General features: G+C 39.3%; 4 protein-coding genes across 10 annotated transcripts; 2 read left to right on the top strand and 2 right to left on the bottom strand.

Annotated features, from left to right (window-relative positions):
• Positions 1 to 15,661: 15,661 nt before the first annotated feature.
• LOC106553155 (GTP cyclohydrolase 1) lies at positions 15,662 to 25,474 on the top strand. The gene is made up of 6 exons (XM_014071596.2): positions 15,662 to 16,443; positions 19,431 to 19,540; positions 19,922 to 19,977; positions 21,006 to 21,037; positions 21,683 to 21,767; positions 23,543 to 25,474. The coding sequence occupies exons 1-6, from the start codon at positions 16,137 to 16,139 to the stop codon at positions 23,667 to 23,669; spliced, it is 717 nt and encodes a 238-aa protein (XP_013927071.2). The 5' UTR covers positions 15,662 to 16,136; the 3' UTR covers positions 23,670 to 25,474.
• An 8,436-nt stretch (positions 25,475 to 33,910) lies between these two features.
• On the bottom strand, positions 33,911 to 40,275 carry CRIPT (CXXC repeat containing interactor of PDZ3 domain). The gene is made up of 5 exons (XM_014067863.2): positions 40,117 to 40,275; positions 37,795 to 37,860; positions 36,624 to 36,678; positions 35,635 to 35,738; positions 33,911 to 35,522 (listed from the first exon to the last, which is right to left on the bottom strand). Exons 1-5 carry the CDS (start codon positions 40,130 to 40,132, stop codon positions 35,458 to 35,460), a joined length of 306 nt encoding a protein of 101 aa, XP_013923338.1. The 5' UTR covers positions 40,133 to 40,275; the 3' UTR covers positions 33,911 to 35,457.
• A 14-nt stretch (positions 40,276 to 40,289) lies between these two features.
• Positions 40,290 to 106,232, top strand: PIGF (phosphatidylinositol glycan anchor biosynthesis class F). Of its 3 annotated transcripts, none has more exons than XM_087717680.1 (6): positions 40,290 to 40,365; positions 42,529 to 42,779; positions 44,256 to 44,347; positions 49,078 to 49,194; positions 57,639 to 57,747; positions 72,472 to 72,844. In XM_087717680.1, the coding sequence occupies exons 2-6, from the start codon at positions 42,552 to 42,554 to the stop codon at positions 72,583 to 72,585; spliced, it is 660 nt and encodes a 219-aa protein (XP_087573806.1). In that variant the 5' UTR covers positions 40,290 to 40,365; positions 42,529 to 42,551; the 3' UTR covers positions 72,586 to 72,844. The 3 variants fall into 3 exon arrangements, with proteins under 3 accessions (XP_087573806.1, XP_087573807.1, XP_087573805.1); XM_087717681.1 differs by lacking the exons at positions 40,290 to 40,365; positions 72,472 to 72,844 and adding exons at positions 40,366 to 40,506; positions 105,146 to 106,232; XM_087717679.1 differs by lacking the exon at positions 40,290 to 40,365 and adding an exon at positions 40,366 to 40,506.
• Positions 52,309 to 110,175, bottom strand: RHOQ (ras homolog family member Q). 5 transcript variants are annotated; one of them, XM_087717683.1, is made up of 5 exons: positions 109,402 to 110,157; positions 108,335 to 108,393; positions 77,726 to 77,890; positions 75,088 to 75,183; positions 52,309 to 52,965 (listed from the first exon to the last, which is right to left on the bottom strand). In XM_087717683.1, exons 1-5 carry the CDS (start codon positions 109,550 to 109,552, stop codon positions 52,813 to 52,815), a joined length of 624 nt encoding a protein of 207 aa, XP_087573809.1. In that variant the 5' UTR covers positions 109,553 to 110,157; the 3' UTR covers positions 52,309 to 52,812. The 5 variants fall into 5 exon arrangements, with proteins under 5 accessions (XP_087573809.1, XP_087573811.1, XP_087573812.1 ...); XM_087717686.1 differs by lacking the exon at positions 52,309 to 52,965 and adding an exon at positions 67,878 to 73,173 and having other exon boundaries at positions 109,402 to 110,089; XM_087717684.1 differs by lacking the exon at positions 52,309 to 52,965 and adding an exon at positions 67,878 to 73,177 and having other exon boundaries at positions 109,362 to 110,069.
• Positions 110,176 to 139,053: the final 28,878 nt, after the last annotated feature.

The raw sequence follows: 139,053 nt of genomic DNA on the forward strand, positions 1-139,053 counted from the left end.
ACAACTGTAAGTTAATTGGAAGATCAGAACTACTTCATTTTATAGAGCCCAATGCAGATTGGCCTTAGTGTGTCCTTAGAATAGAGATGTGTGGTGGCAGGGTTAAGTAAATGTACATATTGTCCAATCTTAAAGTTTAAAAATAGAAACATCTCCAGAATGTTGTATCCATGACAGGTATGGTTTTGTATCATTCTTCAGTACAAATGACTGAGTAACATTTTATCCTCTGAGGCATGTGACTCAGTCACTTGTACAATTAAGTATTCATATCCTAATAATAAGAATAACAACTATTTAAAGCCAATTCTTTGCATATCCATTCAAAAGTAAGTTCTATTGAAATGAATGTTACAAATTCCTAACTAGTTTTGGTACAAAAGGTCATGAGATTTGAACCCAAATGTAGTAGTCTAACTTTCCTTCAGCTTAAAGCAGCCATGTGCCCTGAGGTGAAGCAATTGCAAAAAATGTGTTTTTTGACCTTTCACAAACAAAATCTCTTTTACTATATTACTTCCAGACCAGGAGAGCTCTTGGTAGAAAATACTTACAATGAGTATACTAAAGTATTATATTGGGGGCGGGGTGTCTTATAAATCAATATTGTCTCATTTAAAGCTAATTTGCAGTTAATGAGAAATGTCTCTCTTTTCAAACATTGTTTACAGATTTGGCCTCTTTTCGTGCCAGAAACAATTACATTTTTATGAGGTAAAATGAAAGAAGACTCAGGAAATGAGCCTACCCCTGGAAACACAAAATTCCCTGTAATTTATATTGTCAGCATTGTAGCAAAAAGAAAAAATGAATAATCAATCATGACTCATACACTCTTCCTCAGAACTTGTTTACACTTTTATACTTAGTACTAAAGAAAAACTGCAGCAAACAGATTGTTTCTGGTTCCCCCTGCCTTGAAAGAGGTTAAACATGCATTTACTGTAGAATACACTATGGGCTATCAACATTAATAATGTACTGGGGGAAACTCATCTGGCAGGGCGACTAAGGTGCCATGTTGGTGCCAAAACCAAGCCTGTAAACTGCTTTGAATTGAGTCCAGATAATTCATATCCGCCCAAAAATGTAATGCCGATAAGCTTTCACCACTTTTTCAAGAACTTTGCCCAAGAAAGAGATATTTATGATAGAAAATAGATGCGAAGTACCTCATTGTTCAGGGATATCCACTTTAGGAGTTGCATCATCACCTCTTTCAAGGCAGGGGGAACCAGTCTTGATGTAATTACCGTACACATTTAGCCCTACAGGTAATAATTCTTTTAACGATTGTTCAAAATTACGGTGGCACTGAAAATGAGTTACATCTGGCCCCATACTTACAACCATTGTAGTAGCATCCCCATAGTCTCCTGATCAAAAAAAAAATATTTTGCAGAGCTGGGGTGGGCGAGGCCCGTGTGTGAAGCATCTGGTCCACGGGCCGCTAGTTTGACACCCCTGCACTAAATGTTCCTGCTGCCTTTTAGAGAGCCAATTCAGTCTCTAAACAGTGCTTCTTAACTTTGACAATTTTAAGGTGTGTGAACTTCAACTCCTAGAATTCTGCATGCTGGTGAATTTTGGGAGTTGAAGTCCACATATTTTAACGTTGCAAAGTTGAGAAACAATAGAGTTGAAGATATGCTTGCTATATGAATGTTAGCAATTCCAATTTTTTAATTAAATAACTGTTACAAAGCTGGCTTTGTATGTGTGTTTGGAAATAACTTATTCTTGACCTCAGGCAGTAAACTGTTAATGACCCTGAGTTTTCCCCTGAAAAAAAAAACAATTTCCTGAAAGCAACTTACAGAGAAAAGAAGGAGGGCAATATAAACTTCCCATTTTTTTTCAAATTATTGTCAGGAAGCAAAACTACATTCTATAACAAGACATCCAAGTGCCTCATTGCCAACTTCTGCAACCCAGAATATTTTCACAATCATTACAACAATTCTAGCTAGGATAGGGAATCAGGAAAGGCATGGTCTTTTTTACAGTCCCAGATGGAGATGGCAAACCTCAATTTGCTTTCCATAATGGTACATTTACGTTCTCCAGTGCTTGCCCGTTGTTCTCATCAGCACATTCAGCTGTGCTCTAAAATTAGAGCTTGCTCCTGAAACGAATACATTTGCTCTTCAATCACCAGACTGCAAATTGAACAATAAATTCTTGTCTCTTAGTATTTCATGCTGAATTAGCCAGCCTTGGAGGCGGGGGAGAAACTTATATACCTCCTGCCATCTAAGGTCAGAGATCGGAGGATATTAGGAATATTTTTTTCATCTTAATGTACATTTTGTGTCCAGTTTCAGCTCACCAGTTACCACAAAATAAAATGTTCTTCCTAAGATTTAATAGCAAAGAGGATTAAACATATTTTATGTTAAAACAAATATACGTAATTTGGATTATGGTATAAGGCAGTGGTGGCTAACCTATTCCAGACCGAGTGCTGAAAGCATGTGTAAGCGAATGCGCAGAAACCCAAAGACCAGCTGGTCAGCGGGAGGCATGCACGCATGCACAGCGGAGCTGAACTGGGATGACAGCTCACATTCCCACAGAGAGGATGCTGCGTGCCATCTCTTTTACTTTTACTTTACTTTTGCCTTTATTTGTATGCCGCCCTTTTCCCTAGGGGGACTCAGGGCGGCTCACAATTCAAAAGGGAGGGGGAAACAACAAACAATAAACAATACAGCATATTAAAAAAAAGAAAGAAAAACGCAACAATCACACAATTCGAGTGGGGCTATATTGGCATGCATGCCATAGGTTCGCCATCACGGGTATAAGGAAAGAAGGTATTACTCTATGTTTCGACTCCAAAAGTAATCACAGTTTCTTTCAAATTTTTAACCAAAACTATATGTTTGGATACTGGTATATTATATATTTTCATAAGATGCTCGTAGGGCCAGTTTAAACCCTCTGGAGGCTTCTGAAGCCTCTGAAGGTCCCTGAAGCCTCTGGAGGGCTTAAACCGACACTACGAGCAAACCGGAAATGACTTACGGTTTGCTCCTAGGGTCCTTTTTAGTCCTCCAGAGGCTTCAGGGAAGCCTGAAGGTCCCTGAAGCTTCTGGAGGGCTTAAACCGACCCTATGCGCAAACTGGAAGTCTGTTCCCGAACTTCTGGTTTGCCCATAGGGCTGGTTTTTTGCACTCTGGAGGCTTCAGGGAAGCTCCTGAAGCCTCCGGGTGGGGCGGGGAGGCTCTTTTCACCCTCTTTTCTCCCCAGGCTCCAGAGGCTTTATAGAAGCCTGGGGAGAGCAAAAAATGGCTTTAAAAAAGGCTGAACTCAGCTGGCCAGCGCACCATGAAATGTGGTGTCTGTCAGTGGAAGCAGTCTTAATAATCCCCAGGGAATCAAAACCAGGCCTCACTTACAGCTAACCAAGACAGGTGTACAGCAATGTTAGTTGTGCAAATCTCCTGAGGAAACCTGAGTAGGGATTCAAGCTCGAGGTTCAGAGGGTTAGGGAATCCTCTGCAGGTTTTGTTTTTTTTCAGCAAGACTAAAGTGCAAAAAGCAATGGAGTTCCTATTCGGCCAGTAGAGCAGTACAAAAACAGTAACCTCCTTAATGGAGGGATAATAGTTATTTAATTTAAAAAAATGGAATTGCTAACATTCATATAGCACACTAAGCCATAAGCCAGAGTCTATAAGCTCCAGAAGTTGGATCCTTACAAGATACAAAGTCAAAAACAAATATAGTGTGTTATGATTTAATGTGTGAACCCAAGCATACAGTTTGCCTCTTGCATGGCATTGCTATTATATATATATGGAGAAATGTTGTGTGAAGAAGCACTTTCTTTTGTCTATCCTGAATTTTTCTTCCATTCCATTTCAACATGTAACTTAGCATTGCACTGAAACAAGAATATGTTAAGTATTGCACTGTAGTGTTATTGACAGTTATCTTTATTTAAAGTCTTGGCCTGTGTCTGTAGCCTAATCACCTGTTTCTGAATTCCTTATCTCAGTTTACTTAGTCTCTCCAGGTGTGGCAATTCTGCAAAATGTACAATGGGCCCAAATTTTTGACCTAGTAGCATGCATGCACATATGTATATATAACGGAACAGATGCTGATGCTAGAACAACATGTGTTACATTGCTGCTGTTATGAGTGCTAAGCAATACGGTCCTTTATAGTGTTAAAGTTGTTAGGCTCAAAAGAATAACTGCCTTATTCCTCAGATTATTATTAAAACATAAGAAATTATATCACTATAAAATCATGTAAGACTATTCTTTTAAACTATTTATTGTACATGCCATTTATAATCAGTTACGATTGAAGCAGCTGATAATAAGAAAAGGCAAAACAGATCATACTAGGGTTAGTCATCTGACTTCATACCAGCTGGATTTCCACAATTTGCAACGTCATTTGAAAATGCAAGGGTTACCCTGTTTCCCTGAAAATAAGCCCTCCCTGGATAATAAGCCTTCCCCGAAAATATTTCAGCACAACAGTAGTAGCCATGAGGTGGCCACACTTGCCGCCTACTGCACCTCAAAAATAATAAGACCTCCCTGAAAATAAGGCGAAGTGCTTATTTTAGGGGTCAAAAGAAAATAAGACCCTGTCTTATTTTCAAGGAAACATGGTACCCTCTTAGTCAGTAGATGAGTCTCTGCAACCATGGAAAGAAGAAACAACAGGAGAAGTGTGGCAGTGACATTTGTGTATTTTCCCTGAACAACACATGTAGAGCACTTATGAGGTGAAGGAATAGAGCTAGCAAGGTGGATTGTGTAAACAGTTCTTCACAGAGAAAAGCAAAACACCATGAGGTATTGCAAGCAAATACATAGAGCACACAAAATTAAGAGAGGGAAAAGGAAGCATCAAGCCCAAACATTGCTTCTTCTTGTTTTCTAACATCAGACAACTCAACAGGAAGGGTCCGTTGCATTACTGTTTCTATAAAGCTTCTGTATACATAGCTAGCTTCCTTGAAGATTGGTAACTGCAATTGGCATAAAGTAGAACACTTAAATTAAAAAAAGGAAAGGATGTTCTGAGAGAATCACACCAGCTAAATTCATGACTGAATCAAACATTCTGGTTTCAAGGTCTCCATGATTTAGGTGCTTGCATTTTCCTGATTTTTAAGATTTAAAACCTTTCCCCTCCTTTTTTTTTCCATCAGTAACCAGGAGTTTATTAATCCAAGCGTAGTTCATTGGAAGTTTGGAATCTTACCCCAATTTCAGAGACAAACTCTAGTCATAAAAAGAGATAAGTAAAAAGGAAGTATATTTTGTTCTGGCAATGCAAATGTATCAAGTTCTACATCATGCAGTTCTTATACTGCAGATTTTTGCATTCCCATCTCTTCATCAGCTCAGGTCTGAAAATTAAGATTGTTTACTGTGCTATAGAATTCCTAAATATATGGTATATATTCAATCAACAGCTTAAAATTGTAAACTGCCCAGAGTAACCCTATGGTAAGATGGGAGGCCAATAAATGTAATGAATAAAAAAATAATAATACTTTTTGTGCCTTTTGAAGCACATAAATATTATGCGTTGTTTGATTAAAGTTGGTAATCATATAAATATTTTTAAATTAAACAAATAAACAATTTGCTTCCTTTATTGAGTTTAAACAGATTGACATAAAAACATGGAAGAAAAAAAAAGTACAGATTTGACTTTGCTTTATGTAATTCCAAGCACAGAATCCTTCAACTTCTCAATCCTGCTAGGTGACTTTATGCTTAAAATTCTGGCAATCTTTTCTGTTTTATCAGATGTGTAACATTAATTAAAATTTCATTTATTTCTGTAGTGCTGTATATATTTTAACAGTTGAAAAAGTAAAACTCACCTACAAGACAGACAGGTAGACAGACAAACCTGCAGGCATCTATAAAAAATAGGAAAAATGGAATGTTTTTATTGGTAGAACAGCCTGTAAGAGAATTCTGGGATTAGAACTTCCTTCCTTCCCTGTTGCTAATGGGAGAGTAATGATTGAAGTATATTTCAAGACTAGTGTAGTTATGTCACTCTGAAAGCTTGTAATATAAGATTATAGACTTTCTTCTGGAATGCTCAGAAGGAAAATAAATACCTTGACCTAACCCAGAAAACTTCTCCCTATTTATTTATTTGCCTATTTATTTATTTATTTTATTTTATTTTGTGTAGGAACATTTATATGTTTACCAACCTTAATCAAATAACTCTCGGCAGCTAACGAAGTATAAAACCAAAATTGCGTTTGAGTTTGAGTTTGAGTTTATTGGGATTTATAGGCCGCCCTTTTCCCTGAGGGGACTCAGGGCGGCTTACAACCACAAGGGAGGGGGGTGCAGTGTCAAAAAAACAAAACAAAATGTGAACAAAGAAAAATAGTAAAAACACAACTTTCGTTCAGCAATCAAACACTCGGGCGGGTGAATTGGAAACCTATCCCCAGGCCTGCTGGGAGAGCCAGATCTTGAGGGCTGCGCGGAAGGTCTGGATGGTGGTGAGGGTACGGATCTCAACGGGGAGATCGTTCCACAGGGTCGGAGCTGCAACAGAAAAGGCTCTCCTCCGTGTGGTCGCCAGTCGGCATTGACTGGCAGATGGGATTCGGAGGAGGCCCAGTCTGTGCGATCTAATTGGTCGTAGGGAGGTGATCGGCAGAAGGCGGTCTCTCAAGTACCCAGATCCACTACCATGGAGTGCTTTAAAGGTGGTCATCAGTACCCTGAAGCGCACCCGCAGACCAACAGGTAGCCAGTGCAGCTCGCGGAGGACGGGTGTAACGTGGGCGAACCGCGGTGCGCCCACTATCACTCGCGCGGCTGCATTCTGGACTAGCTGTAGTCGCCGGATGTACTTCAAGGGCAACCCCATGTAGAGCCCATTGCAGTATTCCAGCCTAGAGATCACAAGGGCTCGAGTGACTGTTGTGAGAGCCTCCCGATCTAGGTAGGGCCGCAACTGGCGGACCAGGCGAACCTGGGCAAATGCCCCCCTGGTCACAGCTGACAGCTGGTGGTCAAAAGTCAGCTGTGGGTCAAGGAGGACTCCTAAGTTGCGGACCCTATCTGAGGGGTATAAAATTTGACCCCCCAGCCTAAGCGTTGGTACATTAGCCAAATTATTGGGAGGGAAGCACAACAGCCACTCGGTCTTGTCCGGGTTGAGTACCAGTTTGTTAGCACTCATCCAGTTCTTAACGGCTTCTAGACCCTGGCTCATCACGTCCACCACTTCATTGAGTTGGCACGGGGCGGACAGATACAGCTGCGTATCGTCCGCATATTGGTGGTATTTTATCCCGTGCCTCCGAATGATCTCGCCCAGCGGTTTCATGTATATGTTAAATAGTAGGGGGGATAAGACCGAACCCTGGGGCACCCCACATGTTAGGGGCCTCAGGGACGATCTCTGCCCCCCGACCAACACCGACTGCGACCTGTCCGAGAGGTAGGAGGAGAACCACTGCAGAACAGTGCCTCCCACTCCCACCTCCCGCAGTCGTCGCAGAAGGATACCATGGTCGATGGTATCGAAAGCCGCTGAGAGGTCAAGGAGAACCAGGATGGACGCATAGCCTCCATCTCTGGCCCTCCAGAGATCATCGGTCAATGCGACCAAAGCGGTTTCTGTGCTGTAACCAGGTCTGAAGCCAGACTGGAAGGGGTCAAGATAACTAGCTTCCTCCAAGGCCCGTTGAAGCTGGAAGGCCACCACCTTCTCAACAACCTTCCCGATAAAGGGGAGGTTGGAGACAGGACGAAAGTTGTTTAAAATGGCTGGATCCAAGGATGGTTTCTTCAGGAGGGGTCTCACCACCGCCGTTTTAAGTACGGCGGGGAAGTGCCCCTCCCGAAGGGAGGCGGTCACGACCGCCTGGATCCAGCCATGTGTCACCTCCCTGCTGTTGGCAACCAGCCAGGAGGGACACGGGTCCAGGATGCAGGTGGAGGCACTTACAGCTCGAATGGCCTTGTCCACATCCCCAGAGGCAACATCCTGGAACTCAACCCAGAGATGATTTGCCAAGTGGTCCTCCTGTGTCTCGGCTGGATCTACTGCGGTGGAGTCCAAGTCCGACCGAAACCGAGCTATTTTGTCCGCCAAGAATTGAGCATAGTCCTCAGCCCTACCCTGCAAGGGGTCTTGCATGTGTTTTTTTAAATTGCATGTGTTTTTTTAAAAAAAACCTTAATAAATGGAAATTTGGAGAGTTGTACTCCAACCACATGGGGAAGGCAGCAAATTGGGTGAAGCTGCCATAAGCAATGATGGTTCCTCAGGGTTAATATCATGGGAAGATCTTGTGATGCCTACGCCTCCTGCGATTTCAGAAATATGAAAGGAAATAGCTATAATCCATTCTATCTAGTCTTGGTCATCTTAAACTGGCTTGGTTTATTTTCCATTAACTGAATAAGGTCAAGTCTGTAAAAAAAGTGTTTTTTAAATTCATAAGAATCAGTCATATGTAAAAGCATTACATATCTATGCTTCTCATCCTTGAAATTACAAGAAATAGTACTACAGTATTAGAAATAAAGACAAATATTCCCCAAAGATTCATCTGCTATTGTGACTGCTAGGCAATACTGTCCTTTTATACAATTAAAGCACTTAGATTTAAAAGAACTATCTTGTCCCCCAGATCACCATAAAAACGTGGAAGAATCCTAGCCTTCTCTCACTGTATTTTTCTTGCACATTATACCATCGTATTTGCAATACATGCATTCCTCAACATATGATCACAATTAAGCCCAAAATTTACGTTGCAAAGCGAGACAGCTGTTAATTGAGCTTTGCCCCATTTTGCAATCTTTCTTTTGCCACAGTGGTTAAGTGAATCACGGCAGTTGTTTAAGTTAGTAACAGAGTTTTAAATGAACCGGGCTTCCGCATTGACTTTGCTTGTCAGAAGGTTGCCAAAGTTGATCGCATAACCCTGGGACACTGCCACCGTCATAAATATGAACCAGTTGTCAAGCTGCTGGAGTTGCTGCAATGGTTGTATGTGTGAAAAAAGGATCATCAGTCACTTTTTTCAGTGCCGTTGTAACTTCAAACGGTCACTAAATGAACAAATTGAGCAAATTGAGGACTACCTTTATTATGCTTCTGTAGTTTGGATGGCATTAATCAGCATGAATTTTCTGTGTTGTTCTTACATCAAGGGTAGGATTAATGGTATTGTTATACCCTTTCAACATCCCCAGTGAAGAAGCTTCCAGTGGGAAGGTGCCCAAGAACATTGCATCCTTCTGGTGAAGACTCTTTGAAGACACGTCTAAATCTTTGCTGTATTTACAACTTACAGACAAGAGTCCAAGCGAATGGATCTGCTCAAAATGCAGAGGTTCCAATAAGATGCAAGTTCCAGTTGGCTTGCAAACAGGCAGGTGGGTAAGTGGCCGTAAGTGAGCCGTGGTGGCGCAGTAGTTAGAGTGCAGTACTGCAGGCTACTTCAGCTGACTGCTGGCTGCCTGCAATTTGGCAGTTCAAATCCCACCAGGCTCAAGGTTGACTCAGCCTTCCATCCTTCTGAGGTGGGTAAAATGAGGACCCAGTTTGTTGGGGGACAATATGCTGACTCTGTAAAACCACTTAGAGAGGGCTATAAAGCACTGTAAAGCGGTATATAAGTCTAAGTGCTATTGCTAAGTGCTATTGCTACTGCCAGGCAAAGGAGGGTGCATGGGTTGCTGGCATGGTGAACCTGGGGGGTGGCTGCTGCCTGGCAAAGGAAAAATGCAGTTGGCCCACAAGTTACGGTAAGGTGCAGAGAGTCCAGAGGTGGCTGCTGTTGTGTCGGGGAAGGTGCATGGTGGCCTCTAAAGCATGGTGTGGGGCCAGAAATGGCTTCTGTTGGGTGGGAGAGGGCACATCCATAGCTGGTGTGGCATGAGCGTAGCGGGGTTGGGGCAACTGTTGCCAGGAGGGAGAAAGTGTGAGCATCTTATCAGAGAAACTTGCAATTTTCTCTGTCAGTTTTGCTTTGTTGAAAGTTAACAGGAAAGATTGTAAATGGTGATCCCCTGGCCACAAAATACTGCAATCATCATAAGTGCGAGTTGGTTTCCAAAGGATCATGTAACTAGGGGAAGTGCTGGGACAACTGGGACTTCTAACACTAGTTGTAAGTACCACTCATTCAGAACAACATACTGTATCTTTGAATAGGTGTTGAACGGTCATTAAATGAGAGCTTTGTGTATATTCTCCTTTCTCTGTTATTTGGAATACGTGAAAAAGGCCCATATTATGTGCCTTTTTATAATTAAATTTTACATTAATTTTGAAAAAAAAAACACAATTTCACAGCCTTTGATTCAATTAATAGGAGTCTTTATGGGTAAGAACATTTATTGACGTGATTTGGGGGGTGGGAATCATATGGAAAGTTAGCTGATGTTTTTGATATGTATGCAGAAGATAAAACATGCTGAACTTGGGGGGAAAAAAATCTTGCACATTTAAAGAAATGCCTAATGTGTTCTGGATGACTCTTTGCACATAAATCAATTTGCTTATTTGCACCATTGCCAGAGCCGGTACATTTGAAGGATAAAGTGCAATCTGGCACACAGAGCTGACTTACATTAGTGTATGCTGCCACAACTTGTGACCTATCAAATCAAATAAAATTTTTAGCTAAGGAATTGTGGCTTACCAAATGTTTGGGAAACTCTTTTGTCTTCTCAATAATATATTTTTTTTAAAAAGACATCATAATTGGCAGTAGAGAATACACTTACATGGGACAGAGAAAAGAGCTGCTCTGTAAAGTTGCCAAACATTTACCTCTTCCCAAACATTTACCCCTTTCCTCCTGTGTGAAAAGTTCTTTTATCTGTGAGATTCTCCACATGTAAATTCATGTCATTACAGCCTTTTTTGAGAAAGTAAATAGAAAAACAAGTCTCTTTGCTCTCTGGATAGAGCCCCAGTGGGTATCAGTCATTGCCATGGGTGGCACACCCCAATGATTGAGGGCAGGTGCATAAGCCATATGAAGACCCACGTGGGGGATTGATGTGGGGTTTTCTGAAAACATAAGTTACTTATTTTACACACATGTACCACATGCTAAAAGGCAGATTCAATATAAAACAATTTCAGACCACATAAATTTATGGAAATATGAACTTACTCTTTTGGTCACTGTGCTATCTGCATTATATAATCTTGTAAACACTGTAGTGTGCAGCTCACATTTTGTGTTCAAAGGTGACACAAATCAAAGCATATCTGTTTTGAATGAGAGATACATCAAAGGTGGGCCACCTTTAATCTCTCCTTTGTTAAATCATACAGTGATAGTCAGGGGCCCATTATTTAAATGGCAAGAGTACTTTAGGAGGTAGCAAATCTCTTTGCTTAGTCAAAGTCCCACAATTCTCCATTCTATAGCAAAGATAATAATTGGTGCTAAAGCTACGGTAAGTAATTTTAAACCTTGAATTGAATAGTGTTTATCCATACTAGTGGTGGGATTCTTTTTTTTTTTACTACCAGTAGTGGACGTGGTGTGGCTTAGTGGATGTGGCAGGGGAAGGATACTGTAAAATCTCCATTCCCTCCCCACTCCAGGGGAAGGCTACTGCAAAATCCCAATTTCCTCCCGATCAGCTGGAACTCCGGAAGTAGAGAATAGATGGGGGTGGGGCCAGTCAGAGGTGGTATTTACCGGTTCTCTGAACTACTCAAAATTTCCACTACTGTTTCTCCAGAACTGGCCAGAACCTGCTGAATACCACTTCTGATCCATACCCTATTTTAGACAGACTCATGCATTGTTTCAGATATGAAACACACTATTACTTTTATGTTGTCCAATCTACCCTACAATATGAATCCATAGTTAACAGTTGCATTTGAATAACAAACACAAACACAGTCACCCACACACTCATCAAAATAACTTAAAGAAGAAACAGAGTACCATTGAGGACAATAGGAAATGAAATAGATAATCTGAAAGAAGACATATTTGTTAAAACTCAGAAGGAGAATATTGTTTAACATTCTATTTTTTTTTGCAAATAATTATATATTATCTTAATGGAGGGCAGAATATGTTATAAGAGACATTGATTTCTAAGTGGACAGTATTCTTAACCTAACATTTATGTGGACTTGCAATCAAACGTCAAATAAAATAGGGAACATTTTCTTTTTTCTTCTTCTCTTGATGCAAAATGTGTAGCACGATGGATATTAAATTAATTCAACTGGAAACAATGTTACATGGAAACAATGTAGGCCAGGCAGGACAAAGGACTTCCCAACGTATTATAGGAGACTCCAGATCTACCGTCTACCATTTGCTTAAAGAATTTGTAGCCAATTAAATGCATTCCACTCAGGCATTTGCTTAACCAAACTTTATTTCTATATTTCATTGGAAAAACAACACCATTGACCATCAGCTAGAAAACGGGAGATTGTGAGTTCAAGTCCTGCCTTAGCCATGGAAGTCAGCTGGTTGACTTTGGGCCAATCATTAGCTCCCAGAGTTGTTGTTGTGAGGAAAAGAGGAGGTGGAAGGTGTGTTGGATACATTCACTGTTTGAGTTATTTGTAAAAATAACAAAGGAGGAACGCAAGCAAGCAAACATATTGAAATGTGGAGCCTTAACAAATAGACAAATGATCTGAACATAAATCTTCTACATGTTTACTAGTCTTTGAGCATGTCCATCTAAAACAGCCTTTCTGTCCAGAACCATCTTTTTCCAAGAGTCTGTCCAACTTGATCTAAAACAGGGCTGTCAAACTCCTGGCCCACAGCCCAGATGCGTCATGCGCTGGCCATGCCCATGCCCAATTTAGCAAAGGCGGGAAAGTCCCGATACATCACGTGATGCTGCCATGACGACATGAGTTTGACACCCCTGATACCCCTGATCTAAGAGATAGGACATGTTGCAGGTCCTATTTGCCTAAGAGTGTCGAATGGTGAGAACTAGAAGATGGGCCTTTCCTGGTGTACAATACAATACAATAGCAGAGTTCAAAGGCACTTTGGAGGTCTTCTAGTCCAACTCTATACCATTTCAGACAAATGGCAATCCAACATCTTCTTAAAGACTTCCAGTGTTGTGGCATTCACAACTTCTGGAGGCAAGCTGTTCCACTGTTTAATTGTTTAATTGTTCTAACTGTCAGGAAATTTCTCCTCAGTTCTAAGTTGCTTCTCTCCTTGATTAATTTCCACCCATTTCTTCTTGTTCTACCCTCAGGTGCCTTGGAGAATAGTTTGACTCCCTCTTCCTTGTGGCAATCCCTGAGATATTGGAACACTGTTATCATATCATCATCCCTAGTCCTTATTTTCATTAAACTAGACATACCCAACTCCTGCAACTGTTCCAAGTCTTACCAATTATACCATTATAAAATGGTTATTAACACTTCACATGATCTTGATTCTATCCCTCTGTTTATGCAGCCTAGAACTGTGTTGGCTTTTTTTTTGTTTGGCAGCCGCTGCACACTGCTAGCTCATATTTAAATGGTTGTCCATTAGGACTCCAAGATCCCTCTCACAGTTACTACTTTTGAGCAAGATACCATCTATACTGTATCTGTGCATTTCGTTTTTCATCCCTAAATGTAGAACCTTATTGTTTTCACCAATGAATTTCATTTTGTTAGATAGTACCTGATGTTCAAGTTTGTCAAGATCCTTCTGTATCTTAAACCTGTCTTCTGGAGTGTTGCTATTCCTGCCAACTTGGTGTCATCTGCAAATTTGATGAGTTCCCCATTTATCCCCTCATCCAGATCATTGATGAAGATGTTGAAAAGTACTGGGCCTAAAACAGTGTAGCCCCTGCCTTGTGGAATATTTTTCTCTCTGCGATTAGAGTGACCCTAGCCTTTAGTCTTTCAGAAGGCTCCAAAAATGTGGTTATGTACACAGGCCTGGGGTTTGGAATGTGTTAAGGTTTCCTGTTTCTTGATTTCATTATAAGTTGGTTAACTATCTTGGTTGCTGAATCTATTTTTTTTAATGTTTTAATTGTTTAATTGTCTAACTTTTATACTTTTAGGATTATAAATCACTCTGAGTCACTTGGTTGAAATGATAAGTTTGACACTGAATAAATAATTTTTTAAAAAAAAGAGAATTGTAACACCAATGCCCTTAGAGAACTTTGGGTTAGAAAAGTTGCTCAAAAACACAAACTGAATTCCCAAAATTACTCTTATAATAACTGTGACTTTTCTAGACAACAGCTCTATTAAAATGGTTATACAAAGTTTAGGAAATGGATGTTCAACCAGAATAACCTCAAGGGATTTTACGCTTTAAATGCTGTCGCGGTACATTCTTCGAAATGAATGTGAAAACTGATAAAGGAATGGGTTGTTGGAGAACGCCAGTGATGAAAGCAGAAATATTTATACATAAAAAGCCATTGTGATTAAGATGTAGCCATCAGTAACTATTTGAAGGGGGCACAATGGCTCAGCAGTTAAAGATGCTAAGCATGTCAACTTAGCAAGCTGACAGTCAGGGTTTGAGACCCGAGCTCTGTGCAATGTATGAGTTTCTGTTATATGCCTCAGCTCCTGCCAACCTAGCAATTCAAAACATGCAAATACAAGTAGATGAATAGATACCATTTTGGTGGGAAAAGTGTGCTCCTTGGCATATAGTCATGCTGGCCATATGACCATGGAAGTGTCTTTGGAAAACTCTGGCTCCCTCAGCTAAGAACAGAGATGAGCACTTCCCCCTAGAGTCAGATCTCACTGCATAGGTGAAACTTTACCTTTACCTAAGTACTATTCATAAAATGATTAGCTTGGAAAGACCTTGATGGTATCTCATCCATACTGACTGCAGAATCCAAGTTACTATAGCATTTCTGATAGCATCTAAGCATCTGGCAAATGACTTTTTGTCCCCCACCAAAATATCCAAACAGCTCTTCACTTTAGAAAGATCTCCTAAGCCCTACCTACTTTCTTATAAACTCGACAGTTTAGTTCTAATCCTTTCCTGTGAAACAATAAAAGGCATATCTTCTACCTAACAGTCCTTCAGATATTTAACTCTAAGTGGACAGAGAAAGAACGGTTTAACACAGCAAAAGGCTGACTATTCCCGATGCATTAAACTAAGCCATAATTTCAGTCAGGAGAGAACTGAAAAAACCACTTCAAAAGAAATCTTATCGGTGTTTAATTATGTCCATTAAAGATTTCAGTTAATTTTTTTAAACGTTTGCTTTAGCCCATTCATTTTTAGAATGCAGGCCTGAAGGGCCAAGGCAGCCCCCCACCCCAGTTATAGGACTGGACCTAAAACGCTGTGCGCCACACTTTACAGTAGCTGACATTTGTGGTTCAGAGATCTTTTGCAGTGGACAGCGCCCAAAGCTCAAAACGGGGGCCTGAAATTACACCCACGAGCCTCCTCCATCCGCCCAGTAGGTAATGCATGCATCGGACGCGGACTTCATCCCAGCTTCAAGCACCTTCGATGCGAAGCCTACGATGTGAATTGCTGCTCTGCAAGCCAAGGCCATTGCAGGCCGAGCAAGTCAGCACGTTGGAGCTCAGCAATGGAGATAAAAACCTCGAGAGGGAAGGATGGAAGAGCTGTTGTGACGACGGAGGGAAGGAGGGGGGGGGAGACTGCTGGCCGGTAAGAGGCGAAAGATTGCGTGGGTGATCCGCGTGCCCGGCGTAACTAATATTCGTGACCAAGGCTCGTCTCCTCCGATTAGAGCAAGAAGGAGTAGGGTGGGCGCCAGGAGACAATGGGCGCCTTAGTCCATCTCGCCCATCTGACAATCCCAAGATGATCTCCTCTGACGGAGAAGAGCCGATCAACAAGATCGAGGGGCGCAATAAATACCAGAAGCCTCGGGGAGAACAGAGAGACAGAGAGACAGACGCAGCCTTCTCTTCACAAAGCTCAATCCAAACCCCATTGCAACCCTTTTGAATCTCTTCCTCCCCTTCACCTGTCCTAGACGCACACACGCCACCTCCGACCGACGTTCGCGGTGGCAAACCCCGAGGCAGCCCCAAACCACGGGTGTCGTTGCCTCCGCTGCTCTTCCCTCCTCGCTCCCGGTCCCTGCCGCTCGTCCGCCGCGAGCGCCGGGCTATGGAACCGCTCCAGCTGAAGCTGCAGGACTACCAAAACGGGGACTTGCATCCCAGCTGCCTCTTCGAAGTGCCGAGCGGCGGCCAGATGCGGAGAACGTCTCTGAAGTTCCAGCGTCCGGCCCTGGATGAGAATGGCCACCGAGAAGCGGAAGAACTGGAGCAATTCCCGGTGCTGGAGGCCGCCTACGCCACCATCCTCCAGGGTTTGGGCGAAAACCCCGGGAGGGAAGGGCTGTTGCTGACGCCTCGGAGGGCGGCCAAAGCCATGCAGTTTCTCACCAAGGGCTACTATGAAACGGCCGAAGGTGAGTCGCTCCTTTCAGTCCATTCTAGGACAGAGGGCTTCGGTTCCTTCCAAGGGACGTCGAACTAGTCCTAATTTCAGTTCCATCTCTACAGGGTCTGAGAGGGAGTTTTAAAGTGCCCTTTTCAGGCAGGATGAAAGTAAAGTGCTTTTAGCAGAATGGCTTCTAGAAATAGTCTTGGAAAAAGTTCAGGTAGAAATTGATTCTAGATCCTAGTCCCCCAAATCTTTTTCAAATGTGAATTATATGACGGGTAAAATGAAAAACCCACTATCCCATGATTTGAAATTGCATTTAAATAAACAACAGCCCAGTTAAGATTGATGCTTTGCTAATCCTACCTATCAAAAAATAAATGTATATAGTATAAATCAAATGGGTGCATCTCATTTAAGAGAGTGTGCATATGGTTCCAGCCAATTTTCTACTGAAACACAAAAATTACTTCATATACCTTAAGGGATAGGTCTCTTCTAATTCAGAAGCCATACTATCATCAAAAGATTTTCGTTCCTAGAAAAGTGGCTAAGTTTGTACCTCTTTCTAAATCATAATTTGCTGAAGCATGGTTTGCTGAATTGATTATATTTGCTTGGATTCATTCCCAGTCACAGACAAACGAGCTGCATTATAACTTTGTGCAATTTGTGAATCCAATCAGTATATTTAAGCTGCAACCTCAGTCTTTCTTGGTAAATGATTTTCTCACCATAATGCTGGGAAAGTGATTGGAGACTTGAGTAATTTTAGTTGTACCTGAAATTTATCTGAGCATTTATATAAGCCACTTTGCACTTCCTGTTTATCACTGCATGAAAATCGGCCATCAGTCTTTTGAGAAGGCAGAATGGGCAACATAGTCAGCCAACCCATAGGATGCTGGAGAAATCATCTCCCCTGAATTATCTTGCTTTCTATCAAAAAATAGTTTTTCCCTCCTCTGCTGTTGTTGGAAAGAAGAGAATCAAGGGTGGGAAGAGGAATATAGGAAAAAGAAAGACAGTAAATATCATATTTAATTACCACAAAGGAGCAGTGGGTTTGGTCCAGATGTTATTTCATGAAGTAGCTAGTTAGTAACTATGAGACAAACTTTGTCCAGTCCTTGAGAAACAGTTACATCTTCTAATCAGTTCTAACTCTGCTGTTTGGTGCTGAAATTATGATTCTCTTTCTCATTAATTTTTGCTTTGAGATCAGCAGCAAATTCTCAGAGGGTGAGAATTGCAGCAGTCACATTGATTTTTGAATATTGCCATTCTTGATGACATATTGCATTCATTCTTTTGTGTAGAAATTGGGTAATTTGTCCAGTCAATAGGAGTGAGTTCTTACTTATAGATGATGGCATATATACCATGTTGAAGGATGGACAGGTAAATGTGCCTTTGATGCAGGGATACAGTTAATCATCAGAATATGGAGGAGGCAGAGTTGAGATCTGGATTCACCACAGCATTTGGTTCCTGCATCTTTGTCAGGGTGTAATAGTCAATTGCTGATTGTTAATAACTCTTTTAGATCAGACAGCTGCCTGTAAGCAAATATATGGATCATAACAGGAATGGCTGAAGATCGTTTATGATGTATTTGAATGACTTTTGTTGGGATAGCAAACTGTGTCTTGCAGTTTTCTATTCTAGATCTGGCTTTTACTATATTACTACTTCAGAATCAGCGTGGACTTGATGATTTGTCATTTATACTTAACCAGCTGGATACCCGTGCTTCGTGACGAAACTATGTGATCGGGCAATGCAGGATAAATCCGGTTCAATCCGGTTCAATCCAGTTCAATCTGGTTCAATCCTTTGGCTCAGTGGTGGTCAGTGATTGAAACACATAAGGGAATATTGTTCCCGCTGCCTTGAGTCCAGACGCACCATAGGTGGAAGGCGTAGACATGTTGGTGAGGTACTGATGTTTAGTACTATAAGGAGCCCAGACCGCTCCTGAGTGAAGGAGGGGAACGTCTGCCAGTTTGAACTGAGGTAATGGAATGTGAGGTAACTGGCATTTGAAACAGAGTTCTTTTCAAGTGGGGAGGGGGAGTAGAACTCCTTAGCATCAGAGCGTGTTAATTTCTGTAAAAGAAATAATAATGATCTGATGGTCATTTTGAAAAATCCTTTCTTAGCAAACATGTAGAAGCCAAGAGGAACATACATGCCAAATTTCAAGTTTTTAGGCTTTATGGTTCTGGAGATTTTGTGATGAGTGAGTGGTATTTGGCTTTTATATATAGAGATAAGGTAGATATCATAGTTTAAGAAATTATTAATTTTGTTAGATACAACTGAATATAAGTCTCCTGATGATTATATACTGTATATGCATAGTCTTTGTATAGGTTTTTTTTTGACAATAATTCCAAAGTCCAGGTTCAGTTTGATGATGGGTAAAAGTCATCAAACTTTGCCATTGCCTCTTTTCCTTTATTTGTGGAATTTTTTTATTACTTCATTTTAATCACTTCTACACAATTTGCAGTCAAAATACTGGCATACAATATATGTATAAATAACAAAATAAGTAGTATAAACAATACATAATTCTAGTATGCTGATCCAATATTAAGGTGCTGCATCTTTCTTAACAACAAAATCTTATATGTACAAAGGCCTTCTGAATTAATCATGTTTTAACAAGTTTTTGGAAGGCTGTAAGAGAAGGACCATTTGCTTTCAGGTACAAACTATTCCATAAGAGGGGGTCACCCAAATAAAGTCCCACTTGCATTCTTCCTTTTACCAAACATGTTAGCAAATGGGTTACCCTCACTTATCTTTTCATGCATATTGGGTTCTACCCAGAACAGCCATAGTCTGTCTTGAAGTACCCAAATAAAGTGTTGATAGGAACAAGAAAAAATAGTTTGTAAAGAATCTAGCAAGTTGCTACAGAGCAGTTTATTTGTTTAGTTATTCTACAGTAAAGGATAAACTTTAGATTGAGAAATCATGTTCTTCCATTTCTTTCTTTTCCAGAGATACTCAATGATGCTGTTTTTGATGAAGATCATGATGAGATGGTTATCGTAAAGGGCATTGATATGTTTTCTCTTTGTGAACATCACTTGGTTCCTTTCTTTGGCAAGGTAATGACGGTGGAAAGATTGATTCATGTTGAATTCTATGTCCATAATCTTGAACCATGTAATCAGTGGAACAAATTTGTTGCTATTTGTAACATGCCTTGCAGAATAACTGAGTAATAATCCATTTTACTAATTTTCTATAGCAGTATCAGCAACATTTTTTTCCAGATGAAATTAATAGGCTTCAGTTACATATTCAGCTTCTTCTTCACTGTAATGCTGAGAAATTGAATGTAGAGTGCAACAGTAACTGTGGGTGGAAAACCGATCTCAGTTCAACCGAAAAAATATTCATAGTATGAAATGGAGGCAGTCATGGATTGAATATTAATATATTAATGCACATATTAATAATTTTTCATCTTCCTTTAATATCTGCAGGTGCACATTGGGTATTTACCAAGAAAAAAAGTTGTTGGATTAAGCAAACTTGCAAGGTATTTATTACTCTTCTTCTGAGTAATAAATCACTTTTCAATAAGGCAACAGTAACAGATAGTTTTGATTACGGTATGTGTCTGATTTTCTTTATAAGGAATAGCTATTAGATATGACATTTGTTTGAAATATCCATAAAGGTAAATGGGTATAGATACTGGGGAGGAATACTGTACATCACACAATATTTCATCACACACAACTATTTCATAGTTGAGCTATGAAATGCACTGTTACTGATGATAGATGACAGCCAATGACAGATACAATTGCAAGAAAAAATGTAGCTATTTTAAGGAATAATCGTCAGTTGATATTTGAGCACCCATGTTCTCAGAAGTTCCATTTTTCCTTCAAATTTGAAGAACTTGCACAGCCCAACTATGCATAGCTTTATTCTTTACCCATTTTCAAGCACTCATTCATTCAGGAAAATGAGCTATAGTGTCATTGTAGGGAATTTAAGACATTGAACTGTAGCTATCAGCTGCCAGGAGCCAGGAGAAATATTGATGAGTTTTAACTCTGCACTCAGAAAACATGATTGGGCATATATTTCACACTGAGATATCACCAAGATAAAAATAATGGATGACCATCATCTGAGATGATAGAAATTTCCTGACAGTTAGAACAATTAATCAGTGGAACAACCTGCCTCCAGAAGTTGTGGAAGTTTTTAAGAAGATGTTGGATTTGTCTGAAGTATAGGGCTTCCTGCCTAGGCAAGGGGTTGGACCAGAAGACATCCAACTGCATTCTATTCTTATTCTTAAACTGCTCTGTCATCTACTTGATTTCTTTGTTATGATCATGTTTAGTCAGAATTTTTTCAAAATATAACTTAACTTCCACTTTAAATGATTACATTTTACATAATAGCATAAAAAATCATAATGATGCTGGAGTAACAAATTTCCTTTCCATTGACTGATAGAGATCAAGTATAAACAAATGCAATCACTTTCTGATTTGCATTTCCATCAATCCTTCTCCCATTAATGCATCTTTTTTCTCCTTTTTCCAGAATTGTTGAAATGTTTAGCAGAAGGCTCCAAGGTTAGTACTTTTTCTGGCACTCTGCTCTGCTTAATAAATTCTTCAATTCATAAAGCAGGATGGGCTAGAGGCAGACCAGGACCCATGGACGGGTCTCTGGAAAAGATCATCAACTTTATCTGACCAGGAGAAATTCTCCAATTAGCCTGTTTGGAGGAAAATCCAGAAGTGGATCTGTGTGCAAAGAAACTGAAAACTCAAGTTTTCATTCCAAAAACAAATAACTTAGGCAGGACATAAACTTGTGCTAACCCATGGCAAAGGTTCCAGAGATATTTAATTTTTGTATTGATTTCATTGCTTGTGTTTTATTATTGTTAGCCATACAGATATGTATGCCACAGGATGGGGGATCCATATAAATTGTTTAAATAAATAATTACTTTTATTGAAAAACTCAAAATTTGTGACAGCAACTGAAATAGTTGAGCTTTGTTTTCACCGACAAAATGTGCAAGAAGAGGAGTCTTTCCCTTCCTTCACAGTTTTCTCTTTTATTGGGTTAAATTTTCTTTTTGAAGAAATATTGACCTGACTTAGTTCAGTGTGAACTGTATGCCTTATCCTTAATGAACAATTTCATGTTTACTTTGTAAATTCATTCTGAGTAACATAATTTTTCATAAAACACTAATTGATTTCTAGTCCAGGAGCGACTTACAAAACAGATTGCTTTAGCAATTACTGAGGTTCTGAAACCTGTTGGAGTGGCTGTGGTGATAGAAGCCTCGTAAGTTCATCATTCCTTATTTGGTTTTGTTGAATTTGTAATTCTTTCCCTCTGCTGTCAATTATTTATTCTCCTTTCCATTTCCTTTTCAGCACTATTGAAAAGTGATGCAATAGCACTTTAAAAGTATAGAAGTACAGGAATAGAAATATACTTACAGTGGAGCACTGTGTGTATTCAGTGAGTTCAGTTTTGGGTCAAAGTTTGTAGCCTGGTATTACCATGCAATCCAGATGTTCCTGAACTGCAAATCTCAACATTTTCACAATTCATCCTGATTCATCTGGTGTTCCTTCACTGAAGCTATAGCAACAGCACTTACATACCACATCACCGTGTTTTTTACAGCCCTCTCTAAGCAGTTTACAGAGTCAGCATATTGTCCCCCAACAATCTGGCTCCTCATTTTACCCACCCCAGAAGGTTGGAAGGCTGAGTCTACCTTGAGCCGGTGAGATTTGAACTGCCGAACTCAGCTAGCAGTCAGCTGAAGTAGCCTGCAGTACTGCACTCTAATCACTGGGCCACCTTGGCTCCTCCTGAAGGAAAACACTTTAATTCAGAATAGGCTTCTATCGTGGAAATGAGAGTATTGGGGCAATTATCCATTCTTTATTTTTATATCTGATAATAAGAAAATATGTCATCTGAGAATGACTTCCATTGAACTCTGTCAAACTCAATTTTGTTTTTAAGTAGTCCTGCATATTAAGATTAAGATTAATATTTAGTTTATTTGTATGCTGCCCTTCTCCGGGAGGGACTCAGGGTGGTGAACAACTCAAAGGGGGGAAAGGGGAACATAGAACACAATACACGTGATTAAAATAAACAAGAATCATACAGCGACACAGGTCGAGAGGGGAGGGGAACTCATCAACCCCAGGCCTGCCGGCACAGCCAGATTTTAATGGCTTTCCGGAAGGCCTGGAGAGAGGTGAGGGTCCGAATCTCCGCGGAGAGTTCGTTCCAAAGGGCTGGAGCTGCCACAGAGAAGGCCCTCCCCCGGGTAGTAGCCAGGTGGCATTGGCTGGTGGACGGAACCTGGAGGAGGCCGACCCTGTGTGATCTAATGGGCCTTTGGGAGGTAATTGGCAGCAGGCGGTCTCTCAAGTACCCAGGTCCAATACCATGAAGGGCTTTATAAGTTATGACTAGCACTTTGAAGCGTATCCGGAGACCAATCGGTAACCAGTGCAGCTCGCGGAGGATAGGTGTAACGTGAGTGTACCGAGGTGCACCCACAATCGCTCACGCAGCTGCATTCTGGACGAGTTGAAGTCTCTGAATACTCTTCAAGGGCTGCCCCATGTAGAGCGCATTGTGTCACCAAGATACTGTAGATTTCCTAGGATACATGGATTTTTTAAAATGAGGGATCATTGATGAGCTCTAAGCTTGCTTGTTTTCCTGCAGATGTTTCATTACCAAAACTAAGTAACATCATCAGTGTTAGTCAGTGCTAGTTTGAGTAATGAAATGTCTGCAAGAAAACAAGCAAGCTCAGAGAGCATCAAGGTCCCTTCATGTCTACCCTGAGCTACAAATATTTTCCTTTTCTTTTTTTAAAAAAAGTGTTTTATATTAGGAAGATAATTAAAATAAATGCATGCTTCTACATTCTGGGATAATGCAGTCCTGGAATTTATATTTAATTTTGCTATTGGTTTTATTATTGTTTTAAAATCAGACTTGTATCAAGGGTTTGAGGCTTGAATGCTATTTACAATGTTTGCTAATGTTCTAAAAATGCTTCTTTTAATGTTTTTTGACAGACACATGTGCATGATCATGAGGGGGGTTCAGAAAATGAACAGCACAACAATCACTAGCACTATGCTCGGCGTCTTCCGGGAAGATTCAAAAGCAAGGGAGGAATTTCTTGCCTTGATCAAGAATTAAACAGCAGCAGCAGCAGCAGCAGCAGCAGCTTGTAGTTATATCAATGGTTTGGATCATACACAATTGATGATTATAATTGCTTGGGTAATTAAAAAAGGAGAGAAAACAGAGTTCATACTTGTATCACAGTTTTGTTCCCATTTTTGCATAACACCCTTAATAGCCTTCTGCAATTGGCTCCCTTGGGAATGGCAGTCCTAGCACTTCTGAGGTGTGTAAGTTTGAGGAAAGACACTCAGGAATTGTGTTGAAATATTACCCAAGCAATGCAGATACCAATAAATTGGTTTTATTCATATGGCAGCATATATGATGTGGTCACACAGATCTCCTTGCATCTTTTGATATATGCAAATGAGAATAAATTACGAGACCTATCTCGCTTCCCAAATGAAAATTATATAAGATCTGCTTTCCAAACCCGAAGCCCATCAGAGATACTAGTCTTTAAATCCCATATTGTTTTAGGATTAAGAGAGTTAATCCAAGCATCTGGTGGACACTAGGCTGGGGAAGGCTGGTTTTGGTACTCTCAGTTTGAAAGTTTGGATGGTGAGGTTAGGGGAGACTTATGGCTCCAGTGGTGTCATTCTGAAAACAAAGCCATGGAGAGAAAATAAATGATGATTGCAACATAGTAAAACTAAAAAACATAAATCTCATGCAGGGCATTTCTCTGCTGTTATAATTCCTTAAGTTTCACAGAGCTATCTTTAGCTCACAGTTATTGCTACTCTCTTTTTTAGAGAAGACCACAAGAATGTTGGTGTCCTAACAAGTTCCACTTTCTTAGGGGATAAAGGGCAAGATGTTTATTCTTGGCAATTATAATCTAGAAAGAGATATAGTATACTAAAGCCAATTTATTTTGAAGCCATCTAGTTAAAAAAGAAAAGCTATTATTTAACATTTCGTGCAACGAATGAAACTGATTAGACAGGATCCAGTATTTCCCTGGCTAAACAGAACCATATGTTAATATGATGCCTTCCAAAGCTATTAAAACAAAACAAAAGCAGCCAAATACCTACTAAAGTGGGAAGAAAAAAAAACCTAGAACCTAAAATCTAGAATACTGATTTATTTCACGTGTGCTGCACAATATGTGGTTTGATTTTTTTCCTGAATAAAAAGATTAATCATGCCAAGTCTCCAAAAAAAAGGGGGTGAGTATTTGGATTTCTGAGATATTTATGCCTGGTAAAATATTATATATATATTAGATGATCAGTCCATTTCCTCAATATGATAGGACTGATTTTAAAAAGGCCTTTGATTTAAGACCTTAATATAATGACTTCAAATATGAAAAAGAGAGTGGGACAAAACATTTCTTTTGTAAGTAAATCATCCCAAGTGGAACATGTTCAGTGTAAACATCAGATCCTGGTCTCTGGGTGTTATGTGAATTTCGTTGTATGTGTAAACTGTGTATATATGTACAATGACAATAAAATAAAGTAAAGATATTAGGCTAGAAGCATTTTCTCTGAGACTGGAAAGATGTTATAATACATAGTATTTGGCTAGATGGATAATAATCTGCCTTGAGTAAGGCAACTTCTTAGATACCAGCCTTCCTCATCTTGGTGACTTCCAGACATACTGATTATATCTACTATCAGCCTCATTGGTCAACACTGATGGGTGTTAGGGTCCAAATTGTTATATATGTTCTTCCAATACTAAGGTGTTTCTATACTGAGGGACAAGGCAGATCTTTGGTCTAATTTAAGGCAGCTGTTTTACATTGTAATTTCTTTTATTCACAGTTCCACATATTTTGACCAACCTCTGCAATTAGCTATTATCTTCTCTGTATGAAGATTTTAAGGGTAGGCTTGTTCTGGAACTTCAGACCATGCATTGATTCTAGGTTTGATGTTCCAGTTTAAAAGCCTGGCTTGTGGAAAAGGAGTGTATGGGAATCTAAATAAATGTATAATTTGTAAAATGAGAGATTGGCCATTTATAGTGGCATACATACTACCTTTATTGATGTCAGAAGAATACATCTGCCTTTCACTGACATTTTTTTTTATTAGCAGCTTAAATGACTGATTTAGGATTAAGAAATCTTGGGAATTATAGTAGGAGAAAGATGTTAAGAATTGTAGAAAGAGTGAATGACTTCAGCACATTTAAAAAATTATTTTGAATCTACCAAGATATATTTTGAGTTATGCTGAATTGTCAGTTCAAATCTAGGTCACTCTAAGTCACCCAGTGACACCCACTACAGTGTTTATGTTAGGAATGTAAGAATCAGATTTAAAAAAACTGTCTTATCCAGCTTTTCTTTCCCACAATAGCCATCCAAATATATCTGTAGAGGTCATCAGTGGAACATGAATGCAATAGGATCCTCTCACATTATTGAACAAGTGTTGGGAAGGATGTTCCTTCACAGTTGAAACTAAGATATGTGCTATGCTGCTGTGCTAATCCAGAATGACTAATGGTTAGGTGTCCTGAGCACTTTTAATCTAGGGCCGTGATGGCGAACCTATGGCATGTTGCCACAGGTGGCACTCAAAGCCCTTTCTGCAGGCACACCAGCCGTTGCCCCAGTCCAGCTCCACTGCACGTGTGTGCACGCCTCCCGCTGGCCAGCTGGTCTTCAGGTCTCTGCTGTGCATGTGTAGGAGGGTAGGGAGTGAGGGGTGCATGCGCATTGCATTATGGGTGATGTGCATGTGTGTGCTGGCATGCATGCATGAGCTTTCAGCACACAAATACAAAAAGGTTAGCTATCACTGATCTAGGGGATAAATTTGGGGAGCAGATTGTGCTAGTTAATATATAGACTTATGCTGAGAACAGGCAGAAGGAAACTTATCATGCTGTATATCTTAGAGAACACAGAGATCCTCTAAGACATATTGGAGGGTGCTGAATATCAATTTTTGGTTTGAAAAGTTTTCAATTGCAGTTACGTTTTGCATAATGACATTTAAAACAACAGTAGGAACAAAAAATAGTAAGGATTTTTGCTACCCCCATTTTGACCTTTGGATCTTTGTGCTATAAACTACTGTAAACATTACTGTATTATCCTCAGGAAAACTGTCATACAACTTGAAATGTGCCTTATAGACTCCATTAACTTGAAGATTCAAAAAATGTTGACAGGTTTTTTTATTTTTTATTTTCAAAACAAACACAACACATAAAATCTTCCTTTTTTACATACTGTAGAAAGTGTATCAGTTGGTTACAAAAGACTTTCGTGCATCTCTTCCACAGTCATCAAGCATAATTCATATTAACTCAAGTATTTTAACTCAGATATTTATACATGTTACCGTCATCATACCTCCATTTTCATTTGACTGTAGTTGTTTAAACGTCGAATCATAAAATATACCAAGATTTAATACATAATCACATATTGGCATTTCATTTACTATTTCTAAAATCCTCCAATGACACTAAATCCTTATGTCTTGTTCTAGCTAAACATCCATAATATTTAGTAACAAAGTTTTCTATCCTTCTTTCCAAATCACTGTTTACAATTTGCATCCCATTTCCTTATGTTGTACACACACACACACACACACACACACACACACACACACACACACACACACACACACGTACATACATACATACACACACACACACACACACACGTACATACACATTATTATCATTATCCCTCCTTTATTTAACTGTATCCTGCATCATATCATTTTCCCCTTAGTAATCAAGACTTAACTGAATCTAACAATTCTTTTTTTTAATTATTATTAACCTTTATATATAATCCAAAAGGGTTTCTAATCTTCCTTTCATGGGTACCATTCAATAGTCATATCCAGTTATTACTTATCATAACACTACACATTGTATACATTATTATCATTATCAATTATTTATTTAACTATATCTATTATCACTAAATTTCGCTAAGTTTAGCTAGTTTTAAATTATATTCTTCCATCTATCTTTCCAGGAACAAAACAGTGTTATATCTTCTGCCATTTGTGGCGTCAGTCCTGTAATCATCTCCTTAATCAACTTTGTATGGACTCCTCTTAGCAACTCTTTGCTTATAAAATCTCTCATGTAATTTCAATGCCCTTCTTCTGTTTCCTTAATCAGCTTATCTTTAATTGTCAGTGGTGTTATCAAAACTATTGCTAATCAGATTTCTCCCTTTAAATCCATAAATTATTTTATTTTTTCCTCTTCTGTATCTTCCCATCTGGGGTAGGTTTCCCCTCCATTTAATTCCTCTTTCAGTATTCCACTCTTTCCATTTTCAGAAACAAACCAATCACTATAAATATCAGCAATTTTAATTTCTTTATATTCATTTTCCTCTTCGATTTTTAGGATTTTAACCGCCACTTTTTCCATTTGATGAACATCCTCAACTTCTCTGTCATATTTTGCTGTTAGATGCACTAAGTAATCCAACTTCTTCTCTATCCTCTCATTTGTATTTGATAATTTCTGTATTTCTGAGAATATCTTTTGCAGACTTAAACTTCTTTCTGGTGTTGAAGTTGCGCCATGATTTCCAGCTGACAAACACTGAGAAGATTTTAACAGAATTAAGCATCACAATAACACTTCACCTTTCTCTGGTTAAAAATCTACTTCAAAGGAACATCTGTGTGCTTTTCTTCTTATTATCATCACTTTCTATAAACAAGCTGTGAGTCCTTAAAGTGCCAAGCCAGGATAATCAGTGAAAAAAGTATTTCGTTTCCAATACACAAACCTCTAGCCTCTGAGTAGCAGTGTTACAATGTTACAATGTTACCATTTCTTTGTTTCTTTTTGTATCTTTTTGTATTTCAAGTTAAAAAAAAAGGTCTGATTCTTAAATGAGTTAGAAAAACACCCACAATAATGAAAGAGGAGAATTTTAGTCCATAGATTACAGAGAATAGTCAAAGAAAAAGAAAAAGAAACTTAATCCGTTCGTTTTAAAAGGCTTGCATAAATTCTATCCGTAAAGATAGCATTTAAAAGGTGGGATAACCCACTGTTCAAAACCAGTCCAAATTTAATTCCGCTGCTTATTTCTTCTGTTCTCCAATTTAAATTAATTTTAAGTTTTTTTTATAGGCTCTCACTTTTAAAACAGTAAAAATTCCTCACCAGCTGAAAACACTTTCTCTTTCCATACCCTTGCGTTTTGGAGCCGCCCCGACTTCATCAGCCATTTGGCTGGATTTTTTGTTACCAGCTTGAAGAGCTTCTCTTGGATCAATCAGAGACTTTGCAATGTCCCTGTGATCAGCAAGATGTATTCATCCTGTTCACCGTCTCTACAGGACGGTTTAAGTCCATTTGGACCACCCAGAGGCAAAAGTATCGACTGCGATCTCAGAGCATTGAGATCGCACGTCATGTTGTCGCAATTTCGGCTCCTTCTTCCAAATGTTGACATTTCTTAAAGGTTCAAGGTTCAAGGTTCATTTTATTTATATGACGCCCTATTCCCAGTGGGACTCAGGGCGGCGCACAAACCCAAGGGAGGGGAAGGGAAACACAAAGAACTACAACAAAAAGAACAAGGGAATTTAAAAACAACCAACAGCCACACAATTCGACAGGGGAAGGGAACTCATCGACCCCAGGCCTGCCGACACAGCCAGGTTTTAACGACTTTTCGGAAGGCCTGGAGAGAGGTGAGGGTACGAATCTCTGTGGAGAGCTCGTTCCAAAGGGCCGGAGCCGCCACAGAGAAGGCCCTCCCCCGGGTAGTAGCCTGATGACATTGGCCAGTAGACTGAACCCGGAGGAGGCCTAATCTGTGTGAACTAATGGGTCTTTGGGAGGTAATTGGTAGCAGGCGGTCTCTCAAGTACCCAGGTCCAATACCATGAAGGGCTTTATAAGTGACGACTAGCACCTTGAAGCGTATCCGGAGACCAATCGGCAACCAGTGCAGCTCGCGGAAGATAGGTGTAACGTGGGTGTACCGAGGTGCACCCACAATCGCTCGCGCGCCTGCATTCTGGATGAGCTGAAGTCTCCGAATGCTCTTCAAGGGCTGCCCCATGTAGAGCGCATTGCAGTAGTCCAGTCTTGAGGTCACGAGGGCATGAGTGACTGTTGCGAGTGCCTCCTGGTTCAGGTAGGGACGCAATTGGTGCACCAGGCGAACCTGGGCAAATGCCCCCCCTGGTCACAGCCGACAAATGATGTTCTAAGGTCAGCTGTGGGTCCAAGAGGACTCCCAAATTGCAAACCCTGTCTGAGGGGCGTAAAATTTCACCCCCCAGCCTGAGTGATGGAATACTAGCCAAATTTTTGGGAGGGAAACACAACAGCCACTGGGTCTTGTCTGGATTGAGCGCAAGCTTGTTAAATGCAAAACTGTACTGTCTGTGGGAAGGGAAGGGCTTTCAGTATATAATTATATTTTTACAATATACTCACTAGAGGGGGAAAAGGGCTAGTTATGATTTTTAGAGTGTCTGCCTGCATAGCCACACACCAGGAACTGCATATATTAGCAGCAGAAACACTTGTCATATTCATAAATGTGAGGCCCTTTTTTTTTCCTGTTAGCTATCAAGTTCTTTAAAGTAGTTTTATTAATATGATTGTGTCAAAGTGGTGCTAAAATACACATAAGTAGTTTATTTAGATCATCATATTCTGCATGTATAAAATGTTTGTAACACAAAACCTATTTTACATTTCTGTTTGATTTGTCATCTTTAAAACTATAGTTTATTAAGCAGTGTCATTGTATTCAAATGATTAAAAAATCTCATTGCATATTGATGTTTTCTTGATTCTTATTTTTAACTGTATTATATTATTATTACATTAAATCAGCATAAGATCAAATCAGTTAAGTGCAATTTTATTGCAGGATGTTTCTGTACAATTTGTTCAGACTAAACAAATTAGTCTGCAAAGATGCCTCTGAATCACTAGACCATGGCATATGGCAGATAGAACCTTGGTATTCCTTGCACCTGTACTATTTCCTTTCTCAATGGCTTTATATATATATAATATCTTAAGATTTATTTTTTTGCCAACCTGAAAAGCAGATCCAATACTTTCTAAATCTTAAATGAATAATTTAATTATTTTATTAGGTGTTTTAAATTTTTATTTTATCCAGCAGAATGTGTATTATTTCCTTCTCCCTTTCAATCTCAGAACAACCTATGAGGTAGATTAGTTTGCAAAATGGCTCAAAGTTATATTTGAATGAGGACATAACTGTGCCCATTACCAAACTACTTCTCTACTCTGACCATTAGATTGCGCTATTGTTATTTCTCTTCTTCCCAATTCATATTAAAATTGCTTCAAGCCAGCAATGCAAATATTAAAAACTGAACATGTCCTGTTATTACAGTAAACATTATTGTGTTTCTTCATAGAATATTTACTAATAACGAGGAAACTAAGATATTTTAAAAATATAAATGCTGGAAGAAAAATAGTGAGCAGTATGTGATCTGTCGTGTGAAAAGGTTCTCAACCTGTTGGTCCGAAAACCCCTGGGGGGCTGCGATGTCACAGATGGTCCACAAAGGCTGGTTGAAATGTTATGATGACCTTGGGGGCTCATGCCCACAAAAGGCATTTAAAGAGGAGTCCGTGGTAAAGAAAAGGTTGAGAATCAAAAGAAATAAACACAATAGCATTCGGACGCCCTTTCATTCCTTTTTATATGGAAACAAAACCTGGATATGTCATATTAACATCAAATACATTGAATAGAATGGGAAAGGAATAGGTTAGAGCAGTGATGGGCAACCTTTTTGGCGTGGTGTGTCAAAAATCGGCAAAAAATCCAGCATAACTCGCGTTGTGTGTCACTTCGACAAAAACATATTTTTGCGCAATTTATAGTTTAAACTACAAAAATGTATAATTGCAATATATAATTGTATTTAATAAACCAAAAACAAATTATTTAACATACCTGCTTAGTAACTTCTTTGTTCATCAGTCGATTTTGTATGTTGCCCTTGATATTATTGAACTTGTTTGGGGTGCCGTGAACCAGGGCTGTGGAGTCGGCTGCTTCCAGCTCCACGTCCTCATCAACATGCCGCTCCAGCCCGCCCCAAGAGAACTCAGATATTCTCTTAATAATTGCATCTTTATTCTGCATATCGTGAAATAGAACTGGCGCACATCTTAGGAGAGTTTCTTTAATAAATTCTCCCTCATTAAGCGCTTTTGCATGCTGAGCTATGGAGTGAGCAATGCTCAAACTTGCAGAGTTTAAATTTGTAGAGCCTTTCATAAATAAACAGCGCACTGTTCCCGCGCTCCTCTCCTGCGGGTCCTCCCTCGCCGCGCTGATGACGTGTGTGCGCACGGCACACACGCCTTACCAGCAGCCCCTGCGCTCAGAAAGGGGCGGCGGCAATACAGTGAGTGTGGGCGGGGGAGATCACACGTCCCGCCCCCCCCCCGTTCCTCCAGCACAGATTCTTTCATCCTCGGCGGCCGTGCAGGAGCCGAGGATGAATTGCATGAAATCCTGTGCGTGTCACCCCAAATGGCTACGCGTGTCAGCACTGACACGCGTGTCATAGGTTCGCCATCACTGGGTTAGAGGGATATGTTGCAAAACAAGGAGAGAGAATGTGGACTGAATATGAAAGATGTATTGGTATGTTGAGATGCTTTCATCATAAGGGGATTGAATAAGGATTAAATTACAAAACAAATTAATAAAACTGCAGAGGTCAATAGGGAAGGGAAATAAGACAATTTTAGTTGGATGGAGTTAAGATCATGTAAAGGAGGTGAGAAGTTCAAAGGCAATATTATATGAAATTGAAAAATTAATATTGTAGAAGCAAGAATTGTTTCCAAGAACAGAAGAGCCTGGGATGGTATAAGGCAGAGCTTCAAACTTTTTCAGGCTATAAAATCTGTAATTTAATTTTAAAAATCCCGGGATTTCTGATCAAAGAGCAACACTTTGAGATACAAATTGGCTGTATTCAACTGAAATGTATTTGGCTCTTAATGTCCCACAGAACCTCATTAAGATCTTGCAGGATCCCAGAATTCTGCAGAACACATTTTCAAAAAAACCCTGATACCTGGAATTGACTTGAACTAGATCTGACTCATGTTCCTTTAGCTTTTTTAATTATTACTTCTTACATCTTTTCTATGATTTGCATAATATTGCTTATGTAAAAGGAATAAAACAATGGTTATATGCGGCTATAGTAATAAGCCTGCATATCATACCTGGAAAAGCAACCTGTTTTTCCCAAAACGAATTTTTCCTTTTTGGTTGCTGAATTCTACATTAGAAGATGCTGCTCCTTAAGACTCAAAGTAAGCTATTTGTTCAAAGTGAGTGCACAACAGAACCTCTGATTTTAAAATACAAGGAAAATGCATACATGACACGCGTTCAAAACAAAAGATGACTACCAACCATACAGGTGTAAGATAGCCATTTTAACTAAATTAGTTAAGCTGAGCAGATCATGTCTTAAATATAACTGTGCTGAACATTATGTTTCATTAAAGTTCAAATTCATGAGGGCCCAGATTGTTGGGGGCCATATGCTGACTCTGTAAGCCGCTTAGAGAGGGCTGTAAAGCACTATGAAGCGGTATATAAGTCTAAGTGCTATTGCTATGTTAACCCTAATAAATACGTATGTATAGGTGCTGTTGCCAAAACCAGGCTCACTTAAAGTAACCAAATCACACTGAAGACACAATATAAATTTATTAGCATAAAAACAGTAAAATAATATACATTGGACTCATGTCCCAGTTGGGCAGCCTTGACCAAAGGCAGAACCATAGTCTATATCTGTGATGCCACGCATGCCACAGGTGGTATGCAGAGCCATCTCTGTAGACACGTGTGCTGTTGCCCCAGCTCAGCTTTCCAGGGCATTTCTTTTGTGAGCTGTTGTTTCCCTGCAAATGATGAAACAGAAGCTCACGAAAGAAAAAGATCTCACCTCTGGCAGAGTTTCCAGTGTTGGGATACCCCACCTCCCGCCGGCCAGCTGCTCTTAGAGTCTCTGCTAGGCATGCATGGATGTGTGCGCATGTTTGCGAGTGCATGTTCACACGAGTGTGAATTTTTGCAAGCGCATGCTCACACATGCACGCAATTTGGGCACTATGTGCCTAAAAGGTTCACCATCACTGGCATATATGCTTTTGGCTTCTTACATTTCAAAGACAAGAAAAACTAAAAAAGGCACAGGAGAAATTGGGTAGGTGACTTTGGGCCAGGCATTTTTTCCTCAGTCACGGAGTGGCTGCTGTAGGGAAAATAGAAGGGAGGTGTGTTGGATATGTTCCCCACCTTGAGTTATTTCTAAAATAAATAATAAAGGCAGGATACAAATAAATAAATAAAATGATACTGGAATGTTTTTGATGAACCCATCTTTGTAACATTTATCACTTCTTACTAAGTTGGTATGCTGGTTATACTATTTTTGAAATGTGGTCTGTAAAAATAAACAATTTGGTTTACTGTCTGATTCTTCCCCCTATTGCTATTCAGAGTCAATTCTGCTTGCTGTAAGTATTTTCTTACAATGTATTGATTGGGGATGAGGGAATCCCATAGGTTTGGTATTGAATGCAGCTCATGTGGGTGTGTGGAGGGGTATATTTTATCACCACATTACGAATAATCAACAATTGTATCCCATCATTCAGTTATTGGGATCAAAGTTAAATACAGTATTCATATGGCTTATCCATTTTTAAGATACTCAACTCAAAGTAGCATTTTGTTGGCCTCAGAGCCATTGGTGTTTATGAAAATTAAAAGCCAATGATATGGGCTAGGATAGAGCCTCAAAACAATCAAACTGAATACTATCACAATAAATTTTTCAACTTCATAAAAGTTATTAATTAAACATGATTGGAATTATGTTGATTGCCCCTTTTTAATCATTTCTTTAAAATACTGGCATTACACCTACAATTTGGCAGAATCAAACCAATACAACTGTATCCAGTTCAGTCATGTAGTCCAATGTAATTCCCTTTCCAATTAAAAACTGTTGATTTTTTTGCATCACAGATAAAAATGCACAAACAACATATTAATCATCAAATATTGTAGAAATGCATATAAGAGACTCTAACAAAATAAAATCCAAAATATGAGCACAACAAATTAGGAATTCTGCATTCTTTCTCTTTAACAATAGCTCTGTACACAATCAAGTTAAATATTTATTTTAAAAATATTAATGCTATCTTAAATTTAAGCCACAAGTTTAACATTAAAAATGACATCCATTTAAGTAAAAAGTTATTAACCGAGGTACAGTATTTATGTGCAACCAGTTCAACAGAATGACATTCAATGCTCATGTACTGTTATTTGCCAGATGCTTTGAAAGCCTTTGCTGCAAGCAATTCTATGTAACACAAATAAATTGAAGAACTGCCTATTGCTGTAGTTGGATTGCCAAAATTACATAGTATTATATTTAAATATTCAATTATCCTATAAATCATCATATGCCAATTTTATTGTGATTTTGCTGGTATGTTCAGCAATCCTTATTCTTGAATGTAAGAGTAGCTTACATTCAGTTGTTGGGAAAGCTAAACTATTTGTTACACTTTTAAGTTTTTCTAAAATAATTATGGTGAACAAATATTTCTTACTCCAAATAAACATAGCCATTAATGCAGATTAAAACTTAGATCTAAGATAGCACAATTATCCCATGCAAGTTCTCTAGAAGTCTTTCATCGTATTATCAGTAATGATCATGTTTAGCAATTGCTTTGAAGTTCAAAGTGGGTCAATTAAAAAAAATCACCATAATTAAACTGATGTTTGCTTGTAGTTTTTTGTATCCAAGACTTTCTTTCCACACATTGCACAGATGCCTGTGAATAAAAAGCACAGCAATACTGAAATTACTTTTGATCATCCAGTATAACTTATTTCTCAGTAACCAAATACACAGGGAAGAAACTAGGATTACGGCAAATATCTTACCTTTTTTGTATGCACATCCCTGGCAGTAATGAGAGCCTGGCTGATGAACTGAACTTTTACAAATCCGGCATATTGCAAATTTGTTTTTGCCGTAAGGATCAAATCTAAGAAGATAAAAACAAGTGAATTTACAGTTTATCAAAATAATTTTTGTTTACTTTCATATATTTGCAGTAAATGGGGGTAGTGAAAGGTGGACACAATCCCCCAAGAAAGCTAATAAACGATCCAAGAGCGTTTATGTGTTGCAGTTGCATGAAATGATCAAAATGTAATTTGCCATTTTGAACTATGACTATATGACTACAACAGTATGTATGTATGTATGTATGTATGTATGTATGTATGTATGTATGTTGTATTTGTGCTGATAAATAAATAAAGGGAGACTAGTATAGATCTATTTCAAGCTATTTAGCTCTCATCAGCTAGCTATACCCTTACTGGGATTAGAACCTGTGCTGTATTGCATCTTAGGCAGATGTGTTAAACCATTAAGCCACAAGGTTATTCTCCTTATCATATATATAAATTATTCACGTGTCCATGATTTTCCTTATACCTTTTCTCTTCTACCTAGGGTAAATCAGACCATATGACATGTGCATGATAATTTCCCAGTCTTTTATTTACTTGTCCAGTGCCTTACAAAATTACCATGATCTACTCCACTGTTTTTAAGTTTGGCAATTGTAAGATGGGCTTCAGGAAATTCTGAGAGTTGAAGTCCACACATCTGAAAGTTGCCAAGTTTGAAAAACACTGTTTTAGCCATTGCTCTTCAGGATGCAGTGATATTGGTAAAGAGTTGCTAAAAGTACAGTGCAGTGGGGGGGGAAAAAACTTCTATGCCAACTCTAGGCTGGAGAAAGTAGGCATGACTATATATGGAAATACGAAAGAGGCTAAAATTCAGGGGAATGAATAAGCAAGTTAACAATTTTTCCAGCATTTGATTCATTTGATAAGTGAATTAAGATTTTAATTACCTTGCTTTTTTTGATGTCAATGCCTTGTTTTCATTTAATTTTCTCCCACCACTTTCTATAAATGAAAAGATATAATTTTGAAACAACTTCAACTTAAAATTGAAGCCATTAAAAAGAAAAATGAATGCCCAGAATACGCAGCAATAAACATGAAAATGAGCAATTTAGCAAGACATTCTGAGAATACTGATTTTTTCCCAACCACATCTTTATCATGTCCCTTCCATTTTTTACTACCCTCTAACTACTTGGGAGACTCATCTAACAATAGTTAAGTAGTCTTCTACACATTCAATGGGATTTTGCCTTTCTTCTGCATCCACATTAGTCCACAAATCTTCTCTCCTAAGCTTTAAGAATATATATGAACTGAAGGAATTTGGTTTTGATTCCACTGTGTGACATATCACTGGAAACATTTTGCATTTGTCTTCCCTCCACAATTTAATAATTTCTGTGATTGATTTTTCTCTGCTAATCTCAGTAGATCCCATTCTCTTTAGCAATCTGAACAGCCAAAACAGAAAATGTACATTGCTAAAGATCAAAACAGAACTGCAGCAGGAGTCACATTCCTTTAAAAACTTCTTCAAAACAGGAAAATACTTAATAAAATTAGGATATTGTGTATCTGTTGGATAGATATTCAAGAGATTTCCCTAATCCAATATGATTAAGAAAGTCTGCATAATAGGACATGTAATATTGCTATCAATACTTAAGTGTTTGTACAATCACTTAAATCAATGATCCAATTAGAAATGCTGAGTCTTTTAAATTATATAAAGTTCGGTCATGTTGCAATTGTCAAGTTGTAAAGGTTTTTAGCATCAGTACTTATTTTCAAGGAAGATTGATTTACAAAAGTGACCGTAATATTCATATGCTAGAAAGAAAACCAACTTATTTATTACACATGGCAGTTCCAGGTTTAGATTGCTTACTGCTTAATAATAATTGGACTATCAAGTTATTTCAGAATTTTAGTTTTATGAACAAAGGTAAGAGAAATGTGATTAATGAGGTGTAGGATTATAGACATTAAGGAACATACAGCTTGACATGAAAATCTGCAGGGTTTTTTTCTCTTGGCATTTCCTACATATTTTCTTGATCAAGAAATGAGAAATAATCAAAAATAAATAGCAGTTTTTGTGATATCTAAGAATACCTGTTGTGTTTCTTGCACCATCTTTCCAGGTATCAGGTGTAATTACTGTACCAAGTTTTCTTTCACCTATGGAGTAGCATTGAAAAGAAAGAATAAAAATTATGATAATATAATAGATAACAATAGCACAGTATGTTCAGGTCATATCATTTCAAAGAATAGATAATAATAAAAAAATATTAATAATATGAAGTGCCGCATTCCATGTAGCTTATAACTATGACTCTAGGAAAATTGGAAACCATTGAAGATACATGGAATCTATAAAATCTATCCTCTGACTCTAGAAATTGCCCTTTGGGATTTAGTGAGTTTTAATGCCAATACATGTTTTTAAAATTGTGAGGTATTGATCCTTCTAAATACAGTAGGGATTACTTGTCAATAACTATAAACAGCTGTCTGGCACATGCTGTAACTACAAGAAAGTATGATTAAGTGAAAGCAGGACATAAATATAAAAATAACAAATGTAAATGCAAACAAATAGTAGTTTGCAGATTTTGAGGCATACCGGTATATAGCAAATTGATTGAGATAGCAGATAAACTCCACAAGTCTGGGAAAGATGAGGATTGTTCTCATAAATGAAACCTCTGTCATAATACAGAAGTATTATCTAAGTCCTAGATTTTGGACAATTTACCAGTTGATAATTTTGCAAAGTGAACATTTTAAAAAAATAACCTTGTTTCTGGTTTCATACGTAGCTATGTTGTCAGTGTAGCACCTTTTACAGAGAAATCCACGTAAGGCTGTAATCTTATAATCACTGAAATTATTACTGCTTTCTGAATTAACATTAATGTCATTATGCTAATTTTATCTCTACTTTGCTTTATTGAAAGTGTGCAAGTGATATGTATACTACTGAATTATATCAAATTAACAGTAATTATCTATTTACTACTAAAACTTGTTTGCATCAAAGGATATCATTTTTGAAGCAAGATACCACAAACCAGCTACAGTAACTTACAAAATGGATCCAAAATCTGGAACCCATGACTCTCATGGAATTGAAATTTGGCAAATTTCATAAAACATTTTTTATGGGGTCAACTTCTAATGCTTGGATGTGTTATATAATTCGACATAGGCTATTTTCAAGGCTACATAGACTACATCTCTGAATATCTCTCTGAATTTGTAAGTATTTTTCCTGTGAAGGTAGTACATTAGAAGCTCTGCCATTGTTGGAAGGCACTGAGGATTCTAGAAAGGCAATATTTCTGAAAAGATGACACAACAGGTTGTGCCTTATCTAGTGTATATGCAAACAACGACAGTTTGGGATCTAGATCTTTTTATGCAGATCTTACTATATTAATAACATTAATATTAAAAAATTGAGAAAACAATCTTATAGTCACTACAGTATAATTATTTAGTTACCATAACCTTTGTGCAATCAAGTTGTAAAGATGGTAAAACTGTAAACCCTACACACCACCATACAATCTGACAAAAAACTATAGCATAACAAACCTCTCCTACTGTTGTACCTGATCAATACATTCTAGGCATTTTCTTACCATGATTTTCAGAGCAAACAGCCATCATTGCTAGGATTTACTGAAAATTTTACAGTACTGTACATCCAATTCAATACCTCCAAACACAATGATCTGAGACCCGTGTACTCACAGACCCAAATTCCATTAAGTGCACTCAGGACAGCATCCTAAAGCAGCAGTCCCCAAATTTCTGTTTTACACCTTTATCACACAAAGAAATAAACCCTTGGCTTTTAGAGCAGGCAGCCCTCCGATTTTGCTTGTGGCACTGATCTGAGTCTCTGCGTTAGATAAGTGTCATCGACGCCATGAACCTGAATATGGCCAAACCCCGGGAGACAGTGGAGGAGTCTCCCTCCCTCCCTCTGTGTATGTTGCTATGGTCCATAGGATCGCGAAGAATCAGATACAACTTAAAGCAGAGGTCCCCAAACTTGGCAACTTTAAGACTTGGGGACATCAACTCCTGGCTATGCTGGCTGGGGAATTCTGGGAGTTGATGTTCCCAAGTCTTAAAATTGCCAAGTTTGAAGACCTCTGACTTAGATACTGAACAACAGCTGATCTGAACACACTAGGTCCCGACTTCTACCAGACATACAACTAGACTTTCCTTCCGCGGGAGAGGGGAGAGAAACCGTTCCTTGGACGACAATCCCGGGACCAAAAATAGAAGAACGTTACTCTCTCAGGAAGAGCCCCCCCATCCCATCCCCCCCCTCAAACCTCTGCATTTCAGTTGTTAAAGGAGCCTTCTCACTTTACACCGCGGGTTCTCCCACCCTCTCCCGTCCCTTCTACTTACATTTCTCGCACACCATGGCGAAGGCCTAAAACACCCAACCGAAAACGGCGAGGGGAGGGTAAAAAAAACCCCGTCAGCCAGCCGGGAGAAGCTCGAACCTCCCCACCAACACCACAACAACAACAACGTTCCACGGCCGAACCTCCGTAAGAATCCACATTTCCGCTTCCGGTTTCCTCGTGACGTCCAGGGCGTGAGAGCCTTCTTCGCGAACCGGCCGATGGATTGCTGTACGGAAGTAGTCGTGACGTAAGAACCCGTCGGAGGTGGGGGGGTGGATTGAGTGCGAGCCACTCGTGCTATAGGAGCGCGGGGGGTCGTTTCTAGGGGTGTGTGTATATATGTGACGTATTTGCGAAGCTTCCCCTGATAGAATCTGGGAAACGGCAGGTAAGCTGGATCGGCGCCGTTGCCTCGGAAGCCTTGTCTCCCTGCCTGTCCTATAGGGGTCACCCAGCCACCATCTGCCTCGATATTTTCCCGGATAGCAGCCTCCTAAAAAGCCTGCACGCAGGTGGTGAAGGAAGGGAAACCGGGAAATACGTTATGTCCTTCGTGGTCTTCTGTTGATTACAAGTCCCTTGCACATTTTGTATTTGTATGTATTAGTTTGTCCAACATGTACAAGATAGCAGGTAGAAATATAAACATGGATATGAACGAAAGAAATGAATACAACTAAATGGGGTTGTTAGGACAGGGACATGCACGCCCTCTTTATGAACCTGAGGTCCTCGGTAGACAGTTTAAGGTTGAAGCTGGGAGAGGGGTGTGAGAATGTGACAATGGAGTCAGGCAGTGATGGGTTCCAGATCCTGTTGCAACCTGTATGGTTGCAATGGGGCCCGGCGTCCTCCACATGTGTGTGCACGCACATGTGCGCAGTGCGTGCATGCATCTTACCATCCAGCGATGCATCCAGCGAGTCTCTGCAATGCTCCAGCTGTTCGACGGAGCGTTGCGCAGGCGCTGTATGCACTGTGCACGTGTGCGGAAGCCCCAAAGAGTTCAAAGACAGGTAAGGAGCGCGGGTGGGCAGGTGGGCCCTCCAGAGCACTGTACTGGAATGGTACCTGGAGCTCCGGGCAGACTCTGGTACGCCCGTACCGGGGTGTACCTCCTGCAACCCACCACTGGAGTCAGGTAGAGCATTCCAGGCGTTGACCACTCTGTTGCTGAAGTCCTATTTTCTGCAATCGAGTTTGGAGGGTTTTATTTTATTTGTTTAGTTTGTCACTCATGTACAAGATAACAGAAATAAGAATAAACATGAATAAGAACACAGGAACAAATAAATGGGGACAGTTAGGCACGCTGGTGTGCTTATGCACGCCCCTAACTATATATTTCACCCTATTCTATCGATGGTAAGAAAAATAGCTTATTTAAACTTGATTTGTTTAAACAACTTAAACCAACCTTGCAAAGCCTGACCTGAAGTACCTTTTGGTGCTTCGTTGTGAATAAAAACCTGTACAGGTAGTCCTCAATGTTACAACCATAGTTGAGCTCAAAATTTATGTTGCTAAATGAGAAATGTTTTAAGTAGCTGTGCCCCATTTTACGACTTCCTATGCCACATTTGATAAGGGAATCACTGAAGTTGTTAAATTAGTTGTTAAGTGAATCTGATGCTCCCATGGACTTTGCTTATCAGAAGATTGCCAAAGGTGAACATGGGTCTATGGGACACTGCAACTGTTGTAAATGTGAATCAATTGTCAAACATCCATATAAATCATGTGGCAACGGAGATGTTGCAACTGTCATAAGTGTGAAAAGTGGTCATAAGTGACTTTTTTCAGTGCCATTGTAACTTTGAATGGTCACTAAGTGAACTGTTGTAACTGTTGCCGGTCTACATGTATCTATGGGTGTATCTGTTAGCCTCCATTCTTCACTGATGGAGGTTGCTTGGAAAGAGATCAGATCTGAACAGTGATTCAGACAGAGAGATACATTCTTTTTCTGAAGGTAAAAGAGGATGTATCGTTACTTCCAGTTCTCTTCATTTGGAATTGAGGTGTTTGCAACTAAACCAACCTAGTGCATAGGAGAAGTTGGAAAGATCCAGAGTCATTACTTTGGAATAGTTTCTTAATAAATGGAAGTATTTTGAAGGTGTTAAAAGCCATTTTTATCAACTATTTTGAATATTTTTATTTTCTTTCATACAACAAATTATCACTTTGGCGATTGCTTGCTTTTTCATGTCCCTAAAAGTTACTGTAGGAAGATTTTATTTATTTATTTATTTAGTTTGTCAAACATGTAAAATGTTTGTAAACATGTAAAAACATTGCTATGCTATAAACCCATTTCATTTCTGTAGGAATGCATTATCTTTTATACAAAGGAGAATTGTCTTCACTACCAATATTGATATAAATGCCTTAATTTGCTTCTCCACAGGTGGAAATTAAAAATAAGACACCATGAAAGATACAGAAATAAAGAGACTGCTGACTGCTAATGTCATCTGTATCTTTTCTGTTATTGTAACTACTATTGTTCCTTCTCTGTTCTTGAATAATTTCTCAATCCTGGACACACACTTGACATGGCTATGCATCTGTTCAGCTAGCGTTGGTATTATAAATATAATTGCACATATGATTTTTAAGCCATATTTATCTACAAGAAGATATTCTCTTGTTCACAAGGTATGTCATGTTTGATAAAATTTAACTGATGGTATGAGGCATGAATATTATTTTTATTTGGCATTTTTTGATTCTCAATAATGTTCTATTTGTTCCAATGCTACATGGAAGATCATGTGAAAGAGTAAAATTGAACAAATGATTGCATGCTTTTAGCTCTTTAGGAACTTTATGGTTGCAATCAGAATAAAACTCAAAGCTCCACGTTGTCAGCATTATTCCATACCTTTTCTCTCTCAACTGAAACTCTAAAATAATCTGGAAGTAATTAAAAAATCTCTTAATATTTCTGCTATAAGGAAGCTGATTTCCCCCCTCTGAATAATGAGGTATAATTTGCTATTATTTAAATATATATTTCAGTATTTTGATTATAGGACAAAATAACTTTATTTTATAAAAGTCCATGTTAGATTGCATTTAAATTTTTAAAAGAATCCAATCACATCAAGCAAAATTGCATATCAAATGAAATTGCATTTCTAGTGTTAAAACAGCTCCAGTGATATCTCCCAAAGAATGGCAACAAATCAAGAGAGAAGTGGTGGCCCTTTATAAATAGGTTAGGTAGTTTTCCTGGCATTGTGTCTTTTTCTAGGAGCTGTTAGAGTGCACTCTTGTGGAAAATTTTCCAAGCCTTCATGTGTAACCTTGTCCATTGTATAGCTTGTTTGAAAATGTATCTTGCAACAGTGTAGTAATCAGAATATTGTTGTGGAACTTACAAAAACCAAATCTAAACGTAAGAGCTTTTTAGCAGTTATGATTAACAACTGTCATAAAACTGATTAGGATACTGACTGATTTTGTGAAATATGCTTGCACAAGTATTCTTAGCTTGTAAGTCTCATTCAGACATATTGAATCAGCTGTGAAAGTGCAATACAATAGCTCCTACAGGAGCATCTTCCTAACTTTTAGAATATCAAAATATTCAATATGGTATAAAAATAATTCAGATTATAGCATTTAAATTTTACCAGTTTCAACAAGAGATTGAAAAACATTATCAAACCTCTGCCATGAAAATAAATGTGACTTAAAAGGGTTTCAATCTGGGCATTTCGTTTCAGCTGAATATGTTAAACAAAGCATTTTATTTTAACTTGGTTTTAAAACAATGAACAACCACTTGCGCTATGCAACTCAGCCTTGTTTTAAAAGCTTTGCTAGAAATCAGATTGGATTTGTTGCAATAGATATATTTTCCTGCCTAGGAGGCTGAAGGATGAGGATGGAAGGATCGGGCAGAAAGGGAGAAGAGGATACAATAGTCATTGTCAATTTCTGGTTCTTCTATCAAGAGATTGTAAGAACCCAAATATTAGTTCAGTGTTAATGATCTAGAAAAGGTTTACAAGGGTTTTAATTTAATCTAAGTATAACTAATCATGTACTTTATGGTACAAGAGCTTATCTTTTATAAAAGATTATGCATATTGATGGCATTGTATATATTTTCATTCTCTTTAAAAGGCAACAAGATTTGTAAAATGCTGTGTATACTTCTTCATATCTTGTATCCTCTTCCATGGAATTATTGTTCTTTACGGAGCACCATTACTAGAGTAAGTATGTCTCTTACAATTCCACCTGGTAAACCATAAAGTTAAATTTTAGAAATTTGCATTATGGATCAGTCTGGATTTACAGTGTCCCACATAAGACCCTCTAATGGAAAAAGAAGAAGCTAGGAGAATGGGAGAAAAGAAGAAGATTAATAAGAAGTGGAATCTTTGAGAGACCAAGAGAAAATGGTTAGAGGAGGAGGAATGGAAAGAAGGGATATATTAGTAGATTAAAGGGAATTGTATTAACATTGTTAATGGTATGTAGTCAATTAAGATATAAGGGAATTAAAGTAATATTGTTAATTGTGGATAATTAAGTTAAATGTTCTCTATGTAAAAACTGAATTTGAGGATGTATGTTGCTTATAGTAAAATAGACCAACAGATGAAATATGAAATGATAATTTGGTTTAACTTTGAAGGGGCAATTAGTGATATTGTTTATGTTCTAAGAAGAAAATAAGTTTAAGATGAAAAATTTGGAAAGAGAATAATATGGCTGAAATTAGAAACAGAACTATAATGTAAAATGGAGTATGTACAAGAGAGAATGTAAAAGAAAAGTGGACAATACTTCATTTATAAAGTATGTCAAAATTTGTAATAAAAAATAAAAACCTTGGAAAAAAAAGACCATTTAGTGGGAAAAGGTAATGTGGATTTGCTTTTAGATATGTAGTTCTGGGATAATATTAAATATTAATAATGAAGTCAAATATGATATGACCCATCTGCTTAGTGAACTTAGAGTTGATGATAAAAAAAAGTCAGTTACAATTTTGATTTCCTAGCCTCACGAATAAATAAAGATGATAGTGAACTAGTTTATTGCTGAAGTAAAGAGGGCAGTAATTCTAAGAAGGAATGTGCAGTCGAAGTTAGACAAGATAATGAGAAAGAGGATAAATTATGGATCAGATGACATTTAGTAAGATTACCATGGATCGCAAATAGCAGCAGCCAATCAATTCTGGCGCAAATAGGTTGATCATACAGGCATGTGCGACAAGGAACTGATGGGCTAGAAAAAAATATATTTAGCGAAGTTCAGAGAAATCAAGAGAAGTAGAAACAAATAACCTGGATAGATGTGATCAAAAAGATGTGGCAATGGTGAAACAAAATAAATGACTCTATAACAGTGGTACTGGAGAAACACCTGTTCATTGGTTCTATGTGTCCAGAGTCACAGGGCCATTGTCTCTCTGAGTAGGAAATCTTCCTGCATTGGCCTTTTAAGGACAGCTCAGGGGAATGCCCTCCTCCGGTGGTTAGGTACTTTGAGTAACACATAATTATTATTCATTATATTTACATCTCACAATGCCATAGGAACTCAAAATAATATATACTGGAGTCTCCCCTAATTTTATTTCCAACAATAGCCACCCTGTAAGTTATGTTACACTATGAGTGATACTTGGCTCTGAGTTGGATTGAATTTGACTTTGACTCCATTGATCAAAATGACATATTGGTAAAAATATTATTTTTTGTATGAACCTGGCCTATTTTAATATATTATTGTCGAGTTCTTAATGGTGTACTAAATTGTAATTCAGTTGTAGGTAGGTTATTCCGTCACAGGTTCTACATTTTACTGTTATAAATCCACCATAATCCATTGTAGCAGTTTAATTGGCAAAATATAAAAAGAACCCAGAGACTATTGGCCTTAGCAAATCAAACAACATTTTTAGATTGTTTTTATCCCATCTTTATTATTTTTATAAATAACTCAGAGTTGCAAACATATGTATATACTGCTTGAAAGATGAGCAAGTGAAAAGGGTTTAAGCTCATGATGCAACAGGATAAATATTAAATTATAAAATATGTAAAGTGTACATATGCAGCTGAACATTTATGTGTCATTTTAAGCTCATTTTAGAGAATATTTTAATAGTTGATGCAAAAAGCAAACAAAAGTGTTGTTGAGACCTGATCATAATAAAAACTAGGTAGGTTGAAGGTGAATTTAATCACCCCAAATTCCACTTCTGAAGGTTGCTCTGTCTCAAAATAAGTAAATACACACTAGCATTGCAAGAAAGACTGATACGACAGGGGAAACACTAGACATGATTCCCCCCTCCCTTCCCCAAAGCTTCAAGTTGTCTTTGTAGAATATGTATTTATTTGTTTATTTTATTACTTATTTTGTATAGAGGAGCATTAAAATTTTCTATCTTCAGCATGCAGTCTGCAAAGTAGAACTAGCCAAAACTAGAAACTTGTTTCTGAGTAAATGTGGGGTGTTTTTAGATTTTTTAAAATCCTATCTTTTATTATTTTTATAAAATAACTCAAGGTTGTGAAGATACCTAATATTCCTTCCTCCTCCTATTTTCTCCAACAACAGCAACTCTGTGAGGTGAGTTGGGTTGAGAGAGAGTGATTGGCCCAAATTCACCCAACTGTTTTTCATGTCTAAGGTGAAACTAAACTCAGTTTCCTTATTTCTAGCCTAGTCCTTAATCACTGAAAACTATGTACTATAGTAAAAACAACAACAACATTAAACTATTTTAAATAAGAAAAAAAATCAGGGTTGTGGGGTAAATTTTTTGATACATGATCATCCAAATGTCAGTATTACACTTTTGAGATGTGTGACAATCAGTATGTGGAAGTTTTGAGTTTCAGAATTGCGAAAACTCAGTTTTTATATAAGAGGTATAAACTGCTTCAAAATCAGACACTCTTTGTGTTTGGATGTCACATTAAACATTAATCACACATGCCCCAGATTATGAATTCAGAAGGAGATCAGAGGCATTTGCTCTTATTTTGAATTTATTATAGTCTTCTATGGTATTCAAATTTGGTAAACATGGATAAATCTCTACTGAGATTTGTTTAGATCTTCATTTTGGGTGACGGCGATACACAACTTTTTCTAGGCCAAATGCTACAGTTGAATTAAATGGGATGTTAGGGACTACTTTCTAAAAGCTAAAAGCTAGAATAAATCCCAAGTTTGATTTTAATGAACTTCTTTAATAATTAAACAATTTCCCTATAATTTTGTTTATGTCCATTAACATGCATGTCATTTATCCACCGGATCAAATTACGAGTCAATAACACCTCATTTTTTTCTGTTGTCAACAGAGAAAATATGTCAATCTTTTCAAATCATTCACAGTTCAGTAAACATGAACTAAGATTTTTTGATGAATCAATTAAATTTTACATGCACTAAAACAAATTTTACATTTTTTAAATAATAGATGTTCCAGTTCTTTAATCTGTGAACCACCAATACCCTTAATGTGAACTTTTAAAATATTCTTTCATTTTTAGAATAAAAATTGTATTTTAAACATCAAATCCATCAAGTATATATTTTTTGTTTCTCAGACATAGCCAAAACATCTGGTCCACATTGATATGTTAAAATATGCTTGAGTTGATAGTTATCACTCTTGTGAATTAGGGAGAAGTCAAGAAAAATGTTTAATCATTACAAAGTAATTGTATTCCAGAGTTTTCCCACAGCTTCCAATAGAACATTTTGTCTCTAATTGACATTTAATTTTAATTAAAATTTAATCTGATTAATATACTATTCAGTCATTTTTCATAATTTTCCATCCCCACTTCTCTCATTATGCTTAAGTTATCATTAGCTACAAATTTTAGAAATGTCTGGAGCAATCCTGTGGCTCAGAGCTCTTAGGCTATAAAGGCTTTCATTTATGCAACTGGCTGATTTCAGAAAAGCAGAATGAATGTTAATTACTGTTTAAGCATAATAGTATGTTTTGATTAACTGAACTTCAAGCAAAATTGAAGTTGTTTGATAACCTTTCCAGAGGAAGTAAATGAGTTTGGAAACCGAGAGAAAGGCTAAGTTCATTTGTCTATGGAGATTCTCAGTGATCCAGGGCATTGTTGTCCCAAGGGTGCTTTTTCAGGAGGCAATTGGACTTTCTTGTTTTTTCTTTTTTCTTTTGAAGACATTTCACTTCTCATCCAAAAAGTTTCTTCAGCTCTGATGGATGATGGAGGATGGAAGGATTTATACTCCTTGCAGAAAGCTGGTCATTTGCATTCTTTTAGTGAGTCATTGAGACCACTTGGAGGTTTATCTGTGACCTCAGGGTCTCCTGAATAGTGCAGTTGAGTATGGAGCCTTCATGGTTGCAGGATTTTTTTTTGTCCTGTATCCCTTCACTGTTGAAGACAGGCACAGGCTGTTGAGGATGCATCTGTGTTGCCTGCATCAGACTGAAGTGGAAATGGTTCTTGTGGTCTGCAATTTTTCTGGAAATCCATTCATACTACCACATCATTTGAAGGGTGTTCATCCCAAAGAACATAGCTGAAAGTCTATGGAGATTCTCAGTCATCCAGGTCATTGTTGTCCCAATGGCTTCAAACCCATCTGCACTACTCAGATGTCCCCGAGGACACAGATTGTGGCCTTGACAACTGTTTAAAACAATGCAAATGACCAGCTTTCTGCAAGGAAAATAAATCCTTCCATTCTCCACCATTCAGTCAGAGCTGAAGAAGCTTCTTAGATGAGAAGTGAAATGTCATCAAAAGCAAGAAAGTCCAGTTGCCTCCTGAAAAAACACCTTAGGGATGGCTAGGTTCATTCCTACTGTAACCACTGTTCACATGGTGTCTGAACACAAAAACTTATAGTTTATAGTTTTTACCATTTCAATGTATTTATCAAGGTTGGTCTTTAAAATAGCTTCAATTTTTTTTTCCAGATCAGTCTGGGAGACCTTCTTATTTGCAGTTCTTTTATCCACCTTTACAACTTTGCCCTGCTTATGTTTGCTGGGTCCAAACTTTCAAATGTGGCTGAGAGTGTTCAGTAAAAATGGGTAAGTTGCATGTGGTTGGAATTTGCAATGCCATTAGTGCTGTTGAGGTTAGTCATTTCTTTAATAGTTTAATCATAGTGAAATAATGGTCATATTCTTATCTGAGACAAGGCAAAAAAAGCTGCTGCATTCTGGCTTAGCAGATCCAAGTAGTAATCTACTAATGCAGAACTGCTCAATGGCTCCTTCTTCTGCCACCAGAAGTAGTTACAATTGTGATTTCTCTTCTCCATCATTTATTTGAAATAGAATCCGCACATTTTTTAAACTCTTAACAAGCCAGAGTTTATTGCTTGGTTCCAACTTCCAGGTATGAGTTTTTAAAAAAAACAAACTAGTGGTTAGGTTCACATGTCATACTACATAGATACGGTACTTCTCTGATTTGGGTAAGTTGTTCTACCAATAGGAGGCACCAAACTGCAGAATTCAGCTTAGTGGGGTGTTTGAATTAGGCTTTAGCATTCAAACCCTAAATTGTAATGCAAGAACAAATCTGCATCATAATTTTGGATATGAAGCTGGCTTCTTATTTACTAATCACATGCAAGATTAACTGTGATTAATATGTCTAATCGCATAGTCTTATGCAGTGACTCAGTGGCTAAGACACTGAACTTGTCGATCAGAAAGGTCAGCAGTTTGGTGGTTCCAATCCTTAGTGGTGTGTAACACAACTCCCGTTACTTGTCCCAGCTTCTGCCAACCTAGCAGTTCGAAAGCACGTAAAAATGTAAGTAGAAAAAGAAGAACCACCTTTGGTGGGAAGGTAACAGCGTTTCGTGTGCCTTTGGCATTTAGTCATGCCAACCACATGACCATGAAGACATCTTCGGACAGCGCTGGCTCTTCGGCTTTGAAACAGAGATGAGCACCACCCCCTAGAGTCAGGAACAACTAGCACATATGTGTAAGGGGAAACTTTACCTTTACCTGATAGCTGGAGTCCAAAAGCTGAGGGTTTCTGCACCATTTCTTCACAATGCTAAACATTCTTATTCAAGACACTGGCTCACAATAAAACAGTCTAAATAGGTTTATATTATGCTAGTTAATTCTAGCGTGTACTCATTGTTTATTTAATATCTTTTGCTTTACTTGTAAAAAAAAATCTACTCTGAAAAAATGTTCCTAAGAGTTTGGGTTTATAGCTTGCATCCTTTTGATAACAACTGTCTTTGGGGAGGACATTATTTTAAATTTTTTTGCATATTTTGTAAATTTCCTGTTAAATATAAAGATGCAAAGCTAGGTATATGCTGAAGTATCTCAAAAGCTGCTTGTTCTTAGCAACTTGACATTCTGTTGAAAAGGTCAGATCTTGATGTAGAAACAATTTGGTTAAATGAGCCCTGAAATTTAACTTGTTGGATCTTCTCTGATAATGTCTTTCATGTGCTGAACCCATTTATCTTAAGGCAGCCCATTGCTCCTCCCAATTCACATGTTTAAAATTTTAAGATTTCCTTATAAGCTTATACTCTTACTTGATAGATGCCTTTGATGGCTATGCTTTCCACACTTAGCCAGCTAGATTGGAGGTGCTGTGCAGGTAGCTCTTGAGTTATGATGTCATGTGTCTGCATCATTTAGCGACAGCAGTCCTTTTGTGTGCCTGCCATTTTCAAGACATGTTACTGTATGCTGTAAAGTGACATGACAATGATTTTTTAAAGTTACTTTTCATCCAGAAGGCATTCAGTCTTGTCAACTGTACAAGACTTAATTAGTCTCAGTTATTGTCTATGCTTCTTCAGCCAATGCAAAATGATAATTTACCCTATAAAATGCTCCAGTGGGTTTTTCATTTCTGGTTTGAAAAGCTGTAAAAAACAATAGTTGGCTTCTGAAAAGCTCATAACATCTACTTTTAAAATACACTATATTGCCAAAGGTATTCGCTCACCCATCCAAATAATCAGAACCAGGTGTTCCAATCACTTCCATGGCCACAGGTGTATAACATCAAGTACCTAGGTATGCAGACTGTTTTTACAAACATTTGTGAAAGAATGGGTCGCTCTCAGGAGCTCAGTGAATTCCAGCGTGGAACTGATAGGATGCCACCTGTGCAACAAATCCAATCGTGAAATTTCCTTGCTCCTAAATATTCCACAGTCAACTGTCAGCTGTATTATCAGAACGTGGAAGTGTTTGGGAACAACAGCAACTCAGCCACGAAGTGGTAAGCCACGTAAACTTGTCCAGCATCAGTGTGTGACCTCACAAATGCGCTTCTGGAAGAATGGTCAAAAATTCCCATAAACACACTCCTGAACCTTGTGGATAGCCTTCCCAGAAGAGTTGAAGGTGTTTTAGCTGCAAAGGATGGACCGACGTCATATTGAACCCTATGGATTAGGAATGGGGTGTCACTTACATTCAGTTCATATGCGAGTAAAGGCAGGTGAACGAATATTTTTGGCAATATAGTGTACTTGATTTATTTGTCTTTAACTCTGAAAGTTTGGACTGAAATGATATGTTTAACTGGCACTATAATACTATTAAGAAATGTTCTGTTGCATAACAATGAATGATTAGTATCTTTACAGCTCAGGGAGCGATAGTTTTTATCATCTTTTTGTTTCTCATTTGCATTTTCTTCAGTTTCTGTGAAACTTCATTCCATGAGTCAGAGAACTCTGTAATATGTCAGTTTCATTTTTTTCAGCATCTTTAGACACAGATGATGCAGATGTGGGTTGAGAAAGCAAGTTGTATCTTTGCCTTAAGCCAAGTCAATCCTTAAGTATAAGAAAAATATAGATACATTTTCTTTTATAAAATAATATTAAATTCTAAAACAATTTCAACTTTAAATAAAATGTAAATATCTAGATTTTTTTAATATTGCAAATAGGACAACAAAGTACACAAAGTACATTGTATTTCTGAATAGGCACAAAAAGGCTTTGGGATTTCAAAGTAATATTGATTGGATGATAATGATATTATAAAGATTATAATAGGTATAACCAGACAACTAGTAAAAACACAATAAAACAGTGCTGGGTTCCGGCTGCTGCTATTGCTGGTTTGCTCAGGGACATGCTGCGTGGCGCTTGATGTGAAACATGCACAGTACTTATGGTGCCGCCGAGAGAACCAGTTCGGAGGCCTGGCAGGCCAAGTTACTACCTATGTGGACAAACTGGGCTGAACCAGTAGGAACCCACCTCTGCAATAGAAGTACTAAGATGAACTGAATTAATTTCTCAAAACGTGTTTTTCTTTAAACCTGTAGCTTAGAAGAATCTAAAAATACAAGATTACAGAAGCACAAATTCCATTAGCTATCACATGATGACATGACATGTATGTAGCATCTCAAAAACTCCCCTGTACATTTGTCAGAGAATGATAGTGAAAAAGGCAAATAGCATCTTAGTTTTATTAGGCAAATAATGTTGGCATCATGGATCTTCTGAAAGGTCTTGGAGAGTCCCAGGGATCTGGAGACCACATTTTGAGAACCACTCCTATAACAAAGAGTTAAGTGTCAACGCATCTCTTTTCTGTATCAACTAAGTAACATCATGATAATTTTGTTTATCACATACACAAATTGAATTAAAACACCCGCAGTGTTTAAGGACAAAATTATTGGTGCCTGACTCAGTCATCCAAAGGTGCTTTTTCAAGAGGCAACTGGACTTTCTTGTTTTTCTTTGAAGGTGTTTCGCTTCTCATCCAAGAAGTTTCTTCTGCTCTGAAGTCCTTGTATTTTATATGGCTTTGGTCATCTAATTTCTGAAAGTGATAAACCACCTACAAAAGTTCAAAAGCAAAACAAATGAAAAATTATATAATCATTTCCGTGAAAAAAGTTAAAAAAATAATCGTGCTTTGAAACTTCTTGGAACACTAGTAGACATGATCTCCAGATCTTCTTGGAGCTGGGAGTTCCACTGTTTTGGTATTGCAGCAAGACATATATATCCTTCATATATTCCATCATGAGCACCTCAATAGAAGATGTGCACAAGAGTCTTTCTAGCTAATTGAAGAGAAAGAAGGCCTTATTCATCATAGGCAGATCGTATCATTTTATATTAATATAGAGAAGAGTACTCAATACTTGTACATGTGTATTTTGTAATGCCTGTGCTGGCTCCAGAAACTCAGCTTATATTTGGAAGAGATTGCTTCTCCTCTTTTATGCTGGAGGCATAGAGTTACCAAAGTTTCTTCCTGCCCACCCAATATGTTTTCCTAACCAACTATTTTCTCTGGAGGGGGTGGAATGAAACTCAACCAATTTTAATTAAAACCCACCGGCTGCTATTAAATAAGCAGAAATCCCCTCAGACTTGAGCAGGGAGACATCTGGTTTCACTTGCAGAAAGCAACAGCTCTGTTGCTTTTTCACATAAGTGCTATTCACAGTTTCCATAACCATCTGACAAGAATATAGATTTCACCTGTGTAAAAAGTTAGTGATTTTAATTGAATTATTTCTCAGTTGTGAATTTAAATTCTCAGCTTATGAGCCTTTTGTTCCCAGCTGAACATAATTGCTACCATAATGAAGAAATTGTGGTGTATTCCAAGGGCCTCACAACCAAATCTAAAATTAATTAGTAAATCTTGCTATGCATGTGGAATCCCTAAATTGCATCAGTGCCTCTGAGGATGGGATTCTTGTCCAGTTGAGATTCTGTTCCAGTAGTTTTGCTGAACAGAAAATATGTTTCAGTATATATGATGCAGCATTTTTGCAACGTGGTTTTCAATAAAGGGACATTTTTGACTATATTTTTCCTCAAAATTATAAAGGATGAATATAAAAATTTGGCTCATCTTGTGATCTATTTTGTGTGCTATCAAATCAACGTTGACTCTTAGCGATCACATATATTTTCTCCATTTGTCAATCATTTTATATATCCTAGTTTTCTAGGTTAAAATACAGGGATGGCTTTTTATTGCTTTCTCCCACGCAGTATGAATTGATGTCTTTGTTCTGATGATCCTCCGCCTCCAGCATCTTCCTATGTGGTTGATCTGGTAACTTGGTTATGATTAGTGTTGCTGCTTTTATCTGAGCTCATTTTTTAAAAAACAAATTGGTGTTTTGCTCTGATGTTTTTAATCTCATTTTTATTATACAATACAATACAATAGCAGAGTTGGAAGGGACCTTGGAGGTCTTCTAGTCCAACCCCCTGCCTAGGCAGGAAACCCTATACCATTTCAGACAAATGGCTATCCAACATCTTCTTAAAGACTTCCAGTGTTGAGGCATTCACAACTTCTGAAGGCAAACTGTTCCACTGATTTAATTGTTCTAACTGTCAGAAAATTTCTCCTCAGTTCTAAGTTGCTTCTCTCCTTTATTAGTTTCCACCCATTGCTTCTTGTTCTACACTCAGGTGCCTTGGAGAATAGTGTGACTCTTCTTTGTGGCAACCCCTGAGATATTGGAACATTGCTATCATGTTTCCCCTAGTCCTTCTTTTCATTCAACTAGACATACCCAGTTCCTGCAACCGTTCCTCATGTTTTAATCTCCAGTCCCCTAATCATCTTTGTTGCTCTTCTCTGCACTCTTTCTAGAGTCTCCAATGTAGAATCTTTTCTACATTGTGGCGACCAAAACTGAATGCAGTATTCCAAGTGTGGCCTTACCAAGGCATTATAAAGTGGTATTAACATTTCACGTGATCTTGATTCTATCCCTGTTTATGTAGCCTAGAACTGTGTTGACTTTTTTGGCAGCTGCTGCACACTGCTGGCTCATATTTAAATGGTTGTCCACTAGGATTCCATTATCCCTCTCACAGTTACTACTATTGAGCAAGGTACCACCTATACTGTATCTGTGCATTTCGTTTTTCTTGCCTAAATGTAGAACGTTACTCTTCACCACTGAATTTCATTTTATTACATAGTGCCCAATGTTTGTCAAGATCCTTCTGTATCTTAAGCCTATCTTCTGGAGTGTTGGCTATTCCTGCCAGCTTGGTGTCATCTGCAAATTTGATGAATTCCCCATTTATTCCCTCATCTAAATCATTGATGAAGATGTTGAAGAGTACTGGGCCTGAAACAGAGCCTTGGGGTACTCCACTGCATACTTCCCTCCATGTAGATGTAGTTCCATTGAGGACTATACAATGAGTGCGGTTGGTCAACCAGTTATGAATCCATCTGGTGGTGATGCTGTCCAACCCACATCCTTCTACTTTATCTAGTAGTAGGTTATGGTCTACCTTATCAAATGCCTTACTGAAGTCCAAGTAAACTATATTGACGGCATTCCTCTGGTCCACTAATTTTGTCACTTTGTCAAAGAATGCAATAAGATTAGTCTGGCATGATCTATTTTTGATAAACTCATGTTGGGTTTTGGCTATTACTTTATTTACTTCTAGGTGTTTGCTAATTCGTTGCTTGATTATCTTTTCCAGAATCTTTCTTGGTATTGAGGTCAGGCTGATAGGTCTGTAGTTCCCTGTTAACCAACCAGAGTCATAAATTTGAGATGAGCAGCCATATGAAATGAATGGATGAACAAACGAATGAACAAATTAATTAATAAACAAATGAATAAATAATCTTTGCTACCCCAAAAAAGTCCCTGTTTGCTCTAACTTCGCAGTTAGCATGACCTTCACGCCTCGAGTGTCCCTGCTGGCAATATATACTCTTGGCATACGTTCCTGACTTCCTTTCCTCATCTCCCCCCAAAAACACCATCACAATAAGGCAGCACATTTGGGGGCAGGGTGTTGTCTGGTTTATGGCTTGGTGCATTGTAGAAACCCAAATAAAAGTTGCTTTTATTCAGTTAACCATGCATTAGTTATTGAGCTGACTTAGCCATAAGGCTAACCAAAATTTCACAATTCGAGGCGCAATCTCTGGAAGAGTTTTCTATAAAGTAGTACAACCATTACATCAAATCAAGATTTAGTATATGGCTCATATATTGTCTCTTTTTCCCCAAGTGATAGTTCCTTCCCTTTTCCCCTGCCTATACACTTGAACAAAATGCTAGACTTGCCTTAGAGCTTGCCTTAAGCTCTAAAGAAGGAAGATGGGAACATGTAGGAGGCACAGAAGGATTATTTTAATAATCAGCAGTATAGAAGTACTTTAGCAATAAAATGATATGCTTCTTAACTGCATCATATGATTTATTTCCTACAGGAGGATCCAATAAAACAGCAGGTGCATGTGGAACATTTTTATTTTAAAAAAATGTTTTTTGACCATTTTATCCTTTCTTATAAAATAATGAGCCACTTTGCATATTTAGAAAATGTTGTTTAAATAGTTATGTTTTCAGTATGAAAAAAAATCTAGATTTCATAACTACCACTTGACTCACTTGCTAGTAGTTTCATTATCTTATTATCAGCATAGAATTAAATTGATTCAGAGTTAGTAGGAAAAAAGGCATATTGCAGAAATTATCCTAATTGAGGGAGATACAAAGTTTTCATGCTGCAGGAGGAAACAAAACATTTCCATAATCAGCAGAACTAGAAGAAGTGCTCCTTAAAAGCACTTCAGAATAGAAACTTTGCCAGAGTGGTAGTTTATATTGTGGCAGACAGTTACAGTCTGTCATGGGTTCTTAAATATACTATATTTATTATAAGGAGCATTAAAAAGTATTTTTAATATTTTTTTTTGAAATTATAGTTCATTCTGGAAGCATATGAAGACTTAATGTTTTCCATGAAGTCCGTGTTTTCCAGATTATCCTGACTGATGAATCCATCTAAAAAGCGTCCCATTAGAGACTGGTGGTGATAGAATATTAGAATTTAGAATTTTAGAATTTATTTGTTATTTATAGGCTGCCCTTTTCCCTGAGGGGACTCAGGGCGGCTTACAGTTCATGGGAAGGGGGGTGCAAGATAAAACATAAGACAGTGCGTAAATAAAAAATAAAACAATAAAACACAACTTTCAGCATTCGGGTGGGGCGGATTAGAATCTTATCCCCAGGCCTGATGGGATAGCCAGTTCTTAAGGGCTGTGCGGAAGGTCTGGACGGTGGTGAGGGTGCGAATCTCCACGGGGAGATCGTTCCAAAGGGTCGGAGCTGCTACTGAGAAGGCAAACTACAAAACATATTTTCGGCACAGGGTGGCTCAGATAAGGCTCCGCGTAGTCGCCAGTCGGCACTGACTGGCGGATGGAACTCGGAGGAGGCCTAATCTGTGCGATCTAATCGGTCGAAGGGAGGTAATCGGCAGGAGGCGGTCTCTCAAGTACTCAGATCCACTACCATGGAGAGATTTATGGATGGTAAGTAGCACCTTGAAGCACACCCAGAGATCAACAGGTAGCCAGCGCAGCTCGCGGAGGATATTAAAATCTAATTTTGAAGTACAGTAATAGTAATAAAGTTTTGCATATGGTGAGTGGACAAATCAAGCAATAACGAACACACCGTTTTAAAGATTAACCTTCTTCTACTTTTGTAGGGCTATGTCTATCTGGGATAACAATCTCCAGATTACCACAATATGCAGTGTGGTGGGAGCCTGGCTTGGAGCATTTCCTATTCCACTGGATTGGGACCGTCCATGGCAGGTTGGTTGCTCTATTTTATATGAAGTACGTAAAACTGATCAGACCAGCTCCATCCAGTCCCATATTTAGTTTATAATTACGTATGTAAAACTGATCAGACCAGCTCCATCCAGTCCCATATTTAGTTTATAATTACCTGGCTAAAACTTATTTATAAAAGCTTACAAGCAAAGTACTAAGGGTCTTTTCTATTTTGCCTTCCAGCATTTCCTGTTCATATAGACTGGTGATCTTTAAGATTTAATTGTAATTCCATTGTAAAGACTGTTGAAAGCAACATGGTAGAATATTTTCTTTAACAAGCTGGAAGTGGATGCAGCTACTTCCTCAATGTGTGTTACATGATTGTCATAATACTTTCAGATGTACTCAGTGCAAACAAGGCCTTGCTGCTTGCTAATTAATGACATTTCTCAAGTTCAAGCAGTAGCCAGTCAGCATTCAGCCCATTAATGTCATGGAGGGCCTACACCTCTTATGCCATCTGAGAACGTGGCCTGTGGTGTGCTGCTACCTTCCATTAAAAGCACTTAACAAAATGCATTTGAAATGGCTGTTGGCTTCAGATTGATCTTTCAAGCAGCCTTATCTGAGCCACCCTGTGCTGAAAATATGTTTTGTAGTTTTCCAACAAACCCTTAAGCATTTTGCTGCTTGTAGGAAAAATGAGAAGCTGGCAGGATTGCAGGACAACTGTACATTCATCTGCCAACATTATTGTTGGGGATGGAGGGAGAGAATAAAGTGATCTGCTATTAATGTAAAGTGGATTAAAATGTTCTCAAAGCAAATGTACCCACAAACAGAGGATAAGGGTATTTGGCATTAAGCATTCTGAATCTTGCTAGATTGAACAGAATATCTGATGTAAATGAATGTAGTCCAGTTTTAATTGCTATTCTTGTACCTTTTTGCCTCATATTACATGCAAATGAACTATATAATTCAGAAATAATAATTTACCATAGTTTTTGGCGTATAAGAAGCACCTTTTTCCCTCAAAAAAGAGGCTAAATATCTGGGTGCGTCTTATACACTGAATACAGCATTTTTTGACTCCTGAAGCCCCGCCCCTTCACCAAAATGGCAGTGTATAGCTTGTAGGAAGCTTTTAGAGAACTCCTGGGGGCTGGGGAGGGCAGAAATGAACAAAAAACAGCCTGTTTTTTGCTCAATTTTAACCCCCCCCCCAGCCCCCAGGAGCACTCTATAAGCTTCCTAAAGACTATCCATGCCCTTTTTAAAATGAAAAACGGGGCCGTTTTTGTGAAAAATGGGCCATTTTTGGCTCATTTTTGCCCCCCAGAGCACTCTGTAAGCCCGCTAAAGGCTATTCATGCCTTTGGGGGAGGAAATGGGCCTGTTTTCACAAAAAACGAGGCGTTTTGGGGAGGTTTGCAGAGTTTTTTTAATTTGCCTCTTCAAAACCTTGGTGCATCTTATACTCCGGTGCATCTTATACTCCGAAAAATACGGTAAATTTGGGACATTGGTTTCTCCCTTTTAAAAAAAGCATACATCTAATTGTATTCTCACATATTTTTGCACTTATGATATATCTATCATAAATAACATGTATCAAAATATAAATCGAGGACAAACCCTCCCAAACCCAAGATATTAATCCAATTTAGTGTAGTGTAGATCAGGGGTAGTCAACTTTTTTATACCTACCGCCCACTTTTGTATCTCATTTAGTAGTAAAATTTTCTAACCGCCCACTGGTTCCACAGTAATGGTGATTTATAAAGTAGGGAAGTCAATTAAATTAAAAAAAGGAAAGTGCTTCAGTATCGGACAAAACCTCTACCGCCCACCATGAAAGCTGGAACGTCCACAAGTGGGCGGTAGGGACCAGGTTGACTACCACTGGTGTAGATATTAGTGTCCAATTTCCAAACATGCCATGGCTACAAGAGGGAAGGGAGAATCCCAAGAAACAGGATGAGGTAGAGTTCCCCTTAAGGGACAAGGCTGCCTCCCTCCTCCATTTGCAGAGGAAACCTTTAAAAGCTGCCTTCACCACCTTTGTATATCCAAAAGCTCAGAGCTAATCTCCCATCAACAGAATGCTTGATGAGAAGAGGATTCTATCCTCTTTGAACAGACTTACTGGGATATATCACTTCTCAATAAGGTGGGGATAACATCCATGCATGGGTTAACACTGTCCGTTCTCTGCTTAGACTGAGTCTGATTAATAATTAATTAATCCCCTTTATAACCCGCCCTCATGAGTAGCTCCATCCAGCTTTCGACTCAGTCCACTCTGAGGATGGCTGTGTTATCCTAGACTATTGTTATTCATATTATTCTAGCTCCGGTTTTTCTCTAATTCAGTGAATTTGCATTGGATCGTTTTGTGAGTAGACGGCTGTATGTATGTATGTATGTATGTATGTATGTATGTATGTATGTATGTATGTATGTATGTATATGTGTGTGTGTACACTAAAAGGACTGTTAACACCTACTGTCCTTCAGGCTGCACTGGGCCACAACGGCCTAGGCCTCTCTGACCCACGCATCGCTGAGGCATCGCATTTGGGCCTAAGAGGTGGGGGACAGTGGAATTTTGCAACCTGAAGCGGTCGATTTCATTCTGGCTTGACTGCCCCCCTGGCTCTTAAATAGCCTTCTAATCAGCCACTGTGCTGTGAGGCTTGCCAGGCAGCGCTATCAGACATCCGCCCCTAATTTCTCGATGAGAAAAGCACGAGGGATTCCATCAGAAGCCTGCCAAGCGAGCCGCCAAGCCACAGATTATCTTTCCAATCGCGGCAAGCAATGGTGAGATCGCGGCGCACGGTGCCTCATTTAGACAGCGCATCCACGCAGCTCTGAGCCTTCTGAAGACATGGGGAAGCAGTTAAAAGGCAATTTCTCACTGCGAAGGGCAGCAGGAGTATCAGGGCAGCTGATTGCTCTCTGAGCTCAGGAATGCAGCTACGGTAGCTAGCTGGCACAAATTGCTATTTTGAACTTTGACCATTAAACAGCAAGGCGCAGACGCCATTTTGGAAGCTGATTAACAATCTGAAGATATCGCAAATGGCGGACAGCAGCATGCCGGGGCCTTTTCCCAATGCAGTCAGGGCTGGCCAGGAGGTGGCCCAGGATCCCTGGATGCTCCACAGGCTCCCATTTCTCCAGCAGGACCCTCTACATCCCAAAATGGAGAGGGAGCCAGATCCTACGCTAAGCCTTCTAAGGCCAACAAGCCCTCGAAGTCCAAGAAGGGCCTGAAGGCAGCTGCTGAGGTCAAACACACTAACAGTGACCAACTCTTCTTCCATGCAGGAACGAGGCCAGCAGACTGCGCCCAGACTGGATCACAGATCTCCAACCAGCCTAGACTCGGACTTGGGGCCGTTCAACCCAATGTTACACATTGATATGGCCAGACTTTGGGGCCGTGGTCTGATAGCTTCCCTCCCCCTCAAGCTCCAGGGCATATGGCACAGTTCCAGAGGCCTTCGTGGCCCTGCCTATTCTCTCCCCACTCCTCTATTTCACCTGCCGCGTTCAATTTTCAAGACATATCTCAGAGGCCATTAAGCAGGGCATTGCGGACGGTCTTCAAGAGTGTAACCAGGCATCTTCTTGACATCTGCGCCCACACCTGCTTAAAGATGCACCACCAGCAGGGGTGGAGGACCCTCCTCCAACTGGGTCTCCCCGCAGCCCATCCCCGGTCTCTGAGGAGGGAGAAATCAGGTAGGCAGACCTTTCTGAGGAGGAAGGCACCACCATTGACAAACCTCAGACTATGGGGCTGTTCTCACCTGGCCTCTTCAACCCTTACTCACCAAGGCCAAAGCCACGTCTGACCTGGGAACTCAAGGTGACGCTCTCTCAACGCAAGCACCAGCCATGTTGGCCAACATGTAGTTCACAGAACAGAAGTGGGAGGCCGACATTATACCTGCCCCACAGTTATTCATGGACACAGTCCAGAGACAGTGGTCTGCACCAACAGCTGCTTCGGCGCTCTCCATGGCCGACAGGAGATACTATAATGTGGCTGAATGCCTGGATAAACTGCTTCAATGGCCCTCGGTGGACGCTCTGATTGCTGCTCTGTATTCTAGCACCACATTGCCTGGATCCCAAGAAGAGGTCCTCAAGCCTGAGGACAAGAGGGCCAACCAGACACTCCAACGGGGGCACCAGGTGGCAGCATGGGCAGTCCAGGCATCAATGGTAGCTTCCTTTTTTTCTAGATCTAGCCTCTGCTGGCTCCAGCAACTCCAAGAGAGGATCCTGGCCAGCAATTTCAGGACGCACCAGGACTTAAAGAAGATTGTCGCCAGGGTACAGTTCTCATCAGATGCCACTCTTAGCACCACACGGTTCGCCTCTTGGGTCATGGCCTCTGCAGTCTCATCTCGCTGTCTCCTTTGGCTAAGACAGTGGCAGACAGACATGAGGTACAAGTGGCAGCTGACAGCAGAACCTTACAAGGGGGGGGGGACACCTGTTTGGGGACGACCTCAAACTGTTGCTGGTGGAAAGGCTCATTCTGGGGATGATTGCAACCCTCCAAGGTTCCGCCTGCAGGGCAACTTTGGCCAGTGCCAGCAGTCTTATAGGCAACAGAGGGGCAATCAAAGCAGGTGGCCCTTTCGAGGGGGGGAACCGGTACAATTGCAAGCCATGAGCAACTACAGGATCGGTTCCCCATTGGCGCACCTTTGTTCCACTTTGCTGGTCAATGGGATTCCACTACCTCTGATAGTTGGGTTAGATCCATGGTTAGGGCTGCTTTGTCTCTGGAGTTCATCTCCTACCCTCCCCAGTTTTTTATCCGTTCTCCTGCGTCCAACAACCCCAAAGACAACTCCTGATGTGCATGGCTATCCGGCACCTGTTGGATATTGAGGCCATCCAAGAGGTGCCGGAGGACCAGCATCATCAGGGGTTCTACTCCATCCTATTCGTCATACCCAAATCATCGGGTGGATGGAGGGCTATCCTGGACTTGAAAAGGATCAATAGGTATCTAAAGTTTAAAAAATTCAAAATGCATTCTTTGCAGACTATTGTGGAATGTTTAAGGCAGGGGGATTTTCTTAACTCTGTAGACCTCATGGAGGCATATTTGCATGTATCTATCCTCCAGGGGCATCACCAATATTTGCGTTTCTGTTATGTCAATGTTCACTATCAATATAGGGCCTTGCCCTTTGGTCTTTCTTTGGTTCCTTGGGCCTTTACTAAGATTTTAGTGACCCTGGCTGCACATGGGAGGACCATTCCCATCTTGGTGCACTGTTATCTCGATGACATCTTGGTACAATCAGTCTCAAGAGATAGAGCCAATTTTGACCTTGTACTCACAATTCAGACCCTACAATCACATGGGCTTTCTACTAATGAAGCAAAGAGTCACCTTATCCCCACGACCAGAATCCTGCATCTGGAGGCCTGGATTGACACACAGGCAGAGCAGGTAGTCCTTTCTGAAGAGTGTCAGTTAAGTCTGCGACAACTGGTAACACAGGTGATGGGAGAGAGCACAGTCTCATTAGCTAGGCTTTTGAAATTGCTGGGGAAAATGGTCTCTACCATCGCAATTGTACCCTGGGCTAGGTTACACTCCAGAGACCTCCAGTGGTTTCTTTTGCCCTTAAAAAAGTGAAGGAAAAGCACATCTTTATATATGGTCTCTATGACAAGAGAGGTATGCAAATCCCTTCACTGGTGGAGGTCCCCAACCATTGAATTAGGATGCCACTTTAGGGTGGGTCACCATCACCACTGATGCTAACCTCACGGGCTGGGGTGCGGACCTTGATGCGCGGATGGCACAGGGTCAGTGGAGCCTGAAGGAGGCTGCCCAGAGCATTAACTTACTAGAGCTCAGGGCCATTCATCTGGCACTCCAACGCTTTGTCCCCCCCATCATGGGCTGACAGGTCTTGGTTCTAACCGATAACATGACGGCCAAGGCTAATGTAAATAGGCAGGGGGGGCACAAGATCGAAGGGAGGCCAGTGAAGTGGGAGGCTGGGCAGAGGCTCACATCCTATCCATCTTGGGCAACCATATCTCAAGGGTGGAGAATGTTCAGGCCAATTGGCTCAGTCGTACCATGGTTGACCAGGCGGAATGACGACTACACCCTTCTCTCTTCAAGGAGATCACGCAATGCTTCAGAGTTCTGGTCATGGACCTGTTTGCATCCCCGGCAAATGCACAGCTGCCAAGGTTCCTCTTCAGGTTCCGCTCACTGGGTGCAGAGGGAGTGGATGCCCTTCATCATCCCTGGCCTCGTGGGCTCCTCTATGCCTTCCCGCCAGCCCGGTTGATAGCCAGGTTCATACGGAAGATCATCTACAGCAAGGTCATCCTCATGGCCCTGCAAGTGGCCATGTCGTCCATGGCTTGCGGACCTCCAGGCCTTGTCCATGGAAAGACCGTGGAAAGTTCCGCCAAACAGGGTGTCCCTCAGCCAGGGGTTGTTGGAGCACCCACAGTAGCTTCAGCTGACTGCCTGGCGGTTGAGCTGGGCCTCTGGTGCAAAATAGGTTCTCCACCAGGGTCATAGACACCATTCAGGCCTCCAGAAGGTCATCCATGGTCCGTATCTACAACACGACCTGGCATATCTTCAGTATGTGGTGTTCCAGTAGGAGGAACTTTTCTACTTTGTCATCCGTCCCTCAGGTTCTGGAGTTTCTCCAGGATGGTTTGGATAAGGGTTTGTCCCCAAACACAATCAGGAGGCAGGTGGCTGCTCTTGCTACCATTTTAACCAGGACAGGAGCCTGCCCATATCACAACTCCTAATGATAAGGCGGTTTCTGAGAGGGGCTTCCAACCTCAGGACGCCAGGGGTTCATAGGTACCCCATGTAGGACTTACTGAAAGTACTCTCAGCCCTTACCAAGGCACCATTTGAGCCCCTTCGCATGGTCTCCGTACAATTCCTCACTCTGAAGGTGGCCTTCCTGGTGGCCGTTACCTCCGCCAGGAGGATTTCAGAGTTGCAGGCCCTATTGGTTAAGGAGGACCTGTGTTCCTTCCATGAGGACAGGGTGGTGCTCAGGCTGGACCCCTCCTTTACACCCAAGGTTGATTCCTGGTTTCACAGGGTGCAGGAGGTGGTCCTGCCGAATTTTTGCCCCGCACCTATCTTGCCTTTGGACAGGCTATGGCACAAACTTGATATGAGACGTGCCCTGAAAATCTACATTCACAGGACGTCTGAGTTCTGACACTCAGAGTCCCTCTTTATTTCATTTCAAGCTGCATCATTGGGACATAAGGTGTCAATATCGACAATAGGTAGATGGATCAGAAAGTACATAGTCTGCTCAGAAACCCTCCCCCAGGGGGGAGGTCACCGCTCATTCGACTAGGAGTGCGGCGACGACAGCTGCTTGGGCAGCTCAAGCGTCCTTGGAGGAAATCTGCAGGGCAGCTGCATGGACATCACCTTCGCCCTTTATACTGTATAAGTTCGCATCCGTGGATGCTGCATTTGGTCATCGTGTCTTGCAATCCATGCACTCCGACAGATAGGTCATACCAGTCTTGGGCCCTCCCATATGGACAGCCCGGCTTTGATATATCCCATGCATGGATGCTATCCCCGCCTTATTGAGAAAGAGCATTGATACTTACCTGATACGCCTCTTCTAATAAAGTGGGGGTAGCATCCAACCCCACCCTGACCAACAACTAGTCGTATTCTGGTGTTCGGAGCTTTAGAGGGATCATTTGGAGTTTGTACTTTGTCTGGTTGTTGAGTTTCTTGCATAAGTAAAGGTTTATTTCTGTCCTGGATGACACATTGAGTCTGCGTGTTTTCTTCGCCGAAAGCTGGGTGGAGCTACCCAGGAGGGTGGGTTATAAAGGGGATTAATTAATTATTAATCAGACTCAGTCCAATCAGAGAACGGACAGTGTTAACCCATGCATGGATGCTATCCCCACCTTATTTGAAGAGGCGAATCAGGTAAGTACCAATGCTCTTTTTCATGCATTAGAAATAAATTTGTGGATGAAAAAGGTTTTAGTTCATTAAATCTACATAATGATACCTTAAGATGCCTCTAGGTTCCTGGAAGTTTTAGAAAGCATCCTGTCCACAATATTTTGTTTTACCATAATTTCTCCTTTCAGAAGCTATTAGAAATGGCTAGGCACATAGCAACAAATGTAATTACAGGTGTTGACAGAGCTTTCAAATTCACTACCAGACTTTATTTTATTACCATCTTAATAAGAGACATTGAATAAAAGTGTGTGTGTTTGTGTGTTCATGCATATATTAATGTACAATAGTGGTGAATATCTATAACTCGAGTGTAGGATGAGAGTGAAAGTTTGTCCTCTGAGCTTGTGGATTGGTTTCCAAACGTTTCATTACCAGGCTGGGTAACATCTTCAGCGGAGCTTAGGGCATAAACTAAACATTAGTTTAGCCGAATCAAACGTTCCAAAACCAATCCACAATATCAGAGAACAAACCTTCACCCTCATATATTAATGTTGCAAAAGCAATTTATAAATGAGCCTTTACCTCAAAACTTGATACAATCTAAATTGTATCAAGATGAATCACCAGGATTGTGCTGGAGAAACAAGGCTCACGAAACAATCAGCTGGATCATTTATATTGTTTTAAGAGCAAAGTTTGGAAAAAAAGAGAAAATTGACTTACAGAAAAAGGAATAATTTTATGAATGAAAGTCTAGCATTGCAACAGCAAATCCTGTGCAGAAATGTGCAAGACCTATAGAGGAGTTCATGTACTTCATGTTTCCTCTTGGCATTGGTTATAAACGAAGGTAAAATGATCCTCTTCATATGCATGTCTGACAGCTCCTGAAGCCTTGAAAGCTGCAGCTCCTGGATTACATAATAATAATATATTTATATCCAAGTAACCCATTTCTAAAGGGATATAGTAGCTCAGTGGCTAAGATGCTGAGCTTGTCGATCAGAAAGGTCATCAGGTCGGCGGTTTGAATCTCTAGCACAGCGTAATGGAGGGAGCTCCCGTTACTTGTCCCAGCTTCTGCCAACCTAGCAGTTCGAAAGCACACAAAAATGCAAATAGAAAAATAGGGACCACTTTGGTGGGAAGGTAACCGCGTTCTGTACGCTTTCGGCGTTTAGTCATGCAGGCCACATGACCACGGAGACGCCTTTGGACAGCTCTGGCTCTTCGGCTTTGAAACTGAGATGAGCACCGCCCACTAGAGTCAGGAACACGTAGCACATACATGCAAGGGAAACCTTTACCTTTTTAACCCTTTTCTAGTTCTTTGGATTTGCCTTAAGCAGGTGCAGTATTAAAGTCTGTTACAATTTTTTGTCTCTGCTTATTTTGAGATCATACCTCCAGTCCTCTAAAACCCATTTCTGCAATATCCACAAGAGAAGTAGTGGACTCTCTAGCTCTTACAATGCCTCCAACATGTTTAATAAAGAAAATGTGTGGGGGAATGGAAAAATGATATGACTTCACAGTATGAGAAGCATAAGAATGCTTACAGAGGGAGTGAGTTATTTTTGTATTCCTAGTTTGGAAAATTTTCGTAGCAGAGGGATTTGGCATGATAAGAGTTTTAAAAAAAAATAGAGTTGGAATAGCAACTTTTGGAGTTAATTCCCATGTAGTTTGTCTCTGTACTGATAAATGTTAACCTGTGTAAATCAGTACATGTTTGGGGCAGCCTTGTATCTTAAGTGATGGAAAATGAGCCATCACTATGCACCCCTCTTTTTCCATGACCATATTCTCTTTCCTGATCTAATTGGGGGCAGGGGGGGGGGGAAACACCCTGAGCCAAAATCGGCATGTTTCCAATTTAACTAGACTTTGGTCCCCAAAGAATCCTGGTTATGCAAGGAACAAGAAATAGCCTTTAACAGTATTAATCTCATTAAGTCTGATTGTGTGAACCTATTTGCCTTGGCTTCTTTCTGAGTTTTGTCAGGAAATCTGGTCTGTACCTTTATGATAGACTTCGGAGAAGGAAGATGTAATCAGCGTGATAGCTAGGAACATAGCAAACCAATTACCTTTTTAATAGTAATTGATCAGATTCAATTATGTTGGAGATAAGAGGAATGAATGATACAGGTTTTGCATACAAAGACTAATACACCATTGCCTAGATTATTATTTTTTATTATTATTGTTTAATGTCTGGTTAATTCCTGAAGAGATTGAATTTATTTTGAAAGAAAATGTCCATTAGAAATTCAGCCTTTACCAGACCAAACAACGCAGTATGTTAGTACTGAAATACACACTATTTAACATTCTGCAGAAAATATGCAATGTCATGTTACCGAACATGAATAAGCAAATCTTTGGTTTGAAAAAGCAGGCATGACAAATTGAAATGGTGACCTTTCTCAGGCTGTAAATACAAGGCCGAAACAAGGTCAGTAAGAGTCCCTAAGGCACCTCATGAACATATTATTATTATTTAGTGATATGAAGATTAAGCACAAAAGATCCAAATCAAAACAGATTACAAACAACCAAGGAGCTGGTTTGATGCATTCCAGTTAGTCCACCATTTGTTTAGCAACTGTTCAAAGTTACGAGCGCTGAAAAAAAGTGACTGACAACCAGTCCTCACACTTATGACTATTGCAGCATCCCCAAAGTCATATGATTGCGATTTGGGCATTTGGCAACCGGCATGTATTTACAATGGTTGCAGTGATCTGGAGTCATGCCATGATAATTTGGGACCTTCCCAGCTGGCTTCCAACAAGCAAAGTCAATGGAGACGTCGGCAGGGAAGGTTGCAAATTGTGATACCTTGCTTAACAACCGTGCCCCCCCCCCCAAAGTTGCAAAATTGGGTGCAGTCACTATTTACTTAACAACACTACCACTTAACGAGGAATTTCCTTGTTCCAATTCATGGTTGTAAATTGAGGACTACCTGCGGAATATGATGGAAAATCTAACAGCTGGGAGAACATATGGAATAAGTTGACTCTTTTTCCTGCCTGTTCTTTTCAGAACTGAAATAGCTTTCATCAACCTGGAGCCTCCTCAGGTAGAATAGGACAATATCTGAAACATCTGTCAATTGTTTCTCCAAAACAACAGAAAGGAAAGATATTCTAGAATTTGTTGGTCTGCGTGCATATTGGAAAAGCTGGAGACAGGAGCAAAATGCCACCCACACACAGACTGTTTTGCATTATATTGCCGGGATTATATTTCATTTGTAGTCAGGAGATGAATAAAAAAATAAAATGAAGGACAAAGGATTGTAAATCATGCGTTTTATAAGGGTTAAGGAAATACAGTGTGTACCTGTACCTTAGCATAGCAAAAGGCACTATAATAATGGCCTGGACCTACAGCATTCTAAAAAAGAGGAGCGATAAATTGCAACATAGTGTTTTTCTTCATTTAAATTAAAAGATGACCTCTATTGTGCTATTTGGGCAAACAGGTTTTGGAACCGAAGTCAATTTATTAATCAAGTAATTTAATATTTATTTTTCTTTAAATGTTTAAAAGACTTTATCAAAATTAACCATCAGTGTTATTAAGAAAGTTAAAGTTCATGGATCTGGATAGCAGTTCTCCGGTTTGTCTAACTACATTGCCTTACACACATATATAAAATACATTTTAGTAAATAGTTGTATGAAGCCCCAGCAGGTAGATCAGTTTTCAAGCTTGGATGCGCAATTCTTTGGATGTACTTGATTTCAAGAGCCAAATTCCTAATCATAATGGCTGAGAATGTAATCATAGGGTATTACATGAAAATAGCTGAAAGAAATCTACAGGCCAGTCCACTGATGTTCTAAGGCAGGAGTCTCCAAACGTGGCAATTTAAAGACTTTTGGACTTCAACTGCCAGAATCCCCCAACCAACCATGCTGGCTAGGGAATTCTGGGAGTCAAAGTCCACAAGTCTTAAAATTGCCAAGTTTGGAGATCACTGTACTAAGGGGTCCCATTGACATTGCAATGATTGTTGTAAATATCTGTGCATACTTTTAATACCATAGAAATGATATGGATCACTATAGATCATCCATATTAAGAACACACAGTGATAACTTTTAGATTGGAGCAGATAACTATGATTGCTGCAGTGTTATACCTGCAACTCTAAAAGTGAGAGCAAGACATTCCCAGTTCTTCAGGCCAGATTATTTACACTACGTGCAGTGGTCGTGCATGCAGGAGCTGTGTCTATGCACAAAGTTGGGTTTTGGCCACAAGTTCATCGTTCTAAGAATTGTTTTAGAGTAGGTAGCTTAGAGCAGAATGTGAATCATGCCAAGGAAGGCTATTGTGCCAGCAGTTTGCATTCATAAGTTAAGAGAATCTTTGCTAAGAGACTGAGCAAACTCAGTAGAGTGGAAATAAATGTAGGCTTAGTTAAGCCTACATAGCCCTGTTCAGTGGCTCTCATGTAGCTGTGTGTGTGTGTGTGTGTAAGGAGATGGGATGAACAAACCCTTCCTATCCTGTTCTCACTACCTTCTATATGTGAAGGGCAGCTGTACAGTAAGACTCCTCTCTGAGTTACAGAATCTTTGAACAATTGATTTCAATGTGGAGAAGCAAGTAGAGCATGAAAGAATAGTAGAACTAGCTAGCCCCCATTCCTTTTTTTCCCCTCACATATAGAGCTCAGGCAAAATAGCTATTAATGCCTCTTAATGTGTTTTCATGTTACCTACATTTATGGAAATATTCCTGTCTGCAATTTTTATCTTTTATAACAAGATGGGGGTAGGTAGCTCGCTCGAGACTAATGTTCTTTAAAATATTCACTGAAATGTCTTTATTTTATATTTATAGCTTGTAAATTTCAAATCTGAAAGCTCCTTAATAAACTGCTAATCATTTTTTTAAAATTTAAATCATTTTCAATATGCTTTAAGAATGAATTTGCAGCTGCAGGACACATTCATAATTATTAAAAATGTAGTCCTGTTGAACCTCAACTCATCCATTCCCTCTATGCCAGCAGCCCCTTCCTCCTGTCATTGTTGAGCAGCAAAAATGAAAGAGGAAAGCTCCTCCTTAGAGTTATGTATAAAAATTCTCTTTTTTATAATCCCATCTATTCTTAAGCAGCAAATATTTCCTTTCTTGCCCGAATAAATCCAGCTTGGACTGGATTTCACTTCAAGAAAGAAAAATGATTAAAATGATGTCCTGTCTAATTAAGGAACTCAATTGATTGCATAGCCATTGGAATTTAAAGCAGTATTCATTTGCAATGCATTCATTTTATTACACTGTGACATTTAGTGAGTTAATCAGTAAAACCGATCAAAACTTTTATTGCTAAAAAGGTACCCTGCATAATTGACCAACTGATGTTGTTATTATTATTATTTTTAAATAACAAGGATGCTTTTTGTGTAAAGTTATTTTGTTCCATTCAGACTCCATTTCAGTTGATCAATTAGCTGGCTGTTTTAATTATGTCTTTGACTGATTGATAGCCTGAGTTCTTACATACAAGTAGAATAATATATTTATTTTGTTCTGGGTGGATCTGGCTAGCTACTTCTGATTTCACCCATCACAAACAGATCTTGGAGTACAGTTTTAAGGCTTAAATTCAGTTAGTGCTGCCATATTTATATCTTCAGCTATGTAATACTGACTAGGGAATTCTACATAAATATCTGGCACTGCTCCCAGAATTTTCATCCTTACATGTTTCAAATCTTGACTAAACTCAGAGAAATATTGGGATATTAACTGCAGCTCCTCATCTACCCAACTGGGAATTCCAAGTGCACGTATAACACACAAGCAGCAAAAATATTTCAGAAATTCACTGTGCCAATTAGTTTCATTTGAGAACAGCACAAATGTTGAGAGGTAGGAAGAGTTAAAAAAGAGAGAGCAACTGTTTTAACAATAGCTGGATCTAGTTCCAACCATGGGACCATTTCCTGAACCAACCTCTGCTCAGATTTCTCTTGCTGGTGTAATGGGGGCATTTCGGTATAGAACCCAGTTTTATTCCCCTAATATTGTGGACCATAAGCAGCTTCAAAAAACTGCAGGAAAAGCAGTGAATTGGGAAAGACAAGCAGTTCTCCCATTTTATTACAGGGATTCTTCTCTTGGATCAGAAGTCACCAGTGATGGAGAACCTTCTATCCACAGAAGATAGATGCTCAGATCTAATTTCTAGCATGATAGCAGAACTTCGCCTTGCAAATATTCATTGCTATTGCAATGAAAACTGATTGCATGAAGCAGTCATTATGATGTGTTCCTCTGCCCTTCCCTTTGATTTATGGTCTCCTTTAATATGTTTCATTCCATTGTGCTTCAATATCAAATCTGTTACCCAGCTACCTACGTAGGACTGAAAGAATGCAGTAGGGAAGAGAGAAGGAGCAGCTTAAACACAAACTAGCAAATTAACTGGAAAATAAGAATACATCAACTGCTCTGACCACAGATACACCACATATTTCTTACCTGGTTCTGATCAAGCATCATATGCAATAGCCACCAGCTAGTTACACTTTAATGCACTTTAAAAACTGTACAATTGTTCATGTTCCTAACACATGCTTGATGGCTATTAGTCCGCTTGTTTTTTTTAACCATTCTGGTAAAAGCATGTCAAGCTTTGCAAAGGATTCTGTACCCCGTTCTGGTGTCTTTTCAGTCATACCAAAAACTTGTGCTCATTGAAGTTCATCCTTTTCTTCTTCTAATGCAGCATTTTCCTTTTTCAGGTGTGGCCCATTTCCTGTTCACTTGGAGCCACCTTTGGCTACGTGGCTGGTCTCCTTATTGCATCTTTGTGGATATATTGGAATAGGAAGCAGCTTACATACAAAAGCAGATAACTGGCGCAAGGAGGAAAGGCATTTTGATTGTGAGATCCTATGAAGATTGCACAGGGCTATGGTCAAAGCAAAAGGCTTTCCAAATCTTTTCAGGGCATTGTTGGGCTTTACTCTTCTTCTTCTTTTTTTTTTTTACAGCATGGTCAACATGCACTGGCAATGCGATCATACATTTGTTGTATGTCCTAAACTACATTTCCCCTGAGAGATTGTACATTCCTTCCCATATGAATAAAATCTTCACAGTAGATACTGCTTACATCTTCTCATACTTGTGATTTTCTCCCTCCCCCTCTGGGTTTCACCAAATGCCAGTTCCTAAAATCCGCTTCCCTGTCAATTAGTGGATTTCTTAATAAGGTGTTGTTGTCTTGAAGTGTATATTTGCACAGTGTCACAAGTTTCACAGTACGTGTGGCCATTGTCCCAGCAGCTCTCATGTGATCAGGCAGCAATTAATGCATCTTGAACCTATTCTCTTTTTCATTGTGTGTTTCTTTGGAGTTAGAATGGCTATAATGGCTTCATCAAAAACAGTCTTCAATCCTTTCTGCGTTAAAGCTGAGCATTCCACATAGCAATAGGCTCCTATCTGTCAAGAAAACAAATGCATTTAATAGCAACATAGACAGTCTGCATCTTCCCCAAACTCTATTAGTGAACTCAGGGGGCTTTCATTTTTATTGAAACATCAATGTTTGTTTTTTGATTTGTCTTTGCCCTGAGAAAAACACTCCAGCCCTCTTACCTTCCAGAAAAAAGTTTGTCTTTTGGTGACAGATATAGAATTCTTTTCATTACATTCACGGTTAGGGGAAAAAAACATTAAATACACTGGTGTTTTCAGTTTGTTTTACTTTCGGCAGTATATTTGTATCTTGAGTCATTTTAGGAAGGTATAAAGAACAAATGAAGTGTACTAATATTTAATGCACAAACAGGAATTACCATCAATCAGAAAATTTCTACGGCTAAATACATTATCACTCCTGATATAAATATTATACTTGAGACTTCAAATTCAGATGACTATTTTAATTTTCTCAAATGTATTCTCACAGTGTTCCATTGCCTTATATTGAAGTAGGTTATTTTTCAATTATTGAAAAATACTACATGAACTCTTACTTAATAGTATTTAATACTACATATTATTCACAAACAAAACAGCTGTATTAACAGATAAGATTATGGACTGCTTAATTCTTACACAGCTGCCTTTAAATGTAGTATAAAAATCTGCATCCTCGCTCCTTCTCACTGAAAGAGAAAGAAATATGAAAATAACTTGCTCATTGTTTTCAGTGGCACTGGTACATTTGAAAAACACAGAAATGCTAGAAGTTTATTCCCTGAGATTGTGGGCACATGCTTCCCATGCCAAACAATACTGGCAGCTGGCAATGCAGGAAGTCTGGAAAGAAGTCACATATGGAGGAAAATGTGGAACAAAGCAGTATTAAATTTTAGGGATAACTAAATGTAAGAAAAGTTAAGGCAGAACCAACCTGCAGAAAAATCTCTCTGTTTGCAATTAGTCTAAATGCAAATCCTCCACATCAGCTTCCTTATGGCCCTTGTCCACACTAATTGATGTGATGCATAGTATAACATATAATCAGGAGAGCATTTGGTTAGGGAAGTATTGTGATTATACCCTTTATCTGGAAATAATTGAACTTAAGGGAAATTGTTCCCCCCTGAGTCTCTATCTTTTTTTTTATTGAAAATGCTATACTAATGTCTGCTGGTTTTATATTTTTGTTTACTTTATTTAGAGTTATGTCCTCTATAAGAGTGAAGGTTTGTTCTCTGAGCTTGTGGGTTAGTTTCCAAATGTTTCGTTATGTCCTCTACATCCAAGGATTCAAAGGGATTTGCATGGAGATACACTTCCTTGTTGCCATGAAGCAGCAACTTTCAAAGTACAGATAGACTTTGAGTTCTGATGGCATTCCTAGCAGCCATTGCAACCTCAGGATGTTTGGATTGTTAAGCAGGGTGCACAACGTAGTGGATAGGAGCTATGACATGTGGATGTGCTACGGACTGTAAGTAGGAACTTGTACTCTTTAGTCAGCTCCTCAGGAGTAAAAACAGCAGGAGTAGCTTACTGGGGTGACATGCAACCTTCCCTGGCAGCTTCCACATTGACTTTGCTTGTGGGAAGATGATAGGGAAGGTTGCAAATGGAAATCACGTGATGGGGCACATTGATACTGTAATTGTAGCTGAGCATCTGGATTGCAGTCACATGACCATAGGAATGCTGCAATGGTTGGAACTTTGAGGACTGGTCATAAGTCCATTTCTTCAGCACCGCTGTAACGCTGAGCAGTTGCTGAATGAATAATTTAAATCAATGATTTTCTGTAGGTTGGACTGATCCTTTTGTATGGATGCTGCAAGTCTTTTCATACAGAAAGATAAAATCAAGTAGGGGAAATACAATACGCATACTGTAATACCAAGAAGATTTGAACTCTTAAATCTCCAGCTTACCTCTTTTGCTAATTTAACGCCCTGCTCCATACATATTGGTTTTTCTTTCATGTCATTTAGCCTTGCTAATGTTTTAGGATCATCACGAAGATCAATCTGTTAGAAAATTTACAGAAGATATGTACACTTCCTTCTACATGTTACGAATCAAACTTTACAGACTTTATCAAAAAAAGAAAATAGAAGTAGCTCCAATACAAGGTAGCAAATGCTGATGTCTCACAGAACAGCTTGGGGTTTAAATTAGGCATGATTAATATTGAACTTGGTGAGATTTAACCATGCTAACTCAGGCTAATTCAATCTATAACCTTTGCTTTAACTGGAATCTCAAGCCTATTTCCGTAAGGTACATTATGGTTCAAATCAACTACGTGCAAATTAAAAGGCCCTATGACATTTCCAGAGAATGCCCTCAAAAGGCATTCTTCAAAAATTTTAGCTAAACATGCAAAAAGCCAAGAGCACAGAATAATCAATAATTTGAATATGAGAGGCGGGGATTCTTTTATTTTCCTACTTATTTTCATTCTTCTGTTTATTCGGAGACCAAAGATTAATTAAGGAAAAAGTTTGGAGGAAATGTGCAGAAGAAAATTGGTAGCTGGAAGAAAGGCCAAATGTTCCTCAGGTCATTTGTAATTACGTATTTGTTCATTGATTTATTTCACTTAGGCACCACCAACTACTGAAAACAACAGGCGTACAAATTACATTTAAAAAAAAGTAAACAAAATGGCAAATCCAGCCGAAGTCACAAAATATATATCATGCACCCAGCAAGGGGCTTCATCCATCTCAGCCAGAACCTGAGAAAAAAGCCAGGTTTTCAAGGCATCATCTGAGAGGGAACTTGAAAGTATCTACTGGTAAACTGGTGCTTGTGAAACAGTTATTTCACAACAACTCCTGTTTTCAGCTTCAGAATAAATTAAGGACCTTTGTGGTTTCAGGGATACAGATGTGGAGAGCCAATTTATTTTTGGCTCAGCTGTGGCATATTCGAAGCCATAGTAAAACTTGCCTTTTAGAATTGCTGCATGCTCTATGGAGCTAGCTTGTTTCTATATTTGTGAGCTCCCTACTGCTGATTCAAGCAGGTCTTTCAAGGTAAGAGTGAGCTGATGGATTTGCAGCCAACTCATTCATAGAAATCAGTTAGATATATTGCATAGAGATAAGGTGGGGGTGGGGAATACAAGCATTTTTAAAATTTCCTTGGTGCGGAAAAGGAATTCGGGAATTTCCAGCTTTCTAGCATCAGTGACAAGGCAGTAAATACATAAAAATATTTGCTCATTTTTTCCGGTGCATGAAGTCTACCTGATTTTCAAGAATTAGGGAGTAGGATTATCGATGATATGCCCTCAGCGTGTAACTCTATCTTGAAATTTGGAATTAATTCCATGGTTAATTTTTCAAGATGAAAAAAAGAGGGAAATGGTAAGATGCATACTTTGTGAATAAAAACTGGGAGGGGAAAAAAGCAGGCTCTGCTTTTGCAGTAATATATACCTGAAACCATATATGGGGTGGTTGAAAAAGAGGATGGTCTTTTTTACCAACGGGTTACCCCCACATTTCTATTTTGAAAACCAGTGGTGGGCACTGAGCCCACAGACTGACAATGTCACATGAGTTAAAAAAAGGTGAACCAATTCTTCTTACCCAGAGGGTACACAGTGATGTGTATCTATGTATACATTTATCAGCAAAGGAGACCACAAGACTCTTCATTCCATCCAAGTGCAACATGTGATACCCACACTTGTCTGAATCAGCTGTTTGGCTGATGATTGCTGCTTTATTGTTTGGGAGCAAACACTCTTTTTGTTCATAGGCAGAGCAGATCAAAACACAGAGCTTTGCTTTCAATTTAAATGCTGAAAGAAGTTTTAAAAATTCATAAAGAGGACAAAAGGGATGGAGGTGTTCTCAAAGGACTTGGTGCCCTAACAAGAACAACAAAAGTAGATTTAAGATGCAGTTTTGTTTTCTCTCTTCATAGGGGGAGTTTCTCCATTCCATAGTTAATCTTTCAAAGTCTGTTTACAACTAATGGTGTTAATCACAGAAGGACTAGAGGGCTCCAGTTGTCACTTCTGGCTCTAAAATTAGATTGCTTTGGATGCATTTCTTGTTATTTTAGTTGCAAACTAGAAATGTAAGCCTACATGCTTGGAGAGTGCAAGGGGTGAGGATACTGTTGCTTGATCTCGAAAGAGGGAGAACCTACATTTTTGTGACAAAGAGGAAATTATAGGTATTTAAACTTCTGAATTGTAAGTGGTTAAGGCAAAGATTTCATGGGGAAGGGTGGATTTGAAAAGAATATGCAGGAAAAAATAAAAATGGCAATATACTGAGAAGGGCATTGTGACAAAAGAAACAATTAGAATGGGCACTTGAAGAATGTAGGAATCTGTTTAACAGCTGATAGTAACAGAGTTACAGAGGTAAAGATCACAGGAAGGAGCATGTCAGTAATCTTTAAAGGCAAAAATGTGCAATGCATGTATTTTTGTAAAGGAAGAAGAAAATATCTTGCTACTTTGGATGGATGGATGGACAGGTAGATAGGTAGGTAGGCAGAGATAGAGTAAGATAGACAGAGAGACAGGTATTTTGAGCCACGTACCTGCGTTCCAACCAATAAATAAGGTACATTTGGTGCATATTCTTTAAGTTCTGGTACCCATTCCTCCTTCACATTCTGGAAAGAAGCTGGATTTACCACAGAGAAACAGATGAGGAAAACATCAGTCATGGGGTATGACAGCGGTCTGAGGCGATCATAGTCTTCCTGAAGACAGACAGATACATATATACATATATTACTTTTCATTAAAAAATTGAATTTTGATCACAATCATTTCTAATAGATACACATGCTGATGTTTCCAAGCAATTGCTATTCTCAGTATTCCATGCTAAATAAACTGAGAGTTAAAAGCCTTTTCCAATGTATTGCAGATTATACTTTCCTCCTATTTTTGGTCCATTTGGATGGTAGTACTACTATAAAAATCAGACAGTTACCTTCCCTGTCGGCTCATAATATATGGAGTAATGGATAAATTTCCAAGAATTATTTCACACACAGCAAACAAACAAAAAGACATTTTATTTTTCAAGACATTAAGCCAAGCTGTGGATGTTACTTGATTTTAATATTTTTGAGGAGTGTATAAAAGGACAACAACAACAACAACAACAACAACCCTGAATTGAATTGCTTGTTTATTTGGTGAGGTCCTCATCAAAATAAATTAATAGCATTTTTTCTGGATCAAATTAAACTTTTAGGAATAGATTATCCAAAATGGTCAATGAGATGTCAATAAAAGCCCACCTACAGGGCTCAAGCACAATGGGTGCCTGTCCTGATATTCTTAACATTTGGTACCCAGGACTTGCTGCCTCTCATCCTGGAAATAGCCTAAAACAGCTGTCACAACCAATTGATGTACTTTATCTAATACCTCTTTGAAGTCATTCATGTTAGTAGCCACAACATCTTGTGATAATTGTTTGAATTTCTGATATCATATATCTGTCATATCATATATATATCTGTCTTGAATGTTTCATTATGCAGCTTCCTTGCAAGGGATTGAATATTCTTAATATATGGGATAAAAACTAATCCCTGTCCACTTTCTCAGCTCCATTCATAAACATTTCGATCACATGGTGTCTCAAACACTGTAGCTTTGCCTCTTTGGCTTCATTTCTTTCACATGTTGCTTCGATTATGGCCTCTCTGCCACACTAGAGAAGTAATAAAAATATGTTGTAAGATGCATTGCTACTTTCCATAAAGATAGAATTTCCTTTTTACATAGTACGTTAATATCTCTAGTGCTATCTGAGATGCAGTGACGTGCGGTGAGGTTTATGGCTGGTGAGACAAAAAGAAAGAAAGCGGCTTTTGCCCGCCCCGCCGCTATGTCCGACATAAAGGCAGGCAGCAGGGCAGGCAAAAGCCACTTTCTTTCTTAAAAGAAAGAAAGCGGCTTTTGCCCGCCCCGCCACTATGTCAGAGTCAGACATAGCAGGGGGCGGGCAAAAGCCGCTTTCTTTTGCGGCAAAAGAAAGCTCCAGCCTGCCAGCAGAGGCGGGTAAAAGATTACTTACAAATTACATTAATTTTGAATTCCTCCCCCTCCCTCCGACCCACATACCTTTTCCAGCTGTTACACAATCACAGAGGATTTCAACTTGCTTTTGCCTGCCATCATGAAAATGTAAAAATATAAAAGGAAAAAAGCAAGAGCTGCTGAGGTCAGGCTGGGTTAGCTGCTGCTAGAGTCCCCAATGGATGACTCTGCTTAACTGTTTAAAAAAGCCTCTAAAAATGCCCTCTACAGGAGGAGGCAAGAGAACCACGTGCCTCATCTACATAAGGAATTTTTTGGCTTTTAACCCTTGCTTAACTCTGTTCGAGTGATCAAAAAGTCAGACTAAATGAGCACGTGGTTCTCCCGCCTCCTCCTGTAGAGGGCACTTTTTTAGAGGCTTTTTTAAACAGTTAAGCACTAAGCAGAGTCATCCACTGTGACTCTGGCAGCAACTACCTCAGCCTTTTTCCTTTTACATTTTTTTCTTTTCATGATGACAGTGGTGAGGCTCTGCCTCCCCTGCCTCCCCTGCCTGCATGTCACTGCTGAGATGCAGACATTTCATTACCCAACTAGGTAACATCATCAGTGTGATGTTACTTAGTTGGATAACGAAATGGGCTTTTTAAGCAAACAACCAAGCTCAGAAGCACCAAGAACACCACAGTTCAATCCTGAGCTATATATATATACTCTTCTATTGGAACCTTTCAATCATAACTCCAACTCCTGTTCGGTCACTTGCACTTCTGACTTTAGTAGCATATATGTGAAGTTAATGTTTTTGGTCTTAATATTTATCACTCATACTGATATCTGACATTTTATAGCCTAATTTGGAGAGATCCTTTAAGAAGTCTTCAGTATCCCTTTTTGTTAATTGCTCAAAATAATAATGTTATTATCTATTATTGTACAGCCTGAATGTTCATTCCTAATTCTATTAATTTTCCCCCTCCCTGATTTTATGTGAGCCGCCCTGAGTCCCCTCAGGGAAAAGGGCGGCCTACAAATGTCAATAAAATCAAAAAAATCAAAATTAATAAGGAAGAGAGAAAGTTCCTGCTTCCAGTCTTTGAAATATGTACTTCCTGAACTAAAATTGCCAATGCATCATATTGAATCTCAATTTAGGATGTCCTATCCCAAAAGAAATAAAACTAGTAAGAATAATGAAGTCCTGTGATTATGTATAGCAAGACTGGAATATGCTTAAAGAAAAACCTTATGTGGTTTTTCATGTTAGTTTTTTTTAAAGTCACAGAACAAAAAAATGTAAAATATGTAGCTAGTAAGAATATATTCTTAATTTCTCTCAAAATATAGTACTTTCAAGATTATCCAATGAAAAAGGAAAGGGTAACAATTCCTCTTGCACATATGTGCTAGGCGTTCTCAACTCTAGGGGGCAGTGCTCATCTCTACTTCAAAGCCAAAGAGCCAGCGCTATCTGAAGACGTCTACATGGTCATGTGGCCAGCATGACAAAACGGCAAAGGCACACGGAACACTGTTACCTTCCCACCAAGATGGTCCCTATTTTTCTACTTGCATTTTTACATGCTTTCGAACTGCTAGGTTGGCAGAAGCTGGGACTAGTAACGGGAGCTCACTTCGATATGCAGCCCTAGGGATTCGAACCGCCAAACTGCCAACCTTTCTGATCAATAAACTCAGCGTCTTAGCCACTGAGCCACCGAGCCACCATGGCCCTTATTATCCAATGAAACAGTTAACTAAGACATATTCCAAACAAAGCAAAAATTCATACAACACAATCAACCTATAAATTTTACTGTTACTGGATGTGCTGAAAGCTAGTAGCACTTTAACCATCCATTATATCATTTCATGGAGACTACTAGCTATGAACAACCAAAAAACCCACAACTGTAATGTACAAAAGACAGTTAACCTCTGATGTGACAAAGCCACCTGGGACATTGTAATCTTTATGGTTTTAAGACTTAGCTTTCTGTTTTGTTGTCATATCCAGGAAAGCACGGTCTTTTCTGGAGGGAAACCACAGCAAAATCTGAAAGTAACTCCATAATTGCAAATCAAATCTGTTTTCAGAGAGTATTTCTTCAAACTATTGTTAGATTGAAGATAAAGTCATGTTTAAGGAACTGAAAGTCTTATAAAAAGGACCTCATTTCTCAAGATACACACTAAAGCTGTCTTCTCTCATGTATTGGAATTCAATTCCAAAAATACACAGAGCACCATGGTTATGCTGGGATTGGTTCAACACACCTAGACAACAGAAGATTGAGGAAGGCTGATATGTAGACTTTACAATATTTTATCACTTTATCAATTTTAAAAAATCTAATATCTACACAAGTCAAAGGGATACCTTGACAGGTAGAAACATGACAAAACTGATCCCCTTTAAATATGCATTAATTCTTGGAAAAATATGATTGAATAGCTACTTTAAACTAAATTATAATGTGATTTGTTTAAGCTTTGCTTTGGCATGATTAGCACATGGGTTTAGTGAATAAACCATTGTTTGTTTTAGGGCAGCAAGCCTCAGACTAAAGTCAGTTTATTACTGACTTGTTAAATGCACCATCATTTTAAGTGAGGTCTGAATAAGGATGCAGGGCACTTTTTTGTAGTTTCTTACCTTATTTCTAGTTGGCTTTTGTTACTGATAGCACTGCAACATTTAAAAAAGTATGGATTTCAATGTTAAGGGCAAGTCAGTTTGCAGCACTTTCTGGAAATACGAATTGGCATCTGTTAAAACTGCAAGGTGTTTCAAATAGGTATCTCCTGTATCTCTAACTAAGAAAGAACAACTCTGGGCTCCTCTTTCAAATGTTCTACTGGAGATCTGAATAGCATGGAAAGAACGTTGGTCCTTACCTGAACGTTTTTTTTCGGTAGTAGAGGCGGGAGGGACTACAACAGGGTTTAGTCACAGCCTGATTGGTTCAGAGACTGAGGGATTTTTCTTAAGTATCCTCCTTTCCCTCTTGGCTCCCAGTTTCACGAGGTCGAATGGAAAAACTGACAGCATTATGTAAGGAAAATAACACCACATATACAGAGAAATACACCGACCACCCCGACCCCATCTGATCAAACCAAGGGCAGAAAGTAGCCTCTCCCTCCTCTACTACAGAAAAGGACCAACGTTCTTTCCCCTGTAGTTTTGGTGGGAGGGGCTACAACAGGGACATACCCAAGCTAAGTCCCAGGGCAGGCCGTTGACTCCGCGGGAGGGGGGTTGCCACCTGTTGGAGTATCCGATGGCCGAAGGCCGCGTCCGCCGAAGCAAAATGACCAAGGCAATAGTGCTGAATAAAGGGGGAAGGAGAGGCCCAGGTGGCCGCCCTACAAATATCCTTCAGTGGAGCCCTGGTAGCCCAGGCAGCCATGGTAGCCACACTCCTAATGGAGTGGGTGGTAATGCCCTGCGGTGGAACCTGGTGAACTGCCTAATAGGACTCCATGATGGCCTGCTGCAACTACCTGCCTATGGTGGCGGAAGATATGCTAGCACCTAGTGTACTAGGTTGGAAGGACAGGAACAGGGCCTCTGATCACCTGATAGGAGATGTACCCTTGAGATAAATGCATAGGGTGCAGCGGACATCCAGGCAGTGCCAGCGGACCTCCCTCTCATGGGAAGGAGAAGGACAGAAGTTGGGAAGAATGACCTCCTGCGACCTATGGAATAGGGAGTTGACCTTTGGAAGGAAAGTTGGATCTAGCCTCAGGACAACCCTGTCTTGGTGGAATTGGCACAAATCCTCCTTGGACAACAAGGCGCCCAACTCGGAAATCCGTCTAGCTGAAGTTATGGCGACAAAGAAAATCACCTTCAGGGTCAGGAACCTAAGGTGTATGGTCCTCAACGGCTCGAAGGGGGCACCTGTAAGGGCTCTAAGAAGCAGAAAGAGATCCCACGTGGGGGAACCTGTGTACTGGGGGAGGACACAGGTTTGCCGCCACGGTCTAGACCATGTTGTAGGAATTCGAGGACCTGGGCAACCGAGGCAGAAGCCGGGGATATTTGGAACCTCCCACACCAGGACACAAACGTCGACCATGTCAAATTATAAATTCGAGTGGTAGAAGGGAACCTGGCAGCCTCGATGGTGGAGATAACCCGGGCAGACAGACTAGCGTCCCTCAGAAGGCGCCACTCAAGTGCTAGGCGGTCAGCTAGAGCCACTGGGGCTCTGGGTGAACCAGGACCCCTTGGCACGGGCAACTTCCTCCCAGGGAATCCTCCAGGGTGGAGAGATGGATAGTTGCACAAGGTCTGCAAACCAAGGTCGTCTCGGCCAAAACGGGGCCACCAGGATGATATGGGTCCCTTCCAACACTATTTTCCTCAGGGTTCCCTGGATGAGAGGAAGGGGAGGAAAGGCATAAAGAAGACCGGGGGAGGCACAGGAAAGCGGGAAAAGAACCGGGGAAGTTGAGCATTGGTTGAGCTGGCGAACAAGTCCACCAGTGGATCGCCGAAAAGGAGGCAGATCCTATGAAATATCTCTGGAGCCAGCTGCCACTCGCCGTGATCCACTATCATCCAGCTCAACCTGTTGGCTTGGTGATTGGCAATGCCCGAGATGTGCTTTGATATGATGGATGCCAAGTTCTTTTCCGCCCATAGACCAAGCTTCCGAGCTTCTTGCCACAGGCTTTTTGAATGAGTCCCCCCTTGACAATTTATGTGAGCTTTTGCAGCAACATTGTCCGTCAGGAGGAGGACATGTCGATTGGCTATCGAGTCTCGAAAGTGAAGAAGGGCCAGGCTCCAGCCAATTGATGTTGTGGTGTAGGTCGGACTTCGACCATCGTCCCTGCACCAGGCTGGCCTCCATCACCGCTCCCCAGCCAAAGAGGCTGGTGGCCGTCGTGATGGAGATGCAGTCCAGTTCCCAGAATTCAGCCCCGAGGTTCAAGAACAGAGACAGCCACCACCTCAGGGACCAGCAGAGACCCGGTGGTAGATGAATGGAACACAGGGAGTTGCTCATCCACTGTCGTTGGAATGGAATGAGCATCCACTGAAGTGTTCTGGAGTGTAGGCGGGTCCACGGGACGATCTCTATGCATGACACCATCTTGCCCAGTAATCGTGCCAAGTCAGGATGGAAGCTGACCGACTTGCGTGGACGTGCCGTGCCAAGGTTTGCAGATTTGTCATGCGTTCTGGTGAAAGACGAACTAGCCCTGATCTCGAATCTATCATTGTGCCTAAGTGTAGGATTTTTGTCGATGGAGAGGGATGGTTCTTGGAGAAGTTGATAGAAAACCCCAGGGACTGTAGAGTCTGGATGGTGATCTGCAGTTCCAGATTCTCCTCAGTCCGGGAGTGGGCTAGGACGAGCACATCATCGAGGTAACAATGGAGTCTCACCGGCAGGGAACGCAGGTGAGCTGCCATCGCTGCCAGGACTTTCATGAACGTGCGGGTGGCAGAAGCCAGGCCAAATGGGAGTGCCCTGTACTGAAAATGATGACCCTTGTGGGAAAAACGGAGGAATTTGCGTTTCGGGCTGGCCAAATCAGAATGTGTAAGTATGCCTCTGTTAAGTCTATTGATGCCATGAAGTCTCCCCGTCTGATCCCCAGTAATATGGATTTGAGAGAGGACATCTTGAAGTGCCGGTAGACCAGGAACGAATTTAAATGCTTCAAGTCTAGGATCACTCTCCATCCCCCGGAGCTCTTTGGGACAACAAAGAGGTTTGAGTACACACCTTGCCCATACTCCTCTGGAAGAACCGGCTCGACCACCTGAATGTGTAGCAGATGCTGGCTTGCCAGAAGCATTAGGCAGCACCTTTCTGGATCCCTGGAGGGAGGGAAAGTCCTGAAGAGCGTCGGGGGAGGGGAGAGGAACTCCAGACGGAGACTCTCCCTGACTGTCAACCTGACCCACGCATCTGATGTTATCTGATCCCGCTGGTCCGTGAAGGATGCTAGGCGGCCGCCTATGGGTTGATTCGGTTTGGAGTCATTTCCCCCTGCGGAAGGAACGGCCACCCCCTCCGCAAAAGGGACTTGAAACCTATTCCTATCTTGGTAATCGGCTGCTGACTCTGTCTATCATACCTGTAGGGAGCGTATCGCTGTTGGCGGTAGTCCTGAAGGACAAAGGCCTATGGTAGGAAGATGGACAGTTGTCCAGCTTCTTAGAATTTGAAGGTAGGACCTTCTTTTTATCCTTGTTCTCCACAAGGATGGGATCAAGGGAAGCTCCAAAAAGGGTAGGGCTGGTGAAGGGGGCCACCACCAGGTTCCACTTGGACTTGTTGTCCATTTGCTAATTACTGAGCCACAGGAGTCTCCTCGCAGTCACAGAGGTGGATAGAGCTCTGGGCGCAAATTTAATGGAATCCAGGGTGGCGTAGCCGAGAACTGGGTAGCTGAAATGATCTTAGTCAGGTCTTGATGAAGACACTAATCTTGGATTGGAATGCGGTCCTATAGTTGTCGTAGCCACATGACCATTGTGCGGTTGAAATAGGACGCTGCCACGGTCGCCTTAATAGCCCAGACAGAAGCGTTGAAGTTCTTACAAAGAGTAAGCTCCACAAGCTTGTCCTCTGGTTTCAGCTTGTCAGCCACATCACCCGAGACTACTGTGGATGTGTTAGCCAAAAGGGCGACCGGGGCATCTACCATGGGAAGTTGCAGAGCCTGGAAGAAAGCCTGCTCCATATTGTAATAATGTTTATCATTGCTTCCAGGATTGGGCAAGGAGGAAGGCCTCGTCCACACCACTTCCAGGAAAATGGGAGGGGCTGGGACCTCTTCTTTATCCGTGTTGGGATTTATAAACATGGCCAAGTTGGGATCCCTGTGCTGGGAGACTGGCGGAGCCCTCATGCCAATCTGAGTAGTATTTTTGGCCTTGTATAACATAGGCTTGAAAGTGGAAGGAGGAAAAAGACCCGGAAATGCTGGGGCCTCTGGGGGAACGTAATCCTCATCCTCTGAAAACGCCAAGTCTGGGTGTGTGACCTCCCCCAAGATGGAACCCTCACTGACCACTGAAGGGAAAGGAGGCCTAGGGTTATTGTGTCCTCTGGAAGAAGAGGGGGATCTCCGCCTGGAAACTGCCAGTGGTTTGGGCGCCCCTTGGGAAGAACTGTCCCTCTGGGCTAGGCCCAAGGAAATACCCCTAGATATAGCTGCAGAGATGAGTCTCCTGATGCTATCAGGCAATTGGTCTAAATCCTCTAAATCCTCCTCAGAAGGGCCCCGTGATGGAGGCCCTCGGGGGCAAGTTGGGCTGCCAGGAGGTAGTCCCGAGATCCCCCTTCTCCTGGGTCCTCCACCCTTTCCCTATAGACTCTATGTGAGATGGGGGAGAAGGAGAGGCCACCCTCCTGTGGGCCCTTGCAGGGGAAATAGAGGGAAAGGAAGGACTGAAGCCCCTAGGGGGCGAACCAGAGGTTTGAGAATGGGGTCCAATCGGAGATCTAGATCTGCTCGGGGATTCAGGCCTAATTGCCTGAGCCAGACTTTCTGCCCTAGCTACCTGTTTTTCCAGGGCTTTTTGTCTTCTGGATTTATCTCTAGTGGCTGCTCTGGAAGGGCGCTGATCAGCTGTAGACCTGGAGGCCACTGCCCTGGGTCTCCTCTGCTAGATCTCCTTGGGCCTGCGGCTCTGGAACTGTGGAGGCCATGCCTCACTCACGTGCATGTTGGATGGATGTGGTTGTCTGCTGGCCTTGATCCCTGGCCACGCTGTAGGCACTGATCGAATCTTGTTGAGCCTCGTCGCCTGCGGGGCCCAATCCGCAACCCCCAAAGCAGGCCGCTGCTGGTATTGCGGCAAGAGGCCGCCGCCCATGAGGTCGCACCAAAAATGGCCACCATGCCCCATAGGTGAAGAAACGGGCGATCACAGTGTTCTAAATTGGCTCTGAGGGAGTAGCCTCACGGTGAGCCGAGTCCTTGAGACTCCTGCATCCAAACTCGCAGTCCTCCTTTGTCTCCACGGGCCGCGCCACGTTGAATTCAAATAGGCGCACCCTCCGGCAAGGAATCAAGCCACGGCAGCACTTTGAAGCTGCGGCGAAGCTCCGGTGGCATTGTTAAAGCAGATCGGCCGAACAGGAAATTGTTGTTCACTAGAGGCCGCGCTTGAGCCGCTGAGACTGTAATCAGAGAAACTGCCACCGCTGGGCTCGAAAGGAGCAGGCAGCTCTCTGACTGGCCGCAGGATAGGAGGCAAAGCTCCCCCCTTTTCCCCGTGAGACTGGAACAGTCTCTTCTGGCCACAATCTGTTTTAATTAAATTTAGGATATCCAATTATTCGAATTAATACACGAGTTGACTTGTAGCTCACTGGAGCCACAGCTAGTGCTTGGACCAAAGACTGAGGGTAACTGGGAGTCGAAAGGGAAAGGAGTATACTTAAGAAAAATCCCTCAGTCTCTGGACCAATCAGGGTGTGACTAAACCCTGTTGTAGCCCCTCCCACAAAACTACAGGAAAACACACACATTCTCCTTCCTATCAGCTCACAAACAAAGATATGAAAGAGACAGAACTGGTATAATTACAATTACAATCCAACAACTTTAGCAACATAAACTACCAAAACTGTAGATGCATTACTGAATTCATTAAAAATAATAATTTATGGACTAAGAATACTAGTTAACAAAAAGTGTCCAGACTTAGTTGTCATCCTATGCACTTACTGCAAAAAAATTCTTATTGTCTAATTAAGATTAATCATTCTGGCCAGCCCCAAAAGATTTTATATAGCATTTGGGCCTTAAATTGAATTGTCAAATACTCCTACAATAGAAAAGAGGATGAAAGCTATTCATCTATTGTTCAAGACATGATGTTTACTGGAACCATCTGGAGATTAGTTCATTTACCAGTGAAAAAAGACAATGCCAGTAGCAGACATACTCCCGTTCAGAATAAGCTAAGCTACCTATGTAACAGGATATGCATTGGAGCCCCTCTACATGTACATTTCATCATTTTGAAAATGGCTCCATTTGTACTAAATTGACTGGTTGTATTGCTTCAGAAAGCATGGAGAAATTGGTATACTACCATGGAGATCATACAAAATCTTTATGTCGTGCAAAAAATTAATATGCCAGGGAGAGAAAATGGCTTCTTGTCTGACATATCAATTTTCAACAAATGCAAAGTATTTTGTTATATATGGTCTATTCAAACAAAACCATCTTCAACTGCAGGTGACGTATATTTCCATATTCATTATAATTTTTTCCATTTTATAACATGCTTTGAAAAGTAGATTGAGTCAGTATATTTTTCACTGTCTTAAAAAGTGTCACACCAAAAGCAGATGAGGGGAAAAAAGAATTAAACCAAAAAGATATCAAAGCCAACAATCAGTTTTTGGTTGGACAGCGGAATGCTTACGGGTATGGCAAGAACGTCTCATCTATTTACTCATTTGATACTCACAGTTACATGGCTTCTGCTCAACAGAATTTTGATTTAGCTGTCAATAGCTACTAATATATCTATCCCTCTTATATTGACCATCTCCTTTTTAAAAAGTGATCTGTTAGTCATTCAAAATATGGCAAACTATATTAGGCAATGCAGTGTCTATACCTGATTTTTTAAATCAAAATAAGTTTGGAACAGGCAGAGACCGGGAGAGCTAAAAGATCTGGTAAGAGAATTTAACTAACCCACAACCATAAATTAAACCTGGAAAAGGCAAAGAAATTTTGAGAACATAAATAATACTGATGGTCAGATTGGGACTTTTTTCCCCCCTAAAAGAACAAAGGAAGGTGGAGCGTTGTAACACCAGCTCCCCCGGAAGTTCTTTGTCTGCACTTTCGAACAGAAAGCAGAGCAGTTACAAACCCACATAATTATGTTAAATTTGGTTTTGGATCTTAAACAGAAACCAATATTTTTACTTTGTTTGAATTCCTTCCAGCTAAAATAATCAAGAAAAAAGCACGTTTTTCTTCTGAACCCACTCAATATAAACTCTAATTTGGTCTCAGATATGAAACAGAAATCAAATATTTTGATCTCCTTTTCTCTGATAATGGGTAATCTAACCTTAACTGTGTGGGAAGTTTTAATTAACCAACTACCATAACTCAGAAGTTGCAAGAGCAGGAGGCAAAAGAGACACATACCCGAATCTAGCTCTTTATAAGCTTGTTCCAATTGATATGTTTTAAGCAGCTGTGGTTGATCGAGACGAAAATAAAAAATAAGTTATCACTGACAAAAATGCTTGGGAGTTGGGAATTTTGTACTGGATAATTAAGCACAGAACATTACATGGCAAAGTATACCTTTTTATGGGAGATGTTAACTACATGGCAGAACATAAATTCTGCAAAGAAAGAATTCTATTTTCAGTACTCAAAATAAGTCTGGGGGAACTTCTGCAGAGCTGAACACTATGCCAGATTTTTTTTTTAACCATGGCACAATGGCCTAATTACACACAAGGCATAATTGATTGATCTGCACATGAGGTTAATCCAAGAGTTTGGGCAAAAAAGCTATTATACAATCTTCTGCAAATGCATGGTCGCCTCAAATCCCATGAAACCAGAGAGTCTTATAAGTCTGTGCACATACTCCTGAGATCACAGACAAGCTTTTTACAGTCCACAATAATACAAATTAACGATCTTTATCAAATGTACTAAAGAAGATTATATTAATCTTTCTCCTTTTGTATTATTTATTCTTTCCTGCCCTTCCCTCTCTTTCTTAAACCATTTCATATCATTTATTATGACTTTATTCATGAGAGGGCAGATAGTCAAATCTTTATTGAGACTACTATATACTTAGAGAACTGTATGCAACTCCACTTACTGAATCTCTAAAAGGATATTTGAGAACTGGAAAGGATGGTGAAAAAGAGCAACCAAAGTAATTCTGGTGATGGAGCCACTCTTCTGCAAGGAAAGGGGATATAGGTAGTCCTCAACTGACAACAATTCATTTAGTCATTGTTCAAAGTTACAACAGCACTGAAAAAAGTGATTTCTGACCATTTTTCACATTTACGACCTTTTGCAGCATCTCCATGGTTACAAAACCTGATCAGAATTCAGATGCTGGGCAACTGACTCATATTTATGATGGCTGCAATGCCCTGGATCCATGGGATCACGTTTTGTGACCTGACAAGCAAACTCAATGGAGAAGACAGATTCCCTTTGCAACTGTATTACTAACTTAACAACTGTGGTGATTCATTTAACAGCTGTGGCAAGAAAGGTGACAAAATGGGGAAAACTCATTTAACAACTGACTCACTGAGCAACAGACACCTTGGGCTCAGTTGTGGTCGTATGTCGAGGACTACCTGTATTAAAATAAGAGAAAAGGAAAATAAAAGTGCCGCATGAGAAGTTATTCAAGCTTCTCGTTCAAGAATATACTCAAGTCCAACTGTGAGAAACCTAGATGTTGTCTCACCAATCCTGACCACTGATTAAATATAAAAGCAGAATATCCACAACATAGTATGTACCAGGATTATGTACCGTATTTTTCAGACTATAAAACATATCAGTGTATAAGATGCACCAAGATTTTGAAGAGGTAAGTAAAAATTTTAAAAAATTTTTTTTGCCTTGCCCCAGCCCTGCTGAAGCCTGCAGAGTGCTGCTGGAGGCTGAGGGAAGGCAAAAAAGCCTCCATGTTTGCGAAAAATGGCTCATTTTTTGCCCGTTTTTCACAAAAAACAGGCATTTTTGCCTTGCCCCAGCCCTGCTGAAGCCTGCCGAGTGCTGCTGGGGGCTGAGGGAAGGCTAAAAACTCTCCGTTTTCATGAAAAATGGCCCGTTTTTCATCTGTTTTTCACAAAAGTAGATGTGGGGCTTCTGGAGGCCAAAAATGGCTGTATTCTGTATATAAGATGCAGCAACATTTCCACGCTCTTTTAGGGAGGGGGGAAAGGTGCATCTTATACTCCAAAAAATACAGTATATATTGTCAAATTCCTCTGCTAATAACATGCACATGCAAGTTTTGGGGAAACTTTGAACACTGGCTTTCACCTGGATAAACCAGCATCCATTTCTATCACTACAGCTACACTGTCTTCCAAGTATGATTCCCTAGAAAATTAACCTCAACCAGAAACTCTACAATAAATAACTGAGAGCCAAAGAGAATCTACGGAAAGGATGACAAATCTATACCCTTGTTCTTTCTCAGGGAAAAAAACAAAAACTGTGCTCCAATATAGGGAAGTTTTAAAAATCAAATGGATTAATCAATTGTCTTATCAGTCACAATTCTGGAAATCAGTGTGTAGCCTGATTTGTACTGGATTTTCTCAATGGCATTGGATATCTAAAAGCATAATTCTATGGAACAATTTAGTAATTCTGTGGAAGTATGGCAATCCAAAACTGGCAAAGTACTGTGATGATGCGCGTGCTTTGAAGTAGAAAGTTCCATTCTAATCCACAGCATTATCAACTTCTTTTTTAATAAAATCACACAATATGGAAAAAAAAAACATCATTGCATAACTCCCTCTAGTCCAGCCACTACAACCCAAGTCTAACATCACATTGCAGTCTTACGCTGGGCTGTTTGAAGATAAAGCATTTACAGTTCATTCATCCTGTATCAAACCCAAAAGCATGGTATTTCTCTGTTGGAACCCACCCTCCCATATTCTCCCATGCTTAATTCATCTGTTTTTCCAGAATAAATTCATAAAAGAAAGATCATAAACTACCCTAAGTAGAACTAGAAGTATTCCAAAGGGAAGCACTTGTAGAATATATTAGCTCCAACATGTTATCTAATCCTCCTCTGTTCTTTCTGAGGAAAATTACCGTATTTTTCAGAGTATAAGACGCACCAAGGTTTTGAAGAGGCCATTTTTTTAAAGTAGGTAGGTAGATAGAGGGATAGAGAGGGAGGGAAAGAAAGAAATACAGTAGGCAGGTAGGAAGAGAGAGAGTGTGTGTAGATAGGTAGATAGAGGAATAGAGAGAGAAATAGAAAGAGAAAGAGAAATACAGTAGATAGGTAGGGAGAGAGAGAGAGAGTAGTTAGTTAGTTAGTTAGTTAGTTAGGTAGGTAGGTAGATAAATGGATAGAGAGAGAGAGAAATAGAGAGAGAGAGAAATACAGTTAGATAGGTATGGAGAGATAGAATGTATGTAGGTAGGTACAGGGATAGAGAGAGAGAAATAGACAGAAATACAGAAGATAGGTAGGTGTTTCTGCTGGCACAGCACTTGATCAATGTAATTCTCATCAATCAGTTAAAGAGCTTTCCAAGAGGGGAAAAAAAGTTTTTGCACTCTACAAACCTCCCAAAAACGGCCTGTTTTTCACGAAAACGGGCTCATTTTTTTTAAAAAAAGGCATGAATAGCCTTGGGGGGCTTGCAGAGTGCTCGGGGGGGGGTGAGCAAAAAATGATTCATTTTTTGTGAAAACGGGCCCGTTTTTTGTAAAAAAAATTGCATGCATAGCCTTATGGAGGCTTATAGAATGCTGCTTGGGGGTGGGGGGGGGGCAAAAAACGGTTCATTTTTTGCTCATTTCTGCCCTTCCCAGCCCCCAGGAGCTCTCTGAAAGCTTCCATAAGGGTATGCATGGCCATTTTGGTGAAGGGGCGGAGCTTTGGGAGGCAAAAATGCTGTATTCGGTGTATAAGAACCACCCAGATTTTCAGCCTCTTTTTTGAGGAAAAAAAGGTCCGTGTTATACTCCGAAAATACGGTACCTAGAATATGTCGGACCATCCTTAAATGTTGTAGAAGAAAGTAAAGGCTGGAGAATGGGGAAAGGGCTGAGGTCAGTGGGATTCAGCCAGTTCGCACCTATTCGGGAGAACCGATTGTTTACTTTCTAAGCAGTTCGGAGAACAGGTTGTTGGAAGAAATCTCATTTTGTTTTTTTCCACTTTACAGGGCTAATCCTGTAAGGAAGGTAGAAAGGAAACATTCTGGTGCTGTTTCTAGCCTAATCTTTATTGCCCTGCTTACAGAAACTGCCTCTTCAGTTAACCCTTATTACATTGTAACAGCTAAGGCGAAACACCAATCGATGTGAGTGATATTGAATTGGCCATGCCCACCCAGTCACATGACCATCGAGCCACGCCTACCTAGCTGGTCATTAGGGCAGAGAACCAGTTGTTACATTGTTTGAATCCCACCACTGGCTGAGGTTCATTGCAGACCACCCTGGAGATACGTGGGATAGATCTCTCTCACTTTCCCTTCATGTGGTCCTGGAATAGTGAAATAAATTCCAGGTATTTTTTCTTCTTATTTTGTGCAAGAAAAAAAATTGTTTAGTAATAATATAACTTAAAAGCTACAAAAAGACAAGTAAAACTGCTCCACTGATATATCATGCAATAATCTCTATGGGCTATCATCCAATGGAAATGGGACTACCCATGCTTTATGTTCATCTTGGTAAAAATAGGACTGAAGCAATTGTCGCCGCTTTCTTTTTATTGTACCTATCAAGTCACAGGAAAACATGTCCACAGCAAAATCCACATAGAAAGGAATAGGAAGCATAAAAGGTACTGGAGATAAGGAACTCAAATATAGTTTCTTTCATGTTTTAATTCTTATATATCAACATCTATGGTTCGTATTTAAATGGAAACGGGGTAGCTGTTTGGTAACATATAATGTATTGCCTATAGTACCTAAATTATTTCTAAATCTTCAGACAACAGGAAATCTGAAAAACTCAGTTATATGTCCTTCAAGCTGTATTTCCTCTGGCCACTTTACAGACAGTTCTACAGTACATAATTATTTTAACAATAATGCATAGAAGTAATTAGCTATTTCTGACTTCCAGGATGTTTATTTTTACCTATCTTTCCAGTCTGATCAACAGCTCTAGTACACTATAGTTAGAATTCCCTCATCCAATCCCCCATCCGAACCCTGTTTAGCTACCTAGACATAGTCAGCCAGTTGTTGCCATTTGCTGAGAAGTAAGTAACAAAGAACCCAGGAAATGCTTAGGTTGGAACACCTAATTGTAGTTTAATCTATATATGCTTTTGCCTTTAAGTACGTACTTCGACATGTTTACTTTTAAAGGCTGCCTTACAACTTCAAATGTTAGCTCGGACAAAAGACACATAGCTATCATAGGGGTTCAAATAAACTTATCAGCCACTAAACACACTAAAGACATTTTTTAAAAAAAGATATAACTAATAATTACACTGTATATATCAAGAAAGGGCAAACATTTTGTGCTGAGATTCAGAAGAGTTTGCCAGAATATCATGACCATTTGGCAATTAAAAGAGACCCTTTAACCGCTAAAGGAGAATATTTGTAGCTCAAGGCTGAAATGAAGGATCCTTGGTAATCTTTGAGTTTGTTTTTTTCCTTGCCGATGTTTCATTATCCAAAATATTTTGCACTAGTTTGCACTACTTCATGGTAGTGGGTCTGCGTACTTGAGAGACCGCCTCCTGCCAATTACCTCCCTGCGACCAATTAGATCACATAGATTAGGCCTCCTCCGAGTTCCATCTGCCAGTCAGTGCCGACTGGCAACTACACGGAGGAGAGCCTTTTCAGTAGTAGCTCCGACCCTTTGGAACGATCTCCCCGTGGAGATTCGTACCCTCACCACCGTCCAGACCTTCCGCACAGCCCTTAAGACCTGGCTAGCCCGTCAGGCCTGGGGACAAAGATAACTGTCCCCACCCGAATGATGAATGAATGTTGCTTACTATTTTACTTCTATGTATTGTTTGTGTCTATTGTCTGTATACCCCCCCCCCCTCATTTTATGTAAGCCGCCCTGAGTCCCCTCAGGGAAAAGGGCAGCCTATAAGTATTAATAAATACTCAAATACTCAAATAATGAAACATCTGCAAGAAAACAACCAAGCTCAGAGAGCAGCAAGGACCCCTCAGATCCTTTAAACTCCATGCTCTAATAGCTTCATCATAAGACCGGTTTCTGCACCTACTTTAAAAAGTCACATTTTCAAAATGATAGCAACAAATCAGAATAATCCAACTTCTGATTATTCTGAAATTCTTCAGGGATTTTATAATTCTTAAATTTTATTTCAGGAGTTGAACTGATACATGCCATAGAAATGTCCCAGTGTCTTAAGTACTGCATGTGTGTGTAGAGTCAGTTTGGTGTAGTGGTCAAGGCACCAGGCCAGTTGGCTGACCTTGGGTTAGTAACTCCCTCTCTTAGCCCTAGGAAGCAGGCAAACTACTTCTGAAAATCTTGCCAAGAAAACTGCAGCTACTTATCCAGCCAATCACCATGAGCCAACACTACCTTGAAGGCCCCCTACTCATCCAAAAAAAACCCTGCATATGTGTGTTTCCCAATAGCTTTCACTGCCCTTGTATCTCTATTTCCATTCTCATTAGACAATTTTCAAAAGGAGACTCCACTGTGTAATATCTAAAGCTATTTTTTCATTTGGGTCACTATAGCAATTAACTTAGTTATGCTTAGATGACTGTGTTATCACTAACTACTACAATGGTCAATGGTTCCTTTATTTTGCAGACATTCAAAACACTAAATGTATTGTTCCCAATTGAATATGACTGCTAATGTGAATTTCATTTCCCCCCTGATTTTTTTTTGGGGGGGTGTCCTTCATTCTTAATATGGAAGGATGAAGATGAAACATAGAAGAAATAATTTCTTTATTCAAATAGATAGATGCACATAAAACATCCTTTTCCTGAGGTCTTTTAAGAATTCTTATGTACACTAAAAAAAATGAATTATATTGTTTAATGTGGGAAAAACCAACTAAAGGATTTAAAGACATGCTTCATTGTTAGGCACCAATTCTAGAATTCCAATTTCTTTTGTTTTCCTGTTCTTAGGTTTTATTTTGTATTGCAGTAGTGTAATACAATTCTTAATAATTAGGGTGATTAGAAAAATGTCTGAATGACATTTCTTACACTACTTTCCCCCAATTTTGCAAATTCCAGGTGCATTGGAATTATAATTTCCAGAAATTCTGCAGTATGAAATATAGTTCTAGAGGTCCTAAAATATATTTCAGGACAGACAGAATATAAGGAACAGCAAACACAGAGATTACATTAATTTCAGGTTCAGATAGAATGGTTTGATAAAATATCTTCCATAAACCTTCTAACTTGCCTATTTAAGAGAGACAACAGACGATCTGTAAAATGGAAGGCATATATAGCTAGGATAAGCTAGGGATTGACCATGGCTTCCCTGGAGAGGTAGGGTTTTGGCAAATATCTAGTTATCCAAAACTTCCCCAGAACAAAAAAGAAACAGCACAGATAATTTTTTTCCAATATTCCAGATTGTACCAATCCGCTGACAAGAATGATCATTCCATGAGTCAGTACAGAATGGTTGGTCATATTCTCTGAAAAGAGTGGGTGGTGATAAAATTAAAAACCTGCCTAAAACAATGAATTAGTGGTTACAACCTTGTTCCCATCCCCTTCCAATTCACACCAAATGATAAAAAACCACTCCTTTCCCCTCCTGTTTATTTCAATGTTGTAAATGTGTTATTTTATATTATGGTAATGTCTTCAAAAAGTCAAAGGATCATCAACCCATTGAGTTGGGCAAATCTTATCAAATATTACACAAGGCTTTACACTCTTGAGAAACTTGTCTAGATTTTGTAACTGCTGAACTGCCAACCATCTATTGCTTAGAATTGTAGGAAGCAAAGGTTCTCAGTCAGAACCATCTGTTTTTAGAAATAGAACCAAAAATAGCAATTGGTCAAACTAGTGAAAAAAGCCAGCCAGTCTGTGCTGAAGGGTAGCCATTAGTGCTGCTAAAAATGGTACATGGAAACACTCCTCTATACTCAAGGTTGTCGGCTTAAGAGAGGTACAGTCCCAGTCCTGGATCCACATTATAATCTCTTTCCACAGCACAACTCACTAATGAGGACCTGCAAAATCCTCCAGAAGATTATTCATCCAATTCCTCACTTTTTATTATATTCTGAAGTCCAGTGCTTTAAGGTTGTTCTTTGATGGTGTTGCAGAAAAGGCTTGCTTTATTATAAAGAGAATAGAGTATATAATCTTCTACAGATAAAACACAATGAATGCAAACATTTTAAGGCTGCAACTCAAATAAAGACAAGTGTTGGAGACTATGGTAAGTCTAAAAAAGAAAATGGACTGTAATGATGCCTACAAAAATAACACGCACAACACACCAACATTAAACAATTTGGGACAAAGAAAGCTCTGGATTGCACAAGTTAACATACATTCATACTAATTTTTAATTATTGGGGGTAATTTATTTTTCTTTTGAGAGCCATGGAGTAAGTACAGCAGAACATGAAGTCTGCAAAGAGCTTGACCAGCCTGTTGCATTCTTTAAATTCATCATTGCCAAACATCACTATTGTCAGTAAGGAATCACTATCCAAAAAAATCTGCAGCTGGACACTTCCAATGCCTCACTGACACCACTACCTCCATCTCATCTGCTGCTCTGCTAGCCACCAAACAGCTATTCCTTTCCGAACTGCAATTATTTTTAATTTATCAATGTCCTTTTCCCCGCTATGTATGTGCATGCCTGCTCTCTAATCTTCTAATAAAAATTAATTCAGGTATCACACCAAAGTCTGGTTTGTACTAGTGGTATTTGATAAATTTTAAGCCATAATTTGTGCTTCCAAACCACTCTCCTGCATAAGTTAGTCAGCTCAAGAACACTGTGGTCATGTAAGTAATTTATTTCCTAAGCATAGGAGATTCCCTAAACTCACTTCTGTGTATTGAACACACACGCTTGAGCTAGAGCCCTGTAGAAGTAGCTTACATTCAACCTCCTATAAGTGGCTTTACAGACTTAATTGTGCCACCACTGTTATTGCATCTTCAAATGCACTAAATAATTCCTGATTAATCTTTTCCAGTTTACAAATTGTCCTTCTTGGTCACTTGATTTACTGAACCCAAAATTTCCTAGAGCAGATCACACAAGTTTATATCTTATTGGTATGTTATCACTCTCTGTAATGAAAACATACTCTTATTTTTTAAAAATAATTTTTATTGAATGTTTTAATCTTTAAAAATAGTAAAGAAGACCCAACGAGGAAAAAAGAAAGTAAAACAAAACACAGAACATACATAACAATATACAGTAATTTTACAGCTTTCTTATCGGATTTCCTGCTTAGCTTTTATAATTCTCCCTTCTGCATTGCCTTCCTATTATTATAACCTTGTCCTATAATGTAGCAAACACAATATTAACACTTATAATATTCATTATTTGTATCACCATATGTTTGTATTCCCTATTTTTTGTTTTGGCTTCTGATTTCTAGCCACTTGTACATAAGTATTCCATACTTTATAGGAGTCCGATTCTTCTCTTTCTTTTAGTTCTATTGTCATTTTATCCATTTCTGCGCATTCGAGTATTTTCCTGATTGTAGTTTCATCTGAGGGTGTATTGATTTTTTTCCAATTTTGTGCGAAAGCAATCCTGGCTGCAGTGAGTATGTGTATGATTATGTATTGAGATTATTTGTCCATTTTTTTGGTCTGGTAGTCCTAATAAGAATGCTTCTGGTTTGAATTCTATTTTTCGCTCAGTAATTTCTTCTAACCATTTCCGAATTTTCCACCAGTACTTCCTTGTGATGGGGCACATCCACCACATGTGATAGAATGTTCCAGGCTTGTGGCTGCATCTCCAATATTTGGGGGATAAATTTGGGTACATTTTGGCCAATCTCGCTGGAGGCAAATGCCATCTATAAAACATTTTATAGATTTTCTTTTAAGTTACTGCCGTCGTAAATTTATAATTTCTTTCCCATAATTTATCCCATTTTTCTAACTCTATATTATGGCCAAAATTTCTTCCCCAGCTAATCATTGTCTCCTTTACCATCTCTTTCTCCATTTTATATTTTAAAAGAAAATTATATAATCTAGTGATCATTTTTCCTCCTGTTCCTACTATTTTATCTAATTCCATTTGTTTCTCATATATTCCGTATTGTTCCCGATCTTTTTTAAATCTTGTTTTAATTTCTACATGGGGCCACCATTCCATATTTATTCCTTGTGTTTTCAGATCTTGTACTGATTTTAGTTCTCCTTTTTTCATCCAAGAGCTCTGCATATCTTACCATTTTACTGAGATCTATAGTATTTGGATCTGTCATTGCCTCCATGGTAGATAACCAGATTGGGATTTTCAGGTAGTGATTTATTTTTTATTTTTTCCCAGACCCTAAGCAAGGCATCCCTTACTATATGTCTCTTAAAGTAGGAATGAGATTTATTCTTTCCCTCCCAGAAGAAGCCCTGCCAGCCTAGTTGGAGATTGTGTCCTTCTAGCATAAGGATTCTCTTATTTTTTAGTTGGATCCAGTCCTTTAGCCATGTTAGGGCTGCTGCCTGATAATAAAGCTCCCAATCTGGGAGGCCAAAGCCCCCTTTGTTTCTACTATCTTGTAAAAGTTTGTATTTAATACGCGGTTTTTCCCTGACCAGATAAATGTGGATTCCATTTTATTTAGTTGTTCGGGAAAAAAAAAAGTCTAATTTAATCGGTATTGTTTGAAAAAGATTTGGGTAGTATATTTATTTTGATCGTCGAGATTCTGCCAATTAGTGATATCTGTAATTTAGTCCAATTATCCAAATCTTTTTGTATCTGTCATAGCAATTTGTTGTAATTATCTTCTTTAATTGTAATGCATTTTGCCGATAGCCATATTCCCAAATATTTAATTTTCTTGGCCCTCGAAATTCCCAGTTTCTCTTCCAGTTCTTCATTTTGTCCTTTGGTTAAATTCTTAGTTAATACTTTAGTTTTCTCTTTATTTATTTTAAGCCCTGCCACTTTACCATATTATATCTTGTGTTTTAGTCCAATTTCTAGGGGTTCCTCTATGATAAATGCTAGATCGTCTGCAAAGGCCTGCACTTTATATTCCTGTGTTCTAATTTTCAGTCCCTTTATGTCCTTATTTTGCCTAATTTGTATCATCAATGTCTCTATTGAGAGGATAAATAACAGGAGGGATAGAGGGCATCCCTGTATTACCCCTTTGGTTATGCTGAAATCTTCTGTTGCTTCCCCGTTTAGTATTATTTTTGCCCTCTGACTCGAATACATTGCTCTGATCATCCCGATAAATTTCTCTCCAAAGTTCATGACTGCTAATTGATTTATAAGAAAATCCCAATTCAGGTTATCAAATGCTTTTTGTGCATCAGTAAATATCAATGCTGCTTGTTTTCCTGGATGTATCTCGTAGTATTCTAATATGTCCATTATTGTTCGTATATTGTTTTTTATGTGTCTGTTGGGTAAAAATCCATTTTGGTCTGGGTGTATGATTCCGTTTAATATATTTTTAATTCTTTCCGCCATTATTGTCATAAATATTTTATAATCAGCATTTAGCAGCGAGATTGGCCTATAATTTTGGATCTTTTGTTTATGAAAACATACTCTAAGCTACCTAGCTGATGTACATCTTTAAAAAATCCACGTTTTCCACTGACTTCATGTTGACAACTCTTTTAAGTGTTTCTGACTTTATAGTTTATCAAGAAAACGCTTTTCAAATTAATACAAACTACTTATGAAAACAATATGACTAGCAGAAACGAGTTGACTGATTCCTGGTTCCAGGACACTTTTAAATGGGAGTTTTCCTAACCTACAAGTACTCAAGATATTTTGCACAGTTATTTTCTTTTTTCCACTAACAGATTTTTCTGCAAAAAAAATATCAGAGGAGGAGGAGTGGACAAGCATTTAAGACAAATGGAAGCTGACCATAACCCAAATTATAAAATTTCGGGAAAGTGACAGGGTAATTGCACAATAAAACCTTATCTGAAAGCATTTCCAAAAATGTGAACACAACCTCCTAGAAATGCATCTGTCAGGGCTCCAAGTAATAGATCTATTTGACGTTGCCTTGGTTGGACCATGTGACTGCATCAGTCTGCAGTTTGCAATCTGAATTTGAGATGCAATCTGAAGTATAGACCTCACAACCACAACATCTGGCTCAATCCTTGCATATTTTTATTTTCCTCCCTGCTTTTTCTCCCTTCTCTCTATACTTGTTGAGTATTAAGTGGCACAGTGATTAGAAATGCAGTACTGCAGGCTATTTCTGCTGATTGTCGACTGCTGGCAGTTCAAATCTCACAGGCTCAAAGTTGACCTCAGCCTTCCATTCTTCCAAGGTTGGTAAAATGAGGACCCAGATTGTTGGGGGCAATGTGCTGACTCTGTAAACTGCTTAGAGATGGCTGTAAAAGTGGTATATAAGTCCAAGTCATATTGCTATCAACTAGCCTGCTGAAGAATTTTAGAGAACCATTTTGTTCATTAGTTTGTGGCATATTGCTTGGTTTCCAAAAAAGTATTACCCAACTATAGTTTTGAAGTTTTTTTTCCCTGTGGACCACTGCAGACTTTTAATTTTTTCCTACCCTCTCCAAATATATTACCAAATTTCTTTATACAATCAAGGCAGGCTAAAAAAACCACCTTAATTCTACTCTATTTTGTTACTAGAAAGAAAAACTGCCTTTGCTAGGAACTGATGGCAGAATCTAATGTCCGCTAAAGAGTGGCATTTTTCCCCCACTTCCTAGAAATAGGAGCTAGTCAGCTGCAGGATGAAATAAGGATTCTTTGACCGGCAAGTGTATGTGCAAGTGGCTATTTTTTGCTCCACAGAGGCTTGAATATTTCAACCCATAAGGCGGCTGAGCTAGCAACAAAATGAACTTTCTGGGTACATGTGTATGCATGCACATATTTATCCACCCACTCACATTTCATTCGCAGCCTCAAACTTCTGCATCCAAAACTTTTGACAAAAAGCTGGTCAGTGGTAAGGATTTATCATCTTTTCATAACATCTTCTAAACTAATATTACAACAACATTTGCAAAGCAAACAAAGCATGAAAGACTTGATTTTTTTTGCTTGTTTTAAATTTTTTCTGCAAATCGGTCCTAAAGCATTTTACAAAGTTCAGCCTAAATAGAACACATTACAGATGCACGATTGAGCAAAATTGGATAGCCGCAAAGACAATTCTTTCCATTTATAATATATACTAGTCATTATTTGATTTCATTAAACATTAAAAAGCCTCAGAAAAATGTTAAGACCTAAGAGAAACTCATTTGGGAGACTACGGGTGTTTTTCTTCCTATCCACCCATCCTTGAATCCCCTTTCTATTCTATTCCAGTAGAAGATCCCTCTGCTTTCAAAGGTGCTTTTTCAAGAGGCAACTGGACTTTTTCTTTGAAGACATTTCACTTCTCATCTAAGAAGTTTCTTTGCTTCATCTAAGAAGTGAAACTTCTTCAAAGAAAAACAAGAAAGTCCAGTTGCCTCTTGAAAAAACACTTGGGACAACTATGGTTTGGATGACTGAGAATCTCCATAGACATCGCTCTTTTTTCAGAATATGGAATAATATCCTCAAGACAGTATCCCAAATAATTGTGTTAATAGAAGTTTATTCCTTAAAAATGTTTTGTAATTATGCAAGAAAGAATTCTACAGAATTAGGAAATCACACTCCTTATTCAAAACCAATTCTTCTCTCTTCTAGAGAGACGTTATTTCTTTTTATGATAGGTTTTTTTTTAAAAAAAACAAGCTAGGTTCTTATAAATTCCACCGTTATCTAGTTGTCCTTGCACATTTTAAAATGTTTTCTTCTAGATTTTGTTTCAATATTCAAATAAGCAAAAGTACATTTCATTTGCTACAACATTAATAATTTCAGTTTCATTCTTCTTTATTTTCTAGTTTTCTTCAGTCTAAAAAATTAGAATATTTGGGGCATTTTACAGTCAATAGCTTGCTGTTTTTGCATGTGCATCTGTATATGGGTGTGCTTACACACAGAAACACTATTCTTTCAATGTACCTGATAAATCACCCATAACCTATTGTGTGTGCTTAAAAAAGCATTGGAAGAGTTTTATTCTTCAGAGTTTATCCGTAGATGGGAGCATCATCTGATAGTGGAATAGATCTCACCTCTCTTCTTCAGCACCTTCCCTAAATCCACTCTACGGAATTATGGATTCCTCTAAAGAAATATATGAGATCCAACATCATGGAAAAGAAGGGGCAGCCCTATTGAATCAATATATACAATCAGAAGCAAACATGACTCAAGATATGAATCTGTTGAATTACAATTTTTAAACAATTGAAACAGTACCTACCATTCATTGGACAAAGGTATCAACAGCTTGGGGAAACTGGAAAACTATCAAAAGACATAACATAGAGAACTTCTACAAATGAGGTTGGAGGGACAGAACATTCCAAAGAGGATTGAACATAACTCAATTGCCACATTCCATTGTCAGATGGTAAAAAGAAAATGATGGAAAACTACAAAAATATTTCTTAGCATCAAAGAGAATAGAAAGCATTGTTCTAAATTACTACGCAAAAACTGAAAGTCTACACCTATTCAAGAAGACTTACTCTGAATAAATTGTTTGCTGTCAATAATCAGATGGGGTTTATTATATGACACACACACACACACACACACACACACACACACACACACACACACACCCCTCACTGGTTAAGCTTTCCATGAGAGCAGTCCATGAAATAATATCTTCAGTCTCAATTGATCATGTTGACATCAGTGATCAGGAATCACTGTACAGCAATTAAGAAATTATTTCACTGTGAAATTCATGATATCTGAAGAGATAAACAATACATAAATAGGGCAGAAAACATCAATACTATGAATGGTTTATATGTTAAAGATATGAAGGGAGAGGAGGAATTGTTTTTATTTGAAAATTAGGAAGAGCATATTTACTACTGATTCCTAATTTAAACATCAGATTTCGCTTACCATAGATAAGGCCAGATACTCATTTCAACTTAAAGCATTGATGAAAGCAATCTGTGGCCGATTTCCAACATCCCATGTCAGTGTGGCCAATAGAGAGAGATACTGGGATTGTAGCTGTAAAACATTTGCAGCATCTTAAACTACACTAAGCCAAGATCAAATAAATTACATTAAGGCACACTTTGATACATGCATCTTCCTCAGAAACTGTTCTGATTCCTGTTTCTTATGCACACTCATGCAAAGAAATATTTATTACTGAAAGGCCATATATCCTCAACATCTACCTTAAGCATTAACATGTATCCTGTCTTGGACAAACAGCATATTCGACACGTTAGGAATCCTTCTCCTTACAGCCTTCCTCAATATGTAGTCTATGGCCTCCAGTGGTCATCAGACTGAGAAGTCTGGCATCATATATGTCCCAAAGTAGCTTTAGCAGAAGGTCTCATGAAGTTTGATATGATACCCTAAAATTACTTTTCTGAGGTATGCAATTAAGTGCAGATATTTCTGTCTTCCCACTACACGAGTTGATACTGAGAAATCCCTAGTTTTGTCATGAAATCAAGCAGAGTTAGGAAGAGATGTCCATCAGGCTATGAAAATGTCATCTGGCTTCAAGCCAAAAAAACCTTATGACAAATCAGTGGCTGGGCGCTTCTGAGCTGTAGTCCAGAACTGTACAGGAAGTCTTGGTCATCAAAAGACTGACTTGTGATTTTACAGATCATAGTGTTTGACCTCAATGGTTTAAATTTCCTCTCTTTTGCAAGACAGCCAATTTACGATATACTTTTTCTTAGCAGCAGAATTGTTCCTGGTAACTGCTCTGCTACTATACATGCAACTCCTAGAGCACATATGCTAAGGACATACGAGTTTCATGTATAATAACAGACCATTATGGTGAAATGTTTCATAATTTTCTAGTTCAACTTTCTGGTCTGGGTTCAGTGTTGGTGCATTTTACAAGCAATATTTTCTCTGTTTCCATTTGTAATGTAGAATTAGCCCATCGGTTTATTTTACAGGTATGCTGTAACTGCTTCAGAATTCAAAGACTTGGACTACAAAGATAAGTACTATATACTATGCTACTACATGGCTATTGGCAATCCTGCCTGAGAATTCTCCCAATACATCTAGAGGGCATTATGTTGAAGAGGGTTGCCCTGTGGGATACCCACTTATAATTATTTCACTCTCTCCAAATATTACATACTCAAAAACTGACCAAAAACCCCTTCACAATGTACTTATGAAACAACATTGAATAAGATCATTATTAATAACTTGGTAATGCTCTGGCTAGCAGCACCTGTGATTTTTGACCTTTAAAACCTTTTGTAGCTTTGGGCTACCATGTGAGAAGGAATGCCTCTTAAGAGAAGTGCCCAATCAACTTCTAGAATCAGAGCTATCCTTCCTCAGGAACAGGCTTCTTCTGTGGCAGTCTCCCAACTCTGGAATGTCTCAACTGTAGAGAGCCACCAAATACCTACTGTGTAGGATTATTTCAGTTTAGATTTTAAAAGTAAAATTTAGAATAAACTATCACCCAGATGGGTTTATTTTTTCAGCCCTCTGGAGATATTTATCACATTTCATGTATAATTTCTGAAACATCAATTAACATGTTAGTCATTGCAACAAAATGAAACTTGCAGCAATTTTAAGACTAAGAGATTTATTATAGCATCAAATTTCCTTATTACGTGCTATAGTAACAAAGGAAAATAGAGATGCCTTCTAGTCAAGCTTAACTCCTTGTCTCTACGTGGATATATAGATGAAATTTCCTTGGCACAAATACAATTTTTTTCTTCCAGGACCTTGAGTTTTTTTTTAAAAAATTTCCAATATGCCTATAGGCTTAGGATCCTTTGGGATTCTCCCATTAAAGTATTAACCAGACCCAAACCTGTTTAGTTTCTGAACCCAAACAAGATGAGCCAGTTGCTCCCACCTGCTGAAATCTATCACAACGAAAGCCTTTGTTTTTGAGATGCTATAGGAATCTTTATTGCTTTTTATAACTGCCACCAAGTATGCCAACTACTTGAACCCTATATGAAATCCTAAATCAATAGCTATTGCAACTACAAGCATTTCAGATAAATAGTCCACTATTGCATTGTATCACTTTCTTGAGCCACTGGGGCGCAAAGAGCACCAAAACCAAACACAAATCTAGCACTGCAAATCTCTAATTGGCATTTGGGATGTTTTATGTGGATTACTAAGACTCTGCTGCCTTTCTTGTAAAAAGGAGAGAATTTGAAAGGCTTGATATAAGTTGAATTATAGAATTTACTATATTTAATTCTAATTAAAGTCTCGGTCCTTGAAATTTTATCAAGGCCCATGCTATTTTTTTAGACATTTAATTAATGCTTTAGAGGTTAAAACAAAGCCTTTGGAGTCAGAACGGCTCTAGAGAAAGGTTGATAGTATGATTGCAACATGTGCTGAAGAACTTTAAATAACAGATTTAATTGACATATTAATGTGGACCTACCAGCCAAATTCTGTTCAGTTTAATGTTCAGTTCTGCATGTGTCATACCTTGATTCTCTATGACTTTAATAATAAAAGCTTATTATCCAAACCATAAATGGTCACAATTCATGTATTAGATCTCCACATAAATCTTTGAAGCACAAAAGTTCATATTACAGGCTCAATTATATGTATTCAAACATTCTCAAACTATTTACTGGAAGTACAATGAGTCAATTTGCATGAAGCATAGGAGGTTCTGCCAATGGACCTGGGGACAACCCCTCCCAGGGGTATGGAACCCATCAAGTGGCTGGTCTGATTGTTATTACCAGGATATGGGGATGTATTGTTTTTTTTTTGTTTGTTTACTGGGGTTTTATCTTCATGAGCTCACTGTAAATAAATTGGGTGGCCACCTAAATTTTCTAAATTAATAAACAAGCCTCCACTTCAGGAAGAGAGGGGGACCCTGACTTAAATGGCTTTAAAAAAGGAATAAGCTTCTCAATGTTTACTGGACATTAAACCAGAAACATCTTGCCTTTTAGTACCAATCTATGGGAAATATGGGTAGAATGGGACTAAATGCTTAAATCCTGCTATTGACTGGCCACTGTGAGACAAAAAGTAAAGATTAGTTTTAGCCCTTTCACAGTCAATGTTTTCTAAAGCACTGGAGCCTCAACATTTATTGTTATGCTGCCTAGGGAACTATGGAAGTTGGGGGTTTAATAGACCCACCCAGATTAGAGAAGGCAGAATAAGACAGACTTTGTATACGATGAGGCAGAATTCTTTTTAATGAATTGTATTTGATGCTTCTCAGATGTGCAGTCATTAAGGAAGTGAGTCATGGACTGCATAACCGTTTCCCAAGTATACTTTGGCTAAATCTTTTTTGATCCTAGTAGCATCATGACTGTGAATGCCTTCATTTAAAGCATTCTGACACAATAAATACTAGGTTAATTCTCTGAGTGATATCACTTAGGGGCCCATAGCATTACATACAAACAAACTGCAAGGATCAGTGGCAATTCATAGTTTTGGATGCAAAAGCGATAGTTTAGGAATCCCTTCTTATTTTGCTTCCCTTGCCACCACATAGATGTGTCCCAAGGAGGGGAGAGACACATTCTTCCTAGTCTCCTATGCTCTCAAAATATTCAGTCATTCTTTGCAAATGTTTCAGTTCAAAGGACTTATTTCAAGGCAGAAAGCAATGGTCTGCAATAAACAGACAGGATGCCTTCCTACCAAATTAGATGATGCCATTATTCACCAATCAGAGGCAGCAGTTCTGGTTGCCGATTCACCAATGAGAACTAACAGGCAACTCAAAAGTCAGCCCAGGCATCGGGCAGTGCAAACAGCTACGTTTTTTCCCCACTGTAAGGCCAGAGTTGGATGGTCATATTAACAGAGCTGTTTGTAATGTCTTTTAGCTGTGCAGAGAAAACAAGAGGGGAAGGAAGCAGGTTCATTCTGAAAGCTCCATAGCAAGGCAGCAAATGAGGCGATTAGTGGAAGCTGCTGTAGTGAGATCTCTCAACAAACAGAACCTTTGAATAATTCAACATGTGCAAGTGAGCATAAAAACAACTAAAGCTTTAGACTTTAAAGTGGATTTATTTTTAAGTCCACACTCGAAGATGAACTTATTTTTTTCCCCTTCAACACAACCCTTGTCTGGTTCTATTGATCAGAAAGGTACTCACCTGTCCAGCAGTGTCATAAAGCCCAAGAAGGTATTGCTTGCCCCCAACTGTCACACTGACTGCAAAAAGAAAGAGAGGATGAAGTGGGGAAGGGGGGATTGGCACATTTGGTCTTTTCTCTCTAGAAGAGGACAAGCAAAGGATCAATTTCAATCACTCATCACAATTCGGTAGGAAAAGGGGGGGGGGGACGGAATCAGGCACTGAAAATATGAAAATACACACACTGCTGGTTCTTTGATAGCATGAAAGACTACATTAACACCTTTTCAATGCCACAGCATCATCAGTAAAGATGTCCAGAGTACATGTTTCTCAGCCCCCATTAACAGGCTCAAAGAAGATCAAACTACTGCAACTAATCAAAGTGCTTCTAAAGAAATATTTCTCCTAGGGTTTTTTGTCCTTATATGTCGGGTCCCACTTAGTACCACTAAAGATCTTTTCTGCTAACAAAAATAACTTTTACCACATTACTCTCTCTTCCAGGGGCTTTGTTATTGGGAAGGGTGCAGGCGGGATACTTTTGGTCCATAACAAACCAGAGTACAGTTGAAAGATCTCATCACTTTTCCCTTTCCAACCTGCCATAGCTAACACCGTGATGCAGAGGAAGGAAGCCCTCCAAGGGAGGTGGGGGTTGGGAACGCTGTAAACAAGCCATTTTGAGGAGCTGCCACAAACTGCCCCAGGAGCAAAAGGCAATTCAAGCCATTATAAATTCCAGCTTGACGTTCCCTAACTCCGGGACCCCCCAGCTATTCTCCAAACTCGTTTGACATCTGGAAGACTCCCCAGCCGGGGGAGGCTGACTCGGGTTTTCGTTGAAGGACGGCAGATGGGAAGAAATGAGAAGAGAAAGGGGGAGAGAGGAAGACGCGGAGGGGGAGAGCAAAGTTTTTGCTGAAGTTCCTGCTTTGCTGCTTTTCCTGCTAAGGGGCGGGGGAGAACGGCCGAGACAGCCGGGGAGAAGCAGTGGGCGGCTGGGGTGGGGTGTTTCGGGAAAAGGTGATAGGGATACACTTACTCAGCACTTGCAAACAAGACACAATCCGTCTCCTCTTTACCTGCGTAATGGTCAAAGACGGTGGGCACGTACTCCTCCGGGAAGGCGTCGTTGGCATAGCTCATGAGCAGGCAAGTTTTGCCCACCGCTCCGTCGCCGATCACCACGCACTTCAACATGACTGTCGCCGCCGCCCCCGTCCCGTTGGCCATGATGAGGTTTCCGAGCCGATCGTCATTTTAGAGGGAGGGAGAGCCGAGCAGGGAAAAGGCGGGGAGGGGCCGGGGGGGAGAGAAGAAGAGGACGCGGAGAGGGAGTGGGGGGAGGCTGTTCACGCGCCGAGCCGGGAAAGGCGCCGCTCCTTCGGTGGCATTTCCAGCTCAGCCACTCCGGAGTTGGGCAGCCTTAGCAAGCAGGGCTTGGCTGGCTCGCTCGTTTCAGCAGGCGCCACAAATCACCGAAGGTGGCATTTCTTCCGTCCCTCGCCGTGGTCGAAGTCCTCCTCCTCCTCCACCACCAGTGCCGAATTTGGCTGACAGGGATTTTCCTCCCCTGCTCTCGCCCCAGTTAGGCGCGATGACACAGGCTTTCATAAGACCAGCACCAGCAGCGGGCTTGGAAGAGGAACTTAAGAGCAGCAAAACCCGCACCGAGACGGGCACCACTTTCGTCCAGCTCCTCCTCCTCTCCTCTTCCCCCTCCTCTTAGAACCCAAACTGCTTCGCATGTGCTGGGTAAGCCCTCCTCCTCCCGCCCGGCCGCCCTGCCTCCCTCCGTCGTTTTTCCGAAGGGAGGAGGAAGAGAGGAAGGCCCAGGCTCCCTTCCAGAGCGAGGATTGGGAGTGGGATCCTGCTTTACTTTCCTTCTGCTCCCTTCCCCCTTCCTTCCCCTCCCCTCCCTTGGCTTCAGGCACCACTTTTCCAACGCGCGCAAAAGAGCAGGGAAATAGTGAGGCGGCCCCCGTCGCCTCCGCCTCGCTCGGGAGGAGAAAGGAGGAGCAAAGCCAAATACTGTACTGTAGCTACAGGAGAGTCGAGGGCTCCTCTCCAAAGAGCCCGCGGCGCCGAGAAACGTCGACGGTTCTTGCAAAAGTGCCCGCCTGGTTTGAGCGATGATGTCAATGATCAAGACATACTAACAATTGGATGTGATTCAGGGTTCCCTTCCCTCCCTCCAATTCCCACAACGGAGTATTATTTTTTTACACTTTTCTATTGGTAAAAACGTTTTAGAAATCGTTCTTGATTGCGAGTGACGAACTGCTAAAATTCTTTCTTCCTATTGGTTAAGTGCGGGAGGGGAAGGGAGGGGGGTATCATGTATATTTATATGAATTTGGAAGCCCCTTTTAAAAATTGAACGCTGGGTTATAAACTGTACGATCCGGAAAATATCTATCAATGTCAATTTAAAATCCTTCAGCTAGCAACATCAGCAAAATGGAATTGATGTTAGCAAAGTTGTTCTATTTTTGTATACTGTATTAACTTTTCATCTTTTATGCCAACTCAAACATATTTATTTTCATAACAGCACTGTGATAAAATCCGTCTGTGAGGTAGGTCACTGAGGAATCTTTATGGCTGAGGAAAAAAAAATCTAACCCAGCTTTCTTCCAAAGTGATACCATCTAACGTAGCAGGCAAGGGTAACAGTAAGTGAACACATCAATGTATAGGTATAGTATAGTAAACTACAGGTAGTCCTCTACTTACAACAGTTCATTTAGTGACTGTTTAAAGTTACAATGGCACTGAAAAAAGAGACAACCATTTTTCATACGACCTACAGTGATCAAAATTTGGATGCTTGGCAATTGACACATATTTATGATGGTTGCAGTGTCCCAAGATCATGTGATGACTTTTTGTTACCTACTTCCAAGCAAAGTCGATGGGGAAGCCAGATTCACTTAACAACTGTGTTACTAACTTAACAGTTTCAGTGATTCATTTAACAACTGTGACATAAGGGGTTGAAAAATGGACCAAAATTCAGTTAAATATTTCACTTAACAACACTTTTTTGGTGCAATTGTGGTCATAAGTCGAGGACTACCTGTACAGTATAACTAACACAATATATTAATTTTACATTGCCCCATCGGACAACAGACAATACTAGGCTATTAATGGAAGAATCCTAGATAGCAAACTCCCAGAAAATAATTCAAAACAGTAATTGAAACAGACTAAAATAAATGCAGAAGGTCGCCATTCATATGTACTAGAGATGAAAAGTTGCCAAAAGACTGCTTAAAAAGAAAATATTTTTAAAAAGTTTTTTGAAAGCCAGAAGTAAGAAGGCTGAATCTGGAATCAGTGTAAAAAAACTGCCTTTCTCATATCTTACCTCGTGTGGGATTGAGATCCTAAGCAGGTCCTCTCTAGATAGCCTGACAGAATGGCAGAACCCTTACAGTACACACAAGACAATGGTAACACAAAGTAACACATCTGGGAGCCCTTGGGTTGGGAAAGGTTATTTTAATTCAAATCTCTAAGATAGGTTTCATCATTCACCCACCATTTTAAAAAAATTAAGATTGATCCAATCTTTATATCAGGGATCTCCCAACTGCCAGGCTATAAAATGATCAACCCAGCATCAACTTGTCATCTTCATGGCTAAGAAGGAGATGGGTCTTTAAACTAGTAGTCTTTTCCAATCTTGATAACTTCCAAATAAGTTGACTTAACCTCCAAGAATTTCCCCAGACAGCATGGCTATTGCAAAAGGTTCTGGGAGTTAAAAGTCCATGCATATGAACCTTGCTAAGATTAGGAAAAACATTTCAAGACCATATTTAATCCCATTCACCTCTACTTTAACAACATTCACCTGTAGCACATTCCAAAACAAAAAGAAAATGATTGTAAACATGTTTTCCCAATGTAACTCATAGATGAGTTCACCAGGCCCAATTTTTTGGTTAGTATCATGGTAAATTTTTGGTTAGTATCATGGTAAATTTTTGGTTAGTATCATGGTAAATTTTTGGTTAATATGGTAAATTAAGAATGTTGACTAAATTTGATTTGGTTTGGTTTGTATGCTGCCCTATTCCCGAGAGACTCAGGGCGGCTAGCAATAAAAAGGGGAGGGGATACAAAAATAAAATAAAAAACAGCAATTTAAAATTCAACAACAGTCGTAATTGTACATATAGAAGTAGGAAAGGTCTCTGGCCATTTTTTTCTGAATGTTGATGACATGAGATAGTGCAGTGACTAAATTTAACATACTGCAATAATATTTCTAACATCCTCTTACAGCCCAGTCCACAAATCTCTCAACTCCTTGATTTGTCTACAAATCCCTCAACTCCTTGACTTGAAGAAAATTGAAAATAGTGGCATTCATTAACACATGGGTTCAAGGATGGCATCAAAAATCATGACTGTGAGCATGTGCTCTTAGCTGTTTTAGCAAAAAGAAAGCATCAGATCTCTTCTTAGAAATGCTAAGACCTCATGGAAGCAAGGACACTCCTAAAAAGAAAAATAATAAACAATCTGCCTTGCTTTAGGTTCCTGAAAAAGAACTACAAAAAAATGACTTCACTTTTAACTAACTTATCTCAATACTTTCTTTGCTACATTCAGGCTTTCTAAAATTATCTCTTTCCTGCCCCTTTACTACCCAACAGTGTCATTCCCCATCCCAAAGGCATAGAAAAGAGTTTTTAAGCCATTAAGGAACATTAATATTCTTTGTTTAATCCCTGACCATCCATTAGTTGCCTAGTGATAGGCTGTTTCACAGTAATCAAGATGACCAAACTTATAACAGCAAACTCATGGGGTAAAGTGGATATAGTTTGCATAGTGAAGAACTGAAGTTTGTTGACTAAATTATTATATAGTTTTAAATGTTGCAATGTTTAAATTTACAGTAACATTTAAATAATGATGAAGCAGAAGTAGAGGACACAACAACATACCACTAAAAAATTAACAAGGGCAAAAGAATTAAAAGTTTTAAAAGCTAAGGAAAACCAGAGAAGTAACTGGCATTGAAACTGAGTTACCGGTACTTGAGTTACAACTGGTCATTTAGTGACTTCGAAATTATAACAGACCCACCCCCTCCAAAAGCTACTTATGACCTGATTTTGAAGTTACAATGGCCATCCCTACACTTGCGGTCATATGATTGAATTTTGTCAACCAATTCACATTTATGGCTGCCTGCACTATCTTACAATCACATGACTGCAATTTTTAATGCTTTTTTAATGGTTTCTGACATTTACTTCCAGTTTTGTTGGATAAAATGAATTAGCTTAACAACCACTGCAAAAAAATGTCATAAAATCAGCTCCAGTCACAAAATGACTGGCTTAATGACTGCAACGACTAACTTCATACACATTTCCAGTCATAAATCAAGAACTACCTGTAAAACAGAACATTTTGCATGGATGCCAAGCTTAAAATTGCTTGCTAAATGCAATAAAAGCACCATATGATGGAAGTGAAGCATGCATGAAATAAATGGAATGCTTAACAAATAAGAGAACATTTTAGTTGGATAGAATCAGTGAGAACGTCAAAAAAAAAAAGGGGGGGGGAATTTTAATATCCAAAGGCGATGTAGAAAGTAATGTATGGATGAAGTGGAAGAACGGATAGTTTACAAGGATAGAAAGGTATGGTGAAATATAGAGAATGGTGTTGGGGTAAACAATTTTGATGATGTTTCCTTTTCTTTTATTGTGTCATGCCTTTAATTCTATTTGTTACTTTTTTGCATAACGTTCTGTTGAAAGAAATGTTCTTCTGAGTTTGGCTCCAAGTGGGGAAAAAGACACTGGAGACATGGAGGCTGCTTGGAAAGATGGCTTATTGGTGGACAAGACCACATGGCTTGAGTCCTGAACAGAAAAGGTGATCACATGCTTCAATGTTGGTGGACAAAAGAGAAGGGCCGACTGAGATGCTGAGTCCCTGGTTTTATGCCCTCTGGCCTTTGATCTTGAGCTAGTATTCTGATTGGTTGTCAGACTCCCATGGGACCATGCAGAGGCAACTCTCTAGGCTGCGTTTTGAATCCAGGTTTGGTTGAGTTCTCAGATGCCATGTGACGAGTTGGGTAAAGGGCCAATATTATGCCTTAATCACATCCCCATGGAGCTGAAGGGGAGAACTCTTTATTATGTAAAGTGGACTAGCTTGGCCTTCTTAATGGCCCATTGACAAAGTGGGGATGGGCAGGAAGCTACAGGGAGCTATTCTGTCTTTTAAAACATGTTTCTTCCTTTTCACATCTAGAGAAATATTCTGCCTTTCAATCTTTCCTAGGATATTTCATTTTTCTGGGAGAGGGCTGGGTGATAACTTCCTACAGTTCCTTACCCTGACAAGTAAACAATATGATGATGATATGCATGTATGTATGTATAATTATATATATGCACCAAGCAAGCCTCCTAGGTAGGTAATTCAACTTTGCATATCAGAGTGCTTTTGAGCAGAAATATTACTAGAATGTGACAGTTTTATCAGAATGAAGAAAACTAATGTTATTATGAAAACTCCATGTCTTCCATACACAAGTAAAACATCGCAACACATATACAAAAGGTCAGGGGCTTGTATCATAAAAGTCATTTTGCTATTTGCCTGTTATCCTTTGCATAGATAGTGATGCTATTGAGAGGGTTGAGATTTGTTAAACAAATATCTGAGTCTCGTGTTGTGAAGTTTTGGAAAGTAAGCTAACAACCATTTGAACTGAGCTGAATGAAAGTGAGATTTGATAACAGCAAAGCTTTTGGAAAGCCTTCAAATGCATCCCCAAAGAGCACTTACTACAATAAACCGCACTATCAAAGCACTGGTATCTAAGACTTAAGTTATCTCTGTCCAGTAAAAATTGTAGTTAGCCCTCATTGTGAAAAGGTGGGGGTGGGGGGGTCAAGTCTTCAATATTTTTTTATCTGTGAGGATCATTGAAGTATCCCTGTGTTGATCTTGAAGGAAACAGGAGTCCCCTTCAGAAAGAGTGGCTTTAGGATTCATACATCATGGTGTGTGCTGTGTTTTGATGAATAGGCTACTGTTGCTTAATAATGGTAAAAATAGACTAGTTTTATGAACATCAGCTAAAATCATCTTATAAAGGCATAATTAAACAAAAAAAAGTTTTGTTATAGTATGCTTTGGGGAATTGATCTTCAATCAGTGGAGAGAAAGAAAATAAGAGAAGAAAGGAGAAAAGAAAAAAGAGAAGGGAGAAAGATAAAGAAAGAGAAAATAAATAAATAAAAATAAAGAGATTTACCATTTTATGACCTTTCTTTCCACAGTTGTTAAGTGAATCACTGCAGTTGTTAAGTTAGTAACACAGATATTAAGTGAATCCAGGGGCGGGCTGCTAGGGGTTCGCCTGAGTTCGGGAGAATCCATAGCTAACATGGCTGGTTCGGAGAACCTCTGAATCCCACCCCTGGTTGGCCCTGCCCACCCCTCCCCTCCCAAGAGGCTCCACGTGATTCGTTTTGGATGAGAGGTAAGTGCAGGGCCCGCGTGGCGGCTCAGGGAGAGGGAAAACAGGCCTCCGGAGCCCAGGGAATGCAGTTTTGCCCTACTAGAAGCTCAAGGATAACCTCCAGAGCATGGGGAAGGTAAACACCCCATCCTCCCGCCGTGGTGCAGGAGGCTGACTAGGCCATGTCCACCCAGCAACCAGGAAGAGAACCAGTTGTGAAAATGTTTGAAGCCCACCCCTGAATGAATCTGGTTTCCCCATTGACTTTGCTTGTCAGAAAGTCACAAAAGGTGATACATCACCAGGACATGATATGAGCCAGTTGTCAAGCACCCAAATCTTGATCTCCTGACCATGGGGATGCTATAACGATTGTAAATGTGAAAAGCAGTCATAAGTCACTTTTTTCAGTGCCCTTGTAATTTTGGTCACTAAATGAACTGTTGTAAGTCGAGGATTACCTGTATCTTCTTTGTGACATCCAGAACTCCAGAATGGATGTGGCTTAAATTTCCAGATTCATGTTTTCACATTTTTAAATTTTAAGATTTACAATAGCATCCATTGGGTCCTTAAAGCAACCATGGTTTAAAAATTGTGATGCTAAAACACTTTATAGAGAACATTCTTCTACCTGCATGTATAAATTACTTCCAGTTATAACAGGGTGAGCTGTTGTTTTTAAAAAGGGAAATTAAAATCTGGGCTTTCAAATAACAAAAACTCAGAACAGTTGCATACAAAATATAACTCTAGTCTAATTCAACACATGTTTTGACATGATTTGCACCAAAGGATCATCTTACTATATGCTCTCTGCATCGCCCACTTCTGAACCAAGAGAGATAAATCATGGTGCATTGGTTTTCATCTCAAAGGATGTATAAATCCGAGGGAATCTTAAAGCTGTCTATAAACCTGCACTGATTAATGACTTAATTATCACAATGGAATAGAATAGAATAATAGAGTTTGAGGTCTTCTAGTTCAACTCCCTGCTTAGGCAGGAAACCCTACACCTCTTCAGACAAATGGTTATCCAACAACTTCTTAAAAACTTCCAGTGTTGGAGCATTCACAACGTCTGGAGGCAAGTTGTTTCACTGATTAATTGTTCTAACTGTCAGGAAAGTTCTCCTTAGTTTAAGTTGCTTCTCTCCTTGATTAGTTTCCACCCACTGCTTCTTGTTCTACCCTCAGGTGCTTTGGAGAATAGCTTGACTCCCTCTTCTTTGTGCCAGCCTCTGAGATATTTGTGGCAGCCCCTATCATGTCTCCCCTAGTCCTTCTTTTCATTAAACTAGACATACCCAGTTCCTGCAACTGTTCTTCATATGTTTTAGCCTCCAATCCCCTAATCATCTTAGTTGCTCTTCTCTGTATTCTTTTCTAGAGTCTCCACATCTTTACAACCAAAACTGAATATAGTATTCCAAGTGTGGTCTTACCAAAGCATTATAAGGTGGCATTAACACTTCATGTGATCTTGATTCTATCCCTCTGATTATGCATCCTAGAACTGTGTTGGCTTTTTTGGCAGCTGCTGCACACTGTGGCTCATATTTAAATGGTTGTCTGCTAGGACTCCAAGATCCCTCTCACAGTTACTACTATTGAGCGAGGTACCATATATGCTGTACATGTGCATTTCGTTTTTCTTGCCTAAATGTAGAACCTTACTCTCTTCACCATTGAATTTCATTTTGTTAGATAGTGCCCAATGTTCAAGTCTGTCAAGATCCTTCTGTATCTTAAGCATGTCTGTTGTGCAAGGGAATAAGAAAATTAGTCAAACATTTATCATGTGACTAAATATATTGTTTCAATGGAACAAATCATGTCATAAGAATATGTATGATCCTCAGGGATAGAAAGAGGGCCTGAAGGCATATGATGCAGCCTTCTTGCTGCAGTGGTTCTGAGGTAATAGAGATTCTATGTGGGAGCCTACTATAACATCTTGTTTTTTCGTTTGGCAAGACATAAAGGAATATAAACAAATCAAATAAGGCTGACATTTACCCATGGCAGATAGTGGTTGGTGATAGTATCAGGCATCTGGCAAGTTCTAAAACGTAAGGACCATGACAGAAGATCTCCTTAGCACGTAAGAAATCTCAGCAGCATCTCTGCTTAAAAAGAAACTATTCTATGCCTGTAAATCTGGAGGCTACAATCTCTTAAGCAAGCAGAGAGCTTGCCTAAAAGAATAAATAATCTGATTGGATCCAAAGCAACTTTCTAAAACACATCCATACTCTTCTAGAGACAAAGTGGGGATATTGTGATTTCCCAGTCTTGTTTAATTACAATTTGGAGAAGCTCCTATCACCATGGCCAGTAGCAAAGGATCCCAAATGTATTTCCACAAGGGGTCCTTGGTGCTCTCTGAGCTTGATTGTTTTCTTGAAGACATTTCATTACCCAAATTAGGTAACATCATCAGTGCTAGTGATGATAACTAGCACTAATGATGTTACCTAGTTTTGGTAATGAAACATCTCTGCAAGAAAAGGAGCTCAGAAAGCACCAAAGACCCCTTATTTCAACCCTGAGCTACAAATATTCTCTTTTATTTGTTGTATTTCAACATTTGCAAGGTCTTCTAAAGAACATGATTAGTACCGGTATGATTCATTATCATGTACTTCAGGTGTGGTATTTGTCATTATGTGAAACAGGTCAGAGCTTAAACAGACAAACAAGAATCACAACTTTTTAACACTACTAAAAAGGGTGATCTACAGATCGTCTTTGACTAGCAATTCATTTGACCATTCAGAGTTACAACAGAACTGATAAAAGTGACAGTTTTTACAATTACAACTATTGCAGCATCCCCATGGTCACATGATCAAAATTCACATGCTTGGCAACTAACTCATATTTATGATGGTTGCCATGTCCTGATCATGATCACCTTTCTCAATCTTCTAACTAGCGAAGTCAATGGGGAAGCCAGGTTCACTTAACAACCGTGTTATTTACTTAACACCTGCAGTGATTCACTTAACAACTGTGGCAAGAAAGGTTGTAAAATGGGGCAAAATTCACTTAATAAATGTCTCACTTAGCAACAGAAATTTTGGTCATAAAATTTCTGACCAAACGCTTACCAACCAATTCAACCCTTACACACACATCAGAGAAAAGTTGTGAGGGATCCTTGGTGCAAGAAAACAAGCTCAGAGAGGACAAAGGATCCCTCATTTCAACCCTGAGCTACATATATTGTCCTTTATTGGAGAATAGTTTTACAATCTGGTTGTTAAAAGACTTCCAGTAATGGTGCACCCAATTAAAGCTCTGCACAAATGTCTTTCAGTGCAATTAGCAAAGTGGTGTGTGTTACTCCCTTGACTGATTATTTTGTTTTTCTGCCTTTTATAGTGAAAATAACTTGCAGTGTAAGGAAGAAAAGTTCCAAAAGCTAGTCAAACTCACAATTAGCAGAGAGATTGATAAAGGTTTTGAACCTGCCAACTTCTAGTCCCTGTGAGGAAAATATCACAGTTTGGCATAAATTTGCTGTTTTACACACACACACACACACACACACACACACACCCCTATGGAATTTGATCTGTTCACACTGCACATTTTGTCTGAAGAATACTTAATTAGCAATTTCTGTTTGAAACAGCACATTTTGTATTTGACTAATGCGAGTGGATTCATTCTTCTTTTTGAAATAATTTCTGATATTATTTTATTCAGCAATAGGGTTACCTATTTCAAACATTACCAGTATTGTCTCTTTTCCTGAAGGTACCAAAGATGGATGAGCTAAATTACTTGCTAAGCCATTCATGCATTCCAAAGGACCTATTCCCAGGTAGGCATTAATTCACAGATCTGCGACTAAAAAGCTGTTTGATTATTTTCATCTAATTTCCATGTATTTTGGTGTGCTGAAAACAAATAAAATATTGAAAAAACTCCTAGACATCATGATTTGCCACAACATGCAAAATTGTCTTCAGATTTATCTTTTTCTTTTTTTTTAATTTTTTGGTATATTTTTATATTATGGGTTTTTAACCAAATTTAAAGTCCAAATTACTATTAATTAATTCACATAAGTGCATTTAAGATATAAAATGCCAAAAAACCCTTAAAGGGTTTGTCCGAGTTATGTAAAAAAATATAGCACTGTAAATCTGATGGTCAGCAATATATACATAAGCTAAGCAAGTTTTAAGTCTGTGCTTCTAAAGGTAGAAGGGGTTAATCTTTCCTGAAGAATCTAGTGGGAGGGAGACACAGGGCAGATAGCAGCATCTCCGGTCAGTGCATCATCATGTTCTTGGTTCTAGGCTGTTCACACTTTTTCATCGCAATTCATGCTAACTGATCATTCTTCAACCATTATGTTATGGCTCCGCGAAAGTGTATTAATTCGCCAGACAGTTTCTGTTTCATCTGTGGTGAATATACAGTGTTGAAGCAATAGCAGAATATTACAGACTTTATGAAAAAAGTATACTTTGGACTAAAAATTGGAGATCAAGATTAAGTTTAGGTGCCTCATAAAGTGTGCAAACGGTGTGTTGAGGACTTCCGAAACTGGTTCAAGGGTAAGAAAAAATCTTTCCGTTATGGGATTCCTATGGTATGGCGAGAGCAAAAGAACCATAGTGATGACTGTTACTTTTGTTCATGCAATGTTGAAAGGGTTTAATTCCAAATGGAAGCATTCCATTTCATACTCAGCAATTCGTCCCATCCTCCATGGCACAGATATACCAGTACCCAAGCCCCCTGCTACCTAGCTCCAATGAAGGTGAATACCTGAACCATACCTGAACCAGATGACGAATCAAGTTCTGACTTTGAAGATGATACAAGACCAAAATTGTTTTCTCAGGAGGAGATGAATGATTTGGTAAGATACTTGAATCTTCCCAAAGATGCCACTGAGTTACTTGGATCAAGGCTGAAAAGCAGGAATTTATTGTTGCCAGGAGTGTCATCTTCATGGTTCAGACATCGTGAAAAGGAGTTCGTTACTTACTTCGCCCAGGAAGACAAGTTGGTTTATTGCATCGATGTTGAAGGTCTGATGGGTTAATTTAAAATCCAATATGATTCAGAGCAATGGCATCTTTTTATAGATTCTTCAAAAAGAAGTCTCAAATCAATTTTACTCCACAGCGGTTTTTACACTTCCATACTTGTAGGTCATTCTGTACATTTGAAGGAAACCTGCGAGAACTTGGAATTGGTTCTTCGTAAACTTAAATATGAAGATCCTGGTTGGCAAGTGGGGGGGGGTTGAAAGTCTTGTGCATGCTGCTCGGGCAACAAGCTGGTATACCAAATATCCTTGTTTTCTATGTCTATGGGACAGTCGAGACCGACAAAATCACTGGACAAGAAGAGTTGGCAGCTGAGGGTGCTAACAGTCGGTGAAAAAAATGTCCTCCAAGAAACTTTGATACCTTCCCATAAAGTTCTTCTACCACCTCTCCACATAAAATTGGGATTGATGAAGCAATTCGTAAAACCACTTCCAAGAGATGGAGAATGCTTCAAATACTTGGTCACCAAGTTTCCATGCCTGTTTGAGGCAAAATTGAAGAAAGGTGTGTTCGTCGGACCAGACATTAGAAGGCTTATAGTTGATCAAGAGTTTGTCAATACCATGACGGATCCTCAAAAAGAGGGGTGGATTGTATTTAAAGATGTTATACAGAAATTTTTAGGCAATGACAAAGATCCTCACTACAAAAAGATCACTGGAAGAATGCTGAAAGCATTTCAAGCTTTAGGTTGCCTGATTAGTTTGAAAGTGTATTTCCTCCAGTCCCACCTTGACTACTTTCCTGAAAATTTGAGAGCTGTGAGTGAGGAACAAGGTGAATGATTCCACCAAGACATTAAAGAGATGGAAAGGAGATACCAGGGAAAATGGAGCATTACAATGATGGCAGACTATTGTTGGATGCTTCAGACATTCCAGATGCTACTCACAAGCGTAAATGCACCAAGAGGAGCCTCACAAGGAAGAAGAATCGAGTTTAGTGTTTGTAGGTGAGCTCATTTCAGTTCAAAAAAGGATTTTCATGAAAATATTGTAATAAAACTTTAATTTTATAAATCTATTTCCATTTATTTTCAGGTATTGCCTTATTTAACATAGTTACCTAAATTGTCAGGAAACGTGATGTCCTATGACAAAATGGAGGTCATTTTCGGATTCAGCACACCAAAAAACAAAGATTACATGGAATAACCAAAACAGCTCTCGAAAATTTTTTTTTTTGCAGACTTGGGTTATGTTCAGTTAGGCTGATAAATACCGGTAACTCCCTTTTAAAGAAAAAAATTAAGAATAATTCACAAAAGAACTGTTGTTTTGAAGCACATAGCCTTAAACTCATATATAGGGAAGAAGTAAGATGAGGCCACATCATTAAAAACCCCAATGAGTTTACCATTAGCATTCTTCATCAAATGCTTTTTTACTCTAAATACTAAAAGGAAAATTTAACCGCAATAACAATGTGAGATATTCAGATAACAGATTAAAGATACAATAGCTATTGCTCCATGATGGAAGGAGCCTACTGTGTTTGTTTACAAATAGCTGAAAAGATAAAAAGCAATTTTAAAAAGGTCTATGATATAAAGTCACTTATTAGGTCATGTGTCTACATTGTTAGTGAAATATGATATGGATATGAATTAAACACTATGAAAAATGGATGCAAAATTTTAAAAAAATATCACAGTGGATCAATGGGAAACCTTATAGGGAAAATCAGTAACATTTATTCTAAGCTACAATTTAAAGGAAAATTGGTATAAACAGTTTTATAGATGATATATAGGTCTGTCAATTATTGCTAAAATGAATCAGTCATGTAACACCAAGTTTTGTCATTATGCAATACCTTTCTTTCTTCTCGCAACTGTATTTTTGACTATATAAACCAAGAGTGTCAAACTCAAAGCCCGTGGGCCAAATCCGGCCCACAGGGATGCTTAGATCCGGCCCATGGGGCCACCCTGGAAGCAGCAAGGGACCAACCCGCAGTGCCTCTGCCAGTGAAAACGGAGATAGGGAGGGCCGCACACCACTGGCAGAAGGTTGCAGGAGGCTGTCACAACTGGAAACGGAGCTCGGGAGCCCATTTTCGCTGGTACAATGCTCAGGTCGCCACAGGCAGCCCCAACATGAGTGACGTCGAGCTGGCCACACCAATCCTGACCACACCCATCCCGGGGCCCCTGAGGCCAAACACAACCCTGATGAAGCCCTCAATGAAATTGAGTTTGACAACCTGATATAAACTAGCAGATCTCTAATTTTGATCTTTTACTTTTGTCCGATGCTTAGTATGTAATAATACAACCAATTAATTAAATACTGAAGGCAGGGGAATAAGGGGATCAGGTGAAAAGCTCATCTTTCAGTCCAAATCATGCACCAGGAAAATAAACAGTGGAAACATGTGAAGTATGTATGTTCTTGCTTCCCAATATTTTGGGAAGCTCTAGAGTGATTTGGAATCTGAACATGATTTCTTGCAGGTTCTTGTCCTAGAGACACATTTTGAAGTATTATTATTATAACATTTATTTCATGTTTAAAAAACAGAAAATGCTAATTTAATGACAATTGGTAGAGGTAATGAACATCAGATATTCTATTTTATATTTTGAGAGGTTGAGAGCAATAATTACACTGACTAAGCACAACTATATAAATATGAGGCTGAAGGAATGTTAGCGGTCACATCAGAAGCAATCCATTGAAGATACTCTTTTCCAGTTGCTAACATCCACCCCAAGAGAAATTAATTCTCATTTGAGAAGGAAGGATGGAATTAAACATTTGAAACAATAAAATACGGAAAATTCATCTGATTGAAGTCTACTCACAGATTACCTTAATAGCTATGATTATTAAGCATAAAATTGTACCAGTGAATTAATTACTATAAATGATAATGATTGGAAAAATATTTGGACTAGAAGAGTATATATGTCAGTTAGAGTTAAGGAAAATGGATATAAAGTGATATGGAGGTGGTATCTAACACTACATAAATTAAATCAAATAGATGGTAAATATACAAATATTTGTTGGAGGTGCAAGAAAGGTTGGAACATATAAACATATGTGGTGGGATTGTGCACAAAAATATGGGATATGGTGTTAAGAGACATTAGAGCACATTTGAATGTAAATTTAAACGTGTCACCGAGAATTACATTACTGTTGCTGGTGGAAAAACGGGATATAAATGAAACAAAAAAGGAATTGATTGTAAATTTGATAATGGCAGCTAAAATTAGTAATGACTAAATATTGGGGACAAATCTGGGATATTCAAAGAAATGAGTGGTATAATGAAATTAGGAGTATGGCAACAAATGATAAATTAAAAAAAGAAATTAAATTTTAAAAAGGGATGATCAAAGGAAATAATTATAATGAAATATGGGGAATTTTATAATATCAGGTTGGTGGAAGACAAAGGGAATAAACCAACTCAAAAATATATGTTGTTTTGGAGAGGATAAGGATACAATTGGAATATTTTGTATATCTTTTAGTTGTTATAGATTAAGAAAAATAAGTGGGGGAAGGTCTCCGGGGTGGGTGGAGTGATGCACTGTAACATTTATTTTTTTCTTTTTCTTTTTCCTTTTTTTGTATTTACTATGTTTGCATTATTTGTATTTTTTTTTAAAAAATTAAAAATGCAGGAAGAAATATTTGTTTTTATATATTGGTTAGATTAGAGTATGGGCTGTAATGCAAATGAATCTGTTAATGTGCATTGAACACTATGAGACAATCTACACCGGATTCTCCTAAATTTCTTTAATCATTATGTATAGCCTCATGGTCAGTGTTAACAACTTCCTGAGGAAGTTTGGCTTTGTGACATTATTTCCCCCACCTCTTTCTGCAGCAGAGGTGAGGATCTAATAAAATGATCTGCTATTGAAGAGAAATGGGATTCCTGAATCTTTAGAAAAGACTGACAGTTACAGCTGGCAGTATTGTTGAGATTTTTATTTTATTAGAGAATTTTAAGACAAAGTAGATCATTGGCCTGATCACTAAATGCCCTCTGTAGTCCAAAAGGGTCCATGCTTTTTTGCAGGTTTTCTAGCTATGATATAAATTGTCTGATAGATTGAAAAGAAAGATGTTTTGGGAGGCTACGAAACATCTCATTTTAATTCCAGGTGTGACAGACCGTTCCATGAGCGGTATGTAGTTTTCCAGAAGTAAATCTATTGGAACAAGAATTGGTTACTGATACATAGTTCAGACATACGCAAACCCCAAAAAACATTTTGCATTGAGTTGGGGGCATTTATGAAATGTTGTAGGGATGACTAGATAAATGTAACTCTAGGTTAGTGATGGCGAACCTTTTTGGCACCAAGTGCCCAAACTGGAATGTACATGTGCAGCTGGCCAGCACGCATGTGTGTGCTGGAAACCTGAAGGTCAGCTGGTCTTTGGGTTTCTGATGCTCTGGTACACGCAAAGACCAGCTGGCCAGTGTGCATGTGTGCGCCGGAAACCAGAAGAGCATCTGGCAATGACGCACATATTCAGTGTGCTAACTCTGGCACACATACCATAGGTTCGCCATCATGGCTCTAGGACATAGTCATGCTTAAGTTGTGACAATGAAAAAAGCAAAATGTGCTAAGTCTCCAAAAGTCGTGGAATCTTTCTAATTTGAGATTTACTGTCCTATGAGATAGTACGCTGGATTCCTTGTAATAAATGGATTTCCTAGATCCTTTAAGGATAGAATTCCTCAACATCAAAGTCATCTGAATGCTGAAAACAGTAACGTGTGCAACACGCTGTCTTCTCCAACTTTGCAAAATTGGCTTCAGCTTGTTCTGCCTCTGGCTCAAGAAGATATTTTTTGTAGTAATGAAAAATGCAGATGGCTACATGCCTTCTCGAGTCGTTCCTTTATTAAACCTAATCTATTGGCTGGATGGGTTTGACGTTCAGTCTTGGAATGATATCAGCTGTTCTTAAGAAGCAGTTGTACAGCTAATTTAGAAAATATATTTTCTGGACCAAATAAGTTATTATTATTATGATTATAAATATTCTATTGAAGGGTGAAAGAAACCGCCAAATGATCCAATTGTGTTCTTTAAAACATCTAATAAATTGACATTATACTGAGTGGTCTAAATTCTATTTGTGTCCCCCACCCCCAGGTTATCCATATAATCCCATTTATATTATGGCACAGCTGATAAAATTAGATTCAACATTATCATTCCAACAAAGATTCTAAGGTAGATGAATATATACATTGAACATTTACTGATTCATAGACTAATTTCAGGACCCAAAAGTATTTTCTTTAACTGTGCAGAGCAACAGCCTGTCTCTATAAAGGGGCAGAGTTTCAGTATTCTCCGCATCCTATAAAGGGAGGGTAGTGTCCAAGAAAAGGAGGCTAGCAAGCAGTAAGCATTGAAATAGAAGACCCAAATTATCTTTCTTTAACAATCCTTTCTTTAATGAACTCTGAAAATGCGCTTAAGCAGAAAAGCTTACCCAAAGATGTAATAAGTAGCAACTTACCCAGCTGGTTTTCAATTCAGGAATCAAATACCTTTCCATACTTTCATCTAGCCATGATACAAACATGCCATTAAACACTAGAGAGTTTGGTCTAGTGCTTAAGGCACCAAGTTAGAAAGCAGGAGAATGTGAGTTCAAGCCCTGCTTAGTCTGAAAGCCAACCTGGGTGACTTTGGACCAGTTACTCTCTCTCTCAGCCCAATCCACCTTATAGGGTTGTTGTTCTGGGGAAAATAGGAGGAGGAAGATGTGTTGGATATGTTTCCCACCTTGAGTTATTTATAAAAATAATAAAGGCAGGATACAAATAAATAAATAAAGGTTAAATGGTTAAGATGCTGAGCTTGTCAGAAAGGTTGGCAGTTTGGCGGTTCTAATCCATAGCACCATGTAACGGAGTGAGCTCCATTACTTGTCCCAACTTCTGCCAGCCTAGCAATTCAAAAGCATGTAAAAATGCAAGTAGAAAAATAGAGACCACCTTTGGTGGGAAAGTAACATCGTTCCATGTGCCTTTGGCGTTTAGTCATGCCGACCACATGACCACGGAGACATCTTCGGACAGCGCTGGCTCTTCGGCTTTGAAATGGAGATAAGCACCGCCCCCTAGAGTCAGGAACGACTAGAACATATGTGCGAGGGGAACCTTTACCTTGCAAATAAACAACACCTGTGATAACATCTTTTTTTCTGGGTCCTTATTGCATTACCTTCATCAACCCATGAGTGAGAAAGATGTAAAAATCTTTAACTGCACCAGTGCTAAAGCCACGTTTCTTCCATTAAGCCAACAGCATCCAGTGGCAACTTCAAATTGTGTAAAATCTGGTCTATTTTACTGTCAGTGATAAGTAGCAGATGGGATCGGTCAAGATTGTATTGGCTGTTTCAGGATGATGTCAGCATGCCCAATCTTCTATTGTTCTTTAATAATCTCCCCCATCCACCCTTTGAAATTATTTTTAAAAAATTGATATAAGCTATAGCCATATACATGTGATACTACATTGAACACTTTTGATTCTCATTCTGCATTAATTGATCCTTCCAAACCACTCTCAAGGGAAGCCCTAGTAAAGCATGTTATGTACAGCAGTACAATTTTGTGGTTATGGATATAGGGATTACTGTGGTTAAATTATTGAACCAGAAACCACAACACACTAACCCAAAATCATTATAGCTTAGTAAAATTTGGCGACACATCCAGGATAGCTTTCCAAGCATTCAAATGGAATCTGCATTACCCAAGAACCTTATTCCATAACTTCCTTCAAAGATGAGAGAAACATTGTGGCATTCTTACATGTGACACCACTGTGTTAGAAGGACTACTACATCTCCCCTGTCCGACTCCTTAGCCATATCTTTTCAGAGCTAAACCTACAGCATTCTTGGCCTTTACCCATTGCGCTTACTTTCCAGACCACTAAAATGTGATGCCCAGATCTGAAGCAATTTTTTTTTTCAGAAATGGAGCCAGCCTAAAATTTATATTTTGAAGGTCATGTGATATTGTTAATTCATATTCAGTTTCTGACTACCTACCATTCTAATATCTCTTTCACGACTTGTATCCAAAAAATCATAAGAGACTGTGAGGTGAATGCATATGTTGCAATAAACAATAATATAATTTGATGGCACTTAGGGTAGTTCTGGTGTAGTACAGGAGGAGGAAACTTGTGGCACTCTGAATGTCTTCCCAGGGACGTGCTATTTTTTTTTCCAGGATTATGTAATGTAAAATATGATTCCAACACTCAGCTTCGTATAACAAAAATGGAATGGTGCATCCACTATTAAAGCAAGTGGACTATCTAGCTCAGTGTTTCTCAACCTTGGTCACTTGAAGATATCTGGACTTCAACTCCCAGAATTCCCCAGCCAGCATTCGCTGGCTGGGGAATTCTGGGAGTTGAAGTCCAGACATCTTCAAGTGACCAAGGTTGAGAAACACTGATCTAGCTACTAAGCTTCACTATATGTCACAAATATTTATTTTATTGGATATAAGCCTGGTTATTTTTCCTTACTTTTACAGTTTTTCTCCTTCTGCTGTAATATTCAGGGGTGGGCTTCAAAAATTTCAGCAACCGCCTGGTTGCTGGGTAGGCATGGCCATGGTGAGCGTGGCCTAGTTGGTCTCCTGAACTAAGGGGGGGCATTTTCACCTTCTCCAGGCTCTGGAGGCTTTCCTAGAGCCTCTGGGAGGACGAAAACTGCTACCCCCAGGCTTCGGAGGCCCTCTGGAGTCCCTCCGGAGGCCCTCTGGAGTCCCTCCGGAGGCCAGAAGTGAGCCCATTTATGGCCTTTTGGAACTTCCAGGAGGCCCGTTCCCACCCTCCCCGAGCCTCTGCGTGGGCCCTGCACTTACCTCGCATCCAAAACAGGCCAAGTGGAGACTCTTGGGAGGGGTGGGTGGGGCCAGTCAGGGGTGGGATTTGGAGGTTCTCTGACCTGGCCATAATGTTAGCTATAGGTTCTCCCAAACCCAGGTGAACCTGTATCTGCCCACTCCTGGTATGCCTGGATCTGTGGGATGGCTGGGTTACTTATCCCACCAAATATGATTTGAATATATTTTGATATCATAGCACAGGCCTAATTCCATTAGGAATTAGCTATTTCCATTAGCTCATGGAATTTCCATCCTTGCCATAAAAGTTTGATTTCTTGCCCCTTCTAATCTTCTCACAGCCATTTCATTCATTTTCCTATACATGAGAATATACAGATAGTCCTTGACTTACGACCACAGTTGCGACCCAAACAAGAGAGTTGTTAAATGTGTTTTGCCCCATTTTATGACCTTTCTTGCCACAGTTGTTAAATGAATCACTGCAGTTGTGAAGTTAGTAACATGGTTATAAAGTGAATCTGGTTTCCCCATTGATTTTGCTTGTCAGGTGGTTACAAAAGGTGATCACATGACCTCAGGACACAGCAACGGTCAAAAATTTGAGCCAGTTGACAAGAGTCCAAATTTTGATCATGTGTCCATGGGGATACTGTCATACTGTCATAAGTGTGACAAACAGTCATAAGTCACTTTTTTCGGTGCCATTGTAACTTTGGTTACTAAATGAATCATTGTAAGTTGAGGACTACCTGCATGCCCCTTCTGAGTACCCAGTTACAGCTGGCATCCATTTTCTTAGGAAGCAACTAGTTCAGTGTTTCTCAACCTTGGCAACTTGAAGATGTCCGGACTTCAACTCCCAGAATGCTGGCTGGGGAATTCTGGGAGTTGAAGTCCGGACATCTTCAAGTTGCCAAGGTTGAGAAACACTGAACTAGGTTCTATGGGCCTTCCTGGAAATTTTTTAGTTTTTTTTTAAATAGCCAACCATTCCAAAGAGTGCCAGGCAACTGAAGGGCCATTTTGCCCTGGTGCTTAAGCCTAGATGCACCCAACCAGGCTGTGCTGCTTGAAGATCTTCTATTGTGGGTAGGTAAACTGACCAGTATTGACTGAAATAGGATGCCCAGGAGAACAGATCATGGATGGAAACTAATCAAGGAAAGAAGCAACCTAGAACTAAGGAGAAATTTCTTGATAGTTAGAACAATTAATCAGTGAAATGACTTGCCTCCAGAACTTGTGGGTGCTCCAACCCTGGAGATATTTAAGAAGAGATTGGACAGCCATTTGTCTGAAATAGTATAGGGTTTCCTGCTCGTTCAAGGGGTTGGACTAGAAGACCTCCAAGGTCCCTTCCAACTCTGTCATTCTGTTAAACAAATGGGAAAGCAACCAGGTACACCAAACAGATTTGGGGTTGGTTCGTGACATGGCTACTGCTTTCTAGGTCTGAATCTTGATACGAAAGAGAAAAAAAATATTGTGCTTGGATTTTTGCAGTTGACTAAGCCAAAACCTGACAAACAACTTTATGGACCTATTTATATGATGCCTGATGTGCTGTGCATAAAAACATATGCTCCACAACTACAAATGTGCTATGCCAAGTTAGTGCCAATCTTATTGCGAAGTTTATTCATTTAAAAAACAATCTTCTTGCAGTTGAAATGCACTTCTTTATTGCCTAGAAATAATTCTTGGAAATGTAAAAGCCATTCACCCAGATCTTGGTTGTAACAAAAATGTACAGAAGCCCAAATCTAAAACCTTCTGGGACCAAGATGGTTTTTATAGTAGTTTCAATATGTAAGCTTTTTAGAAGTTCTGCAGGAAAAGTTAATAATTAAGCTATGTGAACAGCAACAGACCAGCATGGATCAAGGTTTGCACATTTTACAATCAAGCTATTTATGTGTTCTGGTTGGTTTGGTTTAGTAGATGCAAACCCAGGCAACTGTCAGTGTTCAAGTAGGGAAAAGAGGGGGGAAATCCTTTTCTGTATCTACCTCAACTGTCCAGTTAGGCTTGTTTTCCAGATGAGCAAACAAGAGCAAGGAGAGCTGATTTGCTGGCTAACAGCAAACCAAGTTTTATAAATCCCAATGAAACTTTGCATACCACTCTAATCAACAATGTGGTGTGGGTATGTGAACGTAGTTATTAAGAATTGTAAATCTGCAAACTGGGCATATTGAAACTCTTTGTTTTACCAAAAGCGGGTGTGGTAATGTGGTAATATAACTGGAGCGACAAGAGTGATATTTCCAGCCACTAGAGAGGGAGGGAGGGAGGAAAGAAGGAGCAGAATATGAAGATTTACAAATGGAGCAAACATGAAAAGCTTAATACATATATTTCTGCCTTTTGCTAAATACCACAACAATTATTTCAGAAAATTATACTATTTCTGAAGAATTTAGACAACATGCTCTGGTGTTATTCTGAAGACTGTAGAAGAGAGCCCAGAGTAGGTTGTATGTTGCCTGCAAGTTTCCCAAGCTGGTTTATGAAATATGTGTAGTCAATAAATTTGTTAAAGCATAGATGGCTGACACAATATGTGAATCTGATCTATTGCTATATAATTGTTTGATCCTTTCTTCTGTAAAAAATTAGATTCCATAAGGATGACTATGTTAATCTGCCCACCAAAACAGGAGCAGGGAGGGATATGCTTTTGTGCATTTTAAAGATTTATTTTGACAGTGTATATGCTTGTCAATGAACCTTGAATAACATACTCTTTAATATGCCAAAGAGTACCAATATATACAATACCATTATTTTTATCTAAGACTTCTGATTCTAGATTCTAGGTTTGAATTTCATTAGGTGGTCTTTGAATGTTCTGTATTGATCACTGTATTCTCCCTCTAGAGCAGAAGTTCCCAAACTTGGCAACTTTAAGACTTGTGGACTTTAACTCCCAGCCAGCTCTGCTGGCTGGAGAATTTTGGGAGTTGAAGTGCACAAGTCTTAAAGTTGCCAAGTTTGGGAATCTCTGCTTTAGAGTTAATGTGACGCTAAAATGAGGAGGGAGAAAATTATGTGCACCTGAATCTAGATTTGGACCCAGGGTGAGGCTATCTTTAAGGGGTTGATCAACTGAATAAATGCATGACTTTGGATTTGATGGGTTATTAGTTTTTGTTTGTTGTTTTAACCTGATGCTAGCCATATAGGGTTGCACTACAAGTTGGGCAACCATTTGATTGATTGATTGAATGAATGAATCTAAGGTGCCTAATGGAACATTTATGGACCAGAAGATAGAGAATAGAAACTGTCTAGGAATATCTAAGGTACAGAATAAACTTAAATACCTTAAATAATTTCTTTCATCTTTCCCCTTTCATAGAAAGACAAGTTATATAAAATATATTTCATATATGTTTTTCCACATGGATTTTGCCAGTACTTAGTGTTGTGCAGATTTCAATACCATGATTATGAGATTCTTGTTTGTTATTATAGATTTACAAGATTTTTTTAAAAAAACTTTCAAGCTGTTTTTTATATCTGTTTTTGTTTGCCAAAATTTTGGATGTAATGATAAAACAATAATTCCATTATTTGAAGATGAGATGAGAGAGGGCATTTCTTCTCCAATTGTTAGCTTCATGCACTGGACAATTTGGACGAAGGAAAATTAAAACACAAAATTAGGTCCTCCAGAATTTTCTACATTAAAAATCTTCATTTAATAAATTATATCCAATGATACTGCAAAAAAATAAATAAATTCAAAATTAGAACATCAAGACAACGGTTTTACATGCCACACAACGCCAAAATGTTGTTGGATTTGACTTAGTGGATTGTGCAAATCCTGACATTGTAGTAGCTATCTTGCGGCCTAACATGACATCTGAGTCTAGTTCTATTTATCCAACAGAATAAAGTATGATGCCAAATATATTGGGCTAAATGTGACTAATTAATTGAGAGAAAGCTCCACTGAACATGTTGCTTGGGAATAAATCTATTTTGAACTCAATGGTGCTTATTTCTAATAGGAGAAATTCAGCTTGTAAAATGCACTGAACTTTGTAAATAATCTTTTGCCAGTTGAATTGTAACCTTTTAACTTTTAATTACAAAACCAGTATTGTAAAGTAATCTCACCATTTAAACTGGTATCTTGAAAAACAAATACCATGAAAGAAAGAGAAGGTGCCACATAGCCTCTACAGATAAAACAATCTGCAATCTCTGTCTTCTGGCAAAATTGGCAACACCATTTTTGTTTATATTTATTGTTCAAAATTAAGAGTGGGAATGAGAGCATATGGCCTCTGAGAGCCCATGCTAATCGGTCATGTGCATTCACTTGCCAGAGCAAAGAGGTCAGTCAATCAATCATTTTATAGCTTTAACATTTCAACACTGCTCTTCCTCTGAAATTTTTTTCTGGAATTATGACTCCCTGCTCTATCGAGAAAGAGCACAATTTGCAATTACTCTTCCTGCATCTAATTCAGTAACAGGGAAAAAAGAACACAGAAAGCTAGGGTGAACGAAGAACCAATTCACCACATAATCACTCTTCTGGGCTAAAATGACATCTATGTACACATGGAAATACATCTTTATGACCACTGCAGAAGCAATAAATATAATTCCCTGTATCAAATCCAGGATTCTGAACTTTATAAATCAACAGTGCTTCCTCTAGGATTAAGTTTGTGTTTGTGCCACACACAATGCCACAAGAAATGGGGTGTTGATTACTCTTTTCTTATGCCCCAAATGCAGACAATGCTATCCTCAGCTTTCCAATCACCAAAGAACAATGTTTGCACTCTCAGAATTTTCTACTCTGAATTAATTTGCACTTTCTTAGAAAGTGTGAGTGAAAAATGTTACAACAGGATATACTTTTGTATCAGCTGCAATAAGTGCAACTTTGCAACTTTTAGCTGCATTTTTGTGTTTATAAGGAGTTCCATTAAAGAAACAGACCAGAATGTTTGGCATTCACATTCATGTCATAACAGTATTTCCAGATTTACTTAAAAGCCACAGAACGTCTATCACAATTTAATATTACCCAAGTTTATTCAGAAGTAAGTTTCATTCGGTGGAACTGTTTCCAAGCAAGTATACACAAGACTACAGGCTCAATATTCAAAGGCTATGAGGATTCACCAGGTAAAGTCATATAAAAGGAAAACACACAATTACTTCCTGGTCTAAGTTACACTGCTTGAATGGAATATTATCCAGGCATTGGATCAGCTATCCTAGGCATTCTCTAGGACAGGCATGTCAAATTCAAGGCCCAGAGGCCGGATCCGGCCCATGGTGTGCTTAGATCTGACCTGCGGAGCCACCCTAGAAATGGCCCGCTGTACTTCTGCCAGCAAAAATTGAGCTTGGGAGGGCCCAGGCTCTGTTTTCAGCTATGACAGCCTCCTGCTGCCCTCTGCCAGTGAGAATGGAGCTTGGGGAGGCCGCCCCCCCTCCAGCTCCCTTTTCACTAGCAGAGGGCAGCAGGAGGCTGTCACAGCTGAAAACAGAGCTCTGGAGAGCTCTCACTGGCAGAGCACCTGGGCCATCACAGACGCCACTGATACGATTGACATCAAGCTGGCCACGCCCACCCCAGCCCCCAAGATCAAACACAACCCTAATCCAGCCCTCGATGAAATCGAGTTTGACATCCCTGCTGTAGGATCACAATCTTCCATTCCTAAGATTCACAGTAATGGTCTTACTGGCTGGGAATTCTGGAAGCTGGAATTCACACATCTTGAGGGTGCTATGATGGAGAAAGTTAGAGTAGATCATCTGTCCACAACCTGGCGTCATCCAGGAATTTTGACCACAACTGCAAAATTTACAACAAAGGAAAAAGAAAAAACAAGGATAATATATTATTTTAAGAGTAAATGATAATTCTATACAATTCTCTAATGCAATTATTCAGTTACATGTATGTTTGTAGTACATTTATATAACTCATGTTTTTAACCTACTGTATTTTGTATAAATGCATCTTATATTTCATTATATTTGCTCATACTCAATCCATTGAGTAAAAGCAGCCAAAGATTTATCTTTCCAATGCTGCAGTATCAGTCTTTTGGCATAGACTAGAGAATCCATTTATGTTGTCAGGTTGTAAAATTCTGATTCTAGTTATGTAGTTCAAAAGAATAATATCATCTGAACATTTTAGCTTTTGTCACACAATTATATTTAGATAACCCAGTATTCTCAGCTGCTGTAGGCAGCACAATAAGTACTAATGGATTTAATTGCAGATATTTTAGAGGGTATAGAAAAATTATAGAGGTTATAACTAATGACTAGCAGAATCTCTTAAATTCAATGGGACTTTGACATCAGTTTGCAATACTGTTTTATTTAATGATAATCTAATGATATTAGGAGGTGTGGGCGTGATCTGGGCCCTGATTTTCTAAACTCCCTTTCAATTCATTTTTGACGAAGAAATGCTACATTTGGGATAGTGAAGAGTGAAGGGGAAATGGTATATCGGGGCAGGGGGGAGGATGGACACATGGACATCAGAAATAAGAAAAAGTGGTTGCTTTATATAAGGGCATTATTTTTTAAGCCCCTTGTTTAATGGAATATATAACCCAAGAGCAGGTAAAAAAGTTTGGTTTTAAGGATGGGTAACCTTGATTAATTGATGTTGTTTTACTGATATTCTAGATGTAGGATGCATGTGCTTAATATATTGTTGTTTTTTCCTTTAATGTATCCGTAGATTGCCCTGATACAATATCATAAAATATCTATTGTAATTGAGGAATTATTCTGAATATTGTTTTTACCCTTTCCCTTCTCTACCCGAGTTTCTTCCACTGTTTGCTCTCTTTTTCTACCTCTCTGTGTTCCCCAGATCTGTTAGACTTCTACCAAAGTGAGATTGAGCCTGGAAAGTACTTAGATGGGTGACTATCTAGATTGCAGAGGAAGACTGAAAAGTTGGAAAAAAAACCATCCCACAAGAAAGCAAGGGCAAACCACATGCATATCATTGTCAAGAAAAATGCATGGGCCTATCCCTGAATTTACTGGGCCAAGACAAGACAAATGTGACTTTTATCAAAGTAACACCGACAGACATTCTAGATAATGATTTTAATGTGTTTTTAATTGCTTTTCAAAGAGAGACAAATAGAAAAGGAAAAAAGATCCACAACAAAGATGAAAACACATACATTCCCCCCACAAAAACCTCACAAAGTAAATTCAAAACAGCATTTTGCTGGAGATGTAATAAGGATGATGCTTTTTAAAAACAAATGTTTTTGCCATGTCCTACACTGATTAAATTTTGGAAGAAAACAAGCAATTTCTATTGTGTGTCAACTCTTCTATAAGATCTTGGACATTTCTCTTTATAAACTTTTTTCTTCAGCCTACCTAATTTGCTGGTCTTTCATAGACTTAATTTACAGATCTTCTGACCAATCTGGTAACTCTTTCTGGACATGCTTCAGTTATTTCATGTTCTTAAAACAAATGAAATTTTAATCTGCGCTTGCACTAAATATAAATAAGTATAAGTATAATCTTTATTGTCATTGTACTTAACTACAATGAAATTGGTTATTCCTTTAAATATAGGGGCCTAAAAAAACTGAAACATCAAAGCATCTGTTATCTGCATCTGCAAGAGGTTTGGGAATTAAAATTTCCAGATCACTCCAAGAACTGCTCACTGGGGACCTCTAGTGTCTTAATATACAAGGTTTTTATAAAGTTTTTAGATACTGTTAGGATGGCTGTTGGTGTAACAGAGATATAGATCTCTGAAAATGCTTTTTTCTTTAAAGGCACATCTTTAAAATGATCAGTAACTGAGACATTAGTGCTTTGCCATTTGAAACAAAGGCACAGCTAACCCAAGCTAATGTATGTTTAAGTCAATCCAAAGTAACACACCTACCGAAAGCCATATACTTCCATTCAGAAATAAATCCAAATGAGTTAAGTTGGTCTTACACCAAGAAAAGTGGCTAAAGTTTTGCAAATCTAAATTATTTAAATTTAGGCTTACATTGTGGCTATTTTGCCTTTCACTTTTCAGTTTTTTGTGAGAAAGGGAAAAAAAAAACCCTAAGTAGTAATAATGTCTGCCCTGCCCTTAAACTTCCGGTCGGTCGGTCGGTCAGTCGGTCGTCTGTCTGTCTGTCTGTCTGTCCTGTTGGAAACATGTTGGAACTATACCTGGAATTAGTTATAGTTACACAATAAGCAAAGTTATTCTGGAAGTGCTGGATGCAAGAGAACCTCAGGTAGCAAATCTAATTCTAAAGAGAAAGTACAACTCTAGAGCCACATTTCTTCCAAATCCATCTTCCTGCAAAAATTCTGCAATTTTTGGCTTCTACCTCCTGCTTGAAAATACTATCCTTCTTGTTTTTCGGAAGACTATTTTGGCCAATTTTCTTGGCCCTATTTATTTTGTTGAAATATATAGAAAGATAGCTAATTAGCTGGCTAGCTAGCTAGCTAGACAGACCGACAAATGGACGGATGATAGAATGTTGGTAATTATCATGTCATGACTGAGCATTGTTTAACTGAACACATACTTTGGTTCCTTCCAACTCTGTTATTCTGTTATTATACTGGGAAATCACATCAGCCTAATTTCTTCTATTAAACTGCTTTTAAAGATGGAAAATATCTGCCAGAATAAATAAATGTTAGGTATGCTGTTCAAATTACACAAAAAACAAGATTGATGAACACTACTGGTCTCAGAATGGGAAGAGGGCCAAAGCTGGCCCAACTTCTGTTTTGTTGATAAAGTGCATAGTTTAGGTATAGGAACAAACCAGCATCTATTTTCTAACTGATTAGTTGGCACTTATAGAATTCACCCACTTTGGCAAGCAGATTTTGGTTGTGTTCACACAACATGCTTAACTTGATTACTAAAGTAGCTTGTATCCGAATTTACCAAATACACTGGGCTATACTTGACACTAAATACCATATTTTTCGGAGTATAGGACACACCTTTTTCCCTCAAAAAAGAGGCTGAAAATCTGGGTGCGTCTTATACACCAAATACAGCATTTTTTTGCCTCCCGAAGCCCTGCCTCTTCACCAAAATGGCAGTGCATAGCCTTTAGGAAGCTTTTAGAGAGCTCCTGGGGGCTGGGGAGAGCAGAAATGAGCAACAAATGGCACGTTTTTTGCTCAATTCCCCCCCAACCCCTAGGAGCACCTATAAGCTTCCTAAAGGCTATCCATGCCTCCCCTTTTTTTGAAAAATGGGCCCATTTTCATGAAAAACGGACAGTTTTTTGCTCGTTTTTTGCTCATTTTTGGCCCCGTCACCCCCCCCCCTCAGGAGCACTTTGCAAACCCCCTAAAGGCTATTCATGCCTTTGGGGGGGGGAACGAGCCCATTTTCACGAAAAACAGGCCGTTTTTGGGAGGTTTGCAGAGTGCAAAAACTTTTTTTAAAAATGTGCCTCTTTAAAACTTTGGTGCGTCTTATACTCTGAAAAATACGGTAGTTAAAGTAATGTGAATATAGCTGCTAAGTCTGTACTGACCAGAGTAAGTATGGTACATGAGTGCAACAGCTGTTTTTAGCAAACAGCTGTTGCACTCATGCATCATACTTAAAAGATTGCTCTAAATTTGAGCAAAGTTGAAAGACAGTCTTTTATCTCAAGAGGTCTCTGATAATGTCTGGTTTAGGATGAAATATCAGAATCACCTGGGCTTGGAACTTTGTCCATTTGCCCAGAGCTGCTGGAATTTGGGCATCATATATATATATTTTCATATTATATTATATTATTATATGGTCAGCTAGATGTTCAGATTTGATTTCACATGTTCATCACCCTATCAAGTCCTTCCTAAGGGCGTGGGATAGGCAGATGTGGATATTTGAGTGGTGTTAGATCATCGCAGGATGGAAGCTGTTCTGACTAAAGCTACTTTTTTGAATTGATTGATGGTGAATTTATGAATGTCAAGTGTGTTCAAGTGGTATTATTATACAATTGTATCACAGCGGCCAGTTGTTTCGCCGGATTTGGCATTGGTTACTAGTCGGGCCCCACCCAGGGGCCTAGGACGTCGTAACGTATTTTCGTAATATGTGTGCAGATCCAAGCAGTGCGGCTTTTTGCATTTGACTGATGGTGATTTTGTCAATTTTTAACTGTTTTAAATGTAATTCCAGTGCTTTTGGAATAGCACCCAGTGTGCCAATTACCACTGGAATTACCACTGCTGGTTTGTGCCATAGTCGTGGTATT

This window comes from Thamnophis sirtalis, unplaced genomic scaffold, assembly GCF_051295495.1.
Source record: "Thamnophis sirtalis isolate CommonGarterSnake01/CBP01778 unplaced genomic scaffold, rThaSir2_p1.2 scaffold_6, whole genome shotgun sequence".
Taxonomy (NCBI): domain Eukaryota; kingdom Metazoa; phylum Chordata; class Lepidosauria; order Squamata; family Natricidae; genus Thamnophis; species Thamnophis sirtalis.

What these genes read in the sequence shown, in the direction of transcription:
- RHOQ (XM_014067860.2), bottom strand. Translation starts at nt 109,552, where the DNA reads ATGGCCAACGGGACGGGGGCGGCGGCGACAGTCATGTTGAAGTGCGTG. An exon ending in CGTCTTTGACCATTACGCAG is followed by an intron (nt 108,394 to 109,401) that starts GTAAAGAGGAGA and finishes TTCTTTTTGCAG; the next exon opens with TCAGTGTGACAGTTGGGGGC. An exon ending in TTTATGACACTGCTGGACAG is followed by an intron (nt 77,891 to 108,334) that starts GTGAGTACCTTT and finishes GTCTGTCTTCAG; the next exon opens with GAAGACTATGATCGCCTCAG.
- CRIPT (XM_014067863.2), bottom strand. An exon ending in TGGTGCAAGAAACACAACAG is followed by an intron (nt 36,679 to 37,794) that starts GTATTCTTAGAT and finishes TTTCATTTATAG; the next exon opens with AAAGTGGTGGGAGAAAATTA. An exon ending in GGGATGTGCATACAAAAAAG is followed by an intron (nt 35,523 to 35,634) that starts GTAAGATATTTG and finishes TTTTATTCACAG; the next exon opens with GCATCTGTGCAATGTGTGGA.
- LOC106553155 (XM_014071596.2), top strand. Translation starts at nt 16,137, where the DNA reads ATGGAACCGCTCCAGCTGAAGCTGCAGGACTACCAAAACGGGGACTTG. An exon ending in CTACTATGAAACGGCCGAAG is followed by an intron (nt 16,444 to 19,430) that starts GTGAGTCGCTCC and finishes TTTCTTTTCCAG; the next exon opens with AGATACTCAATGATGCTGTT. An exon ending in TGGTTCCTTTCTTTGGCAAG is followed by an intron (nt 19,541 to 19,921) that starts GTAATGACGGTG and finishes TAATATCTGCAG; the next exon opens with GTGCACATTGGGTATTTACC.
- PIGF (XM_087717680.1), top strand. Translation starts at nt 42,552, where the DNA reads ATGAAAGATACAGAAATAAAGAGACTGCTGACTGCTAATGTCATCTGT. An exon ending in TACGGAGCACCATTACTAGA is followed by an intron (nt 44,348 to 49,077) that starts GTAAGTATGTCT and finishes TTTTTTTTCCAG; the next exon opens with ATCAGTCTGGGAGACCTTCT. An exon ending in ATTGGGACCGTCCATGGCAG is followed by an intron (nt 57,748 to 72,471) that starts GTTGGTTGCTCT and finishes TTCCTTTTTCAG; the next exon opens with GTGTGGCCCATTTCCTGTTC.